The sequence below is a fragment of the Drosophila yakuba genome, chromosome 3L (assembly GCF_016746365.2).
Source record: "Drosophila yakuba strain Tai18E2 chromosome 3L, Prin_Dyak_Tai18E2_2.1, whole genome shotgun sequence".
Taxonomy (NCBI): domain Eukaryota; kingdom Metazoa; phylum Arthropoda; class Insecta; order Diptera; family Drosophilidae; genus Drosophila; species Drosophila yakuba.
In genome coordinates this window covers 22,331,391-22,452,086 of record NC_052529.2, presented here as the reverse complement: position 1 = coordinate 22,452,086, position 120,696 = coordinate 22,331,391, and the positions used below count along the sequence as shown (strand labels likewise).

The 120,696-nt window shown below is 43.1% G+C and overlaps 1 protein-coding gene across 1 annotated transcript; it reads right to left on the bottom strand.

The window, feature by feature from the left end:
• Positions 1-332: 332 nt before the first annotated feature.
• On the bottom strand, positions 333-111,602 carry LOC6539817 (MOXD1 homolog 2). Its single transcript, XM_039373509.2, has 11 exons — positions 110,907-111,602; positions 63,558-64,377; positions 40,511-40,666; positions 25,845-26,129; positions 25,014-25,199; positions 23,815-24,010; positions 18,557-18,726; positions 18,301-18,463; positions 16,506-16,641; positions 8,663-8,831; positions 333-5,668 (listed from the first exon to the last, which is right to left on the bottom strand). The coding sequence occupies exons 2-11, from the start codon at positions 64,083-64,085 to the stop codon at positions 5,357-5,359; spliced, it is 2,301 nt and encodes a 766-aa protein (XP_039229443.1). The 5' UTR covers positions 64,086-64,377; positions 110,907-111,602; the 3' UTR covers positions 333-5,356.
• Positions 111,603-120,696: the final 9,094 nt, after the last annotated feature.

Genomic DNA, 120,696 nt, shown 5'->3' with positions numbered 1-120,696 from the left:
TTTCAGGAAGTTATGTAATGATTCTGCATTTAACTAAATTTGCATAAATAAATACAAAGGAATTTAAGGGGATATAATATTCCTATCTACTAAAATATTTGTTTAAGTACTCGTACTTTTGCAGTCGCAACGAATCTACAATTTCAATTAAAAGGTGCTTGCCAAAAATCAACCTCATTTGTATTTATGTTGAATTTAACCCAAGATGCTCAACTGAGACAATGAAACACATTTTATTTCTATATATATATATATATATATATATATATATATTTAATTTATACTTTATTTTATTGTTTGTTTTGTTTTACTTTTTCGGTTTTCATCATTTCTTGTTATAGTAAAAGTTGCTTAGCTTGCGGTTTTAGTATATTACAAAATTATTTTAGTGAATAACTTAAAAACATTCATAGAGAGTAGTGGTTGTAGTAGTCGGAACTTAGCTCACAATCAAACAATGTAGTTCACAATAGATAAATGATGTTCGTCCGCCCTCCTTTTGTTCTCCTCACTCTACTTCCGGTTCTCAACAATCATTATCATTTAGTTCGGTATCAAAAATGTCTGGTTTCTAACTGTGTCGGAGTGTGGCTGTTCGTGAGTCTTGATTTGGCTGTGAGAGTAGAGGCAACCGCTTCCTTGTAACCTTAGACAGCTTGAGGTAATGTTGAGCTCAGCTTGAGGTTATTCGAATTAAAAGTGTGCGGGCCAGTTGGCGGCGACTGAAGAGCGCTTAAGGAAAGCCCGTTAGGGAATTTAGCGATTTACTGGTATTTAGGAGGTACTAACTCCGGTTCTTCGCTGTCCTCTTACTACTTAAAGTATCAAGTGCAGATGCCTCCGTTCTCGCAGAACTCGATTCTGATGTCTATCGCTTATGATCAAGTGTGGTTATCCTTTTATTGAACTTTATTTTAAGTTTCCTTCTGGGGATTGATCTATACGTTTTTTCTGGCGACAGGTTTGGGTTACTGTGTGGTTGAGCTTATCTTTATTTATCCGTACGTTACGATATATTTATGTTGGTATGCATATGTTTATGTATCTATGTGGGCCTGTTCGTATGTATTCCGTTTCATTCAGGACTTATACACAAATACTGATGATGTTTCTAAGATGCCGGCTGTGTAAGTTCTCTTTAATAAATGTATGGTATGTATGCTTCTTAGATCATTTCATATTTAGCTCTTGTGTCCTCGTTATCAATATGCAACTTTTCTACTATGGCTAACGACAATGCAACTACAATTTTTGGGGGTTTTCTAACGACACATTTAAATATTTTTGCAAACTGCTCTACTTTAAAATAGTTTTTGTTTTACGCTTTAATCATATCAAATCAATGTCTGCCTTCTTCAACCCTCTATCTCTCCCCTGTTCCTGTTCCCATTTGCTTTCCCTTTTTCAATTCAGACCATTTCCATTTCCACATCCGTTTTGGTTTCTGCCAATAGGCTGCCAAAAAAGTATGCTACACGTTTCTTCCGTCGATCGTCCACTATGCCTTACTGTTATCGTTTGCCTAGAGTTAGAGTATTTGCTTAGCCTACCTCTCTTCCTATTGATAGCTATGCGTTTGCTCATTATTGCTTTTACTTTTACGTTATTACTCATATATATCTATAGTTTTCCTGGGATCTCACGCTGCACATACCATCTTGGCTTAGGGCTTCTATTGCTATGAAAAAATCAAGGTACACACTAAAAATAGTTAGGTTTTTGTTCATCGCTTTAGGTAGGTTGTGTTTGGTTTTGGTTTCCCGTCATTCCATATTTTCACATTCACTTCTTCGCATTTCCTCTTCCGCAAAAATAAAAACTATCAATATAGGGCCTAAGAACATATACACAAATCTTGATACTACTTAAATGCTTTATTGTGTTTCTCAGTGTGCGGGTGTGTTTCTGTGTTTGTTATTTTGCCACCTTGACAGCTTCCAATCTGCATCCTAGTGAATCGGGCGGTTCTTTTCTTTGTTCTCGGGATGCCTTTGAGCAGATGAACAAAAGGTGTCTTTGAGGCGTCAGCAGAATGGGGAAACAAGTTAAACGAGCTAATTGGGTCAGTTTTAAAAACTTATTAGTTTCCTGGATGGAGTGCTCCGCTTCCGCTTCCGCTTTTTCTATGCCAACAAAGGACCATAGTTAGAGTGGGTCAAAGCGGAGCAAAAAAAGTGTAATGCTTATAGACGGCAAGAAGACTGAGCCAAGTGGACGCGCCGGACAAAGCATTGAGCCACCAGAGCCTGAGCATGGCCAAAGCCGGGCAGAAGAGATGGACTGAAAAACTCTGCTCCGCGTTCCGATTATTCTGCTCAGGACTCCTGTGCTCCTATCGTCCCTGGACCATTACGGCAAGGAAGCCCGATTCATTGGATTAATCTGCGTAGATTTTCGGTCAGGTTGATGCAGCTCCTTATCAGCTTATGTTCCCGAAACACCCATTCCCGACCCCTGGTCTCCGTCGCCGGTTATCTTTTGCTTTGCCGATGTGCTTCTCCGGTGTATTTGTGTTCCGGGGTATTTAGCTTTATTTGAATTATTTCATTTTAGCATTCGTCTAGTTCCCATTTATTACGTTTTGTATAAGTAGTTTTTGAAACTGTTTTCCAACTTTTTTATCATTTCTATCGCAAGTACATTTTCCAAAACCGTTTTTGTTGTTTGCATTTCATTAAATTATATGAATACATTTCCCTCTGTTTTTGTGTGTGCTTGAGTGTGTTGTGTGTCTGTTTGCCAGTTGGCCAAACTAATTTCCAATTGGCGAGCCAAAGAAGGAATGTTTTCGTTTTAGTTTCCCTCTGCTGCCTTTGTAATTGTGCGCCTTGTTTTTGCCTAGTTCCCTTTTCTGTTTTTTTCCGGGCAAGAAGTTTAATTAATGTGCAAAACAAAGGTAAAAAGAGGCAACGGAAAAAGTGGCCAGGTTGCTATGACAAAGGACACAGCGGGCGAATCGAATGCCAAAACTATGCGAACGATGTCGGTTGCTCATCGCTCCTAATTAGACCTAGTGGGGGCTGCCGGCACGGCTGAAGGCGCCGGCGTTTAACTGGAAGTGATGGGGTTCGGGTGGGAAAGAGGGTCCATTAAAAAGTTACCAACAAGTGGAAAACCTCAAAAACAGGATGGCCCATATATAAAGGCCGCGTTTCTGGCTGCAGCAAAGTTTTACTTTTTCAGCTAACTGGAATGTCAGTGTGTGCGTGTGTGACTGTGTGTCTGTGTGAGGCAAACTTTTAATAGTTAAGCGCAATAAAGTGTTTTCTCTTTGTCGCTTCTTGTTTAAATGTTATTTTGATTGTTTCAACTTTGCATTTGCTTTCTGTTTACGCCAACTTGTCACTAATCTTTGTTACATCTGTTATCCTAAAATATATATGATTTGTATATATAGCGTGCGACTTCTCGCGATCGCTTCAAGGAGGCTTATCATCAGCTTTTGGTATAAAAATGTTTTTTCTTGTTATCGCTTTATGCTTTGCTTTATTTGTTTTTTATTTCGTTTCTCTCTTTTTTGTATAAAATACTCACATTCACATTTACAACTACGAACCACGTAACTACTTATAGATGTATGGTATTGTATATATAGACTTTATAGTTATAGTTATCGTATGTGTATATATAAATGTACTTTATATTTATGTCGTATGTATATGGTATATTTTAACTACTTCGAGCAGATCTTGGCGGCGCCGTAGAACACTTCTAAGTGTCTTCTAACTGTCTATCCGTATGTAATGTAAGGTAGAACCTAGAGGGACATTTAATACTACGCCTAGAACTGCTAGAGCCGAAAGAGCTGATCGAGAGCCGTACCTAATCACACACCCTGTATAATGCTTCTCTCCACCTTTCCATTCATCCAATTATTTTCCGTTCTCCGTCCGCTAGAGTACTATATATTTACAACTTAGGTCTAGAAAGTTATAGCCTATCGTGCTAAACGTGTAGAGTTATAGTAGAACGACAGCGAGTAAGAAGGAGAGGAGGCAACACTTTGAGTGTTCAGAATATTTATGCTTCTTTTCCTTAGTTTCGTTTCGAAGTTGAAAGAGCAGGTAGATTTGCATTAGGTAACTGAATGAAACTTAGCATAAAGCGCGAGTGTAGTGTTATTTGAATATGTTTACGAAAAGGAATAACATATATGCAAATTGCGATCAAATTAAATGGATAGTTATGAGTTGACAGCTTTCATAGAAACGAAAAAACCGGTGCCAAATGAGTCGGTTCATTTGCATCCTTTTTTCAACTTGCCTAAACTACTAAACACATTAGGTGAGTTAGCCCCCGCTTTCCGTTAATTAATTTCCCTTCTTAGTCTTTAGCAAAACAGAGTAAATTCATCCAAGTCTTTTCTAAAGTTACGTTTAACTAAATCCTTTCTGTCTCTCTCGATTTGCTTCTCTTAAATGGACGTATAAAGTTAATGCATGCTTCTGTCTTTTTTGTGTGTTTGTTTGAGTGATGTATTTATGATTCCGCTCGAACTTAGTTCCACCTAGTACCTCGGACTAAACTTAACCGGGGGAGGGATGAAGGGCCTGATGTACGTTCCTCTTCTTGCCACTTGATGCCTTTCCCTTCTACGATTGTTTTTTGCAATGCCCAACAAAACCCACAAGACGCTCAAGCTTTACATAAGTCAGACCCTATATGTATGTATACATAGATATCTAAATATAGGTGTATGGTTTATATCCATTATGGTTGAAGGAATGACTGCTATATATGTAAGTAGCCACGGTGTATATCTATAATATCTGTATCTTTTACAATTTCGCATTTTGTATATTTTATAACGACAACAACAACTAATTATTGCTTTTCGGTTTTTCTCGACATTATTTTGCTTATTTTTTCATTTTTATTTTCATTTTCTTGTTTTAGTTTTTGTTTTTGACATTTGTTTTTTTTCAGCTTAGACTACTTAAAAAAATCATCAATAATTTACTAAAACTCTACAACAAAATCAACAAAACTGTGGAGGGAGGAGCTTAAATGAATGGGCGTTAGGGACTAGCAGGTGTACGGGGCTTCGGCGCTGGAAAAGCTGTTATACGCTAGCTTATTATGAATATTTCATGGTTTCCTCTTTCGCATTTTCATTGTGCTTCTGCTTCTATTTGTATCTGTATCTGTAAATGTATCTGTATCTGTAGTAGGATTAAGAAATGTCATTTGTAGTTAGAGAGAGCTATAGTTGAGTTGCGTTTGCTATTTCAGTACCCTATTTTCGCTTTTCACTGATTTTCATCTGTACTTTAGCAGTATGGTTAGTTAAGTGTATTGAGACGGTGGTGCTTGTGGTGCTGCTGCTTCGTCTGCCGCCGAATCCCTTTCAATCCCCTCACGTCCTAAGCATCAGCAGGAGCCACCAGGACGATGCGCCCAGCCAGAGCAGGCAGCTGATGAAGTGGCGACCGCTCCCGCGGCTCAGGCCGTGGACGTCGGTGGCCGAGCTGCGACTGCTCCGCGCCGCTCCCTCGATAATGTTGTTGTTGTCCAGCTCGTGGAGCACCGGTAGCTCGCTAAGGTCGGACGCGGGCGGCGGGGCGGTGCGCTCGGTGGGCGGGGCCAAGGGCCGCTTTGGTTTGCACCGCCGGTGCTTTTTGTACGTCTTGGTCACATTTATGCTGTAGCCCTCGAGGAACTCGGAGCCCTGTGGGGCGATAAAGAGAAGGAAATGGCAAACATTAGCGGCTGCGGCTCTAGATCTGTATATAATAAATTACGACATTAATTACATTTTTCTCCATTTCCAACGCTTTTTGGACCGTTGTCCTTTCGAGACGAAGGAGTGAGCGAGGAAATTGAAAAGCTTATTTATGCCGTTGACAGTGCAAAATAAAAAGTGAAAGGACCCACGCCAAGGACACCTGACATAGGGATACTCTTTTGGACAAAAATGGAATTAATTAGGGTGATTGCTATAGAAATACTTTTTCAATTTATTGTATTATATTTCCAAATAGTTTCTTTTATGGTTTTACATAAAACAAAAGCATTTTTTGTAGTTGTTCTGCCATTCTAATAAAACCGTTTTATTAAAATATACCTATTCAACAAAATGTTTCAAGAATGTTTTGTGGCTCGATTTCATTAGAAAGCTTTCAAAACAGAGATCCAAAGGAGATAGGGTAAACAGCACACAAGTTTAAGTAGAACCCCGGGACAATTGCATAACCCTGAAGCTTTGCAGCAGGTTCCACACTCACTCTTTCCAATTCCCACGCCCACGCGGTGTTTACTCCTGGAGTCCCCAGTGAATTCACTGCGAAATTTTGTGTTTTAATTACGCTGAATAAATTTGTGTTTATAAATAGGTTGTTGCGGGGAGATCCTGGGACTTGCGCTGCGGTCAAATATTTTATGCCCAGTCGAAAATCTAAATCTAGCGAGTGTCTGTATTTGTATAAGGGGCGGGCATCGGTGGTCGGTGGGCGTGGCTGACTTCATAACGAGTGTTTACTAATAATATTATGCAAATCGTGGGACGGCTACGACGACGACGACGGCAGAGCTTGTTGTTGGTTGTTGAATTTTTGAAAAGGCATTTTGTGAATCGTTTTGGGGACATTCAAACGAGAACCAAAAAAAAAACAGAATCGGTTTGGGATTCCATGGGAGCAGCCAAATGCTTGACAGACACTTCCACATCCACATCCGAATCCAAATCCATCTGCAGGTGTGGAGGTGTGGGTTTGAGAAGCGTTCGCCTTGTTGCCACCACCGACAAACATTTTAATTTTAATTGAAAAGGAATGTGTGTTGGTTTGTTTGTTTGTTTCCATAGCCATTCAGGTTGAACAGCATAAAATGTGCAATTTTGAGTTATGCATAAATTTGAGGCTTTAATAGCTCGCTCTGGTCTCAATTTCTGGCTGCCCCAAAGCTAGGCTATAGCTTTTCCGGTGCCTGTGTGCAGAGGTTGACATGCTAATTAGGTTGGCCTGCTTTGGCTTTGGTCTTTTTTGTGGGCTCCGCTTACCGGCTTTGAAAGCCAAAGCCGCCCAAAAAATGGCGCTACCATATTTAATATTATGATAATTAAGTCGATATAATAAGGGGACTTTGTATTAAGGAGTAGGTGCCAAAGACTTGATTACGCTATGTGCAGGCAAGCAACTCCGGTCATAACTTAATATCAATCATTCAGTTTTTAGGGCGTTTGCCAGTTGGTTACGCTTCCGGAATTAATCCGGCTGAATCCTCTTGCTCACTGCCTTATCAGCTTGAGATCTTTTTGGTAACGGAAACTTGGCCTTCCGATTCACCGAACCCTGGGGATCTGGGAGCGTTGTGAAAACTAATCACAGACTTTTTCAGTTCCTTTGTCACCTTTTTGTCGCTGTATATTTTCCGCTACATTTAACTGCCGTTCACCTCTTGCCCAAGCACACACTATAGGTTTTTTTGCTTGCTTCTCTGCTAATTTGGGGGCTTAGGGGACTTTTACAAATTCGATGGGCCTGTCCGTCAAGTGGGAGGTCAGGGAGATGCCTTCGGCTGAGTTCTTCAATGAATTATTGACTAAAGGACAACGGCAAAAAATGGAGGAGCCCTAACTGAACCGAGGTGAAACGGCCAACAATATTTAACGCAATAGCACGGAAAATCGATGACAATTCAAGCGTTGATAATTTTGCTCCAGAGCCTTAGTCGGAGTAGGAGCCACAGGCGAAAACACAAAGTGGACGCCTGGCCAGTCGTTGGAATAAAAATGGCAACAATTCCCAACTTAAGCAATTTCCAACAATTTCCACAGTGCAAAGTATTAAAGGCCGAGCCAGCAAAGCGGAGAAAGAGAATGTTAGAGAATCATGCTCATATGGGAGTATTCAGTCAGTTGGTCTAAACCATTTTGGACGTGAATTAGGGCCAGCTGGTTGGAAGTCGTCTGTCGGCTTGGTCCTGTTCCGGCTCGCCTCACTGTGTGACCCATTAGAATGATCGTTGTCGAAGCCGTACGTGTGTTGGCCTGATATATGTGACTTGGTCTACGAAAATGGAAGCCCACCATCCACATCCACTATGCACTATCCACTCCATGCTCCGCACTCTAGACTGCCGTAAAGTGGCGCCTAACAAACTCGAACGAGCGCTGCCCATGGCCGCAATGCAATTGATTGCACTTTATAACGTGCGGTTTCCGGTAGACATTACCCGCATTTTGCCTCAAACGGCGGACGAGGGGATGTGGGATGTGGGAGTGGGGCGGGGGCTCGTGGGTTGGCCCTAATGTCTTTTCTGCTTTAACTCTCCTGCTGTATCGCGCCGCCCACCCCGGCCAATGAATAAATGAGCACTTGTCTGGGTCCTGCTGCTGTGGGTGTGTTGGCGTGGGTGTGGGTGGAGCCATCAAATGGCAGCAAGAAAAATTATCCCAGATATTGTCTAGCAATTTAGCTGATTAAGCTGATGGATGTAAAGCAGCAGGACGAGCGAAATGCTCTTGCGATTAAGGCGAATGGCGGAGTAAGAAGGACGAGATTGAGATGCTCAGATAGATAAAAAGGGTTAATGCGATTTCAACTGTGACAAAGCGGACGGGGACAATCCCCATCTTGGCAGTCGTTGGAAAAGTAGAGCACTCCATCTTTAGACCATCGCCGATATCATCGGGCATAAATCGAAATGTCTGGCTTCAACTTACCGGCACCACATGATTCTTGGCCCCCCAGCAAATGGGCTTGAAGCTGCCCTTGCGTGTGGCCTCCTGGAATTCGCCAAATTGATTCTCCCAGTCGTAGGATATCAGACGTGCCTCCAGTGTCATTCCGGCCAATTCGGGCGGCGATGATATAAGCACGGGGTTTGAGTCGCTGCAAGATAAGACATAAAGATACAGAGCGTTAGAGGGCGAGGAAGCTAAATAACATTATTAACTTTATTATTATTGTCAACTTTGATTAGGACTTCAAATTTATTACACTCGCAAAACAAAGTAAGTGCGGCACCACGAAAAGGAGCTTTGCCAGCAAATTTTCAACTTTTACCCCAGAATCAAGAGGGTGCGATGAGTTGGGGCGCGGGTGGGGCAATCTTAATCCCCTCGGTAACACCCGGCAGATTTACGCTAGAATTTTCGTCAGCGAAGGCGCGCGCCCAGCAAAAACTTGAGCTAATTAATCTTTCAGATTTTCATTTGTGACGCGTCAAATACGTTGTTACAATTTCGGTCTGCCAAAGCGAAATAAAAACCGCACACGAACAGAACAGTAAGAAAAACCTAACAAATGGGCCAAAAGTGTAAAACCTCAGCGCCAGGCAATCAGTGGCGTAGTTCGGGGTTGCAAAACGGAAAACCCCGACCGGAAAAGTCGAGGGAGATGACTAATGGATTGGCTCATGGAAGTCATTTCTGCGGCTCTGTTTGGTTGCTGATTATTCAATTGTGCCAATCCCGCTGTTTGGGGCTTTCTCCTTTAACAAATATGTATAATTTGGCATTTTAATTTGATTTCTGTTTTTACTTAGAAATGTCCATTTATCACTTTTCAAGGACTTCATGCCCAAAGGCTTTTTCAGAGCCCGACTTGCACCGATTTATTGTCATTAGTTGCTGTCAGATTGCTTAGATTTGCAAATGCGAGACCCTTGGAAAGTTCAAAAACGTAATTGAACACATTGATAAATGGATCAGTCTAAAAGCTTGGAAAACTTAAAGATATATATCCACATGAGCACCTACTCGATAAGAAGATAACTTCTTAACTTTACAATGTAGAAAGAATTAATACTTGTTTGATTCCTATATTTTTATATATTGTTTTCCTTGACCCCGTATCTCTAAAAATTCGCTCTGCTCCAGATGTGGATTAATGCATTTAATGTGTAATTCTCTTTTGGAATATAATCTATTCCCGCTGCAGCACTTTTAGTTCACTACACCCCTGACTCGGATGTTGTGCAATATAAATTCCTTCTTTATATTCATTTCATTCATTCCGTCCATTCATTCATTTCGCTTGGTTTCGTTTCGTTTCGTTAGCTCAGAGCCGTCTGCCCCTCGACATGTCCGTCCGCCCTTACAATTAGGCTAATTAATTTTGGTTCTTTGCCGGGCATTACGAAAAATGTTGCTTTAATATCATAGAGCCCACACACATAGCGAGTGAGGGAGAGAAGGGGGGAGAAGGAGAGAGAAACGCACATTTTCTTTGTGCTATCCTGCGAGTTGTTTTTGGCGGCTGCCAGAATCCTTTGGAAGCCGCAAACAAATCTCTTTTAATTAATTTATGATTCCACTCAATCCGCATCGAGGGTTGTGTCTGCGAAAGCGCTCTCCGAGTGGAGAAAGGTGCCTGTGGTGGCAGGAGTGGAAGTGAGTGGCGAGCAATTCTTTGTGGTGGAGAGGTTGGGGGATGGAGAAGGTGGAAGTGCCGCTGCAACAGCCGCAACAATTTGCGGTTGGAAACACGAAAAATATTAATGTCCGTGGATTGATTGCAAAACCTCCCCTCTCACCAGCACCCTCTAATGGCGCTGGCCACTTGTGCGAGTCCTCCCGCATGTCCATGTCCGTGCGGTCCGTATCCATGTCCTGCGTCCTGCCATAATAATAATATAAAATAATATATGGTACGGCCCGACTTCGTCCATCTGTTTTGCGGCATTGTAGAACACTTACAGAAATATACACGCATTTCTGATTTGGTAATATCTATTTTGCAAGGTTCAATGCAATCACTAATAAGGCTATATTAAAGTTTAAGCTTTATGATATGCATTTTAACACAAGGTCTGTAGAATTCAGATAAATACATACACTTGCAAAGTGTATAAATAGTTTAAAGAAAGGTTTAAATGTTTATGTTTTGTCACTATGTGTCATTTTAACTCCTTTATTTTACATCCCTCTTCCATTATATGTATGCATACGCAGAAGATGCGTTTCAACGGTCTAAAAAATTTCTAGCAATGTATCTGTTGTGCATCTCCCTTTTACATTTGGTGCTTTGCGGTTCATTGGATGGATGTGCCGGAGGGTGGTGAGGGATGTTAGAGGTGGGGCGCCAGGTTCGCCGGCTAATATATCCGGCCTGCATGACCGTAACCGAAGCCACCGTGACCTCCCACATAGATATAATAAATATAAATGCAGTGGAAACGCACACAGATGTCGGTAATGTATAAACGGGATAACATCCTAGAGAGTATGTTGCCCGGCCCACCACACGCCACTCGCCACTGGAACGCCCCGTTGTGCGGCATCAATCGACGGCGTTTTAGCCTTATCGCCATTGACTTCATTGGCACTCAGTATAATTAAAATGATGGCCCAGCAGCAGCAACAGGATTGCAGCCAACTAGCCGGCAGCTACATTTGGCAGGACAAAGGATCCGGGGAACGGAGTGGGTTTGGACTTGGGTTTGGGGAGTCACTGGTCTGGCATTGTTGATTATAAAATCCAATGGCACATCACAATGCCAGCCTCGAAACGCATTTCGAGCGGAACCAGCTCTAGGCCACGGCCATGGACTCCAGCTCGAGCCACTCCAAGTCCCGTTGCATTTCTGCACTTCTTGTACACACATCCAATTCAACTCCGGAGTTGGGTTCTGCAACTGCAACTGCAATGCGCTTTGCAATGGCTTTATTTATGTAGCGTTATGACGACGGCGCATTCCACACAGCACACAGGAGGCGGAAGGGCGTGGCATGGTAGCAAGTGTGTGCTGGTGTGCATTTATGAGCTCCTGTTCGCATGGGGCAGAATTCAATTTTGAAGTCGAATGCAATTGCAATTGTCATAACGACCAAATGACCGTTTTTGATGACAAATGAAAACTAAAGTGAGCCTCGAGGGGGTGTTGGAAAATCGACCTATCTATTAGAATGTCACAAAAGAGAGGCAATGCATATATCAAGGCAACTTTAAATTAAAGCTAATTAATTAGTTCGAATACAAAAGCTTATTTTGTTTTATTGAAGTAGCTTTATTACACTATTCAAATGTCAAATATTTTTTGGGACCAAGACGTTGCATTTTTTAATTTAACAACACCTCAAATTGATCATTAAGCTCTGAGGAACGCGTAATAAAGAAGCAACCTTTTCTAAGTATAAACAAGAGTTCCCTCAACGTGGTATTAATCAACTCAGTAACTTTTCTCACGTTCCAAAGATTCATCCTTAACGGGATAAGGAAAGTAAGGGAACATCCAAATATCCCGGTAGATAATTGCAATAAACCGCGCAAAGAGTATTGATAACAAAGGCGAACGCGGCCGGAAGCCCAAAAAACTCCGTGTGTGCTGCCGGTCATCCGATATGCAAAGAAGGAGGCATGGCCAAGAAGGAAAAGTCATAAAGAAATAAAGTATATCATGAGCCTTAATGAGGCTCCCTTTTGGAATGGAATACCGTGCACAAAGAGGATATCTATATCACTCAGCCCCAAACAATTAACGAAAGCTGCGACCCAACGGCGAGTCAGGCACTATAAAATGAAGCCAATTTGCGTTGCTCAACAAACAGAAAACGCCAATAAACAAAGGCTGGCACGGTGGGCAGGCAAAATAACCGCGAACGGGAGCCGAAGCGAGAGCGAAGTGGACATGGAAATGGAAATGGAAATGCACACAACTTGAATAATTACTTTGATTTTAATGCCGGCACCAGATCCAGGCCAGTGGTAAGGCAGACACAAACGCGCATACAATTAAAATTAATTTCGGTGGCCATGGCAAGTGCGTAAATTGTAAAAACCACTATCACATTATTTTTTCTGGTTTTCCCTTTTTCGCTTCTCCCGACGCGTTCCACTCGTTTTGAAAAAGCGCACCCGAAATGGTCATCGGGCAGCTCGGAAAATCAGGCAACAAAACCCCAAAACGTAAAACGAAAATTAAGCCAATAACGGGGCAATCGTAGCGATTCTGGAATCAGGCTCTGGCCAAAGGACTCCTGGCAGGGAATGAACCGTGTGCGAGTATGTGGTAAAGAGGAGAGGAGAAGAGCGGACGGGACAGAAAACAGCCCATTGGGCGCATGATCAATGGAGCTCCGCGATTTCGAAGATGCACGGTAAGAAACCGGTAAACTATGATGCTTTTCATCAGTGTATGTGTATGAAATGAATTATATATCCTACAAATTCAGGTGCTACCTTATATAAGAAAAATGGATATATCTTTTGTATCGTTTGAAGCTGTAATTTAAAAAAAAGGAACATTCTATACATAACTTTTTCCATTCTGAAACTTCGTCAGCAACTACCAACCAACCGATTGGTTTCTCGCTATGCCAGATGCATTTCCCAGCCAGTTGATGTCCTGCTGCCAGCTACTGCACTTCCTCTCAGACACCCCACAACAACAGAACACCACTGCACCACAGCACCACTCACCACCCACCACCCACCTTCCAACAACCACTCGCCGCCGCCCCCTCCTCGGATGCATTGTATGCTTTATGGCCTTGGGCCCTGACGCACGCTAACGACTTCAATGAGTTTTGCATGATGACGACGACAACGAGGACAACGTAGTACGGCCTTCTGATAACTCCACCACCCTTCCACGAACACCCGCTCTGGGCAGCTCCATCATCACCACTCCCGTTATATTGTGTCGCATCTCGCTCCGACAGAGTGTACGAGTATGTGTGTTGGTCAACTCGGCCACAGTTGAAGTGCAAACAGTTTTGGAAGCCCCTTTGCTACACTTGCCGAAAATCTATGTGTATCAAATTAAATTGAATTTCAACCACAATAAACATTTTGGCTTAGAGTCCATTTGGGGAATGGGAATGGGGATGGGGATTGGGATTGGCGTTGGAGGAGGCTCTGATTGCGAGGATACCGGTTGGCATTTGCAAGTGGCTTATAATTACATTAGTTGCAGACCAATTGAGCCTCAATTTGGCCGCCCGATGCTGCTGGCTATGACCTGTGTGCATCATTAGCTTATCATTCAGCGTGGCATGCCGAGTGGAAACGAGGCACAGGTTGTATATGACCACTGTTGTGTGAACGAGAAGATAAAAACCTCAATTTGGATCAAGGATTTTTCCAATGTCTAGTTTAGTGTAGTTTAAACAAATCGAATTGTTAAACGGTCCAATTATCTCTTGAATTTCCATTTCAAATTTAATGGCATATTGTTTGAGGAATTTTATGTTCTTCCTCCCCACTTCCTGTTTAATTACCGCATACGAGAATTTAAAAGGATTAACAAGTTGATAGTGCACAAGGGCAGCTCCATAAACGAACCACATATATGTACACAGTACCCATTCCTATGGCAAAGTGATGTTATTGTTTCGCCTGTGCTCGCTTTCTATCATTGTTTAATTAAACCTGAAGCGTACAACATGCGCTACCTGCGGGCATAACTAGACATAGAACAAATAGGAGCCGCAGTCCACCTAACCACCCATTTAAAGTTGGGACTGTTGCACTTCCATTACTCCTTGTTCCCCGTTCCCAGGCCCACCGATTTCACTCGCTTGTTGTCGTTCGGGCTTTCATTATGAATTTTAATCCGCATATCGCATTCGCACTTTCGGCTGCAGGAGCTCCAGACCCGGGCCCTGCACTTCGTACCCCGAAACCCGGACCACAAGTCCCAGATCAGATTCGAATTCAGGGCCGGAGGAGGAGCTCCTGCCCGTAGCCGGACATGAAGCGCTACAAAATTGCAGTGGCCATAATAACTGCCCAACAGCAATAATAAGAACAACAATGGGTACAATGCGGGGAGCAGGGAGCAGGGAGCGGGGAGCATTGTATTAAACAAACAACAACAAGCGCGTGAAACAACAAGGCCAACAATAACACAGGCGGAGATGGCCTGAACCCGTATTCCTCCCGACTTCCGACTTCCGAGTCCCGTCTCCCGTCTCCCGGCTCCCGGCTCCGGCCATCCGTAGCAGTCCCATAACGACAGACAATTGCAAATGACTTTATCAATTCATGTCGATTTCGGGTACACGCAGTTCAGTTCAAATGTCGTCGGGCGGACGGGGGCATACGATGTTTGGGTCCATGAGTCCATGAAGTGGACATTGTCTGGACAAAAAGCCAGTGGATGCGCCATGGGCCTCCGCTCAGCAATCGCTTACAACAAAAAGTTGTAAGCAAACAAAGCCGGTGGATGGTGGGTTCGATTGTCCGGCTTAGTGCGATGGAATTTGATAGGATCTGAGCCGAGGTGGTATATTGAATGTATTCACTGCTAACCCGTTATCAAAGATAGTGATTAGCACTCCTTAGCTTCCATCTTGTCTGAAACCAATGAAGCCGCAACGATCGATTTTTATTCAAATGTAATCTCAGCCAACCGAGTAACTCATTTACGTGGCCATGTTTTCCGCTCCTGACCTTTTTGCCCGGACCAACCGTAATCCATTTATGCCGTTTACTTTGATTTGCGGTGTTTCTCCATCACGGCAGAGCTTAGAAAATTATCTTTGATTCGGCTTGATTCGATTCCCTGTGCCAATAGGAAGTGATTAACTGGGCGTGCCAGATCTTTGCCCACACTCTCGCTTAATTTCGACTAATTTTCAGCGCACGCTTTAATACAATATTTATATTCTCGGGCTGATTTATCCCAGACCGATGGGGCTGCACTGCCGCAACCATTCAAGAGTCAAGTGGTGGGTGGTGGTGGTGAACAACGATGGGGGTTAAAGAACCCTGAATGGACCCTGAATGACGACTGAGTGATGGCTGGTTGGATGTCAGGTCTTCTGTGCGCTGTTTATTTACCACTTGACGGTAATAGAAATCAATATTTTCTAAATAAAAGCGAGGTTTTCTCCCTGCAGCGAGGTCGTGGGCTGCTGCTGTCTCGAAATTTATTTTTCCACATTCACAATTCTCAATTAGAGCGGAGCCGGCTGCAGCGCAGTACTCAGTTCATTTTCCGATTGTTTGTTAGGCAAATACTTCAGAATTGAGAATACCCGAGTGCGGCTACGAGGAGCTTTGACCTCCAGTCCCCACTGGCACTTCCTATCCTGGCGCTCTGCGAGTTCGTTAGGTGATTTGGTTATGCAACAACATCATTAAATCACCAATTACTTTAGTCAACAGAGGAATAAACCGAATTTCCTTATACACAAGCCGGGTCCCGACAAGGTCGAGTGGGCGGAATGAAGAGTACGGGTCGAGAATGGGCGAAGAGGTAGAGACGAGTTCCGGAAAGCTACAATGGATCCAAATTGAAAGTGAATAGCGGGCAAATTGATTGAGAGAGGACCTTACTACTCCATCTTAGCGATTAATTATAAAGTGCACGAATTCATATCTTTTTGGTAAATATCCCTTAAAAAGTTTCGTTTTCTGTGCCTGCTATTAAGTTCTCAGTAATGAAATTCATTTACCTTTGAAATATTCACGCTCTTAATGAAACATACTCTTATTCGAAATGTGTCAATATTCATTAGCCCAGGATCGGCATCCGAATCCGGAATTCGACCACCCAGCATTGTCCGTGCACTTCTGATGGGGCAGGAAAAGGGAAATAAGGGAAAATATGTTACTTACGTTGCCAGTTGCTCGATGCCAAGCGAGTGCAACACTGTGGGCAGACTCGGCAGTGAGTGACACGTTGTCAGCTTCTTCTGGCGTGGATAGTAGAGTGTCAGCACCGTGCAGCTTTCTTCTTTCATGGTAAGGCCACCTGTGCGAGAGAAGAGAAAAGAGCGAAGGGAGTCAGACAGAACGGCATAAGAAATGCACTTGTAAGAAACAAAAAACAAAAGCGGCGTATCCCCGAGCCCATACCAATTCCCATTCCCAATTCCCGTAGAATGCAGGAAGTGTTACCGGTGGAGGGCGACAATATCCTGGCTGGCTGCCGGACTGGCCTGGTAAGACCCCATCCAGTTCAGAAGTTTCTGCGAGTCCCTTCGGCCCAAGTCGACTTGGATGACTGGCAACAAAGGACGAAATTAAGCGGCCGCTGCAGTTGGCAGCACTGTGAAACAGCCAAGGCGACATCATAATAATATTGCACAATGGAGACAGCCCTGATGCTGATGGCTTGAAACAAAACTGAACTCAACAGCATAGAACACAAGCGTCGTCCACTTACTGCCTGACTTTATTTGAGCATCGCTTCAGATGAGCAACGCTTTATTTTTCCGGGCGCACGCCTCACTGACTTGCTCACTGTCTGCGGATCTATCTGGTTCTGTTTCATTTTGCTCGGTACTACTTCGTTACGGTTGTCTAATAAGACTCTGTGTGTGTCTGCATTGAGGGATGTCACCCGTCTAGCAAATCCCCACTTTCAGGCAAAGGCAACTGCTTCGTTTCCGCCCCGAATTGTGTAGATTGTGCTTCAATTTGTGCAAGCAAGCAGGAAAGTCAAATTTACGTTAGGTGCTTTTATTTTGTTTTTCAGCTCTACGGATAAATTAATGGGGCTGCAGTGCAGTGCCTGGTATATGCGACGTGGTTTTACTACATTATAAAAACACTTTTATCTAGAGATCTAGAAACCACGGCATTATCTATCGCTGTGGAGCTCGCGTCCACTTAAATTCCTTAAATATTTTGTACTCTAGAGCCTTCCTATGCGCTTCTCATTGAATTGAGTCCGGGCTGCCAAAGAATACATTTCTTTATTTTTCCAAATCAGGTCCTTCCATTATTGTTGTCTGTTGAGACAGCTTCACATTTTGCCATCTTCCAGTATTCCAATCTCATTAATAACAACCTCTATCCAGACTCCAGCATGCTATTGTACCGCATTGTCCATTTCGTTCGAGTCCTGAGCAGCTGTCACAACAGGAGCAAAGCAAGACCAGGACAACTCCCACTACAACACCTGGCAGCAAACCCATCCCACTCCATCCCGTAGCTAAGTGGAATGTTTCACTGTCTTGGTTTATGTATTTTACAATGACGTGGCTGCTCTGTCTTCGCCGGCAGGATCCACCTGCTCCCCCTCTCGAAGAGAGCTGCCGACGCCTTTGTCTTGCGCCTTCGTGTGCAACGGTTCGCCCTGGTATCCTGGTATCCGTCTTCCCAAACCACCGCCTGTCCCATATCGTTTGGCTGATTTAAATGTGTCATAACGACGATTGCTCACCGTTGCCACTGCCTGTTTGCACAACCCCCTCCGCCAACACCCCTGTTTACACTTCAGCGCCATCGGCAATTTTATAGAACATTTTCGCTCACGACAATGTTGGGACTTCGTCCTCGCCTTTTACAATTTCCTATATACTGAATACTGCCTTTTTTGCAATCTTTATGGCTGTTTGGGCCGGGGCGCGCTTTCTTCGGTGCAGGACTAGGTGCACACGAGTATATATACTTCCCGAGCACTTACCCAGGGTAATTGCCTTTCGTGACGAACTGTCATAAATGCATTCGGCGATGAGTCTATCCCCGGGCATGGAATGCACCGATTGTGGCAAACGTCGAAAGTCCTGATAGGCAACATCTATATTGCTGTCGTGTGCAATTGGCGGCAGCTCCTCGGTTTGTCGTATCTGAAAACGGGGTTAGGAGCAGAAGTTAGCTCATTAGCATGGCGCTTCGGGTACCTCAGTACGTCAGGGATATGGAAATCCAAGGGCACTCACCTGGCGTAACTTGACCTCCTTGCCGATCTGGTGGGTGCGCATCATCACCGCGAATATGTTGATGCCCTGCTGGGGGAAGGCGTAGCCGGTGCAGTCCTCGATGCACTGCCCCTCGGAAACGACCCGCTTCTGGCCCGGCGGGATGATGTGTCGCCAGTTGGGGTCCATTCCTGCAAAGAGAGTTCGGTTCAGTTCAGTTGGGCTTCAAAAACGTTTCAGTGCTCTTAATTAACGGTTCGACGGGGTTCGAGTGAGGAGGTGCCGCTAAAAGCTGCCGTGGTTAACGACAGATCCCGTTCCGCCCGTGAAAGCAGAATGTGGAAACCCCAACCTCGTTATCAGCGCTCATCAGTGTCTCTCCATCGCCCACAGCCATCCGCCTGCACTCGACACTCTATTTAACTTTGAACGCTGATTTTTTAATTCGATTTGTCGCAGAACGTGTAATTACATTTTAATTGCTGCTTTTGATGTTTTAACAACTTTGTCAATGCAGCTCTCAGCTGGCGGCAGCTTACCACCATCCATCTACCCATATATCAATTAGGAGACAGCTCTTTATTTTCATGAGATTCTTCTCAAATCAAATTTTGAATTTTCCAATTTTTGGGGGCTCGGTGCTGGCCCCACATTGGCTCAATTAGTTAAATGTTGTGGAATATTCTTCATACACAGGATTCCCTTCCCTTCTCCCACGTGCCACCATCCACTTCCCGATTCCAGATCCCAGATCCGATGCTCCCCACACTCAATTAGGGCCTCGTGTCGCCTGCCCTGGTGAAAAAATATTTAAAATTCATGTGCTACATATAAATTTGCGCTCCTTCCCCCGGCTGTTTGGCATTTCAATTGCTGTGCGTGAGAGGCTGCGGAATTGGGAGTCGGGGTTATAGTATGCCAATCAAAATACTCGCGGGAAATACTTGGCATTGCTGGAGGAGCCCATTTCTGAATTCGGCTGGCAATTGATTTCCATTTTGTATTTCGCGCTGATCTCTTATTGTTGCGGACTCGTAAATCTGGGCTTAAATGTAGTTAAAATCCTTTATCCTTCCAATGCGATTACACCAATACGTCTAGAACTTTTAATGTGTTCAAAGGGGTGTCGAATCCTTATTTTTTTAGCAAACATGTAAGCTTTTTTGGCTTCATCAACTTCGCTTATATGGAAAGCCAATTAAGGCGCAGGGCAGCAACTACTTTGCTATTGAATATACCGATTTAAGATTAGTTTCCAATTGTATTAATTATTTTTTCATTGCATTCCGCATTTGTGTTTCCCATGCCGCTGACCTACTTTCCTTCCTCTCCTTTTTGCCGCTCTGGCTCATCCGCTTTAATCTCATTGAACATACGTAAAAATACTAACTTTAAAACCCTTTTCATAAAATATCCATTTGGCTGGCCGTTGTGCACGCCTTTTTCCAATTTAACAACCTCAACGGGCAGAATATGGCATAATGAATTGAATTTTACGCCTGCTGATACGTAGTTGGGAATGCCCACTATACGAGTATGTGGGAATATATGTAAATTTGCTTTGCATATTTGCCAGCGAGATTATTTCTATTAATTTTCATAGTCGCCACCGAATGGGTTTTGGCTTTGTCATGTAGCAGGGAATCAATTTTCAATTACCGAAAAAATTTGTTTAACTATGCCGTGATGGCTTTATAAACTTTTTACCCACTTCGTCCATCCTAGCTCCTATTTTTTGGTCATTTCACAAAGTGTCATGCGACCGAAATCAATCAATCGACTAGGCGAGGGGAATGCGCGTGTCAGGACTTTATGATACTAAAATTCTCTATCATCAATTTAATTGAAAGTTACGATTCATGCGAGCGATGTCGTTTAAGAAGTTTGAGCTCCTCTTCGGGGACGCTTGCATGAAAGTCGGCAAAAAGTTTTGCGGCCATCCTTTAATTGATTTCCATTAACTTTCAATTCGATCAGTCCATTTGAATATTATCAAAGCCGACAGAGAGCTCTCGCTGTGAAATGACTGACCATGGGAGTTTCCAATTCGTTCGGATTCATTTCATTTCATTTCAATTCCATTTCCGTATCTATTCCCCTCAATGCGACTCTGCAAATTTCCATTCATTAAATCAAAATTCAATATTGGCCATTCGAAGCATGACGAAATTCGCCGGCATGGCCCAAAAGCAAGGGGGAGGGGCGATTGGCTCTATTTCTATTTGATTTGGCCCAAAGCGCGGCGGGGACAAGCTCGCTCGCAATTCATAACTACACATATTTTTCAAATCGATATTTAACGCTGCCATCCAATGCAGTTGGCGGGGTTTTCGGCAGTTGCATGTTGACAGCCAGCACACGGTGAATGGCAAATGGCAGAATGCAAAAATGTCCGATTGCAACTTTTCTAATTATTTTAAATGGCAATTTGTGTCAAAGCGTCAGCTCACTCACTTTATGTCCCAAAAAGAGGGAACGATTTGATTAGCGTCCATGGGAGACACTGATATCGGCAATATATTTGTATATTTTGACGCCAAAATTGCTGCCTGAAACTCGGCCACGAAATCAAATTTGATATAAACATTTTTGGGTCAGATAAGTTCTGTGTCAGCAGCTAAATGTATCCCATGCATTGTGTATTTTTCCGGGCTACTTAAAAAACACTTGTATGCATTGAGTGAGAGAGATTTATATACCTGAATGTTCACTTGCATGTCCATTAAGTTTCTATGGCAATACCCATTTATGCCACAATGTGCAAAAATATTTCTTAACTTTTAAAGTTTAATTTAGTAGTAATAAGTAGTAAGTAGTTAATAAAGTAGTAATTTGGCAGTAAATCGAAATGAATCGGTTTTCTCCACTCGTTTGCGTAATAGAATTGTAGAATTGTTTATTTGTAATGTTCATATCATAAATCTCCTTTCTTTTCCAGCCTCCCTATGAGATCAATGAAAGTTCATTTTCCGAAAAGCTTTGAGCTGCCGATTACAATCCCCAAGCAGGCTTAACATACCCAATCTCATTTGTTTCGCCCCACCTTCCAGCTCCCATCTCCAAGGTGCCATAAAAATTCGCCAAGCCGCAACATTAATCACAGATTCGTTGCATACTCCAGGGCGCTATATCGATAACCAATTAAATTGAAATTAAATTTTGCCGCAGCCAGCGAGAGCGAGATGGGCGACAGAGGGAGAGGGACGGAAACAGACCGGAAACGTAGCAATTTCGTAGCTACTTATGCGTGTGGGACCCGAAAGCTTTGGCTTTAGCTCCCCTCCGTAATTCAATTTATAGCAAACCAGGAGAACATTGTAGCCAACATTTTATTTTTCGCTGTGGCTTTTCTCATTTTTTATTTATTGACTGGCTGCTGCGAATGTGTTTGTGTGCGTGGTATGCGTTAAATTCCAATTAAATATTTCAATGGTAAATGCCGTCAGCCGCCCCTAAAGCCCTCAGAATCGGATCTTGGCCACCCGAATGCGAATGTTCCCTGGATTATACCAAAATTCTCCGTTGTTTTTGGCTTTCCCAAATTGTATTTTTCTATCAAGATGTATTAATCCACTTCTCTCTCTCTTTCCGCTGTGCTTCAGCGTTCTACTCCGGAAGTTTTGGCAACACCTACTCAAAAAAAACAAAAAACAGAAAAGATGGATGAAATGTAAGTAGTCGAAGTTGTACCAACCGTCCAAACGCCCCGTTTTCCCCACTCCCCTTTTTATTTAGCGCTTGGGCCATGTCTTTGCTGTGCGGTTGGGGAAAAGTTATATTGGTTTGCGTGACTCTCAACAAAAGTGAAATAACAATTGCAGCAACAACAGCAAGGACAGGCCGGTAGGAGGTGCCCAACCCCGGAGTTCACCCACCACAACCACCCAAAATGCCAAAAACAAACAGAAGAAACAGCCTAGCACGACCAACATGAAAAAATAGAAAAAAAATCTAAAGTGAAATTAGTATTTTAGTTATCCTCTGCCTGCTCACGAACCACACAATAAGCCATGTATACAGAAAATTGAGAACCTGAGGAATTTTCAGGTGGTTTGTTCGGGCCGTTTGGATTTGGATGCGCGGTGCAGCGGAGGGTGATTGAGAAGTACTCTAGAAGCGCTTAGGCACTAGAGGAGGAAAAGTCGACTTCCCTTGTAAATTGCTGTTTCGTTGCTTTCGTTCAATCGACAGTAGTCGCTTTGTAAGTCAAAACTTTTGCCGCAGTTAAGACCAGTTATAAATAGACAATATGATAATTGGAGAGAAACTCAACGGAGATGTAGTACCAATGAGGACCTCGAAAATTGGCTATAATGAATGCTTTAGCAGTTGAGCAGGTATTAATTGCAGTAGTTTTAAAACTCAAGGTGAGCGAGTTCTGTAGTAAAGTTATACAAAATGTAATATATTTTTACTTCATATGGTTTATTAGTTCAAAAATTTCAATTGTACAATTGAATATAAATCGTCAAGACTATTTATGTATCTGCACGAGAAGCCCTCGCTGCAACTATACACAATGAACTGTTACCGGCAGCACCTAACCTTTTGCTTTTTGAATTATTTAGTTGTTTGGCTAGAAAGTTTTAGCTTTCCGCTTTTGTTTCGACTACAGACACATGCCAAGCCGTTCGAGTTGTTTGATTTGAATGCGTGTATGTTTGTGTCCGATGAACGGCAAATTTAAAATGAAAATCTATTTGTGAGCGATTTGGAGCAGCTCAAATGAAAAAATGAAGAGCCTTGCCGTTGTCTGACAGGGCCGTTCGAATTAAAATTGTGACGATATAAACTTTCATGGTGGATAAAAGGTAGTTAAATTGCTGTCTGGCTGCTCCTTCCCGGGATTTATCTCTTTTGTTTGTTGTTATGGCTGTTTTTGCAGACAGCCCGTGCACATAGATACAAACACCCACACCCAAGCGCAACTAAACCGCATTTGGACAAGCTGGGCAAAGTCATAAGCTTTTGTTTTACTAGCCCCACCAATGCGGTTAGACCTGCCATTCCACACCCATCGTGGCGCTCCAGTCCACTCGGCAATCTCATAAATTGCATGACATGAGTTGCATACACGTTCACACACACACATACAACACATACAGATATAGAAAGTCCTGTCGCATAAAATATACAAAGGGCACCAGATGCTCTCCCACTCGCACTCGCACTCGCTGGCCCGCCAAGCTGCAATTTATATATCCACATATGTATATGCATATGGCGAACCCCTTTGTTTCGGGATGGATAGACGGCTGTGGGAATGTGGGGATACTTACCGATTGACAGTATGCCAGCATCGTTAGGTCGCAGGACGTGCGTAAAGTAGATTTTCAAACCCGAATTATCCGCCATTTGTCTGGCGTGCAATTGGGCAAAGTCGGGCTTCAAATTGTTGTAATGGGTCTCCATTAAATAATATTTCGCCTGTCGCGACTCGATCGGGTAGCCGGCCTCATGTGGATAAGTAAAGCCCTGCGAAAAGAAAGCCCAGATATGACAGCAAACAGCGAAAAAAGGGATACAATGGATGGGCTGGGTTGGACTGGGGGAATAAATTGAGTGTTTGTTGTTATTCTGGCACATGAGTGTATATACATATAAGTTGGGGGAGAAGCTGGATTGGGCTGCCCTGAACGGAAGTGGATGCCATGGCCATGTGCAATTTAAATGCAGCCATCGGAGGAGTCCTTGGCTTGGGTCCACCTCCTCAGCTATCCGCACCCCGCCACTTGCCATATCGTCCATTGCCATTCAATTGCAATACACAGCGCCCCTGGCGGACAGCAGCCGAAACATGCCACTGCATTATGGCGCTCTTCTGATGAAATTATAAAAACCCCGCCCTGATTCGTCGGAGCTGCTCAAAAAAACAAAAACACGAATCAGGCGGAGGGGTCAGGGTCCAATAGGGCCAAGGTATTCATTTTTTTGATGTACACTGTAAGCAAGAGGAGTATGTACTCTCCTGAGGAGCAAGTTGAAGGATCACGGTTCACTGAAAATTGGATTTGATTTGATTTTATTATAATCGCTGCATTGGCGATCCTTGGGCCGTGAGCATTTCGAAACTAGAATCAGTAAAGATTCCTTACTAATTTTAAGGGATAAATAGACTTATGAAGTCAAAAATAGTTCCAGCATTAAGTCACGAAACATTAAATTTATATTTTTTCTGTTACATGATGAGCATAAAATGAAATTTAGTAGAATTTTCTCGATTACTGTTACGGATAACTTAGGGTAACAAAGTGTTCGTCTGGGCTCATTTGCCATGGCTTTTCCGACGTTTTTTCGTGTTGAAAGGAGGCATTGGGCAGGTTAAATTAATATTGCATGGTTATGGTTATGACGAAAATGGTCGAGAGTATTGGGTCTCAGTGCATCGGGGTTCGAGGCTTTGGGTTTGAGGGCATTGGGGGTATCGGGGGTATCTGGGCCGGAGAATGCGATTCCGTTCTCGGATGCTTATGCTTACCTCGCTGCCGCGCGACCAGGAGGCCACGATGGCGTTGCACGCCAGCGGAATGGATCGGGCTCCGAGGCACGGGCGTCCCTGCTCGCGTGCCATCTCCTCCAGCTCCGCGTGGGCACCCTGGCACTCGTGCAGCGTTATGTGCTGCAAGTAGTGCACGCTGGACGATGAATCATAAATCGGCTCGTACTGCAGCCATGAAAAGAAAATGAACCGAAGGACGGGAGACAACGGTTAGTGATGTGATGTGCATTGTGGGAAAGATAGGGCGCGAGACGGGGATAAATTTTTAATATTTCAATTTGGTTATACCGAGGACACAAGAATACAGCCGGCGGAGAGCTGGAGCAGTGACTGCCAGACAAAAGCGGAATTCCAGAACGCGTCACTGCACTTGGCCTTAATTATGCATTGTATTTAATATCGTTTAGTCCTGCACCCGGGAAAAAATGTTTAAAGGAGAGCAGGAGTTGCGACTTTAATATATCGTTCTATTACTGTACTCGTCAGCGAGAGTACTTAGTTAGATTACTCAATATAGAAAAAGGCCTGAGAATACTTAACTTGAATAAGTTACTCTTCTTAAAAAATCTGCCTTAATAATCAAATCTGAATCGTCAAGTTCGATAAGTACTTATAGTGATCTTATGTTATTAATTTTATCTAAAAGATGTATATCTATCTTCTGATGTACATCAATCGGTGTACATTTGCAAGAGCAGTCAAATGGTAATCGAACTCGTACAAATTTAGTAAATTATCCTGGTTTTATGTTTATGTAGCGACCCTCGATTAAGGAGAATCGAGGAGGGGCCTTGAATCGAATTTCCTTACCCGGATCAGGTGGTGCTTGCGATTGATGTCCTCAAGCTTAAACATCTTGCACCAGAAGAGCGGAAGGTCGCCGGCGGGCAGCTCCACATCCTCGTTGCGCAGCTCGAGGACTCGCACGCGCTCGTCGTGCGTGGGTGAGGGTATCGGCAGCTGGGCGCGCTGCATGAGGACCATGGGGCGGTAGGGGCGGAAGGCGTGGGCCGGATCCGGAAGGGTGCCAGGACGCACCGAGCCGTGCGGCGGATCCTGGGCGTGGTACATGTACAGCAGGCGCATCGTGTCGTTCTGCAAAGAAGAGCGGATAATGGCGGGTTGAAAAATGAGAAATGTGTAAAAAATTAGTTGCCAGGGGTGGTCAAGGTGGGGTCTTGGCAATGGCGTTATAATGGCGTTGCAACAACCCTGTAACAGCGGCAATAATGTCATTGCTGACGTGTACACTGGGATGCACTGTCTGGCTGGGAAAGCCCCACGTGGACCGGAAGCCCCCTGCCCTCCAGTTGCTCCCCCGTTTATTCTGGGCAGGGTTCGCTTGCTAAATGAAGTACACACTCGCGAAAAAGCAGAAGCTAGCGCTTGCGAGTTGGGCAACCGGTAAAAACAGCAGGAAGGAAGCAAGGATGTTTGCCTGTGGGCAGAGCTGGCCAGCTTGCCACGAAGGACGAAGGTGGTATAACTATGGTGGCAGGTGGATGGGATGTTTGGTCAGCTGCACTCGGAAGCTGAAGTTCGGCATTGTCGATGGCGGGTTAATGGTGCACGTTGCCGCACTTCACCCGGAACGAATAAAACTGGGCATCTTCATTGTTTGCCACCATTCCGTGATCCTCTGGCTCTCCAAGTGACCGCATTTTATTCATTTAATTCTTATTTAACAAGTTTATTCGGTGCTGCACTGGTGGGCCACTCATGGCCAGTCTGCGTTGCCAAATTTTACTGGGGCAGACTGTACTTGTGCATTTCAAATGTCTGCTCGGTGCATTTAGCTGAATTAAATTCTCGACTACTTCCTCTCGGTAATTGCATCTTTGGGCCATTTACACTTCAAGTGGGTGCCCGAAGAATTCGTCTAGTTCAACGAAAGTTTCCCTCCTTCCAGGAGGGTCTTTGTATAATGCGAGCTCCGTACTGCATGTATTTTTCATTTGCCACGTAGTTTAATTGGTAAACCCCAAAATTAAAGCAGTCATTAAAGAATCACGGCCTGCTCAATGAGTCCTTCGGCTCCCCGGCACCCCCTGACTCACCTCTGAACCCGGGCTTCTGCCCCTCCCGAACTCTCGTTTGTGGACTGCCGTGGCCTCGGGGCTTTTGGAAGCCAACAGTCAGCTGTCATTGTGTGCACGTCATGTCCACGTGTGTGTGCAGCGAAACAGGAGAAACAACAATAACAACACATGCAGTCCTCAGTGTGTGAGTGCGGTGCAGTGAAAAAAAAGAGGGAACGAACGTCGGGGGCATCCATTTGAATTCATTGTGGCAAAGTGCCCATTGTAGCTGTTAAGTGGAACTGTAGAGTACCATGTTCGACAATTGACGGCCAGGACGAGCACAGAAGAGCAGAGTAGGACTAGTGGGGTCAGGTCCTTGTTTCTACTTGTTCATTTTGCCAGCAACGAGGAGACAATACTTTAATTAACAATTCCCTTTCCCCACTCCCGCCAGCCCACTGCCATCGCCGAACGAGGCGAAGTGTGTAAAAAACCTGTACAAATGAGTCGGTTGTCCTGGTTGTCCTGGCAAACACTGCGGGCGGTTGCAAACGCGGCGCACTAACCGCCCGGCAATCGCCAGTAACAACAACCCACAATAACAGCAGCACAGCAGCACAGCAGAAGCAGCAGCAAAGCAACAAAAACTGCTGGCCAGTTTTAAAACATTTGGCCAGGCGACTGAAGGGAGCCAGGAAAAGAAGCGGGCGCAGCACAAAAGTCATTAACGCTGAGGCTACCGAAGCTGACTGGGCCTGGACATGGCCCAGATGTAAAAACATGACCACTGTGGCAAAAAACTCAACGGTCAGTCCCCGGAAACACAAAGAAAAAAGAGGCCGTCGCCGGTCAGCACTGCCTTCGGACTGGGAAGTGACCTGTAAATTGTTTAATTTGCGACCTGAATGGAATTTGAATTGCAAAAAATGGCAAGACAAGAGATGAGAGCTTATCAAAGTGCCACCATCGGTTGAATGGTTAAAAGCTAGAGCTGACGGGGGAGAAATATAAAATGTAATTATTTTGTATCTCGGAAGGATCTGTAGCTTTCAATTGAATGGGGTATCCTAATTTTAACAATTTTAAAAGTTTATATTAATGGGATTAGAAGAAATTAAACAGCAAGTAAAAATGAGTATTCTACATTTAAAATATATCCTACATATCCTAGCTAAACGATATATATGTACATCTAAATCTATAGGAGAGCGTAAATGATCAACTGCGTTTTGAAATCTTAAAATTTCCAGTTTTTGATATATAATATTGAAGTTCAATTAGCTTTGTTATTTTAGGCATAATTTGTAATACCTAAGATTCCAGGTTTTTCTAGGCTATAGGGATGCCACATTAAACGAAATTCTAGCAGAATATTAATTTGAAGATTTTCAGAACCCTTGGACCCCTAACCCATACGACCCCTGCTGGTGCTGGGCAACCTCTGTAGGTACGACCAAGTGTGAAAAAGTGTGCACCGAACTATGCACACGCACGACAAGGATGACGAGGTAGAGTCCGGCAAGTCCGAAAAGAGCCCGGTCGTAGTCAGTGGAACAACAACTGCGAGGCGAAAACTAAAATGAAATGAAAAGCTTCAGCAAGGATTACAACCAAAAATTAATGAAAGCAAACTGGCTGCGGTCATTTGCCGTGGTCAACGGTCGGCCAAGGCTTAATTGCCAAAGACGATGACGATGTTGTGGGCACGGTGAACGGGGTGATGGGCCGGTGTGGATTGGGGAGTGGGGAGTGGAGTGTGGTCAAGAATACAGGTTACACTTTAGTGACTGCTGCAGGACCAGAAGGACTCGAGGCTAATTGTGAATGCGGTGGGACTGGGGCTCGGTCTTGGACGACTCATTAGAGTGGCTTTGGTTAAGGCCCAAAAAACTTGCGAGGGTTGTTGGACACTGCACAGAAATACACACAAGCACAGCAACACACACCGATGCAGATACATCCTCAAACGGAGCGCTTGGCTGAGCCTTGCTGCTTGGTTAAGTGCACTCGAAAGGTCATTTAACCTCTGACTAGGCAGGTTTCACTGCTCTCAACGCAACGAGGTGACTCTAACCCCCGTCGATTATTCAGGGGGGGTCGGGAACCGTTGGGACTTTTTGGCCCGGTTCACATTAAATTAAGCCTTGTTAACAACGCTGCAGATGTTTGTTTAGCCCTAATGAATACAAGTATTTAAGTATGTTAATTTTGGTTTAAAACTATCTTTTATCATTCCTATATCATTTGGCTTAGTTGAATGTTATAATGTCCTGATCTGCAACTCTTGGCACGAATTACTTGGTGAAAGATGGACCATCGTAGTCATCCAACCAGTTCTGCATGATCTGCAAGCCTCAAATGCATTCGTAATTGCTGCTTCATTTATTTTCGAACTTTTTAAAAACTGCTTTCAACATTGTCTTAGATGGGCCTGAAAGTTAAGTTGGAAACCATTGCATTTGTTTCCTTTTTCTCTACAGGCAGCCAACTCTTGCCTATCCATTCTTCGGCATTCGTGCACACATTGCACCTTTAAGAGCCATTTGCAGTAGTTGTTAATGGCATTGTTATTCTGGATGCCTTCCCCTCGCACTCTTTGTATTTTGCCCACTTTCGTTTTGCCGTTTCAACGCGCTGCCATAATGGGCCAATTGTCCTTAAATGCGGAGCGTGTTCCGTTCGCTAAGTTGGCTCAGACTCTGGTTCTGGACCAGACTCTGGCCGGCAATGGCCGTGGTAATGGCCCTGGTCCTGGTCTTGGCCCAGTGGTCAAGTCGGAGTCCTTGGCCCGACACCAAAAACTTTGTCTGTGCTGGCCCTGTTTAATGTGCACGTAATTGAAATGCATTTACAATTGAATTATAAACAGAGCAAACAAATGCGGCACAGGACTTCCACACACATTTACATGAATTCACACTTGAGCGGGGAAATGGGCAACTGGCATTGTGAAAACTTTCTGCAGCAGCTGAGCTCAAAATCCACGGTACTTTCCGTTCTTCTCGCTCCTCTTTACTGTTTCTCCTCACTCGCAATCAAATCAAGCATTCCCCAGAAACCCGTGTCCTTTGGATATGTGTGTCTGTTCCTACGAGTGCATGCGCCTGCATTAGGGTGGCCCTCAAAGGTTTTATCCTCTCATTTTGCTAGATGAATTTTTCAAGCTGAAAGGATGCGAATAAATATCAGCCATACGCAGTGTTGTTTGCACCAAATCACAGATGGTTTGAAAATTTTTCATTATACTTCCATCCATAACTGACAGGAACAACATTTATAAAATGTGACCAGGCTTTTTGGCCTACCCTGGTGTGAATACCAAACAGGTTACCATGGTCACGTCGGCCATTTTTGTGAGTGGCTGTCGAGGGATCCGCTCTTCTTAGCTATTCTACACTAGCCAAAGCACATTGAATATCAATTTTGCATGTGGGAAATTACATCGGAAACTTCGATTCCCACTCAGACGTGCCCAAGTTTCCTTGACATATCCTCGATTTCTCGCAGTGTGTGTCGGTGCTTTTGGTTGCTGTGGCATTTATGCCATTCCAGTCGTCAGTTGGGACTTGTGCAATTTTCGGAACTTTCTGACAGCTGATTTCAATAACTAATAGGCAGAAGTGGTCGTCCCCCCGAACCCTTTTGTTGCAGTCTAATTGCCGTGTCAGACTCTGTGATTGCCTTCGACCGGAGAGAAATCATTGCACATTGTTGACAACCGTCTGAAGCGGAGGCCAGTCCACATGCATCATGACATCTTGGGGCACAGCTGGAGGCCCAGACAGGTTCGATCGGTTCCTGGCCCGATCCTGACAGCCCAGCCCGAATAGGAAGTCAATGGACAAAGCAGCCGAAATATTCAAAATAGTCCCAGGCCTGTAATCGTTTTTCTAAACTCTCTCCATCTCCACAAAGTGGCTTAATGATTTTTGTTTCATTATATTGAGTCGTTTGAGCCGAATTTGGACACATTTGTGCTGAGCCTGGTTGTTGTTTTCGGTGCAATTGACATTAATTTGATTTATTTATGGTAGGAAGGCAAAGGCCATTTGGCTCAAGGTGCAACTGCTTTTGGCAATTGCATTTAAATTAACAAATCTAATATGGTTTCTCCCCAGAGTGCCCGCAGATGTTGTCTCGGCTCATTCATTCATCCACTTACTCACTCGACTCACTCACCCATTCACTTACTCACATGTGGGTGTAAATGAAAATGTTGTTTAAGCTGTGAGGAAAATTAATGTTTCTGAGTGGACAAAAGCGGCAGTGTTTGAGTTCGGAATGAACGAGAGGAATGCAGCGTAAATTATTGCAGCAAATTCATTTGGACACAGACATAAGTATGTGTGCGATTTGGCAAATGAAACTAAAATTGCCACCCATAACGAGATTAAGACAAAAGTGTAAATAAGATGGCATCTTCAAATGGGTCAAAAGAGAAGTGTCTGGCCAAGCAAATATAGTTTAAGTTATAGCTCAAATTAAGACGAGAAATGGTGATACAAAGCAGGGGTAAATATCCGTAAAATGGAATGTTTGTGTCAAAAAACTAAATTACGAATAAGTTTGTAAAAATAAATAAGCCACAAGCTAGAAAGATGGCAGTTTGTAACGCCTCCTCTTACATACGTTATCTTAAGCTTTTGAGTAATCCTATTTTGTTACTAATATTTCAAACATTTACCAATCAAGGCATCAATTCAATCTTCCTTATTTCATTTGTAAAGGGAATTGCTCGATTTGGTAACCAATGTAATTCAGTAAATTAAGTTTAAGTCGAGACAAAAATGTTTAATAATGAGCTACCAGCCTTAGCACCCATATCCAGCTTTTTTTCACAGCTATTCAACACAGTTTATTGGGGTCTCGTTTCATAAGTCTGACACTCATCTGTATTGGGTTCCTTTTAGATATTTTTCTTTCACCCTTTGCTTCCCTGTTGCCTAATTCATATTCATTTATTGTGCTTGCTGCTGCAGCAAATGCTTTTAAAATATATCCACGGACCCTCTTTTCCGATAAAGGGTTGTGGAGAGGGGTATGGTGATGAAGTGTTGTTCAAGCCAAACTGGCATATCCGTTGCTTTATTACATTTCGTTTAGTTTTTGGCCAACTGACCACTTTTTTGCGGCTACTTTGTGTGTGTCGGTGTGTCTGCATCTGTGTTCTTCGCCCGTTTATGTGTGGATGTGTCTTAGTTGCTCGGACTTTGCGGTTGCTTTGGTCACTAGCGCGGTATTTGGCTTGCATCGGAGTATGAGCGGGAAAACACCCTCCGATGGGGGAATGGCCAGTCCCCCTTGGCTTAAAATGAATTTACTAACCGAGTTTGTTCAGAGAGTTTACCGAATGAAAAACAGAAAAAGCGGGGCAAAAAATGCAAGTTTACTTCGCCATTTGACCATAAATAATATAATAAAATAACTACACAGGTCAGGCAACTATTGCATACTTTATGGCATCCAGCAGAACCCCCCACAACCCCAACCCTCGCAACATGTGGTCTAATATTTTTATAAACAAATTGGTTTTGCACAGCTCAACGGATGAGGAGCATGGAAGCGGCTTGCATGCGGTTTCCATATACGTTTGCACGTATGCACGTGTATATCTATGCTTTTTATATGACATATTTTTAGGTGGCGCTCTCTGGCTGTCAGCGTTTGCCACTTTAATTACTTTGGCTCTAAGGATGCGCAGATTTTCGCGTTTTTTGCTACAACCTGGTTCGGGCAGTTTTCTTTTGTGCCGCCCCTGTTGCATTTGGCAGGGCTTCAGGAAATCTCCTCTCCGGTCGGGGTCAGAACCAGCTGCGCTGAAAAGCAACTCAACTGGGCTCGTTATTTATGACCCTCCTCCTGCCGTCACTCACCTCGAAAAACGTTTGCCAAAACCCGGACGGAAAAATGGACAAAAACATGCGGCCTCTGGTCGAGGCTCTCCACTTAAGCCCCTGGAAAACTGAAAAACTCCGAAAACCTAGACGTGCCGGCTGTTTTGTTTGTCATTGCATTACTTTGGCAGTTAAATCGCCTACTGGAGTTTAGTATTGCAGTCCCAGCACCCAGGCTCCGACTTCTCTGCGCTTTCTCTTTCAATATTTGTCGCTTTGGGGCATTAAAACAAACGTTTCCCATTGCGTTGTGTTGGGTTTGCCTGCTGCTTTGATTTCGGTTTTTTGGTGTGCACGTTTCACATGCACTTCGAGTGCCACAACACCATCAAAATGGAACCCCAGTCCGTCCGCCTTCACCACCCGATCCCAAAACCCAATCTACCACCGCACCCACTCCGGACCAGAAACAACACCGCCAGTGCAAACTTCTGAGCGCGATTCGCGAAAATCACAGTCCGAAAAAAGGGGTAAATTCGGGCGTGGGTCGAAAAGTGAACTCTTTGCGAATGTACTCTTACTATGGAGGGGTACATTTCTATTATGAATTTATGTAATTAGTAGTGGAGTAAGTATTATATTGGGCTAATCTTAAGTGCGGACTACTTTCTAGGGACTATAAAAGAAAACCAGAGTTGCGCAACTAAAAAAGCAGTATTTGAAAGTTTTTCTACAAATGGATAATTTAGCGTTTTTTGCAATTCAGATTTATTATAAACATAACACATTTCCATGGCATGCCATTTTAGGCTCATTCCGAATAACCAAGGCTGATTGACCAGTTTATACCCCACCACTCTAGGATTGTTTTCTGGAATGGGTGCAGCTGGAAATCTGGGTATACGAGAATCTCTTGACAGTTTATATGTGCTGCCCCAATGGTTCCCTCTATTCTGGGTATTTCTCTCGTCCTGCGACTGTGCATTCGTTGGTTGATTTGCTCGTTGATTCGGAGCTCGTCAACTCGAAAACTCATGTGTAAAAAGGGACAATGCTGGGCTTTAACTTTAATAAAGCGACTGGGCGAACGCCGCACTCCAGGACCAAACGACCTCCTTCTCCGCCTAGACCACCGTTTGGGTACCAGGAAACATCAAAATCCACATTTCACTCCCCCCAAACCAAGCCCGCTGGCAGCACTGCGTTTTTGGACTGCGAACTGGTTGTGTACTTGATTTTGGGCAAAGCGGCAAATAACATTTTTGTTTGGCTTTGACGTTGTAGCAATTGCAGCGGTTATTCCATTTGCTTGACAAATATACGAGGACGGGGTTTCAGGCCCTCAGTCTGGGCTGGGCAACGTTTAGAGCTCCGTGGGCCGAACTCCGCTGAAGTGGAGGAGTGGTAAAGTGGTGGAGCCCAGCTCAGACCTCGCAACTTTTACAGAGCCGGAATTATGCGCAATTTTTGTTTGGCTGCTCGGGCAGTGTAAAGTGGTCTGGTTTAGATGAGAGTGTTTGCGTTGCAAAAGAGGCTTTCAGTGTAGAAGGAGTTTCACGGTTGCAGGGGCTAAGAGTGGCACAGCTTGCCGCTTTTTTTTTTTGCCAACATTGTGTGCTTCAAAGCAATCAACATAAAACGGTTCCCTAAGAATGTGAAAAACATGGCGAGGCGTAATAGGCGGGAACAGCAAATGAACAAGGCTAGTCCAATTCACAAATCCCAAAATCTACCTCCGCGTTTTGGCCGAAGGTTAATTTCATCATTTTTTAGAGGCCACTTAAACGTTGGAGCATAAATGTTTTTTTTTGCGTGGAGTAATGAAGCTGCCGACCACCCTAAGCACTTAATTCGGCTTTTAGTTGCCATTAATTTTTTTTCGGGGCAAAGGCTAAAATCTTCGGTTATGCTCTTGTGACTTTGGCACTAACAAAGTGCCAAAGGATTTCCAGTTGGCTTGGCGAGCTCAACAAAAAAACCTGAAAAATTAAATCAATTTAAATTTCCTTGCATACTTTTTGGGGTTCAGGTGGGTTCTTTTTGGGGTCTTGCACGCCGAGCCGGTAGTTCTGTTGCAGCCCTATTAAATTTTTAAGTGCCAAGCTGAAACCGCAAGGCCCACAAACACCACACATTCAACACAACCCCCCCGACCACTGGAGTGGTGCACTCCACTAATAATTCATTATAAAAGTCAGTGCTTTGGTTTTGGTTTTTGCGTTCTGCTGTGACGCGAATCCATAGCTGCACTCCTTGGAGCCCCCAAGTTGAAGACCCCAAGCTCTAGCTTATGCCGTGACAAACTGCTCACATATGTGGACTGTTTGAATGTTGGTGCTGGGAGGTCGTGTTTATGGCACGATTTTGCACAAAAGTCAGCGCCAGGAAGGGAAATGTCTGCGAATGTCTGTTCCCCAAAACGCTTTCTCTGCGGAATCGCCGCCTTTCCATTAGAGCCCACTTTCATGTACTCGTTCGTCACAGGATTTCCCCCACTGAGGTTGGATTTGTTTCGAAGAATTCGCTGCTTTGATGTAAAATGGCAATGGCCATTGGGGTTCTGAATCCCGAGGTCCTGGGGTTCTGCGACTCTGGGCACCCTGGGCCCTTAGCCCGCTGGTAAGTGTTGAAAATTACTGTCGACTTGACTTGTTGCCTTTTTGTTTTTTCTTCTGCTCCTTCCTATGCTATGTCCTTATTGCGAGGAAACAATAATATGTACAGCATATATGCACGTACATATGTGAGTATGCAAGGACCCGCCATTAATGGGCAAAAATTACTGTTTACAAGAGGGGAAAACTCCCCGCAGAACTCACCCTTCACCTCGAGTGCAAGTTTCGTGTTAAAATAATAAACACATAGCAAAAATTGTAGCGCCATGTGCGGATCTGATGGAGAGCAGAGCGTGCAGAAGAGGGGCATAATTCCATTACAGAACTACTTCGACTTGGGCCCTGCACCGGGCACATAAATTATATTAAAAACAATATTTTTACCCGGCTTCGAACTCAGCTGAACTTCACACGGCAAAGTTTTCGTCCCACGATTTTTTCCTCCACTCCAGATTTTGCATTTTAAATTGTCGGGACAGCAAAATGCCGTGGCAAGCTTAAACAATTACCAGAACAACAACAGCTCTAGTGGTAGCAACAACTAAGAGCAAAAAACAATATGAAATTATTATAATGACAATTAGTGTTAATTGTCACTTTCGGCGCGGAATGTTGCTTTTGGTCTCAGTTGAATTATAATTTGCCCAGTTTAGAAAATTAGCATTTTAGATGAGTTTCTTTTTGTTCTCCCTTGCGTTGTTTGTTGGCCTAAGCAAATAATAATAACAATAATAATAATAATGCAACATGAAAGTCAATGGGAAATTAAAAATTGTAATTACTCAATTATTATGCATAAATCACAACAAAAGCTTTGAAGAGCAAATACATATACTGCCCCTAAAGGGGGAATTTCCCATTTGATCGGGATGGTCTTATGGAGTAGCCTGATAATGACAATTCTGTGTACGTCGTCAAATTGAGGGTTTTTATTGGCAGGGTGATGGCCGGCCCATAAAGATTTTAATGATTTGCAGTGGGCGTAGGGCAATTAAGCGAGTTGAGAAAATTTAATTAAACCCACGACAAAAACACTTCGAGCGCCTATTGTTGGCCCAAATAAATTGAAAGCCATTTATTATCAATCCAGAAAAACTGCAAGTGGTGGGGGAAATTAGGAGGAATAATTAAGCAAACGATAGAACGAAGGACAGGAATATTGAGTGATAAATGTGTCTCAATCTGTGCTTCCCAAATTTATCTGACAGTCGCTTCCTAATCCTTTTGTGATTACTTTGAGCCATAATTTCGAATTCGCCAGTGGCCGTTTAGATTTAAGTGTCAAAGTTTCGAGATGACGCAGGATATCATTAAAAATATTTTAATGAGCTCGAATTGACCGACGCAGTAAGAAAACTTTACAATCTCAACTTTTTTGTTCATTTTCGATTTTACGCCCTAGCATTAAGCAAAGTTAAGCTTCGAAATCAAATTGAAATGACGTACTTAATGGTATTTTATGGCTTATGCGCAGTATTATTATTCCACCTCTGCAAGCCCCCTACCACCTATGTATCTATCTTTGTATATATCACCCATTTCCCCCAATGAAGTTGGATTTCTTATAAAAGATTCCATAGACTTTTATAGAAATCCCATGACGTCATCTGTCCATTGCGGTCCTGACTCTTTTTAGCCAATTGGTAATTTGGTTATTAGTCACGCTCTTTGCGCTCCATTAATGTTCATTACACATAAATGAACCCACATCGATTGATATTTTTCAACTTCGTCGTCGCCAATGTCGTTGGCGGTTTTTAGTGGCTGTAATTTTTGTATTGTGGTTGACGTTTTTGTGGTTGCCTGCCTCCCACCACCCACTTTGGTTTCATGGTGCGTGCAACTTCTTTGTCACCCCTGCAGTTTTATTTATGTAAGAGCCCAAAAAAAGCGGGAACCAGCGAAAAGGGTTGCTCGCATGGCCAATTTGCTCCGACTGATACAATTAATTATATAAATACAATTTTTATTTTTATTTATAGAAACAGTGGTCGAGACAAACTTTGAACTTTTCCCGAGATCATGCCCTCGCACATATGCTTTACGTTCGAGAACCGTATCTCCTATATCGATATAGGGGTTGCTTCACGGCTAGGGAATTTATTGTATACGCTTAATTGAGCACTGGCAACTCGAAAGGTTGAGCAGCTGATTGAATCCGCCCCGAGCACCCTGCACAATTTTTTATTCCATTTTTTATGACCGTTCGCCGGAATATTCTGTGTCTCGGGGTAGGTGGGCTGTGTAAATTCTTGAAATCGCTAAAAGTTATTCAAAATAGGATTTTATATTATGGACTTAAACAGCTGGAAATTTGTATTTCGGTATATCAAAAATGCATGCTCGGCTTGAGTTCATCTCCTGGCGGGGTTAATTTGGGTGTTATTATGAGAAAATGGGTCAGATCTGGCGGGGTGCGTTAAAGTACTTATGCCACTTGAGCGGCTTAGACTGATATGCTCATATGCTTGGCCTCTTGTGGGTACATCAAAGGGTTGGAGTTTTAATTCTCAAAGGTGCCTGAAGTGGGCCGAGATTGTTACGCCAAAGACAAAGTGGAACACCTTTTGGTGAAAAGTATTCTTCTGCCAGCGAGCTTTTGCTGAAATTAGCACAGTTGCCGCTAGTTAAACACGAAAAGGAAGTGGGTCTGCTTAGGGGCGATTTCGGGGCTTTTGGGCGAGGACTTCTTGCAGAAACGCAAACAATTAATAAATTTTTAAGTGCATGGCAAATCATGCCCCGCACGCTGACCTCAAAGTTCTGGACAAACCAAACTCAAACCTTGCAAATGGCTCTGCACACAATACATTATTAATTTTCCCCACCGCCTCACCCACCTCCTGCTCCTCCCCTCGGCATGCACAACAAACAGCGCTTAATTTGCCAAATGGTTGCTTCTGCTTTCCTACTCCACTGCCCACCACCTCTACACCCCACTTCCACTTAATGCAAAAAACTGCAAGTTGTAGTTTACTTGTTATTCATGGGACGGCGGGGGAGTTCCAGGGATGGCGAAGGAAGGGAGCGGACCAGATGCAAAATACCTTACCCAAAATGGTGCAATAGCGGAAATCGGTGAAGAAGTTGGGGAAAAGCACAAAAGCAAAGCCAAAATGGGGATAACTTCTTTTGAGCTGGTGAAAATGGAATAGAGATTCAGGGATTTATTATAACCTACACCACCAAGTTATGTTATTGGAACGAAGAAAGTAGAACTTTAAATCACTCAAGATATCTTCATGGTTGATACGCATTCTTTAAACTAATTATATACAAAAATACTACTGCACATGTTTAAAATAGATAAGGGTGATACCAGTTCAAGGAATTTGATTGAAACACACATTTTTCAATGATGTGAATGTCAGTTTCGAAACCAACTGGATTTGTGAAAGCAAATACTTCCTGTGGTCCTAGGGTATTTGGATTGTACAAATAGTGGCAAGCTGGGACGCTCCGCCACCATCTCCGTTTATCCACTCCCTGATTCAGAGTAAATTGCAGCGGCAAACTTAAGCGAACTGCGTAGAGCGGGGTCAGCTGAAACAGAAATTCATTAAAACTTTGCATTGTGCTCCAAAATTGCCCCCAACAAGAGCTTGCCAAGGCTACAACAACATTGAGTACTGGCTTATTGCAAACTAATTTGTCTAGGGCGATTTGGCCAAAGACTTTTCCTGGTGAGGTGGGGTCCCACCATTTGCCAATCCCCGGGATTCCACTCAGCCCCATCCATACGGGCTCACTGATGACGCGACAAGATCCAATTAATATGCTAGACAAATAAAATGCTTGGCTCCCTTCCCCAAAAATGTCCTTAGTTATTGGATCGGGAAGGGGAGGGGTTTACTAGAACCGTTTAGATAAAGCAATAACCAAATGTGTCTACAAACAAACACACGCGACTATGCATAACATTTTTTGCCCACCCCGCTCCTTTTGGGTTATTCAAACTTGAGACACACTATATCTCAATATGTGTATACTCTTCGTGGATGGGGCGTTCAGTTTGCCTTTGGTCCTTGTCGCCATGTCTGGCATATGTGTCCTTTGCCCTTTCCCTTCGGGAAGTATTTGGGTGTTTGCGCCACGCGCTTTGTTTACTCAAGTTAACCAGAAAGTTTTCTTTAAGATTTACGCTTAAGTTATACGTGATAAAACTTTTATCACTATGACTTGTTCGCCCGCTTTCCGGATTTTCCCAATATCTGCGGCTTTGATAGAGTGCTAAAGCTGGCTGACGATGGAGAGATTTGACAACTAATTGCGCAGCCAATATTGGAATGGCCTTGGAGTGCAGCTAATAGGCGGCAGGAGAGCTTAACGGATGGGATGCAACCCCTAATCCGCAATCCGTAATCTCTGATCCTTGCTTGTTGCGTCTGGGAAAAAGAAAGCGGCCTCGGGACTGATTCCGTATGCTTAGCATGCCACAAATTTTACTGTTTATATTTGGTTAAGGTTACTGCCGAAACGGGAACCACTCGTTGCCCTGCACAGAAAAACAAACTTTTTAAAATTAAACCTATTCGGAATTAGATTTGGAAAATTAATCAATACCATAATACGTTCCCTAAGCAGGAATTGAAAAAGTAACTGCAAAATTTTGATTTTCTTTTGGTATTTATAAAAATTTAACTAATAAGACCATGTATTTGATCAACGAATTTTATCGTGTAGGCTGTTTTAAACCATTTCAAATAACTCGCTCCCGTCCGCATGTTGTCCTCATATACGAGTATCCAGAATAACTAGTATACTAATGCGAATTATTTTTTCCCAGTGTACGTCCTCGAACTCCTCCCCCGATAAAAGCCGAAATCTCTTGAGTACTTTGATGGCAGTCGCTCATATCATAAACTATGAGTCAGGCAGGACCTCATACTCCCTCATACCCTCCCTAAGAGGGTATAAATTTGCAGGGCACAAACTTGCAGCAGCCGAAAGTTTGTCCAGTTTACAAGTATCTATTAAACCGTTGACTCCGGATAGACTGAACTCACCGTAATGGCGATGTCGTGGCTGGGGTCACACGTGTCCAGTTTGCGTCGGAAGCGGAGGACCGTGTGCGTCGCGTTCTCGTAGCCCAGCATCAGCATATAATCCTGCGAGGGATCCACCACCGGCTCGGGGTCTCCATTCCGTGTGACGTGTCGATCCTGTAATTAAATGCAGCGAAAGCGAACGGGGATTAATGAATGCAAAAGAATGAGTGCGGGAAGAATGAGAGAAAAATACTTAATTTACTACGGGCTTTTGCATCTCTGTGGATATTCTCGGTTTCGTTTCGGAAACATAACGAGATATCGGATATTTTTTAATATCATTAAGCAGACGTCTTCCTGTTCTTTTAATTCGGAACACCGAACTTTCCAGCTTGAAGGCTCTAGCGTTTTTATTCTAGGTGCGCTTATTTCACATGATATTTTTTGGTGAAGTAATCTACCACTGAGTCCGGGAGGACCTGATTTTTTTTTTCTAGAAAGACCCTGCACTTTGGCCCTTCCAAGTGTTTTGACAGAGTTGTCAAAGTTAAAGTTCTGTAAGTAGTTTTGCCCAAGACCAAGGAAAAAAGCAGATGGGTAAACCCTTTTTCGGTTTAAAAATACAAAAATGTTCGTGGGTCTCGTCCCTGTCTCCCTATTCGTTCTTTCTCCTCCGATTTCTTTGCACATTTTGGCCAGCCTCGTCGAACACAGAAGCCAGATATACGTGGGTGTATGTAAATTCTTATACATATAACAACATGACCCCTGTCTGCCTGCTCAATATTTGGAAAATGTTCTCTCAGCTTGTTGTGGCTGAGTGCTGGGCGGTGGGTGGGTGGGTGGTCGGTGATGGGTGGCTAGGTGCCGGGTAAAAGGATTCGGCTTTTCATATTGGCAGTTGACTGGAAATGGGCGTTATGCTTGCCATCTTTCCCTTGTCAGCCGCATCTCCCCAATTTCTTCGCTCTCCATCTTTTTGTTGTTTGGCAAAAATTTTGATGATGTTGGCAAAGTCAAAAGTGAATTGGGATGGGTGTGGTTATGGGTATGGGCATGGGCATGGGGATTGGGAGCCTCTCTTCGCTGTTCGACCGTTATTGAAGCTGATGGAATTCGGGCAGTTGACTTCAGTGCGGATATTTCAAAATTGTATTGATTTAATTATTTGTTTTCATATGAATCTATGAAACATACGCTTTACATTTGAATCGGTTGAAACACATATCGGCTTGTTCTGGCTTTTACTCTGTCAGGAATCGATTGAAATTAAAAGAGATTTATTGCTTATTAAATCTTTGAATTTAAAATGCTGCGTCCGTACAGACGAGCTTACTTTTGAATTACTAAATTGTTTGGTTTCTATTTCTCCATTTTCCATTTAATAATTTTGCTCTATTCATTTGAGAGATTGCATTCTCCATAATTTACGAGAAAACACGCAGCTGGTGGTCAGTTCCTTGGTCCAGCCTCCAGCCTCCACCTGAGAATTTGATTTATTTCTGCTAATGCCCCATCTTTTATCACACTTAACAGGATGTGCACTTTCCCAAGTTATTTTATCTTGGCTGACAGATTATGGCGCATAGAAAAAAGTTGTCCATCTGTCTTATCGTCGACAAAGAACCCTACCCCTACCCATCACTTCTGATAGCAAAACGAGAGTTTTCCATCACTTAATTACCTCGAAAATTTCCCTCAAACTCACGCAAGCGAAGGGGCCCACTCCCCACGCACACACACACACCTGAGGCTGTTGCAATTAATTTGCCCCAATTTATATCATCTGGATCCGGTGCTGCGTGTTGTTACCGACCGAATTACATGCCGGCATTTAATTAATCATATCTCAGACCAAGCGCCATTTGCCATTTTAGTTAGCTAATTAAAAGTTTTTCTTCTCCCGCTTCGCCGCCGCCCTGGCGAAACATTTAACATAAATTGTAGAAATATTTTTCAGCTATGGCGCGATAACTATACCTCTCCGTCGCTCCCTCTCTTTCTGTCTATTTGCTGTCCCTTTTCGGCGGGGAGGGAAGGGGAGGTAATCTGGGAACGCATAATTCAAGATCGCAGGCGCGCAGTTCCTCTTCCCGTTATGCCTGTTTTGCACAGCTTCCCTTTTAATTTTACATTATCTACCCAAACCGGCACACACACACACTCGCACATAGAGCCATACACATAGTCATACCTTGACATGTTTCCCGCTTATCTAGAAAAAAGGGAAAGAGACAGCGGCAACTGACGGAAATTAAAAATACGCGCTGCAATGTTGCAAGCACCCAACATGAAGCGACGTTATCAAAATCTGCGTGTGCGTGGGCGTGGTCGCTGGATGGAACAAGAGGCGAGGTGGATGTTGGGAGGTGCGTGGAGAGAGGTAAGGTTACCCACGGTCGTCGAGGGGTAATTATGCAAAAAGGGAAGGCGCATAAATTTGCAATATTCTTGGAGCTGCTCTCAAATGCCAACGACGCACTATGGGAAATTTGACCACTTTTTCTGGCCTAAATTAATAACTCCAGAACGGGGAGAGATATTCAATTGGTGTTTTTTGTATGGGGTTACACTAGTCCATATCTTTTATGGTACCAAAAATTGTGGGCGTGGCACCGCCCTTTCTATTATTTGTAATTTATAACTCCAGAACGAATAAAGATATTTCATTTTTTTTTTTTGCAATAATTTGCACTAGACCATATTTAAACGTACCCCAAAAACTGGGGGCGTGGCACAGTCCCTTATATTTATATTATTAATTTTCGTAGAGGCTTTCTTTCTTTTTGTATGCTTTTTCTAATCTCAGCAAAAACAACTGATTTCGTGATAGAGTTTATATACTTAATTATTTTACAGAAGTTAACAACAATAGTACTAATAAAAATAACGAAACAATTCAGCAACCGCCTTGTTTAACTCCCGTTTAGCATGAGATTACTCTGAATTTGGAAAAGTAGGGTTAAGTCTAAAATCTATAAATTCTCCGAGAATCGGTAAAAGTGGTTTTTAAAATTACAATAATCTGAACAAGAATTAAATAAGCTACAATATGAGGTATATTTTATTGATGCAATCTGCTGCAATCACTTTAAATCTCTATTCAAAGTTAGGCATTATAAAAAAAAATACTTTTGTAAAGCAACTAAGATTTTTACCAAATTACTGGGACAACACTAGTTTTTTTTTTCTATTGAATGTTGCAAACGCCTAATAGAAGGCCCACTGATTAAAATACTTTTTACAGAATGAAAATTAACGCTTTGGTTCCAAAGATATTAGAACTTTTGTAACGAAAGAAAAACTTAATGTTGCAGATTGTTGTTTTGTGTACGCGCAACAGCTGTTTTAAACAGCTGATTTCTTTGTTGGGGCGCCATCTATTAAAATTTCTGGTATGCACCACTAAAGATTGGTCAATTATGAATGCGTACACTAAATATTATTGTAATATTCCGACTTTCAGAAAATGGGTTTTGGCCAGAAAAAGGGGTCAAATTTCCCATAGTGCGACGTTTAAACTGCTCGCAACTTTATTTAAAGGTGTATGGGTGACTTCCCTGGTGTGTGTGTGTGTGTGCTGGCAGCACAAAGGCTCTCGGAGAAGAAGCAGAAACGTCGTCAAATTCGACTAAAGGGAAATTTAGGGGCTTTAAGGCCCTCAGCGTAATAAGATAGATTTGGTGATATATCATATCTTTGAGCCAATAAGTATGCTACACATTTCAGTCCAAATAATTGACACAACAAAAGTCGAAAGTTTTAATAAAAAAATCAAGTTACTAAGCAGTTTTTCTTTAATTTTAAAGAGTGTTTGTTTAAGACCTATATGGAAATTTAAATTTTACACTTTCTTTTTAAGTTGCATTCCACGTCGACACGACTCTCCTGTTGTACTTCCCTCAGCTCTTCGACGCTGCGTTTCAACAACCCAACGGCTCCTCCACCTTCTTTTTCAGCTGAATCTCGTTCCCGTTCCCGTTGTCAACGCACACGTTTTTTTAATTGCTGAAATTTTATCACACCTTCATGGTTCGCAGGACTCGTAAATTGTAATCCTTGCGCGGCTCTCGTCGCGTCTGCCTGACTACTTCTGCTCGAGCAGACAGCTCCTTGCCCTGGTTTGCCCTGGCTTGGCCTTTTTGCGATGTTGTCATTAACGTCGCTGCCTCTTAAGCATTTAATAGCCTTGTCAAGACTTTAATGCCTTTTAGCCGGAGCTGCTCTTCTAATATGTGTGTGCAGGGCCGTGGCGGGGGCGGGGAATGGGGAAAGGGAGAAATCAATAAAAGCAGCGCACAAATTAAGCACCTTTTGCGTTTCTCCCCCTGCCATTTGCTTTACTTTGCTTTTCCAGGCCGCAACGTGAATTTAATAGGATTATGAGGCAAGGATGTGCCGTAGAGGAGGAGGAGATTGGTGCAAAGTCCTTCCACTCTTTGCCGCTGCAATGTTGAAAACCCTTTGCGCCGCCACACAACATGAGCCTAATTGTCCTGATTCTCGCCTGATGGCAACTTTTCACACTCCCATTCGCAGAATCGTGGATCGTGGCGTGGAGGACCTCAGCCCAAGTTTTGTTATGCCAAAAACAAACTTTGGCAATTTATGATAATTCAACGTCAGCTGGGACAGTTCAGGCAAGTACATAGAGGAGAACCGTCATCACGGCAAACTCAACTCGACTCCGCTCAAGACATCTGAACTCAGCTGAACTGACAGCTGGCCAGCAAAAGCCTTAGAATATGCTCGCAGCACACATTAAACTTATTGCCCACCCCACTCGAAGCGCCCACTACAGATTTACTCCGGAGCAGTCGTACAGCAAAAGGGTTGGTTATGGCTCCCCTCCTCACTGCCTCCGGAATCCCACTACACATATCACACGAATATCAAAATGTTAGCTCTCCTTTCTGTTCACACACAGACCAACTAATATGTGCCTTCGGAGAGTTGCCAGCAAAGTTATTTGGAGTTTTCACTCTTTGAGAAAGGTTGCAGCCTATATGAATCTATGATTCAGATGGAGTCAGCTCCGGGGAAAACGGAGAAATGGGAAACGGCTTGGAAAAATTGTGATGAATGGAGGTAGAGGCCTCTGGGTCTCTAAACTATTGATCTCGAAATTTCCCGAGAACTTGTCGAGCGCCCCTCTGCGAAACGCCCCTTCCTGCTGCCAACTATCTAACTGTCCCAGCTATCTATTGCCATTTGCCAGTGCCAAAATTGTATGCAGCTCCCCCATTCCCCCGTTCCCCGCCTCTGAGCCTACGCCTCCGCTCATCCTGTTAAGTTGGTGGCATTGTAAATTGTTTTCCCGTGCACTGTTTGTCCTTCCTTTCCTGCGCCATTTTCTCGGTTGCCTGTCGGCCAGCCTTCTAGACTGCACTTGATGTATGCTACAGGAGGTCTTTTGGAGAACCGAGTGAGTTTTCCTGCTCACACACTCGCCCGCGCTTGTTTTGGCTTAGGAATTGATGGCGTCGCCGCCGTCGTCGTTTGATGTCTTATGTACATTTGATTACGTATCCGCCATGTTGCCTGCTTATTTGCCTGTAGGAGTGCACAAAGTCTTCTCCGATGTATATCTCTCGGCAGAGCAAACTCTCCCTTATGTCAGCGCCAAAAAGAGAGCGCGCCTCTGGGCAAAGTCATCAAGAAACGAAATCTCCACCCAAAATCAGACTCCAGCCCCCACACCCAAGCAATTCCACTCCCTCCTCTGATAATGCTGATGAGTAGTTGGAGGCATGGGGGAGCGGCAGGTCGGTCTGATGATATTGGCATTGGCAGACGACTTGAGTTGGCTTAAATTACCGCTGCGAGCAAGTATATCAATTAATATAGTTTAAGTGTGTTCAAGGGAGGTTCGTGCACACCGAGTGCTTTGGATGGTATTGAAGCCTCAGCCAAAAACCGAAGGAGCTTGTAGGCAGAGTGCTCTTCATCTCGGACTTTGGCAAATTAAATCGCTTTTAGTTGATTTTAAGCCAGCCTGGCTATCCGCCTGTCCGTCTGACCATCATTCAGTCAGAATCTCATTTTCGGGAGCTGCGTGTGTTTGCCTAACCCTAGACTTTGGCCGGCTTTCTACGTAAGCAGCATATATATGCAGACACTGCAGATTGCAAGTTAATATTTTATGAAATCAAACAGCAACAAATTGTGCAATGCAATGCAACTTGGCCGGTACCCGCCCTCCGATTGTAAACTTTGTATAGATCTCAGTGGGAGAACCCTTCATTCATCTTTCCTATCTTTCAATCATTCCAACCGACACCCACCGACCCACTGCATTTCAATCTTTCCTCCCCCTATATTCATGCAGATAAAAGGCATTTTATTAAAATTGAAATTGCCCAACAGACTTTTGGCTTTTATTTTAGATTAAATATCAATCACTTTGTCTTGTTCAGTCAGAGTGGCAATTTGTAACCCAGCGGAAAATGGAAGAGCAGGGATGAGACCGACAGCAATTGAACGAGTTAAATGTTCTCCAATGGTCATATTACATTAAAACGTCCAGTGATTATTGCCCACTAAGGCTGCATGAACGTATGCAATGGCAGTCAACACATATAAATTAGTCCGTGCCATTTGTCAGCCCCAATTCCAATTCCCGACTTTTCCGCCTCCGCACTTGTCCGTTGATCACTGTTAAATTCATTGATGCATTAAGCATCGTTGGACAGCCGGACAAAAAGTGGCATATTAAAATGATTAAAAACGGGCACTGGAAAGAGGGTGTGGTATGGTATGTGGAAGGATGGCTTAAAACGTGCTCGAATGAAATGCAGCTGCAAACAATCAAAACTAAAGTGGAGCACAACGCACAGAAAGAGTTACAACCGGATTATTGGAAGTGAACAGTGGACATAGGGAAAAGTGAACCAATCAGGTGAGAAATAAGACAGCTACGAATCATGAGTGCGAGACTTGTCAATTAAAAACTAAGATGCGCTTTCAATTCGTTTGACTTCAAATAGATCGTGGCTTAATAAACTCTCTTCTCGGCTACCAATTTCTATACTTTAAGTATTTTCGAGACTTCGCCGTAATTGCGTGATTGGACTAACTTCAGAATATTGTATTTAATGTCCAATAAGAAGAGATAATTTCATTGTTGTTCTAACCCCTAATTGGGCAGCACGCATCAAAGGGATTCTTTAATTTCCAAAGTCAACGCTTGTTTAATTTTCCACTTCTGGGACCACTCCACTCCCCATTGTTTTTTAGCACTCTCCTATCCGCAATCTCAGTCTCGTAGCCCCGAGGGGGAACTTGATTTGCCCATTTGCATTAAACAATTTCTCGAAACCCAACTGGCAACTCAGCTCGGCTAAGCCTGATGGCTGTCCATAACCAGAGTGTTCGAGTGGGTGGGATGGTGACGTAATGGAAGGGAGGGGGAGCGCAAACAACCCTTTTAACTAGTGCGCTCAATTAATGTCATGTACACAACCCACTTAGCTAGTCCCCACTGTACTGCGGCGTCATCATCAATGTGACATACATATCAAAAAGGCAAATTCAATTAACAAACTTTGCACGTCACTCAAAATTAACTCTAGGGTGTTCATCCAGATACTTTTCTCCACCCCACCCTATTATCCACTGCCTCCCCGTCCTTGTTGACAAATACCGCAAAAAAGGAGAAATAAAAAGAATTCATAAAAATGACCGGAATTATGAAAAGAAACAAAGGAAGCGAGATAGAGCGAGCCAGAGGAAGTGACTATTTTTTATATATCGCTTTCAATTGTCCCAGAGTGTGCCGCCCAAACGCTGTTGGCTCTCTGCTTTCGGCCACGCCCACTCGCCTGCGGATGCGGGTGCGAATGCGAATGCTGACGCTGATGATGGCACTCTGCGTTTGGGGGAGTAGCGTTTGGCGTAGCTGAGAGAGCAAGCCCAACGCATTATACAATAATGCGTTTTTATAGCAAAATTAAATTATAAAGACGAAAAATTGTTTTTGTCATATTGTTCAGCTGATGCCTGTCAGTTTTCGTCTGCGGCTGTCCCTTTTGCAGCTGCGGTGGGTGGTGATCTTTTGGGTCTTTGGTACCTTGGAAAATCGAGTGGTTGCTCCCGCTCGAACACACAGGATATAACAGTCGATAATGTGCACACGACATACCGGATTTTCAAGTATATCTACTTTCCACTAGTAAATCACTTTCAGCATACATATATTGATCTTGGAAGCACATAAGTAAGTAATGATTTCCAGTCATGTGAAAATCCTTAGTCTTCTAGGTACATCTGTCGTCCATCACTGCAACCGGTGGAAAGGCAACTCTGTCCCCCGGTCTGAACATTGAAACCACTTTTAAATGCGATCCGTAACGGCTGCCATCGAAATCTGTTGAATGTATCTCACACACAGGCAAACCCGAAAAACTAAAAGCAAATTCAAATAAATTTCCAATCCCCCAGTGCATTTTTAGCTCTCCGGCCTGCTTGGCGTGGGTGTTGGAAGGGGTGGGTCTGCCTGTCTACGTGTCGTTTAGCATAAAGGGGTGGGAGGAGTTTCGATGGAGGGCTAAGGGAGGTCTGCCCTTAAGGGCTGCATTTATGACACTCCATTTGTCAAGCGAATGAACGACGGCTGGATGAGGCGAAGCGAGCCAAACGGAATGGATGGAAGTGAAATGAAATGAAAGTGTGTGAAACCGAGAGCCGGAATTGAGGGATTGGCATCGAGATGTGTGTCCTGAGTGTCCTGGGTGTCCTGGGTGTCCTGGGCTCCTTTCCCGGATCGGCTGACTCTGCGAATTCAATTGCGCTTCGGTTTCCAATCCCAATCTCTAATCCTGAAACCCTGACAGCACACCACCCACCCCATCCCTACTCGCCTTGTCTTTCCCGACTGACAGAAGTGTGTTTTGTTTGAAAAATTTTGAATTTCTACGCTGACTTGGAATCGCCTGACATTGACGTTTATTAAGCGTTTTTGACACTTTCCGTGCCACCAGAGAGTTATCTCAGAAAAATGAACTTGCACTCATCCCTCAATGAAAGTCCCACTGCCCTCCGGTTCACCACTTAACCACTCAATGTCAGTCACAGATTGGGGATTGCCAGCGACATTCGGATTATATGCCTCCAAACATTTTCGGCTATTTAATATTTGTGCAAAATTTTTATTTTAATGAGCAAATGGTGTCTCGACTCCCGCATATTTTCCAAGCAGACATGTGTGTGTGCACCCTTTGTGGCAGCTGCTCCTTTTTTGGGATTCTTTTTTGTTTGTGACTTGTTTGGGAGTTTGATAAGCTGTCAACCCTGAGGGTCGCTTTTAAGTAGCGAAATTCATAAATATATACCATGGGCACGCAGGGATTTTCACTTTAATAAGTGCACATTAGACGAAAGAGTGGTGTTAAATTCAAAACAACTAACATTTGAGATAAAAGCCTCGCGTAAATTCCAGTCATTTCTATTTGGCCAACAGCTCACGTATTTTATGGCCTATACTTTTGAGAAAAAGGAACTGACACATTTCCCAAAAAAGCACAGGAAAATCCTTTTTCTAATTACTTGTCCACTTGCGCCCCTTCCGTTTCGCCTATTATTAAGGCCATAAATCCATGATCGCTTTGATATGAGACTCACCTGCTACGTTTTTATTTCGCTCAACAGCAAATGCCCCCAAAAACGTGCCGAGTTGCCTAGAGCCCTTCGGCTTGTTTCCAATTTGAGAGGGAAATGTGCGAAGTTGGGGTACTAAGATAAAAAATGTAAATATCATTGTTTGCGTCATAGTCCAGGGGAGCTGTTCTGCGGGGAGGGGCGGTAATGGGTGGTGGGTGTTGGGTGCCCGGCAGCCAAGCGGCGAATGCTGAAAAAAGGTTTACACTGCCGGGGAGCAACTCTGAAAACACGTTTTTATATCCTCTCCCCGTTTCTCTGATTTTTGACAAGTTTGCAAAAGGTTTTTCCCTGCGGACCCCAGGGAATGAACACCTTATCACCAACTTATTGCATCCGCCGGCAACAATTTCGAGTGTCTCGGCCTGGTTTGTGTGCGTGTGTGTATACTAAACTGTTAGGGTGTGTGCGTTTGGTTATGTGAGGAATGGAAAACGCTTTTCCCCTTTCTGGACACCAGCACACACACCCTGACACGCCAAGGGTTTCCCCATACACTTTGTGCTGTTGGTTCTTGTGCCTGGCGGCGGATACGTAAAACGTTTTAATTACATTTGTGTGTTAAAACTTCAATTGACGCAGGCATCGCCAGGCGCCCCAAGCTAACTTCACCCCACCGAACCCAGGATTACCCTGGAAAACCCTTGGATCACCCAACCCCAGCCTTCCGGGATTCACTCTACCGCTGAAACATTTCGTTGCCTCGAACGCTTTTGAACTTTAAACCGGGCTCGAAGGAGGTATAAAAGTGTTTTTGTGGGAGTGTCTGAGTAGCGATTTGGACATAACTAGATTCCACTTTTTTGATAATGGTAAATGGCAATTTAGACATTTGAAATTTACATTTTAACAGTTGGGCTGTTTGATTGTACGTTTCCACGAATAAAAACAAATTTAATGTCAAAAGTCAAATTAACTGCATATGTAATTGAGAAATTTCCAATTCCTAGTATATTGAATTGTCCCTTTAAAATTCAAAGGGTTTTAATTCACTGCCCAGAATGTTCTGATTTGTAATGAAATCTGTGTTATTTAACTTTTGTATTATAAGTATTTTTCTCATATTTTCTTTTGCAAATCTTCCTGTCATTAATAATTATTTATAATATAAAAAAACAAAAGAAAACGCTTTAGTCGAGTTCTTTTTTTCCCCTATTTCTATCAATAAGCTAGATAAATGTGAACATTTCTTGTACCTCAAGCGGGTATCTGATAGTCGGAGAACTCGGCTATAGCGTTTTCTCTTTTGTCAAAACCCCAATTTAATTTAACTAAACTGTCAAATCAAAAGCTCAGGCCTGAAACAAACACAGCAAAAAGCACCAAGAAGGGGTAGTTAACCAGACGAACGAAGTCAAAGGGGGGTTGGGGACCCCTAGCCGTAGGATTCACAGTCCCTCGAGGAGGAAAGCCAAGAAGAGCTTATAGCAGATGTGGAAGCGGAAATGGAAGTAAGGATAAGGCTGTCAACCTAAGCGGCTAACACTTGTGTGTGTCAATTTTATTTGATGAAAACACAAACACAAGCAGAGAGCAGATAGGGCGAGATAGGGGAAGCTGGCTTGTTGCTATTTGTAGAGAGTCCTGATTGCTGTCGCAGGCCAGGCCGACCAGGACATGTGCAAGCTGCCATCCTCGTGGTCCCCTTTTAGTGCCAAGTGTTATCGACAAACAAATAAAAAAATAGATTCGAGTGGATGGAGAGGGCCAGCCGAAGAAAGCCTCCTTCTACCTCTTATTGTGTTTACTTTAGGGATAATTTCCTACCCATACACGATCGCATGTGACAGGACTTCCACTCACTCCATTGTTCGAGACTAATTCCCCAATCTTAATTCACTCAAATTCGATTATTGCATTCGATAGATGCTCTTTCGGGCTTCGAGGTTCAAATAAACTTTCCAGCCAGAGAGTCATTTATTTCTACGTTTAAATGGCGAGAGCTTGAACGGCGAGCAGCAGCAGCAACAAAGTAACTCTAACAATAATGACAGAAAAACAGCGGGAAAATAAAGAGCTACATTGAATAAATCATTTGCGGAATCGAATCGAGCATGAATGCAATAAGGTCCTTAGAGTGTTGATATAAGATATATATAGACAAGATAGAGCTAGAACTTCGGTGAACAGATGAGTGCTGTACAGCCAAAATATTAGCAAACGTGAAGATCTAAGACGTTGACTGCTTCACTGCTTTCTAATTAAAAGAGTGCTCAAGATTCAGGCTCGGAAACGATGAAGCAATCTCCCCAGCTTAAGTGTATAGAATTATTCAGGTCAGATCAACTTTTATTTGACTGACCACTTTCAATATCTGGGCGTCCGTCCAATTACGTTTTTTGTGTTCGCCCCGTACCCGATATTATTGTTATTTATCAGCAATTATTTAAGCACATCTGCTATCTGCTGCAACCATACACTAGAGACGCTCACGTGCCACCCCAGCAACAATTTCACACATCTCCACTTGCTCTACCTGCCCCATCGGGGCAACTCATTGCTAGATTAACTAAATTGCCTTGAACGCGGAAGTATTGTATTCAACCCCCCTTCTCAAGAGCAAGAGTAACCCCAAATGGAAGAGGCCAACCCCAGGGGCCATGTTTGAGCTGTATCTGTTTAAATTCGACTACTTTGTGCATTTGCGCCTTGTTCCTGAAAGCGTGCTGTAATTTTTGGCTCTGTTCTTTTCACTGAGTCACTCCCCCGAACAATGGCAGAGTTCGCTTCGGTGTTTTGGTGCTCACCTTGCCACAAGGACTCAAATTCACACATACACGAACACACACTTTGGGTGAGGCACGCACACACACTTGCCTGCGGAGAGCAATAAAATAAAAATTGAAAACACAAAGGATTTATAGCTCCAATAGGTTTTCAAGGAGCCTTCAAAAGCTCAGTACAATTGCTATGAGGGCGGCGAAACTCCAGTTTCAACAAACCAAGTCGAATTTTTATATGAAGGCTGGTAGTAACCGAAGCAAAGACACTCATTGAATTGCCTTCAATACACAATTTTGTTAATGCATTTCATGGTTTACTATTAAATGTTAGATCAATTACTGGGGACTGACTTCTTAGCATTGGAATTTTAAAAGAATAATAATAACAATCATGAATTTGTTCATGGCCAAATCTTTCTTCCAGCAGTCATGCCCTGGGGATTACCCTTTTTTGCCCTACAGGGTAGGCATATACAACAGGAAGATATATTTAAGCAGCCATTTCATTGTTTATGTGCCTGGGTGTGTCTCTGTCTGATTCCCTCGCCATCGGTTTGTCTGTCGGTTTGTCGTCCTGGCGCTGGGCATATGGCGCCCACAGATTTAACTTCTCTGATTATTTTTCCACTTTCTGGTGCCAACCACCCAGCAACCTCCCTAAATGCACGCAGTGTCAGTCCCACCAACCTCTTCCTATGTGTTGTACCGTTTTCGTCCAATTTTTACATTGATTGAAGTATTTTCCGTTTTGTCGGCTTTCACGCGCCTTGGGCCATGTGGCTTTCGGATTTGGATTGGGCTTTGGCTTTGACTTTGGCTTTGTCTGCCTTTTAGACACATGAAAAACAAACAAGAGCGGAAAGTGTCGAAGAAGGGAGCGTTTCTACTTCGGTGAAGGTGTAAATAAATATTCTGGGAATTCGGGAGGCTACGAATGTTGTGTTTTTCCCTCACTACAACTTTAATGAGACGGAAGCAGGCTGGGATCCGGCGAAAAGGAAATTTATATAAAGTGAAAAGCTGCTTTGAGTTCTTCATTTGGTCCTGCCACATTTTCTTTGGGCTGATTTTGTGTTTTTTTTGTCTCCTTTCTGGGCCTTGGGCCTTTGAACAATATAAAAAGCTGAAGCTGTTGGTGAAATAAAAATGAAATTACTTAAAATTTGTCACAATAAGCTGGTGCCCACCCGCTTTTCTAGCCACGATGTTTGCCTTTCTGGCTTCTCTGCGCAATATTATTTTGTATTATTAAAATTGTTTCAAATTGGGAGGGACGAACCTCTAATAGCTCGGCAAAAACAGCAACAAAGCCGTCTAATGGACCATATTGTGCCTTTGGTTTTTCATTTTTATTGCGAATTTAGGCATCATTAGTTACGGTTTTTTAATAAAAGACCAACGGTCGTCTTCCGACCGTTCTGGCCAAGTTTGATTTGTGTGCATTCTGACCGCCTTAAGTGCGCCTTTGGGTACCATTGTCTTGCTCGATGTGGTCAAGCTTTGTTTGACTTGAAGCTCGTTCCGGGGGCCGCAAAACTTTGACAGAAAGTTGAAAAATAAAAACTTTTCTTTAGGGGCATTTCGCTGAGACAAGTAGACGAATGTACGAGAATTAGCCAAAGATGTTGGCCAAAACGATTTCAATCGCCTGGCATGAATTACTGAGGGGCGTTTGGAGCTGGCAATACCGCCCCAGTCATGATTTCTAATTCATTTTCCATACTGAATATCACGAATGCTTGGACATATTTTCACCGCCCTAATCGAGCCACTGAAATTCCATCATCAACGTACATCAGAAATACTTATGCAAATAACTCAAAGGCTTTGGCCGCCCGGTCCCAATTCCACTTCCAATCCCGGCTTATAGCTCCACCATTGCACTTGTCTCGGCTGGCCGAGATCAGGGGAGTCCGAGGCGGAGGCCACAATCTGCGGCACTTTAACACCTACCTTAGGGGCTGGGCCTTTAAAAAAACTACCGACTGATGACTGGACCGGCAATCATTTTTCATGCTAAGCTCCAACGTCAGCCACTTGGTTTATGGCCTTAATCCTTTTCTACATAAATGAGACCCGTACCCAACCCAGCTCAGCAAATGCCACGCATTTCATCATTAGTCAGCGGACGCTAATGCCCAGTTCCAGTTTCAGTTTGCAGTTCTCATTCTCAAATCGCCCTGTCCCCAGCTACTGGGCATGAAAGGGAATTTATGGGCAGCGTATATATTGATGCTGCCAACGCATTCACATTCAAGAGAACATATTTATATATAAATGTACCGAGTGTGTGTGTTCCCCACCCCAGTGCTGCAGCTATAATCGAGAGGCCGAAGCGTTGACTAAGTACCCAGGAAGTGCCAAGGTTGTTGCACTCACTCCCCGTCGCCTCTAATCGTCCCTCCTGCCCTCCTCCTGCCCACCAGGCGCCCGGTCCAGCGTCCAGTGGCTTTTAATTAACACGCTGCCCGGGTAGGAGTCATCACCATTCTCACAGCATCCACAATCCGCAACATCACCATCATAATCGTTCTCTACATCTCCATGATGGGCTGCGGTGGTTGCTTCTTTTCCAAATCAATTCCGCGCAGTTTTTAATATGTGCACTAAGAAAAAAGGTCACCAATTGTAGCGATCTATGGTGGATCGCAAATCTCTCTTTTTAATTTGTCGCAGAATATGTTGATATTATAAGACATAGGGCAACTTCTTGTTCATAGGTCGAATGGTAATATTGTTATTACTTAATTGGTTTTATTAAATATTATAAATTAGATTAGTCAATTTCTCACTTAATTTACAAGGCAGTACATCAGGAATTTTAATTGAATTTTTTACTAAAGAAAATTCTAAGAAGTTTTGAACTTACTCCAAAATACCAAACTTTTCTACGACTTTTCTCAGTATTCAGCACTCACATTTCGCCTCTCGCATCGCTGCATAAATGCATATATGACGACTTCCCTTACCAATTCTTGAATATGATGTCATGCTGAGCGCTTTTCGGATCTGCACCATTTCCCTATGAAAATCCCCCAGAAACTCCTCGCAGCGGGCGTCTGTTTAGCGCTTAATTAATGATGAATATAAATATTGCCGCCGCAGAGAGGAAAGAGAGCGACGTAGCTAGGTGGAGGGAGATGCACGATATGGGATTTCGTTTGGTTTCGTTTTTATACCCGTTATTCGTAGAGTAAAAGGGTATACTAGATTCGTTGAATTGTATGTAACAGGCAGAAGAAAGCGTTTCCGACCATATAAAGTATATATATTTTTGATTAGAATAGCCAAGTCGATCTGGCCATGTCACGCCACTTTTGACTTTGTAAATTTCTCTCGATTTTCCAAAAATCATTTTTCTACGCCCACAAATTGCCAAAAACTGTCAGTGTTGAAATTTCTCCTTCGCACTTCCACTAGCTGAGTAACGCGTATCGGATAGTCGGAAAATCGTTCTCTCTTGCTTTTTTTCCTGTCCGCTTGCCATTTACCAATTGCAATGTCACTTAACTCCCAGCTTTGGGGCCTTTCGAAAAAATACACACATTTTACATAAATATGCTTTCACGCAACTCCTTTTAGCTTGGTGGCATCTGGAGTCCCGTTACCAAGAAAAGTGTGCAGATATCAAATACAACAACCTGGGAATACAATCAAAACAAATATATAAATAGTCAAGGCTAAAAAGGTTACCCTGTTCAAGATAATCTTTCACAGAAGTAATCACCATGTTGGCCACAAAATGATCAGGCCGAATATGCGGAGCAAATCTATCTACATCTTTGGGCCGGGTGTGATTTCTGGTACCACTGACAATCAAAAAGTGATTAGCAAGACACTCAAAAACAGCGGCGACAACTGCAAAAACAATTGGGAATGTCGGTAAGGTCTGGGAAGCGAAAGGTCTGAGAAAGAGGCGAAATGCTTAACATACAAACACACTTAACGTGTAAACATGGTTAAAAGAGCGTTGACCATATTGGGCTGCACTCCGGCGGTTTACGCACGCCAGCAGCACGAACAACAGGTACAAGCAACGACATTGGCAACGGGACAGGCTTATATGACTGTCCAGAAGAAGATGCTGCCTGGGAACCGGTTGGAACTGGTTTGACGTTGGCCCCTCTTAACCCCTTTCTCCTGCCGACATTATCAACATAATCAAGGAGCCCCTCTTGGAGCACCCCTCCACTTCCCGATTTCTAAGCCTTTTCAACGCTCATAAATTGAGCGGCTAAGACACCGGCAAATATCTTGCAAACGCAACGAAAATTGCGGCCTGGCCTGGTTGGGCTGGGTTGGCGATTGGGGGAGTGTGGGGAGTGTGGGGATGGGAGAGTAGAATCTTTCGCATATGGGCAACGGTACTTTCTGCAATTATCCGTTGTCTTGGCCAAGAAGCGACCGTCGTCGAAGATGCGGCCGCTAAAGCAAATATGCACACTTGGCATTGTCCCGCCGAAGACAACGACGCACTAATAGCCCCGAAGATGGGGCCTTGAGCTCAGATGGGATGGTATGGAGGTGTGGTTCCAGTACCCAGTACTCAGTACCCAGTAACCAGGATCCAGTCATGAGGAGTGTCTTGGGGTCTGGGCTGGATGTCTTGCGGTTTTTGAGGTTTGCGTTATGCGCAATAGATTATCAAAATGCTTAAAGGAGCCATAAAGTCCGGGAAGACGAAACAACACGACCAGAGGCTTTTGACCAGACCTAGGCCAAATACAGCTAGGCCATCCGACAACGGTTTATGTCACATGAAAGTAATGAAATTAAATTTCCCCCTGCCATACACACACACACAAACTCAGACACTTTGTGCAGTTTTGATATGTGCGATAATTTTAAAAGTCAACCAACTTGGCCAGGACAAGTCTCTGCGAAAGCTGCAGTCTGAGCCAGAGACTGAGTAAAAGCCAGAACCCAAGGCCTGGCCATCTACGCAATATTCTGCAATCAAGTGTGCATATTTACTTCCTGTAATTGAGCATTTATGGCTTTTATGGCCTAACGGATTTGCCCGTTCTCAGTCTGGGCCCCTCCTCCATAATTGTTACGGCTTTGGCTTTAAAACTGACAAGATGAATGGAAGGGGGATTCGGGATTGAGATCGAGGCTGAGTCATCGTGCGCTTAAGTCTATTGATTATAAAGTTTATGCATAAATTGTAAATTGATTTGGCAGTTAATTGATTTGCCAGTGTCTTCGCCCTGTGTATGTATAAGACTGCGTTAAAGCCCGAAACTGATGAGTAATGACTTTGATATTGGCCGAAAGTTAGTATACATCTATGCACTTTGCATCGCTCAACTCGGTTGGGCTCAATTGGATTTGATTCGCCTCGATGGGGTAAGTACTTTTGCGGCACATTCAGAGAAAGTTTCCCATGCATATGATATGGGCATTGAAATGTGTTGGGTCCATTGGGACTGAATTGCTGGTGTGTTAGTTGGGGATGCACATTAATAAGTTATGGAATTTCATTAGTTGATTTGCAGGTGATTTGAGTTATGTTAATGGCAATAATCACCGTAATTCCGTTTTGCAAAGCTGACTTACTAGTTACAACCGCAAAGGAGGAACTGCACAAGTAGTAGTTTCGAACCGGGGATTCATAGGTGCTATTTGCAATGATAAAATGTATGTATCATCGTAAGACTTACGCTCAATTCTTATCCTATTGAAGTCCCCTTATACATATCACAAATCCCCTCAACTCCCCATAACAATTGAAGCAATTTGCTCCACACACCCACACTCAATAAAAGAGCCTAAGGCAATGTCGAGGGTAAAAATCACAAAATTAAATAAAAAAATATTTATGCGTCTGGAAAGCAATAATAGAAAGAAATTTAACTATTATTTATTTGGTTGGGTGCGAGCAGAGAACTGGCTGGAGGACAACCAAAACTAGAACCAGAGGGGTTTCTCATCCGTATAATTTGCCAGCATGTATTTATGATTTATGAAGAAGTGACGGGTGCGTAGGCGTTTTGTGAGTGTGCGTGTCTCCACTAAAAAAATAGTGCTTTAAGGAACAAAAGAGAGTGTGATCCACTATAGCCATTGAGCTCAGCACGCGAATCGCTTCAGTTATAGATACCGAGCTCACACTCCCGCGAACACGCACCCAACGCTCCCAGAACCATGAATCCCAATGAAAGAGGAACAAATTGGATAATGTCTATAAAACTAATTGAATTCTAAGCGCTGAGCACGCCACTAAGCCACAGCTGTGAGAACGTAATGAAAGCACCAGCGGACCAATCAAACAAATACAATAAGTAACAAAAGCTGAGAACGAAACCCACAACTCCGTATCTGAACTCTGAAGTGATGACATGCAAGCTCTTGGATGGAAGTATCTACGAACCGATGACGAGTGTGTGTGGGCTGGCAAGTTAGAACTTGTGGTATGATCAGGGAGAAAACAATTTTACACCCAAATTGTACAAGCAGAAAAATTACTTAAAACACTCCAAGATGTTCGCATGTCATGGCACGAAAAAACGAAATACGAAATGTGGAAAAAGCGCAGAACAAAAAGCTCATTACTCATATGCCAATCAAAAGGGAGAGCTGGGGAGTTTTCCCAACCGGACCCCAAACAAGCCGCAGATCTTGCGATGCTCGAACTGGACCGAAATGCCATAATTAATCATCCGCCGATAATTAACAGCGCAGTACGACCAAATAGAACATCGCGCTAATGCTAATGCTAAAGTCGATGGTAATGGAATGTAACTCCCAGATACACCTAAATCTGGGGGAAAAAGTGCGCACGCATGGGGTCAATAGGTTGCCAAAACTGTTGTTTCATTTCGAGCAACTTTAATGAGTTTGTAATGAAGCTTCGGCACCGGTTCGCCTTATTTTTGTGCAGCGTAACCACTTGAAAATGAGATAAACAGATGGACACCGACCAGATATGTTGAATACCAAGAGCAAGCCCCCTCCCGCCGCCGCTTTCAATTCCTAGCCAACCTTCGGGTTGAGTGATGTACTGCGATGGCCACAAGCACAAGCACAAAACATCGACATCGCATCGATGGTCATTAGCAAAAGATGACGACGACTGTGATGTTGATGGCGCTCCGCTGATGTTGCGCACTCGTAATTCTCCTATAATGGATCTGTTATCTCTGCGCTTAATGGGATGGTCTCTACGAGACTGTGGATCGGGGTGGGGTGCCCGTAGGGGTAAGCTACATTCAGAGTGACTGACAGTCTTGAGGCACGCTTAAAACTTGAAATTAAATAATTAGTCGCTGGCCAAGTTCGCAGCATTCCCGATTTTTTGTTTTGTTTCGCCGTGCATTTAGATGTGGCCAGGGTAACGACCTTTTAAGTACTTTTAAGATACTAATCGCTTCTTGGTTTTTGTTGGCTGCTCTAAACAGCTAATGGCTTGTTGTGGCTTGTTTGTTGTAGTTCACTACCGCCAGCGAATGCAACAAAGTCGCCAGCCACTTCGGATGGCACTAATTAACGTCAGAAGAAGCTTTTGGCTTGGGGCCCTTTCGGCCTTGGCCAGCCGGCAGCGGGGACAGCTCGGCGTTGAAACCATTTTCACAAAACTTTTCTCAGATGCGTATTAATTAAAATTTTGATAAGACTCCCGCTCCTCGGGGCGCGTGTAATAAAAGTTGAAAATAAATTACACGAAATTAGTATTTCTCTTTAGGTGTGGCATCATCATCATCATCGCCGCTTTTTCGGAGCAGCGGCAACGGCAAAGGGCTTATCGCAAAAGTATCTACAAAATAATGGGCGACTAATAGGCCGGGACCCCATCCGCATCCCTATCTTCAGATCCACTTCTTGGCTTGTTGATTATGTCAGCTTTTGAAGCGGTTTCACTGAGGCCATTTAGTGCTGTCCCCGTCTTGAATTCAGTAGAGTTGACTCGACTTGACTTGACTTTGCGTGACTTGGTCGACTTCTACGTCTTCTAATCTGCGGGTGAAAGTGGGCAAAGTTTCTTTTCGCAGGGGAACTCCGAGAACGGACTCACAGAGTTACATTTATTGTTGTCGTCGGCGCTGTGGGAGTGTCGTCTTCAGATGCTAGTCAACTGGCCAATAAATGATGATAGTTCTGGGTGAAATTCGAGAACCGGATGATGAAAACTTATCAAATATTTGTCCCACTTGAGTGATATCCCAATAAGGCAGTGTGTAAGCGGTTAGTGAGTCTTAGGAATCGTTAAAATGCCAGTTAGATGCATGCTTATCTGTGAAATACATGGCAATTTCGATATTTTATGCCTTTTTAAATCCAACAGTTTTTTATTTTCAATGTAGAAATCACTCAATTGGCTGTAAAGATTTCATACTAGCCTTTCAAAATCCAAAATAAATGTGATCTTTGTCGGGCTGGCAAAATAATCTTAATAATGGCTGAAGTTATAACCATGCCAGCAAAAAACATTTTAAGTATGCCAGGCCGAGGCACATGGCAGCTGCCCAAAAAACCGAGCCAAAGGAAACCCAAATTGAATGCGAAAATTCCCACACATTGTTCAATCTAATGAGAACTATGTCAGTGCCTGCTCCATCGTTTATCCCCCATCAGGGCTCTTCCCGCCCAAAATACTTAAGCTTATGCTTATATATTTGCCCTTGGGCTGACACTTAAGATAAAAACTCTTGACAGAGAGACTCTCGATGTCGAGTCGACAGTAGGCCTGAGGCTCTGGATTCCATTCCCTCTGACTCTGCTTAAAGTCAATTGAACAAATTCTAGAAGCAAGTATTTTATGGTCAATGTTCTGCTTTCACCCCCTCGATGTGTGTTGAATTTTAAATGAAAATTCCATAAATGCCAGCTACATAAAAATGTACTGGCCTATTCATATTTCATACCCCTCCTGGCGACAATAGTATTCCAAAAATTAGACAATTAGTGGGCGACGAAGACGGTCTGATTGCCATAAATATTTTCATATCGGAAATATGCATAATTGCATAATTAGTTTCAATTAGCAGGCCGGTAAACAGACAATTGCAATTAAGAACTTAAAGGCGATAAACTTCTTTGAGTCGACAGAAGACGGAAAACATGATAAAAACACTGAGAGCGAGGCAAGTGCGATATAGACGTGGTCCTTTAACTTGGCTTTGACGCCGAATCCTTCGTCACTCACCGACAGTCGTGCACCTGTGGCATTTAATTATTATATTAAATCGGCATATCTATTTCAGCTCTAATTAACATTTTAACCTCTCCACAAATCGACGCCCATACAAAAAGTCAAAGCAAAGCTCGACCTCACCTACACCCACAAAAACCGGGGTGGTGATGTGACAGTCACGAGTCCCATTATACGATATTGTATGTACAGTTTGGAGCAACTCGCAATTACCAACGACACGTCAAGATGTGAAATTAACACCGTCACACATGCAGACCGAGCAGGGGGCGGGGCAGGTCGTGGGCGGTAGACAGACATATTAATGTATCTGGCTGGTATTTAACATTCAACAACAATAACAATCACTAAGTGTGTGGGTGACATTTTCACTGGCTGCCTCGAAAATCATTAAATCACACAGCAACAACGAGAAAGGAAAAAGCTTTCTCTGTTTGTGTCAGCCGTACAATTGGCCTACCAACCACCGCCCACTCCTGCCCCACGCATATCCTGTCAGGACAAGAGTGAAAAAAAAAGAACAGAAAAAGGAAAACGAAAACGAAGAGCTACGCAACCACAGCACGCAAAACTCGCATTTCATTAGACACTTTGCAGTGACGACTCCTATCACTCTTCCTGGAGGGTCACCCACTTCGATTCCTAAAGGTGCTGCCACTTTCTTGTGGCCCATTACCTTGGCCAAATTACGTCGTCTCCTACAAGTCTTAGAAATGAAAACGAAAAATTTGCCTTTTATTGGCTTGAGGCCTTAAAAGTTGATTAACCCTAATAGTTTCTACAATCGTGGACTATCGGAATGAAGTTCAAACAGAACCACCAGAAGGTGAACAGGACTACCCTAAAAAGGGTCCTAGTCAAAATTAACTAGGTGTCATACCTTTCTTATAATTCCGTGTTTGAAAATGACGAATCAGTTGGCGACCTCGACTTCCTAAAGCACGTCTCAGGGAAATGACATAACTCGGCAATAAATATCTGACAATAACTCCCGGGCGGCTAGATTAAGTGATATAATCAAGTAACAACTGCAAAACTAAAAACTATTCCATTAGCTATGGAAGCGCGGATGTAGTGCAAACAAAAACTTTTCTGTCCAACGCCACAAATGAGTTTGTCATTATTCAAGCGGCCGGCAAAGCCGTCTACATGTACATATATACATTTCGCGCACCTTTTTTGCGGGACTGTTTGTTTTTGCCACAAATTAATTACAATCCAAGTTAAGTGGCAAAATGTTTTTCTTGTGTACTTTTCATACAACATATTTATCAACGCAGAGGCAGCGCAAAATGTTTGCCCTGGGAAGGAGGCTTTGTGAGAATAAATTGGATGATATTACGGCGACAACTTTTCATTTAGTTGGCCGGCCTGGACTGCCCTTAATTTCCGTCCACACGCATTGGAAAAATAAAAACGTTCTGCGGGGAATGAAAAATCGTTTGGAGCGCAGAGCCCCCATCTAGGCGTATCCATCCCAAAACCCCACCCTCAAAAACTTTCTTTGTGCTGGGTTTTTATTTTGCGCTTCACTTACCTGAAAATAGGTTTGACCCTTGTCCACCCAGCCGATGGCCATATCGGCACCAGCCAGATTGCCATCGGGCGAGAATCCGAACCCGACGTAGCCCAGGGTACGTGCCTGTATTTCAAATGTTATATCCTGATTAATGATTTGCCATAGTATGCGAAAATCCTCATTCAAATCGATGGCATGATCCCAAATGGGTGTTCCTGACGCTGCCGCCGCCGCTGCCGAAGCTGCCGCTGTTCCGGTTCCGGCTACGGCTCCGGCTCCGACTACCGATGCCGCCGATGGGCCCGATGTTTTGTTGCTCCGAGTGGCCAGCTTGCTGGCAGCCCGGACTCCGCTGGCCAAAAGGAGGAGCAACAGAAACAAGCTGAACGTGTGGCAGGATATAAAACATCTGATTAACGATGACCGCCTTGAACTTGAGGCTCTTCTGCTGCGCAGCAATGTTGTTGCCGGGCTTTGTGCTGTTTGAGCTGGTGGGGCAAGTTGAAGTGTTGCTGGTGGCGCAACTGCTTTTCGTGGGTGAGCCATTTTGTGAGATGGTTTGCTGGGTGCTTGGGTTTAGCAAATAGTTGTGATTACTTTCCTTGTTGCCTCGTTGACATTTATTGCGCGCAAAATCACTGGACGATGGCTCGTAATTACGCAACTTGTGATCCGCTGTGCTTTCTTTGGTCTTATCACAGTTACGAGTATTTACTTAAGCAGTTTTACTTTCGTTGCTGCTTCCTGCTTCCGATTTGTGCTCATTAGTTTCGCTTGTCACACGAACAAAGCCGCGGATGAACAAAGCTTAAGCTCTCCCTGATCGGGCGGAAGCCACCTGAAAGTTGGAAGGAAACAGAAAAAATGTTATATAATTGCTATAATATGTTGTCGGCTATAATGGTTGAAAGAACTCGATTCCTGCCCTCGGTCTTCTTTCGTGCTGCAATGTTTAAACGCATATAATTACATAAATTATGAACCGGTATCTATGGGATACACATGCCCATCTACTCAGATACTCGTCTACTCAAGCCGCGCAGACATTCATACATCCATCCATCTATCCACACATCACAACAAAGTTGACGGTTAATTTTTGCCGCCATTGTTGTTTCTGCTGTTGTCGGGAGTTCGTCAACATTTTCCTTGAAGCGTTAATTAGCTTGGTCACGCAGTTTTCACAGCAATGTACGTCGGAAGTTAAAATTGCTCAAAGTACTCCAGTAAGCGGAAAAATTAAATTTGGCAAGGGGATAACTACTGAAGACTGAGATGTAAGAACTGGAATCCCATTAACAGGAAAATGGCAAATATAATATAATATCCCAAACTTATTTAAAACGTTAAATGAATGAAAGCTACTGTGAAAGTCAGTTTTCAATCGCATCAAAATATTTACCTTCTTTACTTAACCGCACCAAGTGAGTCAAATGCCCCCATCTTCTGTGTATTAGAATGACTAATTCCGCCTTTCCCCTCTCCCTCCACCTCGCACGCAATTAGTGCGTGATGGCTGGGTCAAAGCAAATCGAAGATAATTACAGCTTGTCATAATTTTAATGAAGAAGGTCGCCCAGAACTGAACCCGAGTCGAATAGCTGTCCGTTTGTCCGTAATTCTGTCCGGCCGTCTATTCCTCTATCCCTCAGTTAGTTATGAAGCCATGTGGGGCGAGGCCAGACTAGGGCGAGAGATGGGATTTATTGTATTAAATCGCCGCGACTTAGTCAGGCGAACCGCAAGCGCATTGCCGTCGTCTAGTCCATCCGTATACCACCAGTTGTCCTACTCTTGAGACCCTCTTCCGTTGCCATCGCAGCTGTCTGCGCATATTTGGTGTGCGGTTACATTTGATTACATGCCAAAAGTGCTCTCCCAGTCGCCCTTGTTCAGCAAACACTCTCTTACACAAATCTTTAATTTGACGTCGGCGTTTTGGGTAAATGTCAAATGGTTGGTAATTTGTTATAAATAGCCAACTTCCGCTGGCTCGACACGACTCATAGACACCTCCGCAGCTGTGTGAGTGCGTATTGCGTGGATACTAAAATGTATTTGCGCTAATTCCAAGTGCTTAGTGGCGTGTTCAAAGTTGACAAAGGTCAACAAACGCCAGGCCGACAATCAGAATTGTAAAGACCCAAGCGGAGAATAATTTTAAGGACGAGAACGCTTTTCCCCCATTCCGAATATGAAATGCTCTCACTCACTTGCCAGATAGTTATACCGTTTTGATTATCTTATGGGATATGCCATCGGGAAAATTGAATATCTTAGCAAGATATTCCCGCCATAACAATCTCTTCCTAATGTTGACCAATAAAAGTAATATTAGGAAGTTCCTGCTCGACAAATGTATCTCAAAGATAAAGCCGCAATATTCTAGCAGAATTCTATGGTATATTTATAGGTGACTTTTATGTTTCACTTCCTTCCCAACGAGCCCTCCGCCGTTATCAAATATGTATCCGAAAGATACACAACAATGAGCTTGATGGGGCTCTTTTGCTTCATCTTCTCGATGGCGCTGAGTGACGGCCGGCAACGTTAAATGACGTTGATTATAATTATGCGGACTTGTACTGTGTACAACACAGGGCAACAGGGTTCCCTGTTTTTGCTGTAGCTCTTGCTGTTTGTTATTATTATTGCTGTCTTCATCATTATCATCATCGTGGTCGTCATTGCCAGGCAGAGTTTGCAGTCTGCAGACTTCGACTGTCGTTGATGGGGCGGTCAGATGAATGATGTCTCTTAAATACAGGCCGAGCCCGGGCAAGGCCAATCGTCCTCATCATCATGATTGTTGCTCTGGCCGTCTCTGCTGCTGCCGTAAAATTCAAGCCAATTTAGCCTGAAGGGAGGCAGGTCCAGCAGGTTCCTCCTTCTGCCAGGCTACACAGCATGTTGCCCAAGACCAAGACGACATTCATAAGTACAAGTGCTCCTCGACAGAGCCAGCGATGGCATCGTGAGCTCCTCCTTGTCCGAGTATCGATCATTTCCGGCTGGAGATTCCACCATCTCCAGACGACATTTATAAGCACAAGTACTTCGCCCGGCCGCTCGTATAATATTATTACTTGGCGAATTAACTACGCCAAAAGCAAAACAAACACAAACTCGAAGATTGCTCCGGCAACTGGTTCTAAAAGGCACGAAATGGCTTCCGTAGACACATTAGTCGCTTTTACACAAAAACCCAGACAAAACGGACAGAGCCGGCTCCCTGTCGTCCCCTCTATTCTCAAGCCCACCTCTATTTCAATCTGACGAGAGAGCAAAAATATGCAACTGAATGAGGCATATAAAAGCCTTCCCGACACAGAAAAAAGAGCCAACAGAAGCGGAAAAAACGGATGGGAGAGAGAGCGAAAGAAAAGCTGGAAAAAATGAATACAAGTCAAAGACTTTGTCCAATGGGTTTCATCATTGCACGATTTGTAAAGGGAGCGGGTAGTTCTACAGCAGAGGAGGCTGTGGCCCCAAATCTGGTCTGTGGTTGCTTCTGTTCTCCGGCAGACGGACAACGACATTGATGAGGATGTTTTGCCATGGCCACAGTGGGGCAAGACCACATGGAAGAGGTCTCAGGGCGTCCTAAGGTGGTTGCAATAGACCATCCTCACATTGACTACAACCCTGAGTTGAAAAATTAGCTATCTAATGCTTTGAATAAAACCAACTCTTTTCGTTCCCTTTACACAAATTGCGCAAGTGAACTTCAACTATTATAAGCAATCCAACCAAACCATTTCATTAAAGGTAAGCCGATCTATTGTTCTAAGCTGTCGATGTTTACGGAATAATAAATGATTTATTTAGCCATCAAGGTCATACCCACTGGGAAATTCGATGCCGTACAAATTGTTTTTATGGCTGCCGTCAATCTGAGGTATTCCTTTCTCTTAATTGATTCCATTCTAATTACAATATTTAGCCAACTCATTGGCGCAATCACAGGACATTCCTGCCCTCTTCATTTCACACATCATTAATAACGATGGCTTCTGTGATTTGTGCGAACTGCTGTTCCTTTCACCTTCCACTTTCGGGAGTAATAGAATGCTTTCACATTTTAATAGCTCTCCCCAATTGGAATGCTCACTCACCACCATTAGTAATTTGTAATTGTTGGCGCATTTCGATACCTTCTAATCGCATCCCAGTGTGCATTTTGTGGCAATTTCTTTGCTTAGCTCATGGCCCGGAATCCCCATGTATGTTTTCATTTAGCAGATACAAGCGGCATGTACACGGTATGCTACTGGGCCTTCGTCATCGTCCAAGATGCTCCATCATGTGGCACCAACAACTACAATAACTGCAACATCAATAACAACAGCAGCCATGCCGTGCGTTCTCGTGGTTGTTGTCGATTCCAGAGTTCTGCGGTTGCCGCAGCTTGATTATAAATGTACGAGGCAACTTGTATGACATGTAAGTTGTTGTACTTGCAGCCGAGTATCTGGGTATTCATGAGAGTGCATCTGCGTCTGTATCTGTGAGAACGTGTATCTGCGTGCATGTACATGTGTGGTTGTCACTGCACCTGTCATCCTTGCAGCCTGCCAGCGAAAATTGCCAGTGCCGGCGCTGTGGTGGGGAAAAAATTATTATTTATCGTCAACGGAGCCAGGTTTTCTGAGACAAGTCAAACTGGAATTATGTGGGTATGCACGTTTATACAGATGCACTGGGACTCCACTAATTACTGCACATCATTTGCTTACTCGAGTGGCTCTTCTGCCGACATCAGCCCATCAGCCCATCTACCCTTCTGCCCATCGGGTCCACTTCCTCCGCTCGCCGCCTTGCAGATTTAATTGAGTAAAAAAATTGACTAATTAGAGTGAGTCCAAAGCACTTGGCCCCCGGCAACAGAGGCGGTAGAAAAAACAAGTCTGTGCCGAGCTCGACTTAAGTTGAGTGGAGTATTTCGCGAGGGGAGGAAGGAGGATGAGGAGGAACTACCTGTTCTCGTTTAATAAGGCCTGGTCAAGAGCGGTTTGAATCAAAACTGCGCCTCTGACCCAAGGCTTCTGTGTCCATCGTGTGTCGTCTTCGTATTTAATGATCATTAAACAAGCTGGCAGCCAATTGCACTAAAAGCTGCAGGCTTCTTTTGCCTTGCTACCACCACTGGTACAGTGGGTCGAAAATGAGAAGCTTATCATAATTAGGGTTTATTCGGACAGAGGCCTTTGAGGAGGCCTGATCCGAGACTTAGCCCACTGTGAGTGTGCCAGTCTACTGATGAAAACTATTAGTGAAGGCAGCTATGGACCTACAAAGTGCCTCTGCCTTGTGTAAATTGCACCGACATTCCAGCAGTTTCTGCCTTGGCTTCTTCAGCTCCAGCTCCAGCTCCAACTCCAGCGTAATTTAAATAATCGTTAAAAATAATAATTCCTTCTATTGGATGTCTGCTTGGCCATGTTCAGCGCCCTGCTGCCTGTTGATTACTATGGCCCTGGTAATATCCTTTGCTCGTTAGCAATTTTCGTTTCGAATAAATAGTAATTAGTGTGCCGAAAAGAGTTGAGTTCCCGCCATGCCCGTGTGCTTTTTATTGGCATTCTGCACCTCCTGCCTCGTTTCACCTGCAAACTATTGCACAAAGCTTTTTGCACTTTGCTGACGTTCTCTGTTTTGGGCACTTTTATTTGACATTTTTCATTAAACACGAAATGAAAAAAGGTTTTCTTGCCATCAAAGCGGGGAAAAGGGGAAAAGTGGGCTGTCGGCCTCAGAGCTGCGTTGACATAACATTTTTGTATAGCTCCTCCCGAGCTCGGTCTTTTCACCACTTTGGCATGGAAGTTTGAAGGCATCTGGGGAAATATGTCAGCGTTGTTTAAGTTTTTAAAATTTTCAACTGTGGCTGGGTGGAGATGGCTATTTACTCTGGCATAATTGGCTTGTCGGCATAGTTATAAAAAGTTATACTTTGGTGCAATTGGATTAAATGCAGGGATATATAAAAGCACACACACTGACACAAGTTGACAAGCTCTGGTTATCTTTTGAGTTGGCTCTAACGAAAGGCAAACAAAAGTCGTAAAAAAATCCAACTTTAAATCGAAGTATCTGAATCCAAAAGTATCTGCGCCGGGGGATATCCATCTTATCAAAGGGCATATTTAAATACGTCATGAGAGCGTTTCTATCTACTATTCTATGGATGATTGATTGGATGGGCTTGGAAAGGTCTGGACGAATAATTTTGACGATCCTGGTAGGTGAATGACCTTTGGCGTCGCGATTTTGTATCCAGGATTATGCTGAGCAAATTTCAACTCAAATCTCGCAGTCCGTCTGTTTGCAGAATCCAACTCGGATTACTCAGGGTCTATTTGTGTTGCTAACTTGCAATGGATACACAAATAGTTGGAGAAAGCTGCCAGTCGCCTTTCCAGGCCCCACTACTCTAGCTACTTCTGCTGGCTGTGTGTCATCTTTTTGGCTTATCAGCTGCGCATCATAAAATTTGCCTCTTCTCTCAGCTCTTACTCATTCTGCAATTGCGAAACTCCGTTCACTTTTCTCCAGCACTCCGAGCCGAACGTTTCTTTTCTATTCCCAGGCCGGTAACTTTCTTTTGTTTCTGTCTATTGCTATAAGTCGGGACCCCGTTACAACTACTCCCCGCTACTCCCATAACATCTCGTAGTTGTGTTTTTTTGAACCAGGCAAGTGAATTTTCTCATTTTGCACTTGATATTGTTGCCGTTTTTGCTGCCTCCTGACTGGGAAATTCTTTTGCTTTCTGCTTGTTTTTTATTTTGGCAGAGTGAAACTTTTCAACGCTCTCCATTTTCCCTCCTTCCCAACAACCCCCCGCGGACCCCTGTGTCTGGGGCTGCCTTTTGCATTTTCGGTAGGTATGAAGGTAGGAAATTTAATCTCAAAGTCGTCATCGTCAACGCCGTCGTACTCCCTTACTTGGTCTTCTTCTTGTTGTTTTCAACGACGTCACAGAAAATATTTAATTAATTTTTCGAATTTTAATTAAAAAGTTTCCGTTCCGTTACGTCATCTAGCCAGAGCAGATCCAGATTCCGGAATCCGCATCTTGTAGGCTGTTAGTTTTGGACCTCTTATTGCACCAAGTAGCAAATATTTGATGGCAGGTAACCTGAGACAACTCTTTAAGCCAGCGCCATCAATCAATTCGCTAAGGAGAAACGAAGCTCGTAGCTCCAAAGTCCCCACCAAAGTCCATTCCAATAAACATAAAGCAAACACTTAATTGTCTGTCAGCGTTAACAAACCGACAACACAAATATCATATGACCAGGAGGGCTGTGAGGCATCAGTATTGGTCTTGGTATTCGTATTGGCCGCTTGTTGTTTCCATAAGCAGACACACACATATATCACCTGCTGCGCACAGAAAATGTTTTTTCCACAAAACTTGTAAGAGATGCCAACTGGCTGATAGGACCTCAAAAACAGAGAACTCCCTAGCCGAACAGAATCCAACCCAACTCGGCCATACCGAAAAGAACTGAAGTCTCTTGCATGCACTTTGTTATCTGTGACAAAGATCTCCTGGCCATTAAATTAACACTTAATGACTTGAGTGTGCGTGTGTGCGTGTGTGTAGGTGCAGACGACAATGATGACTAAAGCAAAAACCGGAAAAAAGAAGAAAGACTCTGCAGCAGCACACATCATTAAGAGACAGCGGGGAGGCGTTGCCTGCGCTTTCGTTACCTCCGATATCCAGCCACATCTCTTTGATACCCTGCCAAAGGGGCCTCTCCGACCAGCCTGATGACTTTGTTAACCGGGCTGAAAGGCTCGCCCTGCTCGCCAAGAAGAATGAAAGAATGGACCCACTGGCATAAAGGACCGTCTTCCGACAATAGATGCCTGGAAACACACTTTGCTTGGGTGAAGAGACTTTTGTCTGGTCCGTGTTATCATCGTGAAAAATGGAATTATGGCACAAGGAAATGGATTAAGGAAAGGAAACCTTGTGTCCAAGATGTGATTGCTCTTTCAGAGATCAAAATGGGAGGGAAGAAAAATGAAATATAGACTCTGATATTTAATATCGTAGGTAGTTTTGAGGGGATTATAGGAATGGAAATACATTTCAAAAGATGTATTCAAATTGATTCGTTAATTGAACAATATTCCTTTGATCTTTTGTAGTTTTAAGTTTTTGGTATTTTAGTATAAATATAAATTGAATTTTCAGATTAAAAACAACTACTACTACCAATTTGTACACTTCATATCGAAATTGACATTCCACAATTTAAAACTTAAAGTTTTAAAAATAAACTGTTTAGTATTCAAAGACAAGAAAAACATGGCTAGAGCCAATAAATTTAAATCCGAATTTCGTGTTTCGTCAACCAAAAGGGCATTGAATGTTCGATGCGATTGGGGCCAAGTATATCTCAGATTCCATCTAATTTGTATCTACATTTCGAGCGCGCATCTTGTTTGCAGCCATAAGTTTTCGTATTGTTTTTAGAGTGACAAAATAAATGATGACAGGCGGCACAGCGGCTTTATCGCCGCTCTTTTTCTCCCCATGTCGCTAAATCGTTCTAATTTTTTGTTCCCCACGAGATGCCTATATGTATGCTAGATGAATAGATAAATGTGTTTCGGACATACTAGGAAAATGCGTTTCAGAGAAGAATCCACGGGGAGGAGCGTGTGACGACGTGTGGGCAGAAGTGGAACACAATTTGATGTTTCTCACTTAATTTGTTACGGCGAGCGCTTACAACTTTCTTGATATTACAAATTTGCTTCGGCCTCAACAGAAACATATATTTTTATGATTATTTAAATGTGTCGGGGTATTAATTATCCGAATACAATCATCGGAGGAATACGACAAGTGGCATAAATATTTCATTTGTGGCGAGACAAAATCAGTGCAGACCACTAAGGGAGGAAGTGGAGAGAAGTAGAAAGCCACCTGTATCGCTGATAAATTTATTGCATAACTGAAGAGGACAAAATCCTCTTCAAGGCTTTAAAATGCACGACACTATCCCATTTGCTCCGGCTGCTCTGGCTTCTTCCTGCTGTTATTTATGAGCTTGCGGTAAACCAACAATCGGGTATGGGGATTTTTGGGGCCGGGAAATGCGTGTGGTGCCTGCTCCCGCTTTGTTTAATTAAGTAGCACAACTTTAAACAAATTAATTTCAATATTAACAAAGAAGATTATTGAAAATCTCTTGCATTATTTACAATGTTGAATGACAAAACAAATAAATTATTAATTTTCGAAGAGCTACGCCGCACAAGTGGATGACAATGCCTGATATTTCCCTTTGAAATGGCTTGAGGTTCCCAGGGTGGGGATTCCAGGGGAGAATGTGCACAAAGCAGCCATTTGAGTGTAAACATTCTGTACGATTACAGCTTCGGTTACCGTTTTAATTGTCCCTGCCACAAGCTGAGACGCCATCAAGCAGCCTTCAAACCACCCACTCATCCATCCCTCTAAGGCCCCTCAGCGTTTTCTTCAATGTCATGCTCAGCAGGAGAAGAGGGCTCGAATGGAGCAAATGTAGCTTGAAAACTGTGGCTTTTGTTGGATAACAGCTCAGTTGGCTTAACCAATATGACAACATCTGGGAGATGGGAGTTGGTCCCCTGGGTGAGTTTAGCTTGATGATGGAAAAGCAAGTCACTTGTTGAAAGGGTTGGCAAATAATAAAAACAATGGTGGCATTGGATTAAATTGGGGAGGTGCTTGAACGCTGCTGGAAACTATAATTGGAGGGGAGCTAAACTCTAATCTGGGTCGACATTAGGGCTTCTAAGCTTTTTTTAAGAATAAAAATTAATGTTCTCCTTAATCCTATCTAAAATTGGCTGTTATACTGACTTATCTCCATTAGCCCTGTTCTGTTATCCCAACGGTTAAGGGGCTTCGTATTGAATTTCCCCCGCTCGTAATAATTTGTCCGATCTAATGTCATCATATGCGTTTAACCTCCATGGCGGTCTCGACGTTTGCAAAACCGTTTGGCAGGACTTTTTGACCCCTCCCCTGTTCTGATCTTGTCCCCTAACATAGCCTTGTGGGTCAGCTATTCCAGCTGGCTTGACTGCTGGTGACATGGAGTCATGACAAACATGGGGGTCGAGAGGGAAAAGTGCTGGGCAAACAATTAATAAAGCTCAATGTCGACTAAGTCTGTGTAATAAACCAAAACGCTAAGCTAGACAATTAAAGCACAAAGCCCTTGGATCGCTTTCGAATGCCATCGAATGGGGGCTGTCAAAGGCAGTGACAAGACATTGAATATCTCTGGTTTGTGAGCACAGGCGGACGAGGAGAGGCCACATAAATATAATATAATATATGGAGGAAATCTTTGGCTCATTTAAAAAATTAACTTCGAGTACCTTGCCAGCGGCAAATACAAGGGACGGGGATACAAAAGCGATTTATTGGCCACGCAAGATAAATGGCAAAATGTTTACAGTTTCCCAGAGCTTCGTTTTCACATTGAAAACGAAATGTAAGCATTTTCCGCAAAGCTTTTTTGTTGTTGCCAGTCGAAAAACTTTCGGCAGGTTTTCGCTCTTTTTCATTTTTGTTTTACTTTTTCCATCTGCTGCTTTTAGTTGTTGCTGCCTTTGCTTCACATGCGATAAAAATTGCTCAAATAAACTGGCTAAAGGAACTGTGGGCCGAGAAGAGACTAAACTGAGCGACAGGAGGCGGCGTCTGCAGCAAAAACATCATTAGCATTACCAAATAAATCACATCCGTTTTTCAGGCACAGTCCGAGTCCGAAATGTAAGTGATGGACAGGGGGCGGCACTTCACCAAAAATAAAATAAAATGATAACAACGAGGACTACTGCTGTATATAAAAAGGTACGGACTAAAGGATACCACAAAGAATGTAATTTTGTAATGTAAAGGTCTTGTAGTACATATAATCTTGTGACTTTAACGGTTAAGTCACGGTTTTTATAACATCATTATCATTTTAGGCTTGACGGGTTTTTTGCTTGGCAAGAATTTAATTATAGCAATAATGCTACCACGAATGTAATCTAGATCTGTGTGTACGATTGTCTAGTTAGAAAAACAAAGAACTCATGTACTATAGTTAAGCTTGAGTAATTTAACCAGATCAGTTGATCTCCTGCACTTAATTGTGTTAAATCCATCCGATTTGTTTGCAATACTCTTCTGATACGTAAGGCATGGCTTATGGTGCTCGTATACCCTTGTCATATATGGCTAGTCGTGGTGTATAAAAAGGATAAAAGCTTTGAACACCGGAGTGCAATAAATTTCTCTCGTGACGAGCATTAAACTTTTTAAACAGAACAAAGAGGAGGGGAAGAGAGATGGGGCGACCATGGGACAAATGGGGAATGCCACAATAGCTCCAAAAGCAATACAAGCGCATAGCGAAGCGGCAAGTTCCGTTTAAAGTCCTTTGCCACCCACTGGCCACAACCATGCAATCCCCAATAATGCACACATATGGAAAGGGAGCTCAACTGTGTGTGTAGTCGCTGGTTGCTCGCTCCTTTCTCTGTTTTTTTTTTTATTTTTTCCTTTTTATTTTTGTGCATCAGTTTGGATTTTGTGGTTTGATCCTGCATCCTACTTGCTACATACTTCGGCTTCCCCCCAGCGTCGTCGTTGCTCCGCCGATGATAAAGTATGCCAACTGTCAGCCCGCTTCCGCATGTCACGCCCCACACCGAGCCGCCCATCTCGTCGGATGCCTGCCTACCAGGCAATACATCAGCTCAGCAACTTTGCTCAATAAATTTTCCTGCACAGCGCTCAAAACCCAGCGCCCCGCAGTATGCTATGATTTTTACTAATGTGCACAGGGAGTGGGTTCGATGGGCATCCTTGGGGAAGAATGCAGTGGGCGGCAGCCTAAACAACTTGCTTACCATAAGTGGGATGAATTATGAGGGCCGAGGGGATCGACAACGGGTTTACCTGGGGCAGACATTTAAGACGTTTAAGTTATTGGAATACGAAGTTTAACTGGGTTTTTTGCAGTCAAATATCTTATCGTCTTCGGAAAATATATCAATTATAATACCCACTCTGGTGGGCGCCTTAGTCTTATCAATTTGTATCGATTTGCCAAAAAAACTTTTTGACACTCCCCCACTAACGTCCACAAACCGCCGAAGTGTAAGTGTTGCAATTTCTCCTTCACACTTCCACTAGCTGAGTAACGGGTATCAGATAGTCGGTACTCTTTATCTTTTTGTAAACTATTAAATGCAATAGTGATTAAATGCAATTTATTACAAGCGCGGAAGAATTGTTATTACTTAAAGTTTATAAAAGTCATTAGACTTCTTGCTGTCGAACTACTCTCAGAAAATAAACATAGTCTACATGCCCAATTTTATTTCGTCATTGACCGTAAATAAACTGATATGTTATCAGTACGTATAATTTGTAGAAAAAAAAATCAATCAAAGCATATACCCGCTATCGGAGCTGCCCTTGATCCTGGGAGTATGAAATTATAACAAGTCCTGTAACAGCACGAAGCGTTTACATTGTTCGACCACCAACCAGGAGTGACTGGGACTTTGGCCTGTTTAACAAGGAGTTCATGCTGCCCGATTCCCTGCCCTCCTGACCGCACTGCATCCTACGTCCTGTTTGTGTCCCGTCACAGTGGCAAATTTTATTGTTGCCCCGGCTGGGGCCAAATCGGCCAGAGGACGAGTGGTTGGGAAGTGTGGCGTTGGCCGTCTATGGAAAAATCTGCATTGGACATAAATGTCAACACCCGAAGAGGCAGAGCGGACAACAGAGAGGTTTCCCCAACATTTGTGCATGTGTGTGCTCGTGCGGATTCCTGTCTAAACCAATCTGCAATCAGTTGCAGCTTTTGGCCTGCTCCATTCCACCCTTCTACCCAGCTGCTACTTCATTCGGTTCTGTGCTGGCCTGGCAACCTCTCGTATTTTAATTTTTGGCCATTGCCCTGCCGGCTTTGACGAAGCCGGGAAATGGCCTCAAAAGATGCATTCGGGAACGTTGCAGACATTTTTGGCCAATTGGCAAAATGGGTCAACCGAAATAAGCGCAGTTCAGCACTGCACCACCCGCTGTACGAGGCGCCTCGAATCATAGTCGTTGCAATTGATTGAATACGTGATGTCCATGCAAAAAACAAACTTAAAATCCTTTCCAGACGCCAATCGAAATCGAAAAGTGGTTTTAAAAACGAAATTGCTGCAAAAACGTTTGCACACTTTTAATCAATAATAAAAGCGGAGTACGACGCGAAGGAAGGGTGGAAATTGAATGAGCATTTGGCGTGTCTAGGCCTGGTCAGTTGGTTATGGCCAATCTGGTGGTGGCTTCCGAAATGCGGATGAGGTGTGCGGTGAGCGAATGGAAGTTATTCAGCCCTTTCTCAAGACCCCGCCCCCAAGTGGTGTATTTCCTGATGCATATTCAATTAAGCAATTGAGCAATTATCATAATTTTCAATAAGTTATAGCCGACTGATAATTTGGGCTTATTCCAGTGGATGGAAGCTTTCCAACGTTTTAGCCATGGATATTGGGGGTTTGTTTGGAACGACCGCAAATTGTCATACAGCCCAGCCTCAATTTGCAACATTTGCAACAGATACGCCTGTCTGACCCTAACTGACTGTACAATATAATTTAAAGGAATTCGCTTAAAATGTAATGCTAAAAAAAGAGAAATGGCGGCCATTTCGGAATGGTTATTATATGGAGGCCATGCCGAATGGTAATTGTTAATTAAAATTAAAATTGAAATGAGAACTTGGTCGCTCATTGAAGCAATTTGCAAACTGCGCAGATTAATTTATTTATCTTAATAGCGGGCCAGTAAAAGAGCGGCGAAAGCTTAATATTAAAAGTGCATTTATTATTAAAAAATTCGATATAACTCCATAAATATCTGGTCGGTGCGTCAAAGGGGCGGTGCGTAAATTGAATAAATTTTCGTTAATTGTTGTCGCGCACCTGTGCGTATCCTTCGTGTCCTTTGGCGAAGTCCAGCTGCGGCCTCCGATAGTCGTGCGGTCGATTTGTGGCATATGAAAAAATATTAAGTGGCACCCTCATGCCACAACCCGCCCCCTGACCCCTTGCGGGCACATTGTCTGCCCTTTGACATGCAATATATAATTTTTACGCTATGGAGGCTCTCCGCTATCTGCCATCTGCTCCCCATCCATTCTCCATTCAAACCAAAACCGAGGCGAGTCGGTCTCATCACAGATGCTCCTGGCAATTTGTTGTATTTTTGTGGCATGGCCAGCGAGTTTAATTAATTTACATGGAATTTACAACAACAAGCGAGGCTAACTACAACTACACGCGACATGTGAAAGTTTAAACGGAAAAGGTGAAAAATGAAAAATAAACGAATTGACTGTCCGACCACGAAGTGATACAAAAATGGCAACTGATACATCTACATATGTACATATGATACATACCTAAATAGTCGTGTTTCTGGGCTAGGGAAAACAGGCCTAAAGCCGATTCCCATGACATCCGACATTTTTCGTGACCAGGCGAATATATTTTGAGAGGGGTTGCATAAAAGTTCAATTAATATGACTATGTAAGTGGGAGGGGATTCAACCTACTGAGACTAAAAGATTTATTGATACCGTTTGACGAATGCACAGGAAAGCTTGACAAATCTTTTCAATAAATAAATTTTAAACTTAAGCCACAAGGAGAGCGGAATGACAACCTTTAGAAAAAAACACTTAACATTTTTATACCGATAAGGGGCCTTTGTGTGGAAATAACCTCAAGAACCACTTTCAATCATTAAGCCGATTTACATTGTCCAAAATCATAACCCTAAATATGTGCGTGCTATTGTGTCTACCAAAACTGGAAAGCACAAACAAAATGACCGAAAAACCATTTAGCCAGGTCCACAAAAACTTTTCATTTTCCAGCATGCCCTAATCCGCAAGCAAAACTCGAAAAGTGCAAAAATATTTCGGCAAAAACAATACAAGTCCGAAATTTAAATATGAGATGTAACAAAGAATTATACAGAGCTAGAAATATATTTGGCCAAGCGTAAGACACAAGATTTATCTGCCTAGGTGTCTCTAACCAGGCTCTAACGATTTAGACCGCCTGCGACTGAGCGAATGAACGTTCTAGGTACTTTGTACACACACTCTTATGCATATGTTAATGGGAAAGCATTTCTCTGCTGATGGCAGTACCGTATTCATTTATCAAAAATAATATATTAAATTGCCAGCATTGAATGATATTTTAATTTGCATCTTCGTCTCTGAATGTTTCCTTTTGAATAAAACATTAAAATGTGAACATTTACTCTATGTCTATGTCAATGTACGTAATGTTCTCTCTTTCTACCAGCATGTACATCCACATCCCCCTTGCCAGTGTGTGTGTGTGTTTTCCTCTTATCTTTATTTATTCAAAAGATAATTTTATGTGTTCCGCAGTCGAAGCATAAAATTACTATGTCGAATATTGTTTGAGCAAATAAAAACGGAACTGAATAAGAGTCGCATGCAAAGTGGCGAGGCTGTGTGAGGAGTGGGTGGCATGAAAACCATGCATCACCAAAAAATGGTTGCCTAGCTGGGCCTGTATGCGTAAATGCTTGTGTGTGTGTGTGTGTGTGTGTGTGTGACAGGAAATGCTATGCAGACTAGAGAAAGCGGAAACGGCATCAGGAAAGTTCATTTACATTTATATGGTCTGCTTACAATGTTAACGCTCATGTAGGAGTATGTGAGTAAGTGATGCTGTACCCAGTGCCCCAATCGCCCCTTCAAACATTACCCAGGACACCCCATCTCTGTTTGAGAAGTCAGTGAGTCGTCGCCTGGCCTATTTGTCTATTTGCTCTATCATTCCTGCCTTTGCCAACTGATAATCTTTATTGCAGTGAAGTATTTAATTTAATAAAATACCAAGCAGACTTCTTTCTCGCTCCCCTCGCCCCAGAGATCCCCTCATGCTGACCCGGCAACCCTTTGCAGTCATATTTTACAATTTATTTAATTTATAGACTTTTCCTCTTTGTTTTTATTCTGTAAGTGTCTGGCTGGCAGTATCTGTGTGAGTGGAAATCGGTTCAAAAAAGCGTATAAATGATAAACAATCATAAAATATGCTAAAACAACAATTGGAGCTTGTGTAGCCAATAAGCTAGCTTTAGAAGTTGTTCGTGGGTATAGTCCAGTAACTCGTTTGACTACTATTAATATAAGCTCTTTCTAAAATGTATATATTTAAGAGAAAAGTTTGTACAAATTAGAAAAATGATTTGGTATCTTTAACGATCCTTTAAATTTTTAAATGGAACCAATTTTTGATCCTTAATAAGTTTTTATTTTTCTTAACATTAGCCATGGCCTTTTAGGATGGCCTATTCCATCAAGAACTGAAACCTGTTTATGACCTAATTTCTCAATTTTCTTTGTTTATGGCAAATCCTATTCCCCATCACTTCTCTACGATTGGCAATTTTGTATGGTTTTTCATTTCAACAATATTCAGAGCATGAAATTTATATTTGCTGTATGCCACGGTGAAATTATTATTTGTCGAGTTAGAAAATGTGTCGCGTTATAATAAAAATCCAGAAGCAGCAGCAGGGCACGACGAGGGGGAGCAGTTTGGCGTGCACTTTTTGGTTTTTGATTTCGGGTTTTGGCAGCCAACTCGGCGCCTTTTGTTATGGTCCCTGATAAATTGTGGCTGATACAAATACTAAAATAAGGCAGCACAACCGACCGCAGCAGAAAAACAATCTAAATAACAACTGCGTGCACAGAAGTGTGCAACATATTTACATGGGGGGTTTGGCGGGAGCAAAGTGCCTAGACTGAGCAAACAGTAAATAAATAATGTGGTTAAAAATTTGCCTACACGCATGTGTGAGTGTGAGCGCGAATGAAGTTTGACTTTGAATAATGTTTGGATTGTCCCTGGCAGCTGAGAAAGGCAGCAAGAGCGACAGAGCTGGAAAACAAGGACAAAACACAAGCTGTCGCTGGCGAAAATAAATCGAGAAATTATAGAACTGTGACTTGTATAAGAAATGGTCTAAGACCGAACCTCAGACCGAACCGAATCGGGACAAGGGAGCGTGGAAAAATGTATGGCCGTCAGTTAAGAGCCAGCAGCCGAACAAGAAAGCCCCGGGCCCAGCCTCAAAGTCAGCCTCGATTCCTCCATCTCAAGGTGCCACATGCTCCAGCTCCTCAAGCTTCAGCTACTACCAAGGGGAAAGTGAAAAATGCAACATCTGTTGTGCTCGCAGTCAGCTAAGCTCGGGCCGCAAGTTATCCATATTATATGGTGGAAAAAACCAGGGAGCCCCAAGAAGGCATAGACTATATATATGACCTTAGGGCGGACAAAAGCCACCCTAAAAAAAAGTCGTGTTAATCTGTTAAAAGATAGTAAGCTTCTAGTAAACATTGGTATAAACAAACAAAATAACCTTCCACCTCATGCATTTTTCCAACAATTAATTTTCAGAGATCTACCAATTTATTTATTTTCTTAAATAATTTCTCGTGATTTAAAACAAAAGTAAGCCTCTTAAAATACCCTTAACAGGGTATCAATAAGTAAGCTTACCCCACAGGCATAAAAGTTGTCGTTCGTGTGAGCTTTTTATATGCCGATGGCCGGGCAGGACATAAAAATTGTTTATTAACAAATCAACAGCAATAACAAAGGCAGGGCCCCGTTTAGGGCGGAGGGTCAAAGCGAGGGCTGTAGGGACATTGACAAAACATTAAAATCAGCAAAAATGTTATTTGTTTCCCCCCGTTGTTTTTATTTTTTGGTCGCTTTTGATGCCGGTGGCATTTTTCAAATCGGTCGACTTACAAAAATGCAATAAATTGCAGACGGAGTAGGGATTTTTGCGCATAAATTTTATAAAAACGAGAAAACTCACCGAGTGATGATGATGATGATAAAAGCAGAACGACGCATCAAATATATATGTACAGCAAAAAATTATATATACGTGTGGGAAAGGCCAGGACGACGACGACCAGCGACTTGGAGTTGAATCACCAGAAGGGAAAGGAATATTTATCAAGCAAAAAATGCCAAGGCAGCTCAATGATTGGAGGTTCAGAAGGGTGCTGGGTTAGGTCGTAGGGTTTCAATATTTATGCATTATGGATATTAGTTTGAACCACAGGAAAAATACCATTAAAAGCAAAAGCATGAAGTCGATTACGCGCCAAAAGCAAAAATTGCAAGAGCCCCCAGTATGGGGCAGTGAATGGGTAGTGGGGTGGTGCTGATGCTGGAATAGGATGGAATAGGATGGAACGTCGACGAAGCGATTTCAAACTGACAGTTCCAGTAGTCAAAGCCAAGAGCATAGAAAAAATCAATTTACTTGAATTTCATCTCCTCTGCTTCTCCACGCAGCAGTCCCAGCATCTTGAATGTGACAAAGCCTTGGAGGGGAAGAAGATTGTGGGGCGGTGGACGAGGTGTGGAAGTGGGTGGTTGAGCGACAGCAGCATCTGCTGCTCCACCAGCTGAACTGACTGGTGGGGCACGCCATCTCCCCACCGCTGTCGCTGGCATTTTTCCTCTTCCTTAGATTGCCAGAGACATTTCGACTCAGCTGCAGGATTATTGCGGTGCTAGCGGTGGCTTCCTAGCGAAAGTAAGTCTTTGGGAGTTTGGGGGGAGTCGCGGGAGACAATTTGCTTGACGTGCGACGTGTGGCGAGCGGAACTAACGCAGGTTTTGCCACTAGCCAAATCCAAAGGATTTCTGGATACGGGATCCCTGTGTGAGCTTGCTTGTGTAGCAGTTACATCGTTAGTAAGGAAAAGTGTCATGGAATTTTAGCCGTCATAAGTCAGAGTCGATGCAAAGAACAATGTTCGATATAGCAATCGAAGGCCGAGCTGCCTTCCCAGGAAAATAAGACCAAGTGGACGGGAACACACTTCTAACCCTTGCACGCTGGCGCATAATTATCCCTATTTATCCCCGGAGTGCCTTTACTCCTATAAGTTATCGCCGTCGGTAACCGCTCGAATCAATCGACCAGCCCCCTGACCACACATTCGCCTAATTTATGCCGCTTTTTATCCACTTCCGCTCTGGCCGCACATAAATATTCATCATTAATACGCTTTACGCTTCTGCCGACTATTGACATTGCCCCCGCCCCAAAGAAAGACCCTCTTGCCAATAACCATTTAATTAAAAGAGTTAGAAAAAAAGGAAAGAGTGGAAAAGTTTTTATTCCCCGCCCCTCGGTCTCAAATTAAGCGAAATTCTATTAAAAAAGGGCCCAACCAGGGAAAGCAAACAAAACAATAAAAGCAAAACAAACATTTGCTAGTTTCTTCCATTTTCCAACCCCACGCACCCTGCATAAAAATTGGCGTACAATATAGACGAGTGATTCGAACCAGGTTTCAACCGTGTAACCATCAAATGGGGCATAGTATGGATGCAGGCAGCACAAGGGTTAAATTGTGAGCCACAGTGCTGTATGTGAAGAGGGCACAATTCTGTGGAACCTGCGATAAGGAAAATGTTACAATAAAATGGTTAAAGAGCAACCATTAGCCAAGTTAAGACCGACCTTTATCTGCACCCTCCTCCGAGCCAATGCATTGCTAGCTCCTTTCATTCGGCTGAGTCACCGACGTCCATGAATTTATATACATATGTAGCTGACCCGATAAGAACTTTCCATCTACATATCGGCCACTGATGGAATATTAATGAAAAGCCAGTTGGTTTTACGGCCAAAGTGGTAGCAAATGGAATTAGTAAATGGCCTAAATACCGAGATAGGGTGGCACAGATAAACTGTCATAATTCAGAGGACGATCGAAGAAGTGGAGATGCATTAGCTCGCCCAACATCGTGTGTCCGCATAATAATATATTCTTTAAGTGAAAAACTCACTCGATTTAAGTGCAGTATCATTTGGTGGCTTACGAACCTGCAACGAAAGAAATAATATCAAATAAATTAGTTTGAGTCAAAAAAATGTATCTTAATATATTATTATTTGTTTGTGTGGTGTTTGCAGGTATTATACAATCGATTAACATGGGTTTTTTATGGAACAGACTTGTCAAAGGCAGAAGCCCGGCCGCAACTTAAATCAACAACCAAAAGCAAACAAAGCGCCATGGAGCACCGGAGTACAGTACATAAAAAGCGTTGCGCAATAATTTTTGAATAGTGTGTAAACAGTGGCAAAATGCATAAAGTCAACTTCCGGTTGTAAAAATATGTATGCACAAGCAGCGGCAATGCAAATATTGTCATAATCATCATCAGCAGCAACAAGGAGGCCAACATCAGCCATCAACAATCTCCGCCATGAGGCATTTGGCTTTGTTTGTTGCATAAATAACTTTCAATTCGCCAAGAGAGGTGGGAAACATGCGGGGAAAATGCATTTGGTCGGTTTTGTCTGTCTCATTACTGGCTCAAAGTGCAGGAGAGCGAGCCAAAGAAAATGTCAACGAGATGAAGATGCAACAACTTTTTCCACACAATTTCCCGCTGCACTACAACAGTCACAAAATGTAACGAATTTCCACTAGGCAGCGAACGAAGCAGGTAAAATGCAGCATGGAAAATGAAGTCGAAATTGAAATATCCATCTGAATGAATTTCCACACAATCCGAAAACCTTTGTTTGGTATAAATAAAGCAGGTACGCAGTAGACAAAAAACTAAACGAAATCTACGATGACCGTATGAATTACTGGAACAGCGCAGCTCGAATCCACATTATCATTCCGTGTTATTCATCCAATTTAGTCGGCTAATGAATCAATCTACTTCTGCAAAGCGCCTAATTAGCGAATTCTGTCGAAAACGCTCCCCCAAATGAAAAATCTTAGAATCTCTTATGCTGCGTCTGCATAAATCCCTCGATGTTTATTCACATTTGGCAATTGCAAATAAATTCTACATCATTATTTAGTAAATTCTTGACTTTTGTACTTCGATGCAATGCAGGGCATGGCATAAAAATACATAACAGGGCGCGGGACGTTCACTTCAGAGCAGCTCCCAACTTGAAGTTGGCAAAAGTTTTTCCTCGCTCCTTTTGCACTTGGCCTGGCAGGACGAGGGCAACTTTGTTTTGCTTTTTAGTACTTTTGATGACTTTCTGCCGAACAGATGTCGATATAATGCTAAATGTAGTTATATGCCATATACACAGCGGCAACTGCAGCACCAGCAGAAACTGAAAAGAAAGAGCTATACACAGAAAAATATAAATTCAGGTAATATTTCCCTCATGAAATCTATTTTTCTCAGACTACGATTATATACCCAAAAAAAATTTTAAAAAATATTTTCCTACACAGTAAAGTCTAAATACTTTTCCGTCAATGTACTATACTCTTGATAAGTGCTCTTGCAGAGCATAATAATAACTTGGTTTTGATAATATTGTATTTTTGATATAAGCCAAATTAAACTTTGTTTTGAGTTTCAGTAAGTTTTTCTTACTGTGCAGCAGCAGCAGAAAGAGAGTCCTGGGGCCACTTACATGCAGGCAGTCGCAGCTGGAGTGGCCCAAACCACAGGATGAAAGGGCGAGCGGGCTAAAAAGAAAGCAGAGGAGAAAACTTCAATGAGCAGCGTCAGCAGCGCCAGACTTTTCCCTGTTTTGTTCTGGCTCGCTGTTGCTGCCTGCACACACTCATTTGATTTGAAAAGATGCAGGCAAAGGATACCCAGGATCGTGGTGAAAGGACGAAGGTGGAGGAGGCCAAGGCATCCAAACAGCCATTAAAGTCGCGTTGAGTCGCAACGACGTTTTTATTATAAACGACATAACTACGTCAATTCAAGTTAACCAACAGCAGCAGCAGTGAGCGAAAATGGGCAAAGCCCTTTCCCCCGACTGAATCCCGTTTTTAACTATTTTTCTCGCAGTGCCTGGGGCCACCTTTGTGCATTTTCCGTCATTTATTGCAACTTTGTTTGGCATTGCCTTCGCCAGTAGTCCCGCTACCAATCCCAGTCTCCATTCAACGCACTTAGTTGCACCTTCCCCTTGCAACAAAGGCGCTTTCTGCCAGACGTTTTTAACAAAATGAACAAGCTGGCTGAAGAAGATGAAGAATGGCACGGGTACAGAAACAACAACAATGCTACTCCATACTTAATTAGCTGTTTGCCAGTTAAAAATAATCAGCCCGAGCCAAGCCAAAAAGCAAATGAAAGTCAGTAATGAAGAGGAGCGCGTGAGTCAGTGAGTGGGAGAGCGAGTGAGAAACAGGATAGCGAGGTCCGGATACAAAGTTGCTGTTATTGCACAGCTCTGCCTGCATTTTGTTTGTTATATAAAACGCTGTAACAAATTTTTCATTAAAAGAAATCTAGAGATGCTGGTAAAAGAGCAGGAAAGGAGAGCGAGGACCATAAAAAATGACTGTGGGCAGCAAGGAGTCACTGCAAAGGCAAAATAAAAATGAACGAAAGGATAAAGGAGCCGTGCGGCAAAATGGACGAAGGCAAATGAAAACCACTGCTCCTTCAGCCCGGAAAAGTTGCATGAAGATCTTGAGAATAAGTACCGGGAACTCTCTGGGAATTTAAGTACAGGAAAATGAAACTAGAATTCTATTCAGAAGAACGCAAATGAAAAGCTTTTCGGAATACCTATAGTTTCAATAAAAGATAAATGGGCCCATTTCCGAGCAGCATATTCAGATACCCTCAGAATGGACTCACATAAAACGGATCTTACCCCGGCCACAATTATTTGACTTCTCCATTGAGGTTCCCCATTAACTTCACTTTGTATGGAAACAGCTCTTTGTTATGGTTTCGTCTGGCTTAGAGGCGATCCCTTTTCCTTTATTAATAGATCAATGTAAAAGTCAGATTTCAATACCCATTCAAATGCAGATTTCCACTACCAACCGAACACCAACAGACCCGGTCCACCGTCCGGAGAATTAGGGGCCCTCATATTACAGACAAACATTTCTCCCCTGCTCCAGCTGCGTTACTAAAACTATTAACTAAAGAGCTGGCATAATTAAAAGGCGTGATGTTCTCATCGCTACCAGTCCCCACGATTAATGGGCTAGAGGGTGCTCCCATTTCATCATATCACAACGTCTCGATTTCCCCATTCTCGATCACATTCGCATTCTCAGTCCAGGCTCCCGTCCCATGCCCATTGCTAATGCCATAAATAAAAATCAGTTTATGTGCGGACTCCAAAAAACTTTTCTTTATGCGCTTTACATAAAAATAAACCACACATAGAGACGAAAAACGAAATGGAGGAACAAAATAAGATGTGGGGATGGATACTAGATGAGGAGGAAAAAATCCGCTTGAACGTGATATCAAGTTTCGAACATAAATCAAGCTCACGCCCCCGAAATTTATATATGTATATGAATGTATATGTGGAGGCTAGCAACCGCAAAGAGTTCCACCAAACTCCCGATTCCTCACTCAAACTCCGGCTGAGAACTTTTGGCCAAACCACTAAAAACAACTAATTTATGACGCCAACGATGTTGGACGGAACACATAGTAAATATTTTTATTAAATATTTTATGGTTTTCATTACACATCGACACCAATTTTAGCTTGTGCTTTATTAAAGCCGCTGGAACACATGATGCATACATAAGAATCAGAAAGGAGCCTGGGGGAGTAGAGGGGGCGGCAATGGCGCCAAGAAGGCAAAATTTCACTTCTGCCACAGCCAAGACAGCAAAAATCCCCGCAGATTTCGAATCGGGATGCAAAACTCCCGAATAAGGTCACAAATAAACACAGTGACAGTGTATTAGCTAAGAAGATGCTTATATAAGAATGTTCGTATATACATAGAATGGTATGAATGGCGTTGTTGAAATATATTCAAACTTAATTGTAAGTTATTTACGCATGATAACGTATTCATATTAAGAATCTTACATGCAACAATGCATCTGAAGTATTATTACTACTTATCTCCTTTCCTACCCCTGCGCACACCCTGCAAAACCGACTAAAAAACTTTGCCTTGGGAGAAAAAGCGCTGGAAAAAGAATATAAAAATAATAAAATGTGCGAAATGCTTTTGACAATTTCATTCAATTTCCAACTTATTTCAACAAATTGTTTGACTTTGTCAACGAGACGACGCAGAAGACATGAAGTTCTCTAGGAGGTGTATATCACTTGGATAAGATGTGGTTGGAGGGCACAGAACTGAGAACCGAGAACCGAGAACCAGTTTCCAGTTGCGATTTGTCACCGCAGACAAAAAGCAATCACATGTGTGCACAGTCTGAGGCAAATCGGGGAATATCTCGGGGTCGTGCACCAGAAGAACAACAAATAAACAGGCTGGCATAGCACACACAATTGTCTAATTTTAGAATCTTTAAGATACACTCAAAAAGATATCAAGCGGGGGAGGGCTGGACTGGCAGACAGGCTGGAGGCCTTTTCATCGTATTAGGTGTAATATAAAAGTCATTTAATGACATTGACTGACATTTTGATGTTTCATAAAAAGCAACTCGAGCAGACGATGAAGAGGCCTACAGGGGGATTTCAGGAGAAGGGCGATTGAGGGGGAGGATGAAAAGGAGCACCAGGCACACACTCGCACACACAGGCACAATAGTTTGACAATAGCAATAAAAGGCCTACACAGACACAGACACTGAGGCGCATACGCTGAAGTCCTTGCTCGTCGCCTCAGCTTGACGTACTTGTCGTATCGCCTGGCATCTTCATTGTTGGGGCCTTTCCCTGGAGCTGCCTGAAAATGCCGCCCCCGGCCACCCCTTTTGGCAGGCATTATTGCCGGCATTTCCTGGTGCGGTCCGTACACTGGCGTGCGAGATTTTCCACATATTCAAAATTAATTCGTTCCCTTATTCATATCCTAGACACATTTGTACCCACCGAGCTCTGTTAGGGGGAGAACGTGCTCCCTCGACGGCTTTTCAACTGCGGAGCACCACAATGTAGGCGAAAGATACAAAGGGAACCGAAATCGGTGCCGTGGCTTCTTTAAAACTTGCGTTAAAAAACCAGCAACTTTAAGGATCCAGCAGGAAAATGGCAAGAGTACAGAGGCGATGAAATTTTGATGAATGCAAGCCGCAGTCATGAAAAAATTCCTTCCTTCCATTGTGCTTTATTGTATTGTTTCTAGTTTTCTAAGAAATCTCAAACCGAGATGGAACCGAGTTCCAAATGCTCCTAAAAATATTTTGATGGGTCCCTGGACCAAAAATACGTTATATATTAGCTTTTAAAGCAACACTTTAAATTGAAATGATGTTGAAATAAACTTTTACATAAGTCTTAGAAAAGGCGTGTAGATATTAAATCTACATATATTTTAACCGTATTTTACGTTCCAGACTTTTTTGGCTTCCTCTTCTCTGAGAAACCCGTCAACTTTTTTATAAAGATTACCTTTATTATTATTATTTCTCAATGAATTTCCAATCGATTGGATTTCTTTCAGATCAGTTTTCAAGCTACCGAGATTGAGAAATCCACTCGGGTTACGTGTCTCCCCCACTCTGTCTGCTTAACCCTTCTTAAATTTCCATAAAACTCGGGTACTGATGCCACATTATACCGCCTGTCCAACTACTCTCCGCTGAGCCGACCACCCCTTTCCAGTCCACATGGCAAACTTCCCCGCTCCCCGCGATTCAATTAAACTTTGCACTGCTGCACCGGCTAAGTCCGCCTGTTCACAACTTTCCGCCCAAAGTGGGTCTTCATCTTGTTCGGCGCTCGCTGCCTAAGCCGCGCTTAAATACCTGCCTTAATATCCCCCGCTAATCTGCATGGCCACCGCCCAGCGAGTGGCGGGAAAACCTTTTAGCGTGCATTAACTTTAGCAGACCCTCGACAGAAACTATGCCAAAATGAAGAAAAAATGGGAAAACAAAGTGAGCAGGAGTTGTTGGCTAGGAGAAACTGAAATGTTTCTTAAATGCTCGCCGCCGTCTTGCTCGTCAGCTTCTTGTGAATTTAATTTTAGGTTCGTAATTACTTTGTAAACACATGAGCAACGACAGGGGTATGACGGAAGAAGTACACGTAGAAAAAACTATACTCTAAATGTTTTAAACAACAACGACGACCAAAAAAAATTCCATCAATAGGTACTAATGAAATGAGTCAGGAAATCACTTTTTCCACATTGATATAGTACTAGCTTACAAAAAGTATACGTAAGATAGACTATCAACTTAAAAGTACTTTTATTTTCCATTGTGTAATTATGTACCAAAACACCGAAACCCATAAAAACTACCGACGCTGCTAAGCAAAACAAAAATTTTTTTGCCCTGGCCCAAGCCAGGGGAATTGGCCAAGTGCTTGAGCCACCGGCAGCCAGCACTGGACTGCATCTTGGGGTGGTCTCAGAACCACCTTTCTGCCATCCATTCCCCGCCCCTTTTGGTCAGTGGGTTCGGGCTGCAGCGGTCCGGGGTTCTGGACTTCTGTCTTGGCCTTTTGGGCAGTTCGGGGTGTGTGCAACGAACCAACATAAAAAGTTATGAGTGTCTTGTGAGTTTTGTGCCAAAGTGCGGTTTGTAAGTTCGCCCCACACCACAACACTCTACTCCGCCCCTCGACTGGACTACCTGCAACTTCTGGCTTTTACCTCTGCCTCTTTTTGCTACTTGTTCAAAATTTATGCGGTAAATTCTTAGCGCGCACTTTATTTTCGAAGCAAAAGTTAGGGCTACGTGTAGGATCCTCGGCGCACTCACTCCACTCGGAACACCTAGCCACCTAGCCTGGTGGCCACAAAACTATGCCAAGTGTCTGCGAGACTGCGAGGTTTCGACGAGGCTCTGGGGCAGTACAGCGGATTCGGAGGCTCTCTTAGCAAGGTGATAAATTCCAAGACCTGGCTACCCAGGAAATGGGAGTAAGATACGACATCACAATGGTTTTAAAGGTCCACGAGTATTGGCAATTCCCATTCGAACGTACAATTCCCATTCGTACTGCGGATCTTATTGCAACTTTGCATGATCTTTAATTGCATAGTATAAACCCCTTTTAATATTCTCGAAGGCACCAAGGCTATTTCACTTTATCAATTTTTGTAGTCAGAGAGCTTTCTTCTCTAAAAAATAAGAAGTAGGGCAAACAGAAACACAACAAAAATGTAACATTAATAGAATGCCTGTTCCCTTTCACCAATAACAAGAAAATATATATTAGACTTCAAATTATGTTGTAAATAAAATTGATTGGTACTGACCACTCCATTTAATGCATTTCCCTCTTATTGAAACAATTAATTGAATGAACTCAGTGCTCTCCCTCGCATTTTCTCGCATTTTCTGCGCATCGAAATCTGCCTCCGCGTTGGTCCTGCCCCTTCCTTCTGCCAATTTTCACCTCCACCTTGCCGTCCGCGCCCTCCTTGCTGTCCGTTAAGTGCCGCGACGCAAATATTATTAAAGTTTTTGGTGCGTTTCAGCGTGAAATTGATTTTCATACGCCTGCTCGGCCACAATCAAATTGCAGAAGCATGCACAGGTTTAATAGCAAAAAAAAACGATATGTATTTCAGCTGTGTACAGTGCACATACATACGTACAGTGCATACCCTGTAGTTGCGGGGCTGTGTGTTTTTAATTTAATAAGTGCAGCATCCACCCACGACATTCAAATGCCCGTACTCGCGGCTTTGTTTCGGTTCCGCTTAAAACGGAGGAGGTCGCTCCTCTCGAATGCAAGTCACATTCTCGATTGCCAATCAGCGTACAATTGAGGCAGCATTAATATGAAAAGGGCGCGCAGAAAAACAACACCATAGGGATAAAAAAAAGTACATTGACATTTAAAAAAATATTACAACAACTTTGTAGGACTGGCGGTAAAAATTGTGAACAACGGTTTTAAATTACAAAAATAGCGATTTGATTTTCATGCACGGATTCGCCGGAGATGGGTGGGAGATCGGATAGGTGGGTTAGTTGAGCGGAACGTGGTTGAGTTGTAGATATTTGGCAAAGGTCCAAGGTAGGTAAATGGGTAAGCCTTTTCACTCGGATTTAGCAGCTAAGGAATCCAAACGAAAAAGAGCTAACGAGGGAAATCATTAATGACATCCTCTTCCTTCCAAAAGGTCCATTTTCTTCGCTTCTTCCGTAGGCTATAACCTTTCTAGGAACTCAACCATAAGACTTAGAAAAAGCGAAACGGCCATACCAAAGTTTTACATTAACCCAAACAAACCCCTTAAATCGAACAAAAAATCCCTTCAATACCAGACGCCGGAAAAATAAAACCAGCTCAATTGTTTTTTCAACTCGAATTTCGGTGAATGCAGAGCTCACAACAAGCATGCAAATGTCTAAACCGCCTTCCTCTGTCTATTTTTCCCTTCACTAGTCAAAACTAAATGCACAAAACTAATGCCATTAATTCCAGTAGACAAAATCTAAATAGAGAGAGCCGGAGAAGAGTTCGCTACGCTTTTGGCTGCTATAATTGACCCACATCATTAGCCGAAAGGAAATGAGCTGCTGCCGCTGTGTCGAGCTTCAAAAACAGGGAGCAAGGACTCCACAGCTCCATAGCACAAGCCCCAGAAACAAATTACTCGGCGAAAAAGAGAAAATGAAAATGGGGCGTGCTATAGAGGAAAACTTGAACGTTGAAAAAATTTTATTTTGCCATACTTCAAATGAAATTATCTGCACTTTGAATAGAGGTGGGGGCACTGCAGTTTGTTGTGTGCAACTGTTGAAAGAGGGTCATGTGCAGCTGGTGCCCCTTAACTCTTCGAAACCCCAACCCAGACCCTTTATGGCAGCAGTTCACGCACTCTACCAATTTGTAGGGGCCGAGAGGAACAAAAAAAGAGGAGCAAGGATGCTCCTGCTGAAGCTCGCCGCTGTTTATACAGTCCGGCAGGACACCTAACCCACAGCTCCTGGAAAAGCTTCCTACAAGTCCACCCTCTGGCAGACAGAGCACTGTAAACTGCGCTCAGACAGCCAGAGCAGACGCATCCCCAATGCTTTATGTGTTGTCCTTGCCTTGGCAGCTCCTTGCCACCCTAGCAAAGCCCTTCAAATCCCCGCGCCAGCACAAACACAACCAAATTACTTTGCATAACCATGCAGCTTCAATGGTCGGGTGTGCATGTGAGTGTGCTTTATAAAGTAAAACAATCCTGGCGAAAACGAGAAACTTGGGACTTCATGATGGGGCACTTAAACTAGTTCAAAATTTTGCTGCTGCTTCGTCAACGGCTTTCTTTTAGCCGCTTTTGCTATCATGTCAACCGAAGGCACATACAGGAGGGTTCGTGTAAATAAAAACACATATTTCTATATATATATATACATATGTATATGTATATACAGTAGTTTAGGGGTTGGGGAGAGGACACCTCCATGCGGGTCATGCGAGTTGGGTGTTTGTGATTTGTTTATGCTTTGGGTTGGTGCGAGCATGAGCATTTTATATTCCAGGACGCTGGGCGAACTATACTTTGCTTTATGGCACCCCAAAGTACACAGTGTCTGCTGCAAGTACACACACGCCATACCACACAGACTGCACTCCAAAACTATCCTGCTGCGTCTGGCTTCGATTTATGTTGACCTTACTCTTGAGGCTTGAAGCTTCAAGTTTCAGTCCCTTCAGAAGTTCACTGCCAGGCTGCCTTGGATCCTTTAGCCAGTGTGATGATCTCACAGCTGGAACCACTGCGGGATCTGTGAACCTAGCCCGTTCGCCGGTAAAAATCTCTAACCGCCTAACCAATTATAAGTTCAAAACTTTCCGCTAGCATAATTCCGTCCAGTTCGCTGGGTATTTTCACTTGGCTGCTCCTGCCAACACCTTTGCTCGAGGTTGGGTTGGGAACCCTAGTTTTTCTAGCCCTAACCTCCAGCTGCGTCACCGCCCTCCATGACCGGCACTATTTGTATGCAGACCTCGGAGTTCTTGAGTCAAGGGTAGCACTCCCACAGCTCCTGCCCTTCTGCTCAGAACCGAACTCTGCTCGGCGTAGCATCCCCTGACACCCAGAATGAATATACCGAGGAGCTTTGCCGGAGCTTCTTCTCCTGAATTTGCCTTTAATGTAATTTTGTTGCATTTTTATTTATTTATTATGGAGTCACCATCTCCAGAATCCAAAGTCCCGTTTCGTGTCCTGCCGTTGCACCTGCTTCGCTGAGGCGTTCGCACGGGTACTTTGTTTGGCACTTTATTTATATTTAAATTTGTATCTCAAAGGGTGTTTAGTTTCGCCTTCAGCTCAACTTATTTTCCATGGTCGGAAAAGTTTTTTTTTTTTGCCTGCGGGCAAGAAATATTGTCCTGCTAGGCGAGATAACTTGTCGGCACACGGCACAGAAAAGAGACAAAACTGATTGTCAAAGGCAGCATCTAATGGCTACCAAGCTTCCTGCTGTGGTTGGCCCATTCCTTCCAAGTTTTCTGGCAGGCTTCCTGCTCGATATTCAAAGAGCTTTGTCGCTTCACTCCGACTAAGTTGGAAAGTTTTAATGAAGAACAGCTCAGCTCACATCGAGCACTCACAGTTGGTTAGTTCGGGCATTCGGACCCAATTCATTCGCAGCTACTGATTCCTGCCCAAACGGGTATCCCTCTGACACCCATTGTCATAGGAGGTCCGCTGAGGTTGCCGTTTCATAAACTTTAATCGAAATTTTTTACTTCCATCAGCATTCTGTCCCCGGGATGGGGAAAACTTTCACCACTTGCCAACCTGGGAGTGGAGGGTCTGTCACCTCATGGATCCCTAAACTTCCCCACTCTCCTCAAAGGCTCCAGCTCGCCTGGTGCTTTTTCACTATTTATCATTGTCAACTTGAGTGCGACGTTTGGCGCTGCTGCTGATGCCGATGTCGGGATGTTTGGATGTTGGGATGGTGAGATGCTGCGATGTGGATGCTCGGTTGGGAGCTGAATGCTGGAACTGGCAACTGGTAACTGGTAGCTGATGCCAACGACGCTCGCCCGCTCCGTTGATTTATCTTTCCGCTAAGCAGATGTAACATTATACGCCACAAATACATCCGCCGTACGCTGACAACTCTAGGCAGGATGCAGGGCAACGTCGCATGCCCAGGGGTACAATATTTTGTATATTGTCAAATGGGCGAAGGAGAAACCTGAAAATACCAAAAACTCATTCGACTGGACCCAATGGTCAAAGTTTCGAGCTCTGCGGTCGTTCATTTGGGAATTCCTTCTAGGATCTGGCTACCTGAGAGGTTGAGAGGATTCGACGGAACCAGTGATATTTGATGTTTTTGAAACAACAATGGATGCAACTTAGATTGTAGGAAAGATAAGACCTTGCCTTGAAAACATTTTAGAGGGTCGTCCAACTAGGCACCTACTTTCGTAGATTAAGATTATTAACAGATTTATGATCGTGCATATTTAGGATATATTCAATTGACAAGTTATTAATGTATTGCATTTTGCAATTAAGCTAAATAAAAAAATACTTGCACACAAAAGCAACCCTGGTGTTTTCTGACTGCCTTTAAGGAGACCATCCCGTAAACTATTGGCAGGGTATCACCGCATTCGCATACCTCAGCCAATCACCCCGAAGCCCTAACATTCTCTTTATCTCTCGCTTTTGCTTACATTTTTTAACAATTGCCGCCAGCTTCAGCAGCGCAAATATTTTTAGCCACACCAAGTAAAAAGTCAAACTACAAAAGAGAAGCAGACGAAATAAAAATAAAAACTTCCCAGCACAGCGTCGGCAGGTCAAAACCTGGGTACGGCCTGGCCAAAAGAGACTGTCTGTCGGCCGCCGGAGACCTAAAAGATTCCATTCCAGGGACTCGGACTGCAGACAGGCCACAGACTCCCCCAGCAACGTTGTTGCTATTATATTTATTATTATTTTGCGATTCAAACGAAGTGATATAAATGTGTCACGTTTTGCGAGTTCACACATAGTCCACACCGCTCCGCTCGGCTACACTGGGCCTCCTCCTTCTACCACTTCTGGTGGCAAGATCTGCAGATCCACAGACACCGCATCGGGTCGTACAGGTAACAGCAACAACAATCAGCCAACACCAACACCAACGCCTCCTTTTGTTTTCCAGGCCAGCCCCTCACGCGTTGGCAGTTTCACTCTGATTTTGACTACCCTTCATCAGTGGGTAGCACAGCTCGATCACCGATTAGACTTTAAACTAAAACTTTTAAATTTAAAGTAGCCACTGTGGAGGAACATAAAATCTGTACAATCCCAGGTACTGGTATATATAAGTTTTACTGGTAAGACCTTGAAGAACTTATCAGTTACTATTTATTTGGGAACTATCCATTGGTGAGGGTACCTAAATAGTGACTACAGAGATGCAATATTTGGCTTTATTTTGCTGTGTTTGGTTTGCTTTTCTTTGCTGGGGTTTTGTTTCTGTTTCCTTTGAAAGTTTGCGCAACAATTTCGTGAGCGCTGGAAGATGATTTGTGTTCCAAGCTGAACTCGACTCAGCTCTCGACTAACTCGGAACTGACCGGGACTCTTTACTGGCCATGTGCCCTATCAGATACACGTACAGCGAGCGGTCACTGTTGCATCCACCATCCACCATCGACTATCTAGCTTACAGCATCCAGCATTGAGCATTGTTCAGCATCCGGAGCTGGACTTAATTCTGTTGTTTTCTTGGCTTCGCATGGTTCTGGCTGCAGGCTTTAAGCTGGACTTGCTTCTTTGCATTATTTCTGGCCCGGTCCGGTCAGGTCCGCTGCCGAGTGGTATCAGATACTGCTGATCAGCATTAGCACCTCTGGTGAAGGCCTCGCCTCGTGAATTGCTTGTACGTGTTGGTTATGAGGAAAAAGCCATTGTGTATCCATAACATACACGAAGTTGGGGCCATCATCGTCGCCATGCGCACGGTGGTGTGCGAAAATTATGTGCAATCGAGGAAGAATGTGCAGGCATGGGTAGGAATGGAGGTGGGCAGGAATGCGGGGGATCTATCTTCCCCTCAAGTGCCGAGCTGGAGACCTAATTTGCGCCAGGCATGTGACCAGGGCTCGGATTGATCCATGTGTGCCAGACTCCGATGCGAACTGCATCTAATTTGTGATAATCTGTGGGAAGTACACCGGCAGACTACAGCTGCAATCGGACTAGGCCAATTTTGGAAAAATTTCTAAAGAAGCTGGAGATTCCCTCAACGCCTGCTCTGGATGTACTAGATGGGTGCATCAACACCTTACTTGGCCTAATTTAGATTAAATAATGAAATGATTGCCTAAGAAATAACATATGGATAGGGGTGTAATCAATGGAAATGAGTTGATTACTGCTCTGATTGCTTGTTATGGAATGAGAAACGTATTAGTAGGCAATAATTTACGCGATATGAGGATCGACATTATGCCAATGTAACGTAATGATTAGTTTAGTGATCTGTGGAGGAGCATAATATTTACACAATGTCGCTATGCACTTTATATCTTACCTTAACTTTTTATAGAAACCCCAGAGCATTAAACTTGTTACTTGTTTTATTTAAAAATATCCTCTTGTCTACCCTTCCTAACATGCCTATATTCTCTGTATGCTTTCCCCCTCACTCGGTTCATTCCGATTCGAATTCTGTCAAAATGTGCTTAACCGAAAGAACCCACATGCAGCCCATTATAATTGAGCTTAACCCAGCTTCGCCACCCCCATTTGGGTGGGACCAGTTGCCTTGGCAAGCAGACAAACCGCAGCCCAATCTACTTTCCTGCTGTGAGCCCCATCACACTAATTGTATGTCCTGGGCGACTTTGCCAGGAGTTTTCAATTCCAACCCTTTTCCCTTTTTTCGGCCTACCTGTCGTTTGTTTTGTAATGCAAATCTTTTTGCTTTCATCTGCTTGTTATAAATCGAAGGCTATTAACAAAAAAAAAAGAAAGCAGCGGCTGAAGGAAGCAGCTCGAATTTCTATGCCAACTGAGTACCTCCTCCATCACCTTTAGCGGCGTGTGTGTGCCTGTGTTATTTGCATTTGAATCATTCGTTTGTGCGAAATCAGATTAAATCGCATAATCGAATCTGATGCTTTGTGTGTGAGGCCATTCTACATATAAAAAAAAAAAAGCGATGACAAAGAGCTGATGCAGCCGCAGGAGCAACCAATCAGACGGACAGCAGCGCAAAAAAAGCGGAAGAAAAAAGTTTATGTATTGTATAAAAATCAATAGGGAACGAAGGCATTGAAAATCCTATGCACATAAACCCGGGCACGTACAAAACGATTCTGGCTCCAAAAAAAAAAAACACACTCAAGACCCAAAAAGGTAGAGAGCGGTGAAAAGGAAAAGGGAAAGGAAAAAGAAAAATCAACCACAGGAGCTCCCAAAGTTATACCAGACACATGCGGCGGGAAAATACTTTTCAAAGTGAATCAACAAAGTCGCAAAGTCGGGGAAAGGGTTGATTCTGAGCTCCTGTTGAATCCGATGGCAAATGCCAGAAATCTTTTTGTCTCAGCTGATCAAAAACAGAAACAATGTAAGGCGAGAGTGCACGGAGAAGTTGGCTTGTTGAAAATTCAAATTAACTCGATCATAAAAGCCAAGATGAGTCCCGTTCGAACCCTCTTCCCAAGCCAACTTGAACTTCCCCACCTATCCCTAACTCATCCTTGTTTGCCTTACACTTTACGCTACATTTTAACTTCAAATTAAGTTTGTGTGCACGTAGCAAACACAACAACAACAAAAACAGCCACAAAAACTGGGGCTTAGAGGGAGAAGAACCTTTTTTGCCTTTGATTTTCTATTTCTTTGGCCTGGCTTGCACTTTTTTTTGCCGCCTCAAGTGGCCTCAAACAGCATTCGACTTCGTTCGTCTTGGCTTTGGTCGTCTTGGTTTCTGTGAAAATAGTTCGTTAGCCTTTCCAAAAAGAGGAAAAACTAAATTGTACCCTCTCCCACCGCCAATCGATTGCCATTCAAAAAAGGGCACAAGACTTTCGGAGTCAGTGTGTGGGTGATTGGTTTTGAGCGAACCAAATTATTGGCATTTATTTCTCGTTTTGACTTTGTGAGCGTCACAACTGAACCATCTAATGGGCTTACAGGGGGCGTGGGAGAAGAGGAAACGACCCGGGGTTCGAGGTCCAATCTTAATGCCGCCTAATTAGCAGCCTGAATGCGCTAAGACTACAAAAGCAGGCAAAAACCAGCAATAGCAGCCAGCATCAGCATCAGCATCCAGCAGAACGAAGTTGTCAAGGGAGAGAGCGACGAACGAAACGAAAGTTTTGGCAAATTGAAAATGCGCAAAATGACTTTGACCAAATCCCCGGTGCCAATTGGCAAGTTACAATAGCCAAGCTTGGTGGGCTGCGAGGTGGGTGAAAAATGCTGAATGAGCGGAAAGTGGCACAGGGAAATGCTTTGCAGAAGCGGTGAAATTGGCACAAAGCGGGAAATAGTGAGGATGTCTGCCAAAAGGAAGTTCTCACTTTATATTTTGGCATACTAAGATATTTTATGTATTTAAAAAAAAAAGCCAAACAATGAACCATCATTTAGTTTTGCGAAAAGATCATACCAATTTCATCGTAATTTGTCAACGTGCTCTTTTTCAATTATGTTGAGCTCTGAGCTAATCCCAAATTCCATTAACACTAGAATTGAAACATTGAAAAGAGCAAGCAGCCGGCGATCTACATTTATGACATTTCGATTGTTCACCGTACCGATGATTTGGCGTCTCTCGGAATGACGCAGCAAATCCTGTGATAGGCCTTGTCAAACTCCCTGTCAGTGGCAGAATACCCGGTCTGAAACCGGCAATTCTAGCACTCCCAATATATGGCAAATCCCAATCCGAACCAATCCGATCCCAAACCAAGCAATGCCTTCCATGGAAGCATCTACATCCAGCTTAGCAGCCATCCCCTGAGAACATTCGCGAGATTTATCCCTCCCCTAGCCTTTGTTGCAGATCCTCAGCTGCTGCTGACTTTGTTTTCCATTCTTTTTTGTTCAATTTAAATGATTTAACATAAAGCGAAAAAGTAACACTGGGCAGACACACAGGAACACCCCTCAGCCGATGCTATTGTTGCTTCTTCAGTCTTATAAGTGCGATTCTCCGACTCCTTGCAACACGCGGCCAGAAAACTTTAACAACCAACAACAAGCAGGCAGCGGGCGAACGAACGCGCGCAAATAATTCCAATCGTCGTGAATCATGAATAATTCAAAATCATCATTACCAACACCTTTTGAGCCGGGCCTGGGAAACAGCATAGCGGGAAGGGGAAGAGAGCATTGCCGGCTCGCGGAGTGTTACCCAAAATGTTCACACTTCCCAGAGGCTGGCAAGCTGGCAAACAACAACTTTTGCTCAATCTGGAGTCAGCGCTTCGAGTGGACAATGGGGGTGGGCAATCAGGGCAGCGGTGCTGGTGAGGGGAAGGGGGAGGGCAGACTGAGAAGATGCCGCTCAAGTGCTAAAGTGAGGCGGATTACCAAACCAGCAAAAGCAAAAGCTTTAGCAACCACCAAAGCATCGACTACTTGTGCAGCACCCAAAAAAACAGAAACAAAAACTGTAAAAAACGGCAGGGAAAGAAAACCGAAATAGGTAAATACCCTACGTTCTCATAAGTTAAAAATATTATCAAAAGACATGGCATGAGGCAATATAACAGTATAAACAAAAATACCAGTAATCCGAAAAATTTAGCTTTAAATAAGTTAGAAAAATGTAATATTTTTACCTAAACTAAAAACTATAATAAAATCCAAATAAAAATACTCCTGAATTACATTAAATACTGCACAAGTTTAAATGAAAGCTATCATTTATTTAATGATAATAATATATTTTTAGGGGTGAAAATTATACTATTAGTAATTTTCAATTATCAACAACCATCATTAACCAAAATTTGGATTTCTTTGGCTTGAATCAAAATACCCAGATCCAGGGTATGGAAAAAAGTAACAACGAATACCAGAAAACACCTCCGCCCCCTTGGCACGCCTGCTGCCGCTGTTGTTGCTCCGTCGTCTATTGTATTCCATCGTCGAAATATGAGGCACGACTCTGGCATTAAACTTCAAAATAAAAAAGATACGAAAATAAAACGACCGCTGCAAAATGCCAGAATGCAGCCGTGTCGAGGACTCTGGTGTTGGCCAAGCTAAGAACAATAAAATGGCCACAGCACCAGCGTCGTCGGAAAAATCCAGAAAACAAGAGGAGCCAAAAGATAAGCAAACGGACGACGAGCGATGGGTGCTGCCGAGGATGAGGATAGTTGGTGGGTCGAGGATGGGGATGGAGCAGCCACTTCAGACATGGTATGTGCAAGTGTTGTCCAAGAAATAAAAGTTGCTGACCTTAAGCCAAGTCTTAGGTCTTTGTCTTTGTCTATGCAGCCGAAGAAAAGTTATATTTTTTTTGTCAGGATATGAGGCAAATGCAGAAAGTTAGTACTGCAGCTGTGGGTACAACAAGGTGGTGAGGAGAGGGGTTTTGTAGCAAGCTGCAGTGGCAGCTGTTTAATAAGTTCAAGCAATTAAAAGTGTTTCCAGAGGTTGGACCAGGAGGTGCTTCGTGGCGAAACTTCTGCTAGTCGTAGACATTAATAGGTGCATAAAACTGGGCTTTGGCGTTGGCTTAACGATGTGAGGATCGTAAATGCGGGTTAATGAAGCCACCACTTTAACCAGACGAGATGAGTTTGGTTTTCTTCCAATCTGAAGAGCCAGATGGTTGATGAATAAGTTTGAGGGCTCAGCCTGCTTAGCACGATCCATTAACCCTAAACGTCCTTCAGTCAGTCCATTTCCACAACTCCAAGGCTCCCCCACTTAGCGTTAATAATAAATTGCAGACTTACTTTCGTTTCAAAATATCAAACCCAGAATCCGGTCCGTACAATAAAATTGCCCGTACAAAATCCTGCATCAATTTGGGTCATTAAAGTTGCGAGAAACACAAAAAACTCTGCCGGCAAATGCAGCCATTAAAACTGCCAAACAAAATAATTTCCAATGGCGAGCCAGCAGCAGCAGTCCACTATTAAACAAGAGAGAACGCTAAGGTCTCGTTTTCCGACTATATGATACCCCATACTCAGCTAGGGGAAGTGTGAACGAGAAATTTCAACACTGACAGAATTTGTAAAAAGTTTTTTAGAAAATCTATTGATTCTGATCAAGAATATATATACTTCATATAGTTCGGAACGCTTCCTTCTGCCTGTTACACAATTTTCGACGAATGTAGTATACCCTTATAAAGGGTGGAAGCGTAAAAAGCGCACACAAAATCCAACATAAAATTAAATTAATGGCCTAAACACTCACCCCCAGCTTTGATTGGCACAAAAAAGGTTCAGAATCGGGGCATTAAAATTATGGAACAAAGTAGGGGAATATTTTGTAAGCTCTCTGATATTTATATACATATATAAATTGGATGTTTACGATGATATTTTCCCGATCTTTATTTATGACCGGACTTTTATATGGCCAGCTGCCGCGGGGCTGAGACCTTTTTTCCAGCAGCCCACCAGTCGAAGATAAACGTTCCATCGCTAATTTGAGTCTTTGTCACGTCTTACCATATGGAAATATTATTTGTAAATACTTTTATGCTCCGTACGTGACCAGGACGGGGGTTCCGGAGTTCCAGACTCCGGACTCATGTGAGGAGCGTGTGGATCGCGGGTCACTTCATAGAGTGCGTAAAAAGCTGCCCGGAGACATCGAAACGAACTCCGTGCGAGTTCGACTTTGTTTTTTATTGTGGCGACGAAATCAAATAAAGCGCTGTGAGTGGGTGTAGAAGAAGAACGAAACCTTCTGCGTCATGCCTTCTGACTTCCCCCCTTGTGCACAAGTATGAAAAATGTATATTGCAAATTTGGCAAACGCAAATCCCTCGAAGAGGCAGAAATGTCATCGTAAAATTGCCAGACGGCTTAGCGTTGGCAACGAACGAATAAATAAAAATTATTTCCAGATGACATATCAACGCGACTCGCTCGCTGCTGACACCTTAAAACCTAAATGCGCTTATAAAACAAAATGTTGCGTGTGCCCCAAGGAGTCAAATCCTCAGAAAGAGAACCAAAAATAAGCGGGCCAAAATCCAGACCGGTACAAATTGAAACGTTGAAGAAATTACAAAACTGTGCAGACTCGCCGACAGAAATTTTTAAAGATGAGGGGCCCAGCAGCGCGTGAGTTGGCCAGACTGGGACTCGAACAGAAGCGGATGTGAATGAGGATGTGGATAAGGAGGCGAGGACGAGGACGCAGAAGAAACGAAGGAAGCGGAGCCCGGCGAATCGCAACTGTCAGTTGCCTGGGCTCCCCGTCTCAGACGTCAACTTAACGTGAATAATTGTCTAAATCCCAACGACAAACACTTATTGTCCTGGATTAGCAGGCCGCCGGAGAAAGAGACCTGCGGATAGAAAAGAGGGAGATATGGAAAGGGCAGGAAACCAAGAGGGAACCAAGGGAATTCGCACCAGAAGTCCAAGGACTGCGTGTAAAAAATGAGTGGGAAAACTTTGAAACGTTTTCCCTCCATTTTTGTACACCCCAGACTATTTCAGGGATAGCAAATGAGTATATAAGTTAGGCTTTGAACAAGTTAGGTCTTGGTTTGTACTAACATTGCATAGATTAGCGTTTAAAGAAGGCGAGTTCTTTATAAAGGTACTACAAATGAAATAAATATCATATATAATATCTCAACATAAGCAATTAATATTTAAGGTTCAAGAGCATTTCCTAGTCGTAACTGTTTGCTCTCTGAGGTCAGTTGAGCCGTTTCTATTTGCCTCACTTAGGGTTTTCCCCAGGTGCCACAGCATTGCAGACTGGTAAGCGTTTTAAAGTTAACAAGCTAGCAGCATTTGGTCGGGATATTCACCGTCGGGATAGGGACAAGTACATAACGAAGAAGTTTCAGCGTCATCGCGCTCTACCTCCTTTCTCTCTTCTGTTTACCTTCTGAATTTCTTTGCGTTCAATTAATTTGCTCACAATTTGGATAGCAAAAGAGCCCAAGACGAAGTATAGCTAGGCACCAGAGGGAGCGGGTTTGGATAGGGCAGGTGGTAGGGGGTATGCATATATCTTTATACTCAAAGACAAAAAGCAAACTTTAAGTAGCAAAAGCAAAAGTAGCGGGAATGCAAAAGAAAGAGAAACTATGAGGGAGCGGTAGCCGAGAGGACTTAATATGTAAAAAGGCATTGTAGAAAAGTTTCTCCACGAGGAGCCGGGATGCCTGTCGGATCCCCTGCGGAGGCAAAAGTTGCCCAAACTATCCGGAAAAACCCCTTCCTAACTCCGTTCTGCAGCCCAGTTGCAGGCGGGTGAGGAACTTTAGCACCAGGTGAGCATCGGCAACTTTTCGATTTTATTGCTGACACGGCAAGTGCGTTTCCAACCAGGGAATGCATTATAGTATTAGCAATTGCAACGGCACCAGATACGTGCATGCCAAACTTCAAATTGTTAGACTTTTTAGGTTACCTTTAGGTTTTATGTATTAAAAGTCGCACTTTCTGTATCCGGCATTAACTGCAAAAACGTAGAAGTAAACCCTATAAGACTTCTCAGATCACAACCCCAAATAATTATAATAATGTTGAGGTTTTATATGCATGCATGTGAGGTAGGGTTCTATAAAAGTACTGTTATTATTTTGAGATACGTTAATTGTAATACATCGGTTCGAAACCCTTTTCCAACCTCGATTCATGGTTCATTAACTTTGTTCCCGAAATTTCTTAATTAAAAACGAGTCCACCCGTCAGGGATTGCATTCAATCCAAACAAGCCCAGCAATCCGAATTCGTTTACAATTGCCAGTTGGCTGCGAAGGATTAGTTTCAGATTTGTTTACCTCTCTAACAAGGAGCACAGGGGTAGCAGTAACCCTGGAGCCGAAACCGGTTATCAGAGTTAGTTTTTCTAGGAGGAACGGATGGGCCGAACCTACCACGGTCTGACTGATATATGAGCACTCGCACACAGGCAAAGAACTTATGTACGGTCTATGCAAATCTCGGGCAGAAAGGGACGAAGTTTTTAACACACCGTGCAAGGCCCGGGCTCGGACAAAAAGGATATACGAGATGATATATATGCAAATGCCATTTAAGAGGGTCGCCCGTGCCGTAGGAGTGGGTCCTTTCTGAGGCGACAAGTATCCTCGCAGCCTGCCCTGCTGCCGGTAATGTCCTTTAAGGCCTACGATGTCCTGGCGAGCTTTTAAAACTTTCTAACTTGCGGAGAACAGGCTTTAAGCACAACGAATTTAAATTAATAGCCAGAGACAGACGCACGCAGACACACACTCAACGGCCCGAGAGCCATTTCCTGCCAGTGTCCTTTTGGCCCGCCCATTTCCTGCCACCCGCCGGCTGACACTAAGCCCGAAGGCTACCATCAGCTCAGCTGTGTGGACCACCAAGTTCACTAGACAATTTATTTTTGCTTTCGATTTTCCAAGCTGTCAGTTCACGCTTAAATGCGCGCAGTTCAATTTAAAATGGGTAGCCCAGGACATGCACAAGGATACGCCTCTGTCAGTTGCCGCTGCCTCGGCAGTCTTGTTTCTGAGTTTCCGTGTATCTCAGTATGCCAGTAACTGAGTAACTGGGCATCCGTGCAGCCGGGTCAGTATCTGTGACCAACTTCGCTGCCTGCAGTCGCATTCGCACTCGCAAACTGGGTTAAGAGGTTGTTATCCTTATGCCGTGTTTTTGAAAATAGGCAACCAACTTGGTGGCCCGCACCCCCATGTTGGCCTGTTTTTGATGCCACAGGCTCATATCCGCTGCAGACACACGAAACGTCCTGGCTGACAAACCGCAGAGGGAGACTGAAATAGAGCGAAAGAGAGCCCAGACTCCCTGATGATCACAAGGATTTCTCATCAACCGCCGTGGATGGAGATGATGATGATAAAATTATGACCGCAAAAGCATTTGCATTCATTATGTATGGTTTTTTCCGTATTCCTGAGCTGGAATGTTGCTCTAGAAATTAAACTAACGCCGCTCGTTAGTCTGAGTCGCAGCTCCGGATGGGGTCTTATATGGATATGCGGGCGAGCTTAAAGGGGCTGGAGGCTTATATGCAATTCGACAAATTCTTAATGGATTTTTTCCCATTTCTTTCGCAATTTCATTATCATACACTCTCGGTAATGCGATGCGCACGGAGCTTTCTGCCTGTATGCGCTCTCAGCACTCAATTGAAAGCATGTATTAATTAATAAGAACGGGTTATTAACTGACGGGTTAGTTTTTAAGAACCAAATATAAAACTAGCTTAATACAGAATTTACAATTGTTTACTTAAGTAAATATAAACAGTCCTGTAAGTTTTTAGTCTGCCATCAGATAAATCTGAAAGTGTGAACAGAGCTACCGCCATATAATGACTTCATTCTTTTCGTATTAAGTGACATTCCTTCCAAAATGGGGGTTAAGGAATGAACCATTTATATCTTATTATCGCCTGCCCATTGTTGATAACTTCTGCTTTGTGCGTTAAATACATTTAAATTCTAAATTTCTTTGGCAACATTTTACAAAGGATGCCTTTTACTTAGGGAACTGCAGAAACAGGAGGGCCACTTTTTCTTGTGCTAAATGATTACACTTAACTAGATTTGCATATATTTAAACATTTCCTTATGCGCACGCAACACGAATTGTGTGCACGTGGTTCTCGGCACTCGCTTCTCCGCCTGCGTCCTGTGCACAAAAGGATTATTAAGGAGCTTCATATGTAAATGAAAACCAAATGCACACGACGTCGCCAACAACGACAGAAGGACGGCCGATAGGGGGAGTGAGACAGATAACCTGAAAGCCACAGTTTGGCAAACACAGGCGGCAGAAGCCGCTTCAGCTCCAGCTCCAGCGCCAGCTCCAGCCTCAGCCTGAGCCTCAGCTCAGAGCCAGACAATGTTTGTCCTGGGATCCAGAGGGGATCCTGGATACAGCAGAGCCAGGACGACAGAGCGTGCGTGTGTGGGGTGAGTTGGTGTGGGGTGGCTACCTTTCGGGCCCGGCTAGAAAGTAGGTGAAAGCCAGAGGCAGACGGAAAGCCGAGTGGAGTGCCCGCACCCGTTCGCTCGCTCGTTCGTTGGCCCGTAATTTATGCCTAAGATAAAGTCCTTGAATAAATACATGGAAAATCCTTTGAAATTGAAATTAAATACGAATATCATCTTTTTTTAAACATATGAGAGTGAGACGGAAGACAGGCTGAGGCTGTGAATAAGTCGGGGGCCCAGAGAAATGCAGACAAAAGGCGAACGGGAAATGAAATTAACATTTGAGTGCGCTTTCCCAAAATTAAACCAGACTCCCCAGGAATCGGGATCCGGGGAGTCCGACTAGGGCACACACACGTATTTATTTATTGAAGCTTCTTTGGGGTTTTAGATATGTGAGCCATCTTGTTTAGAATTTTTTGCATTTCCCCACTTTACTATCGCTCGCCCTGCTATGCTGGGCTAAAATTCTCATAGATTGTGTGGCAAAACATTTTTCTTATCCATTTGCCATATGAAATTAATTTTACAGTCAGCAGGCAGAGCTCATGTGCAGCTTTCGGAGGAAAGTAAGCAGAGAAACCATTTAAGGCGAATTCATTTTAAAGGGGGGACGACGTTGGGGCTTGCGGTTACCTCTGGAAAATTGCAGGGAAATTGGAAAAGCTCGCAGAAGCCAGAAAATAATCCATAAAGTCTAAAGCACATGGGAAACAGACTGGCTTTAAAACGCACTTAAAATGTAATAAATGGCTGAGTGAATTGCTGGCTAAAATTTAATTTCGAGGAGGAGGCTATTCAACTGTTGCGTACTTCTGTGCCAGTCCATTTTATCTGTTCGTATCCTATTCTCTAAACTTCAATACCCATTTGTATTTCCATTTTTGAAAATAAAGTTATTTCAGCCCCGGACCTTGCCATTCACAATACAAATTCTCGTTTGCATCAGTTCGGTTGTGATTTTATCGCATCTCTGGCCTTGGATTTCCTCTGGGTGTTACATATTAACAATCCTTTTAGTACTCGGCCGGGTTACAGCTTGAAGCTGCTTTTCATTAAAATTAATATTAATTTTACCTGAACACACAGATTTAAATTGCATTTCCACAGCCCAAATATCCCATTGAAGTGGCAGTTGTTGCAATTGCTGTAGTTTTGCTGCTTTGGCCAATTGGCTCATATAAATTGCATCGCATTTTTCCAGCCCCCCTTTGGCAAAGTTTTAATATTGGAAAAACAAACATATTGCCGGTTCCCTGTTAAACTTTTGTTATTGCATTTTGAATGTGCGGTCGGAAAGGGGCGTATAAAAAGCCTTTGGCTTGGGCATAGAAAAGCAAAGCACAAAAATTAATTATGAAACTTTGTTGGAAATTGTGTAAATATGTATCAATGAAAATGCAAGGCAAACAAAGCATTCTATCATCGAAGCACAAACCTTCGCTCAGGTGAGCCTCAACCATTTAAATGGGATTTGAAAGTGATTTTCATATCAATGCAACTGTTTACAAACATGAAAAACAGAATTGAAATGTTTTCATAAGAATTACAATATCTCTGGGCCAAATTCCTCTTGACTGGCAACCGAATTCCGGCAAATAAATCCCTGAAATAGCATGGTACATTTTTCACTTTCCCCGCCGCGATTCGAGCACTTTTCAGGCGACCCACAGTGGCAAATGTTAACCAACATGGAAATTGCATTGAAATTTCGGGTGCGAAAATAGATACATCATAGATTTAGTTACCTAGTCAATTTATGTGCCGCCGAATTTAGTAGGCGCCCAAGAGCAAATCAAAACCCATCGAGCAGTGTCTAAAATGTGCAATATGAACTGGGAAACGAGCGGGGAGCGCAACGGGGCCCATAGGCTATATAAATTTCAATCTATCATTTATTTAAGTCCTAGGCCAGCGGCAGAGCAAGGGAAGCTGCGCCCGGACCAAGGCTCTCATTGCCATAAATCCCCATCAGAGATACGCGTATATTTATTTACTGCAGCTCGCCCAGATACAGATATACCATAGTCACCCCCACAGAGGACAACGCCGGGCGACAAAAATTGTAGCCGAAAAATAAAATAGCTCCTCCCGCCCGCCTAACGGCCCCTGTTTCATATTTTATTTGGGTTTTATTTGTGCCTCTTCTGGTCTTTTTCTAGCTTTCTCCACCGGCGCTGCCGTTGTTCCTTTTTGCTGTGTAAATATTTTGGAAAATGCGTTTTTCTTTACTGCCACTGTTGTATCTTTTCATACACCTCGCTCGTCCTGTGCACACACACATGTACATATGTATATAGAGCACAATGAAAAAGGATTTTTGCCGATTCCCGGCGGGCTGCCAATTTTTATGGTTAAAATATTTGTGTTGCTCTGTTTGGAGCGCTGGAACCTGCTAAAATATTTATGACAAGCGCCGGGGAATACCCGGCATACGATATTTCAATATAGCGGGAATAAAATTCTTAATGTTTGGCTGGTAATTAAAAAAGTCCAATTGAAAATGGCCCGAGGTGGTGGAGAAGGGGAGTGGGCTGAGCACTGAAGTGGCGGTCGTAAGTAGCCCAAATGAATTTTTATTGCTGTTCATTAGGAATCGAAGGGCATCAAATCAATCAATTGTGGCATTCCGGTTCCAAATCAGAATGAAATCGCATAGGGGAGGGCCGCCTAGGCAATGGAGGGCTATTGAAAGGGAAACTATTGGCTAAGCCGGAAAGCCCTTTGGTAAATGGACTACACACTGATACTGCACAGTACAAAAGTGTATTGTATTCAATTTTGTGCCGCTGGGGACCTTCGACATTGGCCACAGTATCCCGACAAAACTTTTAATTACCCTCTCTCTGTTCCGTTTCTCGCTCTTTTCTCTCTGGTTGCACTCGGCGCTCGCCTGCATTCGGCAATTCCAATTAAGCTATCATATTCTTGTCTCGGAAACTTTCCCCGAATCAAAACTTGTGGCGCCCCAACCCGTCTTACCATCGGAACTGGGCTAACGAATGTGTTCAATTTGGTTCCTGCTGCCTGCCGAGCACAACAAAAACTTTATCTTTATAATTTCCATATTCCATAAGTTGAACATTTCTCGACGGTCTAGAGTAGTAAAACTTTTTTTTGGAAACTCGAACAAACGAGTCGCCATCCAAAACATAGGCATTTTACATTTTACATATGTATGCACATAGGCTAGTTGGTAGGAAAATTTAAGATCGTAATTGCTTGCTAGAACCTTACTTTTATATGTCCATTATTAGATTTATCACCCCTTTAACAAAATATTACTAGCTCATTTGAGCGGATCACTAAAAAAATCCTTACTTGTAAACCTTAAACCTTCTATGTATAAAAGTCGCTTTGTTAAGATAAATGGAATGCATTCTTGTTAGATAATGGAAAGGTTTAAATATTTTGCATATTTTTATTGTATCAACTTCTTCACAGATCCACTTAACAGTCAATTAATATAAAAAGTTCTAAAAAAATGTTTGAAAAGGTTGACATATTTTTAATATTCCTATTGTATCAACTTAACCAAAATCGTTCTCCACAGATCACTTAACAGTGAATTCATAAATTTACAAAATATATAAAAGTTATGGAAGAATGTCCGAAAAAGTTAAAATATTTTGTACATTCCTATTGTATCACCTCAACCAAACCTCTCTCGATAGATCCCCTAATAGTGATTTATTGTATTAGCTAAATATATACAAGCTATAGAAGAATGACCGAAATAATACGCCTTTTGAGTGGAGCACCTGCAGCAGTTTTTCCGCTCTTAGGAGGGCACTTTTCCTATTTTCTTTTGTGGCACAACTGCAGAATGCAAAACGGCAAAAACTCTAAGGAAAAAAGGAAATGCTGATTGAATGGCATTCCAATGAAGTTGATGGATGCATTAAGGGGCTCCCTCCCCACTCCCCCTCGTCCGGAGATCACATACACTTGCGCAGGCTAAGTTTTGTGGTAACCGAAAACACACACAAGGCAAGCATCAGAAACAGAATCAAAAACAGGACAGAACAGAACAGAACGGAGCGGGACAGAAAGGAGAAAGGGACAGGGCAATAAAGAAGGCGACTGGCTAGAGGCGAGAGAAGAGCAAACCTGCATGTGCAAGGCACATATCCGTATAATGGATTGCACTTAACATGCCACACACAGCAACCACAAGTGCCGCCACAGGATCCCCGCCTCGCCCTCACCCTACACCGCATGCCTCTCAGGTAATACATCATTTACAAAACTCACCTGAGAATGGAAGCTGGATCTATCGGAAAAGTCTGTCGCTACTGCTGGCGTAATCCCGGCAACGTAACGTCTAATCCTTTTGTTTACGTTTATGTTAATCGTTATCCACCCATACACACATACACCGACTCACAAGCGTACACATAGAGTGCAATTTAAATTTCGGCACACATTACGTGGGCGGCATCGCGTTTCTCATTCGCCCCGTTGCCAATTGTTAAATCTGCAAAACACACACACACACCCGTGCGGGAGCTACGTAAGCCGTAAAGCGGAAGCGTAACGGTTAACGGTTCGCGTCGCGTAACGTTCAGCCAGGCGTCCGTTTAATGTCCTGCAATTGTTGTTGCTGCCAGGATGCCGGCTCAAAAGAGCGAGACGGAGCGAAGTGTGTTTTGATTTAATTCGCAAATTATGTGCTGCTTAGTTTGCGGCACCGATTCCGATTTGCATATGAATGGCGCGCACTGTGAAACCGGGCTTATTCTGTCGCTTACAACGTTTTATTTACATATTTTCACTTGGTGCTTTGAATAAACGCTGCACAATGTTTCACGCACAGCCTCGCCTTTTCGTGTTTTCTTTTTTAGATTTTGCTTGCCGTGACGTCGTGACGTGCTAAAAATGCTGACTCGTTTTACTTCTCGGACGAATCGTCCGCCCGTGAACCGCTCGCTTGGAAACTTCGAAAGTAACTGGTTCGCGTTCGACGGCCACCTGGCTACGTCACCTCGGCGGAAAAACAAAGAGAGAGCCGCTCATTGCTGTTGCGCAGAGAGCGTCTCTGTTAGCGTTTACATTCTGTAGACTCAAAACAACCCCACTGCTGTTCTTGCTGTTAATGGAAGTGCTAACAGGGCTTTCCCAACAGCGGCAGGTGCATCTGTTACGCGCAATTGAAATGCCAGACGGCAGTTGCATAGGTTCAAACGCCACGCACGTAGCCTAATTACCGCAATGTATACAACATTTTTGTGCCGCGCGCCATGCAAATTAACATTACACAAAGGCACTTGTTTTTGGTCACCGGAAGGGGGTGTGGCAAGCCCTGAGCTTTATTAATTATACTTTTCGGCTGCTGCTTAGCATTCCACATATGAAGAGTCATTCAGGAAATGAAAAAACTTTATGGCTAATGAAGTCATCGATGGGTCGCGGAATCGTGAGAGGTCCAAGTGGCTTAGCTGTAACGCGGTTAATTTTTCAATCGAAGTCTTAATAAAATCAGTGCTTGTTAATTTTTTGAATCCAACTGTTCATTACAATTCTTAGAATTCAATAAGAAGTGTCGTTTAAAATTAAATAAAAAAATTATGTGTTTGAGAGATATGTACGAAAGGTTTAAATGTTAAAATTATGGTTTGGTGTAAACCTAACTGAATACTTTCCGGAATCATAAAGGGTCGCAATACACCTAATACAAGGTAAATATATTCATTCTGTGCTGAAGTCCCATTCGGAACACATAAAATTAGTTATCGTCCCACGGGAACTTATTCCGCAAGTAAACACGTTAATAGTCAGCACACACATTCAACCGTTTAACAGGCCCATAAACATTAGCGGAAAATCTCGCTTCACAGCATCTGTGAAAGCGAAACGACAACATTTACAGGCTGCGACGTGTTTCTTGCCCTAGGTTAACATGTAAACAAAGGCACTGTAAAGACACACTGTTAATTGATTGAATAGCATCTATTTACAGAAATTGTATGAATAACATCAATTTTTTATATTTTATCATTTAATAATAATTTATTTACTTACTGAATTGTTCATTCGTTGAATTTTTAAGTACTTTGTGTATTTGCACATTTTCGTTTTTAGGATTTAATCGAAACAGTTTCTTCGCAGTTGCCCCACCAAAAAGTTTTTGTTTACAATAGGAAAAAAAATCAATTCACCAATTCCACCTGTGGGTAGTTACTTAGATTGGGGGAGTAACTCCATATTTTAGCAACAGATTAATGGAGCCGAAGCCCTAAAAATTCCTGCATTCCACTGTCAACCGCACAATTCTGTCAACTCTGTTAGTGCAAACCAGTTTCAATTCAGCCGTTAACATTAAAGGAAACAGCTCTGTTATCGGGTCCGCACTATGGGAAATTTTACAACCAGTTCTGGCAAACGTAAAACGTCCAGAACAAAGAGAGATATTTAGTTTGTATTTTTGTATTAGCGTATACTAGCCCATACATATAATTTATAATACCAAAATGGGCGTGGCAACGCCCCTTATATTTTTTATATATAACGCTAAAAAGAAGAAAGATATTTAGTTTATGTTTTTGCATTATTATACGCTAGAAGACCATAGATAAAATTATGTTAAATATTTTTAATTAACTAAATTTCGTATAGGCTCTAATTTTGTATACTTTTTCTAAGCCGAATGATTTGGTAACAGTTATTGTATATAACATTTTTTTTACACAAGTTAACAACAATTAATAATAAATATTAATATTAATAATACAAATTGTAGAAATTCATCATCGTACTTGTTTAGCTCCCTTGTAGCACAATAATAATGGCGTTTGGCCAGAAAAATTGAGCAAATTTCCCATTGTAGAAGGTCTTCGGCAATTCTGTGGACAGACAACATTTCAATGTCACTACTGAGAACAAAATTCAACCAAATTCAAACGGGAGAGCACATGCATGCGCATGGCATGCGAAAGAATTTATTACAGAGTTCGAAACGTTTAAGGGTCAACAAGATCTAAACTTTACACTCTGCGAAAAAGTACTTCAAATGGTTTTGTGACCAAGGTATTTCTATGGGATGCTGGACAAGCCAGAAACGCCAACCGAATTCCTCTGTGAATATTTTTCTATGGTTTAATTTTTTGTTTTCGTTTTAAATGAAAACAACCTAAACTTCTTAAAAACTAACCATAAATTGTAAAATGTTTCCACCGCGATTTACTCTCCTTTGGCACACTCTGTTTTGCTTACACACCTACACATTACATTACATGCCGCACTTGTAACTCATTTTCCATCAAATTTCCCGCTCTCTCTCGACATTCGTGTCTCTCGGCCGCTCTGCAGGGGGTGGTGCTTGGGGGGTAAGGGGCATTCCAGTGGGTGGCTGCTGAAATGGTACATTAATAAATGAGTGCTATGTGCTTTTTCCTAGTTGACTTCATGACATTCATTCATTCATGGGATCGTCGGTACTCGCTCTTCCGATTTCGTTCTTGCCGTCCGAAAAATGTGATTTTAAAACGGACTTCTCTTTTGGCACATCATTCTAGACCCTAATTGGTGTTTTTATTAACTAAATGTAATGTTATTTATTATTTATTTACCCGCTGAATTTTGAATTCATTTCGCCTTAATTTATTTATGTCAGCTTTTTCATTCACCATTTTTTTGTTTTACGGAGAGCGCTTGAACTCTTAAATTATTAATTATTTTCAGTTATTTATTTGTATTTATTTTTTGTCTCACCTTATCCGCACTTTTTCATGTATTGATTTTGCAGTCATTAGTTTCCTCGTTGTTTGTTTTACATTTTATGTGCATTTTTAATTAGCTGACAGCATTGTTGTTTTTGCCTCCTGCCACTGACTATTGTTTTTGTTCTTCTCGTTGTACTCTGACCTTTGACACATTCGAGGAAAAACGTTGACAGTTTATGGTTGGCTTTAATTGGTTCGATCGACCGCTCGTCAAAGTTAATGTAAATGGCTTGTCAATCAATCAGTTGATGGCCCCGGGATCCCAGATATAGATTGAAGCCCCCTTTTTTACCACTGTATCGGGATTAGTGTCGTGACCATGGTCCATTGGTCAAAGGGTGCGAACGTAGATAAGTTAATAATCTCGACGGGTTATACACATGTTACTGTTGTTTTGGCAAGTCAAATGTGTTATATTACGTGTTTTATGACTTTTTATAAACTAAAACGTTACTTAATTGAATAGTTGATTTTCTCTTATCGCTTTCGACCAAGACCTTAAGTGAATCCATTTGCCTAGACTCAACTTTTTAGCTCTTAAAAATCGCGAGGTTTTGACGTTCTTACAGGCCGATAATAATGATAAAATAAGGCTATTTTGTTATAGATTCATGAAATATTCACGAATAATAGACTGAATTCCTAAATTTCCGAGCCCAGCACTGCCCGTATGTCTAGAAAATCTCAGAATCAAAAGATGATTATCTTTAATACTGTCTTCAATTTCTCCGGGTATCAACATAGTAACTATATTGAAAGATCACCGCTCATAAGTGTTCCCTGAAAACCAGGGTCATCAACTCGGCCCTTCCCTCTCTATAAATAATTCACTCGTGAGGGTCAATCATCAGAGATCTGTATGTATTCAGTTTGCATAGTATGCACTCATTTCACGCCCTCATTGGCCTTCTCTTTCTCTCTCACTCCAAGGGCAGGGGCACGATCTGCCTGTTACCTGTTGCAGGTGAGTGAGCGCACCAATCAGATGGTTTCCTTGATGCACATTCCACTGGAAACAGATTGCCCAGCAATCATTGGTGAATAGCCACATCTGCGACTCCGAAATTGTATATATGATATGAAAGCCTACTTAAAACAAGAGAGGACGCTATACTTAGTCGAGTTCCCCGACTATCTGATACCCTTTACTTAGCTAGTGGAAGGGAGAAGGAGAGTCTTAAACTCTGACAGTTTTTGGCGGTTTGTGGGCGTTAGGGTGGGCGTGGCAAAAAGTTTTTTGCCAAATCAATAGAAATTTACAAGACTAATACAAAAATGAAAAAATATCAAAACATTTTTCAAGAGTGTGGGCGTGACAGTTTTGGGCGGTTTTTGTTAGAGTGGGCGTAGCAACATGAATCGACACACTTGCGCTGCGTCTATGTCTCTGGAGTTTACATGCTTAGTCTCAACTTTCTAGCTTTTCCTGAGATCTCAGCGTTTATACGGAACGACAGACAGACGGACAGATGGACAGACGGACATGGTCATATCGACTCAGCAATTGATCCTGATTAATAATATATATACTTTATATAGTCGGAAACGCTTCCTTCTGCCTGTTACATACTTTTCAACGAATCTAGTATACCCTTTTACTCTACGAGTAACGGGTATAATAAGAAAATATCAAAATATGGTTGAAAACGCTTTCTTCTGCCTGTACATACTATTCAACGAATCTAGTATATCCACAGACATAAGAATAATGACAAATGTTCTCGCTTTTACTCTACGAGTAACGGGTGTAAAAAATACACTTCTTGTGCTACCATCTCTTTGATTAGTGTGTTACAAATGCATTTATTCATTATTTAATATTGAAAGGCCCAGAGCTGAGTTATTCTTTAACTCAAAACAACATTTCAATCTGTGAAATAAAACACAACTAGAGGAATTACAACTAGATAATTAGCTGATAGTTATTATCATTTTAAAATCACTTACAAAGTTATACAATATATATTCTTGCGCCCATAGCTGCACCAAGAAGCAAAAATTCAGACAAACATTCACTTAAACTCAATTGTACCGAGTTCAATCGCCTGAGAAACGAAAAGTAGAACTTTAGCACTTAAATTTCATTTGGCGATAGTCCAATTTCAATGATGCATTTCCATTAATTTATATAAATTTATGCAATTACTTTTGTTTATTTACTTGACCAGAGACACCTCCCCGCCTTGCTTGGCGTCCTTGTTCGTCCTGTTCAGAACTCGCTTCATATCTGCGCGCCACCCCAACCTGCCCTCCCGCTCCTTGTTTGCATTGTGCTCCAGTGCATTGTCCTTGCAAAATATTTGGGTCACTTTTGTTGTCTCTGCTCAGTTGCGCTTGATCAGAGGGGTGGAGCGAGGGGCTCAATTTTTTATTGAGTGGACCTCAGTGCGTCTCATTCTCGCAACTCAGCTCCTCCGTGGCTCTCAATTTAAGTCGCATTGTTGGCGACACATGTTTGACGTGTACAAATTTAATTTAATTTATTAAAGTCATTATGTGCACAAAAGCAAAACAGGCGACAGGAATTACCCATGGAATGCCTGACCCCAACAAAGGACTCCATCGGCTCGAAACAGGACGATCCAGGACAAGCCAGGGCACTACGAAGGAGTGTGCCATTGAATAAGCTTTAATGATGATTGCAGTGGCGTACTGCAAACCAACGGCAAATAACAAAACAAGGCCAAAAAGGATACATTTAAAAGCCTTACCCAGATATGTGAGTCGAACTTGTGATATCCATTAAATCGGCTTCTTATGTGGCCCATGTAGAATATGGAAAATGTAGAGAAATGTAATGTTCATGTAGAAAAAATAAGCATTTGATAATCATACACTAGTGTTTAGTTGATCAAAATACAAATATAGATTTTAGATTAGAAAACATTTTCACAATCTTATTTTTTGACAAATATCGTATTCTACATATTTTCCCTTTTTAATAAGATAATATATCATTAAGTGCAAATCTCGTATATGTAAATATTATTGTCAAATATCTTAATATAGCTTGAAATAGCATTGATTTTTGATATAATAATTCAATATTAATTAAGCAAAAAATATATTGAGTTGCACCGATTACAATAATTGTGAGATTATTTAATTGACTATTTTGAATATTTGTAAACGACCAATAAGATTGTTTATAATCACCATTGCATCTAAGCTTTTTAAATAATTGAACTAAAAATGGAGTAAAGCACATAATGCGCCGAAGATGTTCCAAAAGTAACCGCTACTTCTGGATGATTGCCCTGGAATTTCGGAGTACTAATTGCACAACACTCCGACTGAGCAGACCCCAGAATAAACCTGTACAGGATGTCGGAGCGGAGACCGTTGACGAGGACAAATTCGTTGAGGTCGCTCATAATTCCTGCCAGGCCAACGCCACTAAGAAACCGCATTTAAATTTGTCGCAATTGCGTCAGTGAGGAATACCTGCGAAGCAGGTCCGTTGCTCGGGGATCAGGAGTGTGGAAAGGGATCGGGGGTTGGTTGTCAGGGATCGGGGATCGGGGTTGGAGTTCATGAGGTCCAAGAGCCCTGACCAGAACAAGGCCAACGGCGACGGTTAGCGACTTGATGGCCAGTCGGGCACTGCAGCCCGATAGACAGACTTTGTTGTGGGCCGGAACATGCGACCGAATGTCAAGAGAGTTGGCCAGAAACAACCTACGCAGATAGCCAACCCTTTCGAGCCAGTCCTGTCGTCCCACCCCGCTCCTCACCTCTGCCCTACCAAAGTCCCTCTGTTGCGTCCGTCAGCCGGTGCGTCAATGACAGTCAAATAATTGACAGTAGTTGCGTGTTAGTGTGGCCAATCATCCGCCACAAACACGACGAACCATCCACACAGCTGCTCCCTAAGCCCCCTGCCCTCGCCCCCTGCCCAAAGCCCCTATGTTGCTATCCTTTCTTCCTCCGGCTCGGACACTGCACTCGGCTTCTTCTCTGGGCCATTCTTCTGGTTCTGCACTGGGAACAACAAGGTATCATCGCAGCAATTGTAGTTTTTATAAGCTGTATACTTTAAAAACCCTCTTGTTAGTTATCAGATTCTGAGTACACTTCCAGAAAAATATTGTTTAATAAATTGCGTAGAATTGCGTAGATAGATTTTGAGCAAAAATAAAATAAAATCCAGATCAGTAATCTTAATGCTCATAATAACCCATAGCATTCTAAAATTCAGTTAGAAAGTTCACGATTAATAACTGATATGAAATTACTCAACGGTACGTTTTCAATACAGAATTAGAGTTTCTGGGTCTTTAAGGAATGATCAGCAATCTAAAACAGAATTTGTTATTGGTTTTGGGTGCCACATTTAAAATTGGTTATTGCAATAGCGATGCCATCATCACTGGGAGTTTTCTTCGAGTGTGGTCCACTCAAGGGAGGCGACAGCGTTTTATTATGGCAGACACGACACTCAGCTTCAGAGGGAGATGGAAAGTGGGCGAGCGAAAGAGAGGGGTGCAGCCAAGCACGGGGCCGTGGGGCGGCTGAGGGGGCTTGGGAAACGAGTTATGTCTTTGGTCTGGGCATGGATTTTAATTTTTATTGCACACCCGACCCGGCGCTGCCATCTCGCTCTTCCGGTCGCCCGCTCTCGCTCTCGCTCTCGCCCCCTTTGGCCGTGGTAATGGGCGAAATTGGTTAAGAAATTAGGGAAAATTAGGGGTTGGCAATGTCTGTTATTAGGGACTCTCTGCCGAGTGTGAGTCCTTGTCCGCAGCCTCGATGAATGCCCGAAAGCATGTGTGATGTGCAGTGGGAACGAACTGCGACTTTGCGACATTGCAACAACTCTGGCGAATGTGCAAAGTGCCACATATTTTACGGAAGTGGGCAGATCAGGGATCGACACGGGGGTAGCTTTCGACTTTCCAGACTACCATTTCAGACTATAAGACAGGGGTGCGCGGCATAATTAATGATAGCGGCGCTCGGGGCGGAAAGTGTTTGACTAATCGATTGTCAATGAATTGCATTTGGATTGCCGCGGAAACTCGTGACTCAGTCACTCTACCGTTACAATTGCCCCACTAATTAATTCGATCCACGATTACCCAGAAGTTGAAGAGCCCATCCACCAGCCACCAGCCCAGCAGTGAGACCAACCATGCAAACAGGCCATTTCGTCCAACCAACCACTTTTCGCCGCCGATCTATGTGTCTTTGGTGCGTTCTAGATGGGGGAAAGTTTAGTCGAATTAGCTTAGCGAATGAACCAGATTATTGCGGAAATGGAATGCGATTAGGTTAGTTTAATATGAAATATAACTAAGCAATATCCATAGAACGTTTTGTTTATTGAAAATAATAAAAACGCCTCTTTTTCATAAGAAGAGTGCGTAATGAAACATGTAAATATTTGTATTGTTTTATACCATATACTAAAATATATTTACAAAAATGTGCCATAAAAGCAGGTATTTACTTAAAGTTTAAATGATGTGGCACATGACAAGTCATGTAAATATTTACTTATGGTTTTTCCTAATATTTATTTTCTGCTATGTATACTTTATTTACATTATACATATTTTTACATACAACAATTTGCTACAAAATATTATTAAACGAAAGAACGTAGCTTTCCTGGAATGTTTAAGTACATTTTTATTAGTGCAGGCCATGACCCGCAAAGCTTAATTTCGTCCAGCCATCAATTTATTAATTTCGAACGAAATTGTTGGATGGCGACCGCCTGGTCCCATATGATCCTGTGCCCCAGCGGAGGGGCAGGTGCCTGTTGCATATAATTAGGGGCGTCAAGGGGAAATTGCTGCTCTGGGCCTGCACTCAGATTTTTTCCAGCGCGGTTGTCGTCGTAGTCGTCGGTGGATTTTGGGGCGTTGACGTTGCCTGTGACACAAATTACCCCAATCTGCGAAAGCTAATCAAAGCAAAACATGTCCCTGGCAAATTGCTCAGCGAGCAATGAATGAAGAAAAAGGAAATAAAATCGCATGCAAATGCGAGTAAATATTTAATTTAATTTAGCCCCCTCTCCCCCGCTCTTCCGTCCAGGGGGGTTTCTGTGGTTCCACACGGGGCGTTTGGCGTTTGGCATTTGGCATTTGGCATTTGATGTGTTTGTGTGGGTAATAGCAGGGCAATATCAATTTGTTTTATGAATTGCAATGGCAATAACTTGGAGCTCGCTCTGGCCAACAATCAACAACCAACCGCCACCCAACACCCAACATTCACCACCCCCAGAAACCGCGCACAGAATTACAAATCTGCGGGAGAAGAGCAAGGAGAGTATCTATGGGCGGGCGTCGCCAATACATTTTGCACATTTCTTC

Excerpts from the sequence above, each read along its gene's own strand:
- LOC6539817 (XM_039373509.2), bottom strand. The coding sequence starts at position 64,085 with ATGGCTCACCCACGAAAAGCAGTTGCGCCACCAGCAACACTTCAACTT. Across the intron at positions 40,667-63,557 it reads AGGGTCAAACCTATTTTCAG|GATCGACACGTCACACGGAA; the intron begins GTAAGTGAAGCG and ends ATTTAATTACAG. Across the intron at positions 18,727-23,814 it reads TGCTGGCATACTGTCAATCG|GAATGGACCCCAACTGGCGA; the intron begins GTAAGTATCCCC and ends CTCTCTTTGCAG.